This window comes from Lacerta agilis, chromosome 9 (assembly GCF_009819535.1).
Source record: "Lacerta agilis isolate rLacAgi1 chromosome 9, rLacAgi1.pri, whole genome shotgun sequence".
Classification (NCBI taxonomy): domain Eukaryota; kingdom Metazoa; phylum Chordata; class Lepidosauria; order Squamata; family Lacertidae; genus Lacerta; species Lacerta agilis.
The window spans coordinates 38,458,971-38,570,520 of record NC_046320.1 but is presented as its reverse complement, the minus strand read 5'-3'; the positions used below and the strand labels follow the sequence as shown (position 1 = coordinate 38,570,520).

The 111,550-nt window shown below is 42.3% G+C and overlaps 4 protein-coding genes across 5 annotated transcripts; 2 read left to right on the top strand and 2 right to left on the bottom strand.

Annotated features, from left to right (window-relative positions):
* Window positions 1-678: 678 nt before the first annotated feature.
* Window positions 679-29,050, bottom strand: ANAPC10 (anaphase promoting complex subunit 10). Its single transcript, XM_033161226.1, has 5 exons — window positions 28,995-29,050; window positions 24,258-24,378; window positions 23,635-23,725; window positions 21,625-21,745; window positions 679-1,254 (listed from the first exon to the last, which is right to left on the bottom strand). Exons 2-5 carry the CDS (start codon window positions 24,370-24,372, stop codon window positions 1,024-1,026), a joined length of 558 nt encoding a protein of 185 aa, XP_033017117.1. The 5' UTR covers window positions 24,373-24,378; window positions 28,995-29,050; the 3' UTR covers window positions 679-1,023.
* A 163-nt stretch (window positions 29,051-29,213) lies between these two features.
* Window positions 29,214-47,262, top strand: ABCE1 (ATP binding cassette subfamily E member 1). The gene is made up of 18 exons (XM_033161225.1): window positions 29,214-29,369; window positions 34,736-34,910; window positions 35,311-35,396; window positions 36,065-36,162; window positions 38,120-38,237; window positions 39,978-40,115; window positions 40,678-40,747; window positions 41,656-41,752; window positions 43,118-43,207; window positions 44,260-44,381; window positions 44,827-45,048; window positions 45,209-45,268; window positions 45,359-45,417; window positions 45,523-45,633; window positions 45,714-45,856; window positions 45,996-46,118; window positions 46,959-47,070; window positions 47,191-47,262. Exons 2-18 carry the CDS (start codon window positions 34,808-34,810, stop codon window positions 47,236-47,238), a joined length of 1,800 nt encoding a protein of 599 aa, XP_033017116.1. The 5' UTR covers window positions 29,214-29,369; window positions 34,736-34,807; the 3' UTR covers window positions 47,239-47,262.
* Window positions 31,577-32,161, top strand: LOC117053483 (cardiolipin synthase (CMP-forming)-like). Its single transcript, XM_033161227.1, is given in 3 exon segments — window positions 31,577-32,043; window positions 32,045-32,103; window positions 32,106-32,161. Coding segments are annotated over 3 exon segments (552 nt in total). The 5' UTR covers window positions 31,577-31,591; the 3' UTR covers window positions 32,147-32,161.
* A 1,381-nt stretch (window positions 47,263-48,643) lies between the features above and the next one.
* Window positions 48,644-78,357, bottom strand: OTUD4 (OTU deubiquitinase 4). 2 transcript variants are annotated; one of them, XM_033159739.1, is made up of 21 exons: window positions 77,705-78,348; window positions 74,694-74,777; window positions 71,254-71,304; window positions 70,195-70,241; window positions 69,890-69,962; window positions 68,396-68,477; window positions 67,437-67,575; window positions 66,684-66,741; window positions 65,036-65,153; window positions 64,863-64,927; window positions 63,128-63,228; window positions 61,343-61,467; window positions 61,075-61,246; window positions 60,333-60,498; window positions 57,976-58,129; window positions 57,612-57,667; window positions 57,433-57,504; window positions 55,964-56,105; window positions 54,569-54,838; window positions 52,912-52,952; window positions 48,644-51,097 (listed from the first exon to the last, which is right to left on the bottom strand). In XM_033159739.1, exons 1-21 carry the CDS (start codon window positions 77,888-77,890, stop codon window positions 49,937-49,939), a joined length of 3,363 nt encoding a protein of 1,120 aa, XP_033015630.1. In that variant the 5' UTR covers window positions 77,891-78,348; the 3' UTR covers window positions 48,644-49,936. The 2 variants fall into 2 exon arrangements, with proteins under 2 accessions (XP_033015630.1, XP_033015631.1); XM_033159740.1 differs by lacking the exons at window positions 48,644-51,097; window positions 52,912-52,952; window positions 54,569-54,838; ... (9 more) ...; window positions 65,036-65,153; window positions 66,684-66,741 and having other exon boundaries at window positions 67,433-67,575; window positions 77,705-78,357.
* Between the last annotated feature and the right edge of the window lie 33,193 nt (window positions 78,358-111,550).

Here is a 111,550-nt window from a genome sequence, read left to right as displayed (position 1 = left end):
AAGTGCTGGCTCCAGGATTTGGGGGCCCCTAACACAAGGCATTCTTAGTGAACCCTCAACCTGGAAACAACGTGAAACACTAGGCTGGGGAAGTAGTGCAGTTAGGTAATTTCAGACTCTGGTTGTACAGCACACACATAGGTAATGTGTATTAATTCAAAATGTGGTAAGTCTGTCCCAATTCCTTTGGAGGCTCTCATGCTGATTCTTCTGTGTGGGACTCTTGACTTCTACTACAAAGGCCTCCCTTGAGGGCACTACTGCAAATAAATGCTAAGGTGTAGTGATGGTCACTGATGTCTTAAAGTGGGATTAGACAAATTAAATAATTAGAATTTCTGGATGTGACAGATAAACAGAACCTTCAGATTAAAAGGCAGAATGCAACCAAATCTCAGTTACTGGAGAGGCAATTGTGTGGGAGGCCTAATGCCTTCATGCCTTGGTCATGGCTTCCTGAAAACATCTGGTTGTATCAGACAGACCTTTGGTCTAATCCAGCAAGGCTCTTATGTTTCAGAAGTAAGAATCTTATCCTTTACCTCTACAAAATCAAATAAAATCATATCCTCAGATTGCCTTCCTTCACATCTCTATACTGTAAAATATTCTTAGAAGTAGCTCTGTATATGCTATGGGTAACCAGCACTTAAGAAAGGCTGGTCCTACAGAAGGCAATAAGGCAAAGTTCATGAATTTATTCATCAGCTTCCCTGTACATTGAACAAAATTACATAATCACACTTTAAAGAGCCATTTACACACTCTTGGGGGAACCCAATGTAATAATGGAATTATACAATAAAATACACTAACAGATAATTATCAAATGAAGAAGCTTCTGAGGTTTCCCCCCTTCTGTTTCTAGAAAGGAAAAGCAATAAATAAAATAAACAATTGTGAAGTTACATCCATGAGGATGTCTGCAGTGCACCCACCCACACCCAGGAACTAGACAGTGCAAGAAGATTTTATGTCTTTATTTGAAAATTAAACAAAAATACAATGCAAAATTGAGTTTGTTTACCTGATTGAACGATACATCATGAAATCAATTGTTGTACACCTAGGAAATTTACCAATAGAACTTTCTTCCACTGGCGTATACACCTTGATTTGCCGCATATGAGTGTCTCTTCCATTTTGGTGATTGGCTAAAACAGCAATCTGAATCATAAAAGTGCGGATAGGTTTCTTATGAGTATCTGTTAAGGCTACGTGAATCCAACCACTTGGTTCCACTAATTCAAGTTGCTGGAGAAGAAAAGAAGAATAAAAAGGTAGAAATGGAATCAGATTAAATTATCACTTAGCATAGGCAATTAATTATTCAGTACAACAGGAAGTGGGCTGAAGTGGAAAATGAGAGTTGAGCATACATGATCCCACAGTTGTCTCACATTTGCTATATACACAGTCCAGCAAGGACCTTGAGAAGGAAAAGGAAGGGCTGCAATGCTTTCTTTAGGCATCTGAAAAATGCCACTTCTACACCTTAACAAGGAAGATACATACAGTGGAACCTTGGTTAACGTACCGTCCTCCTTACAAATGCTTCAGGTAACGAGCTCCGCTAACCCGGAAGTAGGTGCTCCTGGTAGCGAACTTTGCCCTGGGATGCGAGAGGAAGCCGCGCAGCAGCAACGGGAGGCCCCATTAGCAAAAGTGCATCTCAGGTTAAGAACAGTTTCAGGTTAAGAACAGACCTCCGGAACGAAGTAAGTTCGTAACCGGAGGTACCACTGTAGTTCTGCCAAAGGTAAAAGTGTTCATGGGGCAGGAGCTACCAACACTGCAAAGTTACTGCCATGTAAGGAAATATGTGTGCTAGACTTTTGTGAAGCATTTTTCTATCTTCTTAGCAAGACAGAAGCAAAGGTTGTCCCCTCCCACCCCCAATGCTGCACATCTTAAGTTTTTCTATTTTGACGGTTTGTGAAATTTCATGTCACTGGTGCAGTCAGCATATAAATCAGAATTTAGTGCTATGTGCACGAGCGGGAATGGACCTAAGCAAAGCCCTGAGCTTGTGTACTTGTACCTTCTCCCTCTCTCTCAGCCAGAAGGGCTTCTGCTGCATTTAGTTTCACTTTCCATGAACAAATTCTGGTCAGTTTCAAAATGAGCCAGCTTCAAACCAGGGGTTATTAAAACTGGCTTGTTTAACTAACCTGGGGTTATTTTAAACCACCATCTATGGTTCATACATAATGAGAAAGCAAGGATTCATAGAAAGTAGAACTAAACACTGCAGAACCCTTCTCCTGGCCATATGGGAGGAGGAGAGGAAGGAGTGCAAGAGCCAGAGCTTTTCTCAGACTCAGTCCAACTGATACACAGTGTTAAACCACGGTTTAGTTGTTATGTGCAGACAAGCTCACTGCCATGTACAAAACCATGAAGATTAATATCTCACAACAAGTTTAATTTCACGACCTGCAAAATTTAGACTCCTGTTATCTTATTCCAACCATCCATTTCTGACATGTTGCAACATGGATATGACAATGTACACAATTTAACTGTGTTAGAAGAGCACTGTCAGAATGTGGTGCGAAGAAAGGAACAAAGGACAGAATCAAAACTTAAGATTACTGGTTTCAGATATCGAAAAGCTATTCTTTTATTTTTGGATTTACAAATTGAGACCAGATATTTAATAAGCGTGGATAGAAATCAAAGATTTTCAAAAAGTAATTAGATTTTTAGCATTTAAATTGGATTTCTTTTTAAAAATCATATTAATTGCCCCTTTAAAATACAAATGTTACAGTATTATAATAACATTATTAGGTCAAACAAAATGTCAAAAAGTTGTGAGCAACATGGCTATTTATAATTTCTGTGTGCTTTTGTTTAAAATGAGAGCTGGGTTCAAATCCCTACTCAGCCACTGAGTGACTTTAGGCTATTCATCCCTCAGCCTACTACAACAAAGGGTTATTGTGAGGGGTTTTGTTAAAATTAGTAAGCAAGGGGGGACTATGTATTTGACTTTATGCTCATTGAAGGAAAGAACGGCTATAACCACAATAATAAAATAAAGTAAATATGCAACTAATCCATTTTTTAAAGTGTTTATCATGATGTGGTTTACCAAATGATATGAACAAAAAGTTCCCTGGGTGGTTCACAAATAAAACTTGCAAAAATAAATTCTTACCAGAATGAATACACACACCCACACACCAAGTATGTCACTTCTAAACGCTGGGCTGAAAAGCCCTCTCAGTAGGCAATGATTTCTAGTAATTTATTGATGCACCATATCTTGGCACTCAAACAAAAAATATACCCCCCGCCCCCCTGGTGAGTTTGCTGCACTTCCCTGAAGTGCACGTGCCTCCTCGTAATAGCTTTAAAGAAAGAATAACTTATCCTGAATTTTGCAATCTCTGCCCCATGGCTCCTATGTACCACAACATAACTACAAGGAATAGGTTTCAGCAGGCTGCTGTGCAATTCCAAAACTGGAACTGTCAACACATGAAGTAGCAGATTTTGAGCGCCTGCCATCTCTTCGCTTAAGACAGAAGGGAACAAGTTAATAGCAATGATGCACCAGTTCCAGCTAGAAAGTGAAGCGTATCCAAGAGAAACTTCAGAAATTCCAAGTGAGTCAAAAGGAGGGACACCACAAGAGAAGCTTTACAAGAAATGCAGAAGGAACTCCAGTCAAAGAGCTCACTGTGGAGAGGCCGACTCGCTTGCCCTCGTGAAGCAACGACCACCTAGGGAGGTGACGGTGTGGCCACCATCCGTTACCTCCTGTAAATGGTCAAGACGTGGCTTACTTCAGTCCATTAGGTCAGAAGAGCTTTCTATTCACTCAAGAAGCTAAAACAGACATTCCTGGAGAGTCTACAGGAAGACAGTCCGGTTCCAAATAAATGCCAAATATGGGGGGGGGGGGATTTCAACAACAATTTTTGTAGAAGGAAACATATAGAAAAGGAAAGACCATCAAGATGGTGGAAATGACAAAATGCCATGGCAGGGAATCCTTGAACACAGTCCAATGAATGCTCAGAGGAACAGTCTCTGCACCACACACAACCTCTTTCCTGCAGGATTAAACAAAATTGTGGACACCAACAGGTGTAGAAAAGATCACAATTTTGTATTTTCCCATGTGCTCACATAGTTGGAAGCAACTGTGCACTGTCCATTTAGCAAAAGTGACATGCGCGATATGGCCTTCAGAGACGTATTGAAGGAAACAATACCCCGTGTTTCTCCAAAAATAAGACACCGTCTTATATTTATTTTTCCTCAAAAACCCCCACTATGGCTTGTTTTCAGGGGATGTCTTATTTTTATTACCACAGATTTATAAACGGACCAAGTGAGAGCCATGAGAAGTACTAAATGTGGGTGCAGGCTGCCAAGACTGCACAGCTTACGTACCTTCTCTGCTAAACTTTTTTTTTCTTTAACACAAAGGAAATTCAAATACAATGGCAAGTATTTTTTGGGGGGGGGGGGGAGGCGGAGTAATTTAGTCCCAATCCCAATAGTTTAACCTACAAGGATAGGGTCCCCCTGGAGCCTGGTGAACAGCCTAGCAAGTCCCCTGTCCAAAGTGTGTCAAAGTGGTGAAAGAATATAAAATACAGAAATTAAAAACCGTTTAGCCATGGGAGGGGGGGAGGGGAGATACCCACTTCATTGGCTCGGGGCTCCGTGCAGCGCAGCGCTGCTGCTCCTGGGTTCTGCTGCTGGTTCCGCTGGCTTGGGGCTCCGCTCGGCACTGCAGCAGCAGCTGGTTCTGGGCACCGAGCCGGCAGGCCTCCTCGGCCGGGCCAGGCAGAGGCGAGGCTGCTGGCTCGGGGCGTTCCGCTCAATGCTGTAGCAGCAGCCAGTTCCGGGTGCCGAGCCGGCAGGCCTCCTTGGCCGGGCCAGGTGGAGGCGAGGCCACTGGCTTGGGGCATTCCACTCGGCGCTGCAGCAGCAGCTGGTTCCAGGCGCCGAGCCGGCAGGCCTCCTCCTCCTCCTGCCGCGGCTAGGCGCTCTCGCTCTGTGCAGTGCTGCAGTAAAGAATATGGGCAAGAGCTGGAGGGCGGCTCCTCCAGTGGGAAGGAAGCTCAGAGGTGCAGGCAGCCTTGCCTCTTCCTTGGCCCCCTCCAGAACTGCGCCCAGCACTACAGCTTATTTTGGGGGCATGTCTTACATTTCGTAAATGCTTGAAAATCCTGCCGTGGGTTATTTTATAGGTACGTCTTATTTTATGAGAAACACGGTAGGTGAATGTGTCTTTTTCTTTTTTTAAAAAATAAATAAATATTATTTGACAGTGATCAGTAAACACAACAAAACTACAACCCACCTAGCCACCCACAAACATAATATTTTATTTGTGTGTGTTTTAATACATGTAATAGGTAAGTTGATGTGAAGGTCCAACAAGCCATTAGTTGAAGGAGAGGCTTGTCTCTTCAGCAGTGGGAGCTGCTACACTGAACACAATAGAAACATGACCGAACAGTCATGTGGTACCTCTCCTTTCATCACACACATCTGAATTCTACTTAGAGTGTATTGTAAATTTATGCCAGGTCTACCACACTGTCAAATGCTCTGACAAATGCTACCCATTCCGTGTTTCTGTCTGCTTCGTTTATCCATTGTCGCTGACAGACTGGGGAAACATTTTACCTGTTTCCACTATCAAATCTTAATTCACTACTTGCATCACTTTGAAAATGGATCAATGGCATGGAACTGAAGCAGGGTAAGGAAATAATGGCACACAGCCATAGCAATCTCACTGAAACAGAGCTTGGGACTTTTGTTTAAAGGAAAGGTGGGATATAAATGTTTTAAATAAAAAGAAAGAGGACACTTCTTGCTAGAGCTTTGCATGCAGAAAAGTCAACTGGACTACTGAGAAACTGTGTGGGACACTATAAAAGTCTGGAATCTCCTACTGACTTGTCTTCTGTCATCAGTAACTTTTGTATGTGCAAAGGGAGAAATTTTAAAGGTCCTTGGGCCCTCTTAAAATTTTAGAGCCCTGAAGAGTTCTAACTGAAAGTTGACCTCATTAGATTTATAAGAGAGCAAAAAAGACGTCACTTGGAGGTTATCCACAGTAGGAAAAGAACTGCAAGTTTCAGACATTCATATATGGCCACAAATAAAAGAAAGTTCAATCAAATGCATCATGACTTGCATAACCCTTACTTTGGGTTTGTCATTTACTAGCACTGCAATAAACATTCCTTGACTATAGAAAAACAGCAACAGAGACCAATGCTAGCTAATTCATGACACACTTTGCACATATAACAGTAAAGATTTATCTGCTTGTAGAATATTCTTACAGATAATTGTCATGACAATATACAAGAAACAGAATTTGGACATCTACAGCATACCTGCTGTCTGTTTGTGGTACTTCAGATGTCTGGTAGACTTGCTCAGATGCACAGACTGAGCTATGTGACATTGGTAGTATAACTCAGAGCAAACTTAAACCAGCACCCAAGCCTAAAGTGAGGATTGCAGCTGAAAAACCTATTCCCTGTCTGCTCTGGTTTAAAAAGAACAATACACTTGCCTGAGTATAAATGGAGAAGGTGCTTTGCTAAGGTCCCCAGTCTCTGTGACATACATGAGGTAAAGGTAAAGGGACCCCTGACCATTAGGTCCAGTCGTATCTGACTCTGGGGTTGCGGCGCTCATCTCGCGTTACTGACTGAGGGAGCCGGCGTACAGCTTCCGGGTCATGTGGCCAGCATGACAAAGCCACTTCTGGCGAACCAGAGCAGCGCACGGAAATGCCGTTTACCTTCCCGCTGGAGCGGTACCTATTTATCTACTTGCACTTTGACGTGCTTTCAAACTGCTAGGTGGGCAGGTTTAACCCTGTCTGCTCTGGTTTAAAAAGAAAAATACATTTGCCTGAGTATAAATCGAGAAGGTGCCAGTCTCTGTGCAGCTTAAACTGAAGCTACTCATGCAGTATAATTCAACTGTAGGCTACAGTATTTGAAATAGTACATCTTGCAGGGCACACTTCAGGGACCTCACAAAGCAGTTAGGAAATAGTTTTCTTGAAATCTCAGCATCACGATCAGGCATCTCAATACAGATCTTCTTTGGAGTGTGAAAAATGACCACATAGTACTGAATGCACTGGCTTAGGATGGGATCAACATATGCCCAGGAGGTGAAAGCACAAAAAGGAATTGGCTAAACATTAGACAATACCTCATACAGTGACTTAACTTATTTACACTGCGGATGATACAACTCTGTACATGATTGCCACATTGGATTGGTTTAAGAATGACAACACGTCCAGTCTACTGGTTTTATGCTCTTTCGGCCAAGGTTTGCAGACAAGCTCTTTCCCTATGGACAAAAGAATTATCTAAACAAGCATTTTTGATAGCTTACAGATTTCCTAACCTAGTACATTAGGCTTCAGTTTATGGGTCTCACTCTTAACTAAAGTGGGTTGTTTCAGCAGTAGCATCATTCCTATTTTGACATAAAAGCATGGGGGGGGGCAGAAAGGCATAGACTTGATGCAAAGGGGCAGAGAACTCCTGATTAGGCAAAAGAGGGGAGTCTGGTAGGTGTGATATTTTGATCACAGGGCCCAAAATTTCCTCTTCTGCACTCAGCTCAAAAAATCGAAAGTGGTTCCCAGCATCGTGGGTTGAGGTTATAGGTAAATCCCAGAAGCATGCTCACAGTACGTATTGCTCATCTTCTCTTTACTACTTTTTGAAATTGACAAGTAGCAAACCAGGACAGTTTTTCTCTATTTGCTTTACACAGGTTACACATTAACAAACTGCAACTGATGTCACTGTGGTCACTTCAATGCAAGCCACTTGGCACACTAACACAGATGTGTCTATCTACAGAACTGGGATGCTTTTGTGATAACACTGCTTAGACTGCAAGTAGCTTCCACTTGGTACCCACCCCCATTCCCCCTCTCAGTGTGGCCCCCACCTCACATTCCAGGCCTTCCCCAAGCGTCTCCCAACCCTCAGGACAGGCTTTTTGTGGCATGCAAAAGGCTGCAATGAGAAGGAAGGAGCAGAGAAATGCCCTTGGGCAAGTGCTCTTCCCAAAAACGCTGCATTGGATACAATCCACGGTGTTTTGTTTTGCCATAGTAAAAATATGGGAAGGTAAAAAAAAAGTGCATGCCAAAATGTTGAGGAAAAAAATAATTAGTTATTTCCTAGCAGTGGTTTTGGGGTTTGTTTTGTTTTTTTGCACCATTTCCCCATACAGACACAAGACTGTTGGAAAATAATTTTGCTTCACTTCAACTCTCTGCTAATTCAATTTGTCCTGTTTTTATCATATATAATGGAAAGAGACTATGAACGTGCAAAAAGAAAGTTCATAATTTACTTTGAAAATTGTTTGTTATGTCTAGACAGATTTCCTGAGCATGAATAAAATGAGTAATCTATATTTTTTTAAAAAATAAACTAAGCAATGGAATTAAAGTAATTTTGCATCTGCACAACTGAACAGAAATATACTAAAGGCTATGGAATATAAGAAGACCAAGAATGCCACACTGGACCAGTATCTTACATCCTTTGTAGTGTTTGCATCATACAAGCTTCCAATTCAATGTTAATGTTAGTTAGAAGAACAACAGGATACACTACTGAGGTGCGCTGCTCACTCAGACATCTTTGGGATTCAAACGAAGGTAAAAAACATATCAAGCAAGAGGCATACTAAATGCTCAGCAGAGGTGCTGCCAGAATTTGACTTTCACTCAGTTCACTTGTATGCCTCAAGAGGAAATGTAATCAGACAAACCCTTGGGGGTGGTGGGTTATTCTCGCCTCCACATCAGATCCTGGACCACAGATTTTAGGGGTCGGGGTGGAGGCAGCAGGATGCTCCATTATAGTTTTTCCTATTCCAGATCTTTTCCCAGACAAGTGAACAGAGGAAAAAGTATTCAGCTTTACTAGTATAGAATGAGGAAGTGGACTGCAATAAAAAACCATGTGGCAAATTTGATGGTCAACTCTGCCAGTGGGGGGGTCACTTTTCAGGGAATAAAAAATACAGGTTTCAAGAGCTGATATCACTATTTGAGTAATGCTGTGATATATAAAGTTTTGTGGTACCAGTTGTGCTTGCAATCATTTGCGGGGGGTGGGGGTGGCTGCAGAGCTCTTATTGCAGCAATACATTCATATGAGTTGGTTTATTTCAACTGCATTTTAAAGATGGTGCAACAAGCATCATAACTATGTTACAGCTTCATGCAACAATCACCCTCACTGGTTCTAGCTGACTTGGAGGGTTGCATCATTTCAATAATGGCAGGTAAATGTTTCTGCAATGATGTACAACTGGCCACCACGTACGAACAAAGGCACACAAGCCATATTTCAAAAACTGAAAGTAGATTATATATTCCAAGCAGTACCCCCTCACTCAAAAAAACCTTTTCCAGGGCTTGCAGTTTTTGCATTTGTGACTATCTACATTCCCCCCCCCCTTTCATTAATGGTTTACCTGAGAGGTAAGTTAGAAACTGCCAATGCATCGCTTGAACTCTGCAAATCAGCTATCAAAATTATAATGAAGATGCTGAAAACTCTATGTTGGGGGTGGGAATTAATTAAAAAGCTAAGGGAAGCAAAACAGAAAAAGCAAGCATCAATGGGAGCTTTTTATCTTGGAAATGATGTGCACATTGCATCTGACCAAATATGGAATACAGCTGATCTAAACATTCTAACACTACAAGTATTTGCGCAATTATTTTGTTGTTAAGGTATCATCCAGCCAAGGTATACTTCATCTAAAATGAAATCCAAGTTTAAGATCTTCAATGGTTATATGTCAATATTTAAAGCTATCATTTCCCCTGCTACCACACACATATACATGCAAACACTCCTTCAATTTTTTTTCTTTCAAGGCAGAAAAAACAAATACAGGATAGAAGAGCATCTGGTGTTGTGTGTGTGTGTGTGTGTGTGTGTGTTTGACGCAACACTTATTTACTTTATCCAGCTCCCTCACCACCGTTGGTTTCTTTTCTTTTTTGATGTAGTAATGATCATCTGCGAAATACATCTAGTGAGCCTACCAAAGCAAACTGAACAATATTCGCTACAACCTTTAAAACACAAGGGCCAAAAAAAACCTCTCAGTACACTCTCCAATATTCCAAAGAGAACTTTGAAGGGGGGGATGTGTGTGAACAGCAGACATTGATGTTCACACAAGCACACTGCATACAACTCGGCAGGCGGTATTTCTGTTTTTATTGGATTAAGCCCTGGCACAATGGAGTTTCAATGCCATAACTGCTTATTTCACTGTGTGCCAGCCTTGAAAACAGGTAAAGAGAAAATAAAGCCAGGCACATAAAAGAGAGAAAGCTGCACCCCATCTATTTTTTTTAAGAGAGTGTCACAAAATAGAACTTTCTTAATTCTTCATTTCAAACTATATAATTTATAACCATGACACGAATAGGGAAGAAGCACAAAGGAGAAAATACAGAAACATAACTTTCCCAAGGTTCAGTTTGCAAGGACCTCACACAAAGTTTTTTTGTTGGTTTTCTTTTGCTTGCGACTCTTGCTAGAAACAGTATTATTTGCTAAAAATGCAAAAGCTGCCAAAAGCTATGGTCCATCTAAAGCAAACATGTTTAAGATGGAAACGGAGAGCCAACACTGAAGAAAGGCAGAACAGAGTATACAAAATTTCTGTTAGGTTGCAGATGAGGTTGTTCTGTGCTATTGCAAAGCTGAGCAAGTGTAACTGTAAACAGATTGTGTTCACAGATTGAGGATTTGAATTATATAAAATACATTAAGACAGTAAGAAAAGTAATCACATTTCAAGCTTTCTAATTAAACTACTTCCACCCCCCTTCCCCGTCAAGTTATTGGGAATTCAACGCTAGTCTTGGTTCACATGCTAGAACAATGGGAAAATTTTCCGAATGGTTGAACGCTAACCCTGACAAGTGTGGAGAGCCAACTACAATACATTATATGGTAGCATAACCTGCCACCCACGATGCTGAGAGAACAGCTTTCAAACACATGCACTGAGCTGTAAAACCACAAAATCCCTTATTACATATTGTCTCTCTTACTTTAGGTGAAACATACCATCATTTCCCCCTCATTACAAATCTAAGGGACTTTTTTTTTTAAGCCACCATCTGTAAGCTAGCTTTCCAGTCAACTAAACTATCATTTTAGATATCAGGTGCAATCTTGATCATTGCTTTTTAAAAGAAGACAATAATCTCCCTGTGGCTTATAATGAATCCAAGCATGTCATCTTTTGAGGTTCTCGGAACTTATTTTTACAGCTATATTTTATTTAAAAATAGTTGTCTCCTGCTGTTCTTTTCCAAACCAAAGCAGTTTCTTTCCATGTGACATTTCACATCATTTAAGCAGACAAAATTATGTACTGGAGACTGTATTTCTGAGTCCTTCTTTCTCAGAGGAAATAATGCATTATGCTTTTCCCCATCCCCCATTTTTTCATAGTTTAAATAAAATCTTCTCATTACTGCTGCAACAGATTTAAAAGATGGGCAGTCCATTTGCTGCAGTTGCTTTCTACCAGTACACAATGCTGATAGATTCACAGGAACATGCTCTTGAATATCCAGATGTACTGTTCTGTATATTGGCTCACTAATGCAAAAATCAGACATCACTACAGAATGACAAACATACTCCACCCTCATTACAACACAGTGTGGTTGCAAGCCAAACATTCTTGCCTTTTCATCAGAAAAATAGGAGTTTACAACAAAAGCAAGGAAAGAAGACAAATTGAGACATGGAGAAGTATGTATACTAGCTAACTTAACAACTGCTTGGAAATCCAGCTCTAAGTGAAAAAAAACAAGTTTTTAAGATTTTTTTTAACACACACATGCCTATCAAAACAGCAAAACTCATTGAAATATTTAGCATGCTCACATTCAGTACATGATTTTCCAACCCTCTCCAATGACTGAATCATAGCATTCCAAGGTTCTTAGAGGATACTCCAATTTCTTATGGAATTTCTTCACTTACAATTTTGTTGGCAGGGGAAATTTTGTTTGCAAGTGTTTCTATTATATAGTGACAGGGTCAGTTAGTCCAGCAACCTATTGACCATTCTGCCCAATAGCTTAGCGGATTGTTTGGTGGGCCACATCCAGAACCCACAACAAAATGCAGCCCCCTTTATAGATTGGAGACCACTGGCTGTCCAGAGATATTGCTAATAATTCTAACCACAAGAACTAGCAATGAGCTCGCATCACGCTGAACCTGGAAGTGACCCCAAAAGTCACAAAAGGGGATGGAACAAGGTGGGGCAGAACAAGGTGTTTGTAGGCTTTTCCAAAAGGGTGTTCCAATTATATGCGATTTAACGTAAGCATGTGGTGCCTCGGAACATAATCCCCATGTAAATGGAGAGATGCCTGTATTTCTTTTGCTCTGTAGACTATGAGCATGAACCATAAAGGACCTCTCGTGTACACCTAAAAAAGTCCAATCCATTATTAAGCTTGGAAATTTTACATTGTAAACCATCAGGATTGCAATGACGTGATTTGGGGATACATTGGCACAGAAACTGCTTTGGTTGCCCTGTATGATGACCTCTGTCGGGTGAGAGACAGAGGAACTGTGTTCCTGTTAATTCTTCTCAACCTCTCAGTGGCTATCAATAGCATTGCCCATGGCATCCTTCTGGAGCAGCTGTCCGAGTTAGTGGTGGGTGGCACAGCTTTACAGTGGTTCCAGTCCTGCTTGGATGGTCATTTCCAGAGGGTGTTGCTTGGGGAGTGCTCTTCGGCCCTGTGGAGCCTTCAATGTGGGGTTCCTCAGGGTTCCGTTTTATCCCCAATGCTGTTTAACATCAACTAAAACTGCTCAGTGGGGTTATCTGGAGCTTTGGAGTATGCTTTCAATAATGCTGATGACACACAGCTCTACTTCTCCTTTACATCTACAGGTGTGGTAGTGGATGTGCTGGACTGCTGTCTTGCCTCGGTAATGGACTGGATGAGAGCCAACAATCCAGAGAAGGCTGATTATTCATTATTATTATTTATTAAATTTGTATACTGCCCTTCATCCAAAGATCACAGGGCGGTTCACAACATAAAAATACAAAATGAGAACACAAAATACATAATAAAAAACAAACAAAACAATAACGCCCCTCCCACAAACACATTTCAATCAGCCAAAGGCCTGGTTATAGAGAAATGTTTTCTCCTGAAGCCTGAAGATATGTAGTGAAGGTGTCAAGTGAGGCTCTCTGGGGAGAGCATTATACAAACAGGGAGCCACTACAGAAAAGGCCAACTCTCATGTTGCCACCCTCCAGACTGCTCATGGAGGAGGCACATGAAGAAGAGCATCAGATAATGATCACAGGGTCTGGGTTGGTTCATATGGGGAGAGGCAAAGTGAGGCATGGTTAGTGGGAGGTTCCCTAGACAGGATGGATGGAAGGTTGCCTGCTCCTGATGGGGTCACACACACTCTGAAGGAGCAAGTACATAGCTTGGGTGCACTCCTGGATCCATTGCTGTCGCATCTAGACAGGGATAGCTTAACTTCTTTTGTCAATGCTCTGGTAACCTCTAGGTTAGATTACTGCAATAAGTTATACATGGGGCTGTGAAATGTTATTTGAGGTGCTGCCTCTGAAAACAATTTGGAAACTTCAGCTGGTGCAGAATTTGGCAGCCAGGTAGCTCACAGCAGCAAGACGGTTTGACCATTTAATAGCAGTCCTAGCCCAACTGCACTTGCTGTCAATTAATTTCTGGGCCCAATTCAAAATACTGGATTTGACCTATAAAGCTTAAATGGCTCAGGGCCACAATACCTTAAGGACTGCCTCTCCCCATATGAACTGACCTGGACCCTTTAAAATGTGTGTGTTGCAAGGAGAGGATTATTGGTTTTTGTTGTTGTTATGGTTATTGTTGTTGTCACTGCTGCTGCTGTTATGATAGACATTTTGTACTTTTATGCTGTAAACCACCCTGTGATCTTATAATAGTAACAACTTTCCAAAACAGCTTGTCATTTAACATGGAGAAGGGAGTAGCAATGTTGTTATTATAAAAGTAGATGTCAAAAGCCATCTGGGCACATTTAATTAGTTGCTGTTCTTTGGAATCATCCATATGCATCATATATGTACACTTTCATTTTTACAGGAATTATGTGTTCCACAGCGCTCCGCCCCGCCCCCCCCCCCGGGGGGGATGTAGCCATGATTGAGAGCAGCCTTCCCCAACCTGCTGCCCTGAATATATTATGGACTACAACCTCCATCATCCCTGACAACCGGCCATGCTGACTTGGGCTGCTGGCAGCAGAAGAATCAAGTGTTCAAATAGACACCTGTCACTCAACAAACAGGCAGCATTAAAATTATTCACAAATTCTAATGCAATAAAACAATAGTCTATACACATGGAAAAGTCCTCAGTGTGTGATCATTGACTAACAGCCGCCATCCAGTTTATAGAAGTTGCTTATCTGCTTATGAAGCAGCAAATATTCCAGGGTGATAAATAGGGTAGCAACATGTCCTTCTGGCTATCACATCTTCCAAGGCTGAGGAAAGCATACCATGGTGCTATTTCTATTTTTTGATGTTACTGATGGTCAACTGAGATCTGTTTTCTTAGCTTCAGTGATGTTTTATTGTGAGTCTATTGAATTATTGTAACCCGTCTAGATATCTTCAGATCAACAGAAGTATATAAATACCTCAAATAAATAAATAAATAAATATACAGCCAACTGCTTGTGCAATCAGGTCCTGCTTTTAGACTTCCCATGCTGATTGACCACTGTGAGAACAGTGGGGCTATGGCCTGCTCCAGCAAGCTCCTCTTAAGTTCTCCTTGTCCTTTAACACTACCATATACTAGCTGGTCCAGTTTTAAAGGCATAGCTTGGTTATTTGGAATAATGTACTGGGAGAAGGCAAGGGCCATGACTGAGTAGACCAGGGGATCAGAAGAAGAAAATGTGGAGTTGTCTCCCAGTCACTAATGAAACATCAGTACTTATCTAAGAAAATAGAAAGATGCAAAACGGTGCAAAATATGAGAAATATCTATGTGTTTTGGATCCTCTGATCTCACAAAAGAGCATATCACTCAGGAGGGGCAGAGTAACCCACCCCGCCCAATTAAATGATCAATTTGCTTTTGTGGGCTCTTTTAGGTATATGGCCTCATATATACACATATACAAACTACTAAACTAATGTTAGCTATGTGAGCCCTCAGTATGGTCTGGGCTATAAATCTATATAAATAAATAAAACTGGAAGAAGCCCCACTGAATCCCAACACTTCATGACTTTAAAATTAAATTGACATGCCTTATAAAGAATCCCAACTTCTATGCGCCAAGGATATGGTAAGAAGATATATGGAGACAGAGGCAGAATAAATGGGCTATAGTCCAGCCTACCGTATGGTTGTTTGCTTTAACTCAGTCCATTACAATGCATTTACGATAGGTCTTTCAGCCTGAACTGTTGGGTCTATCCACAGTTTACACACAGGCCCAGTTCACAGGCAACACCAAACTATGGTTTAGTGCTACTTAGGCAAGGCTTCCACAAACCTAAGTAAAGCACTGGGCTTATATGCTCCATCCTCCCCTCTTGCTATGTAGCAGGATGAGAACTTCAGCAGAGTTTAGTTTTGCTTTCAACAAATCTCAGATTAGTGTTACATATGAACCAAGGATCCTGGTTTAAAACAATGGTTAATTAAGCAACCAGCTTCATAACTGGTGGTTTGAAACTGACTTGTTTGAAAACTGACCACACTTTGCTTTAAACCTAGATTAAACCTAGACTTTTGTTTCCAACATAACACTATGCCAGGATTTCTTAATAATGTATGGCATGTTGTGGCACTGCTGCTCCCCTGACCTCTGCCTGGTTGCGCTGCTATTGCTTACTAGGAGGCAGAAGGGTGGCAAGGGGTAAACACAACAGCAGAGCTAATCCAGTTCTACTGCCAGTGTGTTTCCATTGTGCCAGTTTCTCTACCCACCCTTTACCTCCCTGTAACATGACCAACTGGAAACCAAGTGAGTGGCGCACTCCACCCCACTGCCCACTACTGCTTAAAAGTGAAAATGAAACTCGGCTCAAGTCCTCCTCCTGGCCATACAGGAAGAGCCCAAGGCTTTGCTCATGTTTGTGGAGGCTTGTCCAACTAGCGCTAAATCATGACTTCATGTTCACACATTAATGCTGCCACACTGTAGGTTATTTCCCTAGAAAGAGGGAGGGTAGAACATTTGGATGGGCTCAGAAAGCATCTCGTAGGTCATATATCATGGTGCAGTGTACAAAGACTATGCTGATAAGCCACTTGCCTTTACTGGATATATTTGTCGTGTTCAGAACCTTCTAAATGCCATTTGCCACAATGGTAAAATGTTTTGCTAATCTATATATATAAAATGCAAGTGTCTCTGCGTCCAGTCCGTGTGTCTCTGGGTTTGCGCAACTGAGCATGTGCCCCAGGGACACAGGGATTGGATGGAGAGAGATCGGGCCACGAGCAGCGTCAGCAGTTGAAGCGGGGCGGTTGAATTGGAATGTCGGTGCTCCAGAAGAGGGAACGGCGCCAGCCGGCTGCCACCGTCCTCAGCGGTGCCTCTGTAGCGCCAAGCCCACAGCAGCCGCCTCCGCAGGTCGCTCAGGAGAGGCGGCCAGCTTGAGGAGGCTGCGGGAGAAGCCGCCGACGCTGCTGCTGCCGCTGTTGCTCCCGCCGGCCCGGCCGCCCATCGGGGCGGCGAGACACTGCTGGGCAGGCCTCCTTGGCCCGACCGCCTTGCCGCCTCTCTCCTCCGCCCACACCCCTTCCCCTCAGGCAGGCACGGGCTGAGGGCGGGCTCGCAGACCCTGCTGCTGCTGCCTCCGACGCTGCTGCTGCTGCTGCTGCTGTTGCTCCCGCAGCGGGAATCTGAGGCAAAGCGGGCGCGGGCAGGGCGCGCGTCGGCAGACCCCCAAGCTGTGCCCCTGGGCCAGTGAGATTGGGGGGCGGGCGGGTTTGAGGCCTTCCACGGCATTCAAAGCGCAAATGGCACCGAAATGAGTCGCGGGGTGGCGGACAGAGCATAGCCGTAGGCAGTGGGACAAACGCAAGGAGATACCAGTGTGGAAAGAGCCCTGTGGGTGTGCCCGCCCGCGCCCCGGCGACCTGCACAGCCCGACCCTGCGCTGCCAATCCTGGAGGAGCTCAACTGCCCAAGAAGCGCACACGGGAGGATGGCAGCCTAAGGCTGAGCGGGATAGGGAGGCGCAGCAAGAGCATAGAAACAAACAAAACAATACACACATTTTGTGACAGGAAATAAAAAAAGAGCTCCCTAATGTGGGCTTTTGCATTTTTATTGGGGGTCCTAGCAACCTAAAAGGTAACTCTGCTTCAGGGGAGAAGGTACCATGCCTGTCTTTAAAAATAAAAATAAACAACAACTTTGCTGAAGCCCCCTCCACATATGTTCTAGCGCCCGTTATTTTAACGGGCTGAAACCACTAGTTATATATAATAGGAAGGATAAAAAGGTGTTTTTCTTCTTCTTCCTTATTTGTTTTAACCTTTTTTGGACCTAGCCTTGGCAATGTTTGTTTTTTGTTTGTTTGTTTGTACCAAATTGCATGGCCAAGATCCCATCAGTCAGATAACTACTTACTGTAGTTTCATATACTAATGAGGCTTTTTATTGGGTTTCTTGCAGCTTTCCCATACAACCCACTGTTTTTGAACCTCACGGGGAGTTTTAAAAAGCAGCTGGTGATATTGCATGGGGGATCTCTCTTATTTAGTTCCAGAACCCCAGCTAATACTATAGTCACTATTTCTTAGATTTTTACCTGCTCTTCACCACAAGGTCCCACTATGAACAGTTCTCATGCATTCATTTAGGTGCATTTTACAGATCACAATATTTTTACAGAGAAAAGCCTGACAAAAATAAACATGTTGCTAAACCCAGGATTAAAAAACCCTCTAAGCACACTGATAAAGGTCTCCAGTGCTAATGCTACCACAGAATGGCAGGTTGAAAAAATAATTTATAGTGAAGCTGGACAAATTACTGTTTCTTCCCAAATGCTGACGGATTCACAGGATACGATCTCAAAAAGTTGAAAAAATGTAGTTCAAATGCAGTTTCCAGAGACTGAAACTATTCAAAGCACAATAATATACATATTTTGGTTCCCAAGTTTAAATGTTTTTCAGATTAGAGTAGCTACTCCAGGAAAGGTAAACACACACTTCATATCAGGTACAAAATCTCAGCTAACACTAAGAAGGCATTGTTTTATAACAGTTGTAAACAGAGAGGAAATACGGGACAACATCATGGGATTTTCATTATACACTATGAGCTGGGCAAGCATCCATGGAAAAATATTAAAAATTATTTAGTTGGATTTTCCACCCAGTTAATCAGCCTCAAAACAAGAGAATAACTGTAGAAAGAACTAACGTTGCTCAAAATAACTTAAAATTACATTGGGTTGATTCAGGTTTTGCATACTGAGAACACGATGCAACAAGTCTTGGGCTCACAAACTATGCCACACACACACACCCCAAGCAGATGCAAGTTCAGAAACTTTAGCATCCTCTCATAGGTTGACCAGGGCTTGTTAAGTCATCTGAATTCAGAAAAATTGTGGTTAATTTTAACCATGGTTAGTTGAAACCAATTAACTTCAAGCCATAATTTATGAAGCTGTCTTGTTACAACTTAATTTTGTTCAGATCAACTAGCGTTTGCCTGTGTTCAGACAATACTAAACTTAAAGCCTCACCTCTCTTCATCATGGCTACACCAGATGAACAAATGAGAGAGAAGAGCATGTGAGCCAAAGGCCTGCTGACATTTGCTCATATAAATCATGGGGTAGTGTTATGTCCAAAAACACCGATAGCCTTCTTTAATTACCTGCCTTAGGATATAAAAATCAAAAAGATGTATTGGCATTTTAAACATGCCCACAGAGAACTAAAGTTCTCCTATGCACATTTATCTGAGAGAAAGCCAAATTGAACTTCTGAATAAATATGTACAGAATTGGGTTGTAGAATTTTAATGAATTCTTGCGATTTCTCCAAACTTTATATAAGCATGTAGAAACCAATACGTAGCAACATCACCCCAACATGTGGGAATCCCTTGCAGACAACAGCAGTGTCTGGACACAGTCAGGTTGTGCATCCACAGCCATGACCAGAGGTGGTATGACCGCTGGGAGGAGCACAGAGAGAAGAAACGCCACGGTGCATCTGCAGCAGCACAACCGGATGCTTTCATCTGCCCCAGCTGCAACGAAACATGTCTCTCCTGTATCATGCGTTGTAACTCTCCCAACAGATTGACTTCACCCCAAAGACTCACTCCTCCATTGTCTCCCACGACAAACAGATGTCAACAATAAACTTGGGAGCCACGCAACAAAGCACTGACAGTAACAATTTACAGAAGGATCAGGATTTCAGACGTGTTAGTGCTTAACAGACTAAAGACACATATTCTTATTAATTTATTGTTAAATCACAGGCTGTAAGGAGCAATAAGGAAAGCAATATGACTTGTGACATGTTTTCTGTTTGTGAGTACTGAATAATGTAATAAGACAAAACCACTTTGCGTATAGATCACTGTTGCTCCATGAATTAAAACAACAACAACTATCAAACTACAAAAAGGAAACAAACATTTGGAGGTTGGGGGGCAGGGGGGATGGTATTCCAGAATAGCTTGGCAACAGTTGAGAAAGGCATCCTGGTTTATAATCTGTGTCTATGAAAACCTAAAATTGTCCACTGAAGCATATTTTCAAAACTCTCTCGCACACACATCAAGGGTGGCCTGAAGAGCAGAAGTTTTCAAGTTTCTCCCTGGGCCCCTGCAAATTACCAAGGATGCACGTAGAACTACATATCATTATAGAAGTATAATTGTTTACTGCGAGTATAGAGAGTGGTGGAGCATGACTCCAATAGTTAGTATTTAAAGCCAACAATGACATCTAGTGGACACTACATGTAAAAAAGGAAGTACAGATAAGGAGGAGGATTTTTAATTTCATGTTGGAAGTAACGTTTTTGGATGTGGGACAGAAACCTTTGACTTCCTGGAGAAAGAAAACACCACAGTAATTGTGAGTGTTCTCTGCCCAATCCTGTTCTCTGCTATTTCCCTTATATGCTGCCCTTTCTGTATTACCCCACCCCCACGATTCCAATTACTATTTTTTTCTCCTTGTATTTGTAACAGGAGCTATCCTAGCCAATATGGGATCACACAGCGAACAGGATGACATCACAATCCCACATACCCCAACAGATTTCACTGTATCATTAAATGCAAGCAGAGCGATTCAGAGTGTGGGCAATTCTTTCTGGATCAGGCAAGTGGCTGCTCCCAGCCAACCAGGAATCACTTCTTAAAACAGGATGGCCTAACACTACAGAGCCAACCAGTGTCTTTGTTACTGAGGGCAAATACATTCAGAAGGATATAAACGCCTCCTGAATATGTAATATTTTTGCAGACAGCAGAAGCAATCACACACACACACATACACACATCACCAATGGGTGAACTTTCTGAATGTTCATTTAAAGCAGCAAGTTCTACTTTTTTTTAAAAAAAAATGAGGTTTTGTTTCCTTTCTTGACCCAGAGATTAAATTAAAACTCCCAGGATGCAACTGTGATGCTTCTTTAGATGAGACAATTGTAACCAACTCAGTGCAATTAGGAACTCAGTGCTTATGGAAGTGGGAAAGCTGACCTACCTAACATTATTCGTCTTTGGGGATAATTATACATAATGCTGTAATGCAGGTGGAGTGGGGGGATGAATTTGCGTAATATGGAAACGCAGGCACATTCGCACACATTTATGTGTCCTAAACCAAACTTGGTGAAGCTGGTACCATCGTTGCTGGCTAGGGCTGATGGGATTTGTAGTCCAAAACTGCTAGAAGGCACCAGGTTGGTGAAGCCTGCTCTAAACCCTAGTTCAGGCATAGGCAACCTTCGGCTCTCCAGATGTTTTGGCCTACAACTCCCATGATCCCTAGCTAACAGGACCAGTGGTCAGGGATGATGGGAATTGTAGTCCGAAACATCTGGAGAGCCGAAGGTTGCCTATGCCTGCCCTAGTTAATGCAATTTCTTTCTGCTCTGGCAATTTGTGTTAACTTTAAACTGAATACAAAATGAGAAGTTGCCCCACTGTCTCCTCAAGTGGGTCTTCTCAATGATAGAACCTCCCTCAGCTAATTCATGAGATGGAGATAGCAGTGGCTTTTAAATACCTCTAAATAATGTATGTTTCTTTGCTAGATTCTAATTCTTTAACTTTTTAACTCTGTTTTGTACACTGCTAAGTTTTATTTGCTATGTAGCCTTTTTACCTTGTTTCAACTTGTTTTACATTGTTTCTGGAAAGCTTTTACTTAATGTCACGTAAAAAAAAAATCAAGCATCATAGACAATGTATTCTCTGACTAAAAATAACTGGTCTGACAAAATGTTTTTAAGGAGTAAAGCACACCTACCCGGATTTCCTGTAGATTGTGGAAGTTGTTTCCTACCCTGACAGAGATCTTACTTGGAGTGTAGCTTTCATCTGATTTATAATCTGCATAAATACACAGCGTTTTCACTGTTGTTTTCCTCCTGTAAGTAAAAATAATAATTAAAAATGGCAAAACCGAAGCCCTGTTAAGAATTACCCAATACCGTGGTTTCCCGCTAGACGAAAATAATTCGTTCTACGAGTGTCTTCGCAGAGCGAATTTTTCGTCTAGCGAAGCGGCAATGGAGCGCGGAGGTTTTCGTGCAAAAAAAAAAATCCGTCTTGCGAGGCAGCCCCATTGACATTTTCGTCTTGCGGGGCAGCCTTCCGCTAGCGAATGCCTTTCGTCTAGCGAGTTTTTCGTCTAGCGAGGCATTCGTCTAGCGGGGCACCACTGTATATATGTATGTGCTATTTATTTATTTATAAACGTATTTCTATACTGCTATTTCATAAGCAATCAGGACAGTATTAAACAACAGCACATAAAACACTGTTAAAAATACAGATCACTGTTAGTGACTGGCTAATTAAACAACTGCAAAGGCTCACTGGCATAGAAAGGTCTTCAAGAGCTGCCTACCAAATCTCTGGTGGAAGGGTGTTCCATAGCATCAGTCTGGCAACACTAAAGTAGAGGCCATTTTGGCCTCTGCAAAAAGGGGAAAAACTAATAGCACTCCTTCAGAGGATCTCACTGATCAATGTGGGCTCAGACAGTCCTATACAGTATATATTTACTTAGTATGGAAAATTCAACACTTAACTTATCATTGTCTATCTTAATTATTTTATTCTGAAACATTACAAGCCACTTTGGGAACATGCTTGAATGGTGGGTGAAAATCCCTAACACAAAAGACAGCTGACAGAAATGAATTGTTTCATATCAAGAACAATGTCCATTATTTTATAATATACTTGTAAAGAGACTCGTTCAAAGGCCAGTTCTACTATGCCTTCAATATGGCTGTGCAGACAGGAGGAAGGCACCAAAAGGGTGTTCCTCACTGGAAGAAGTAAGCCCCACTAAATTTAAAAGGACATTCTTCTGTGTAGACACGGTCACAATTGCGCTGCAAGGTTATCAGCACCAGTGTATGGAATGGCATGTTTAGGCCAATGTGCTCCAAGACCTTCAAGTTCATTCAGAACACTTTGGGTTAGGCATACAGCAGACATGGAAGTATGCAGACAGCTCTGCAGTTAAGGGATCATTGGCTTCCTTTGTTATCCTGATGTTCAGCCCCTTAGAAAGCTTAACTCTCCTTGTATAATTTTTTATATTTATTTTTATTTAAACCCCGTGTTTTTCCCCCCGACAGGGACTCAAGTCAGCTTACAGATTAAAAAAAAAACACAGCTAAAAGCATAGAAAAAAATCATTTAAAAAACCAGTAAACATTGACAGAAATTTTAAAACCATACAAATAATTACAGTAAAAATAGCCAAATGCCTAATTATATGCATATAATCTAAGGATGGGGGAAGGGAAGGCCATTATGGGTAACTTGCACCTCTCAACTATTTTTCTTTCCAGGTAAGCATATGAACAATAAAGTGTGTCTTGTCTCAACACATGCAAAGGTGGATGGAGTTCAAAGTCAAGACAAACTTGCAGCAATATGAGAACAACTAAAGCTACTGAGAAAGGGAATCAATTGGATTCTGAGCTTATAGAAACTAATTCAGAACTATTAGCCCTGAAACAAGTTCCGATTTCCTCAATCATTATGTTTGACCTTTAGGCAGCAGTGGATTTAAACAAGCCAAATATCCACTAACTATAATATTATGAAGCCAAGCTACAGTAGACCTAGTTTCAAAAGTTATAACTTCTGACCATTTTACTACAAATCATGTTTGGGGATTAGCTATGATAAATAAAACAAAATAACACACTCGTCCTTCTGCAGCCTCTATCTTTTGCCTTCTTGCAATGAACGTAATAACGACTGCATAAAATCCAATATATATAATATTCATTACCTGAATTGGATGTTCACCAAATGAGGCTGTGATCCATCAGACTGCCAGTACGTTTCTAGATTATCATCTCGTAACTGATCCACACCAAATCCTAGTGTGAAAAAGTACATATGGATTTCACCACTGCACTCCCATGATGGAGGTGTCAAAAACATCATAGTACAGTGGAATTTCGGTTTTTTAACATAATCCGTTCCGGAAGACTGTTCGACTTCCGAAATGTTCAAAAACTGAAGCAGTTACTTCCAGGAGCATTTACTTACAGGAAAACTCAATACGGAAGCCACGTGGGACATTCGACTTCCGAGACTTTCGAAAACCGAGGTTCCACTGTAATATTAAATATCCTAGGATCTGGGAGGCCCTGTTATTGTTCTGAACATGGGAGCAAACTAATAATAGAGTACTGTCACCATAGTTATCTAGAAAACTCCACTAGCAATATTGGACAATTGGTACAGTTCCAAATTCCTCTATTTTTTCTTAGATCAAAAGGCCATATAACGTAGAAAGGCAGATACACATTAGATAATTTAAACTGACACAGAAAATCACTCTGTCTAAGTAGTATTTGAGAAATTCAGCAGATATGAATAGTTTGTATATGCACACTTTGCACTTACCTGGTTTACAAGAGGAAAGTGACCAAACAGCTTGTGATCCAATTTCTCGAACAGTTCCAGTCCTTTCCAGTTGCTTTGGATCTGCACCGGGTGGTGTCTTGTTAGCAGTGGTCATTTTTCACTAGGAAAAGGAGAAGTTACAAATGTGTTTAAAAAAATAATCCAGGTTCAAGACAAAGGAGACGGAAGAACAATATTTTGAGAGTCTGCCACAAACACAGCAACTTTTGGTGGCAATGTAGACAGCCTCTTTGGCACATGCAAATAGCATATATGTAGTCAACTAATTAAATATGCCTGCACTTGATGCTAGCACAACAGATGGAACCTCTTTACTTTACTTGGAGATATATATATATATCTTTTTATTTAATCACTCACCTGGTAGCCACAGGCAACAAGGAATTGCATACATGCTACTGAGTGGCTGCTGGAAGAGGAAAAGAGAAACCTAACATACTGAAGAAGGCGCTACAGCATTTAAGACCACAATCCTCACTTTTAAAATTTTGTATGGGAAAAGTCTACGAATAAGTTGCATTTTATGTTGCAAACTACCCTGTGGTCTCTTGATGAAGCAATAATGATGATAAACTCAATAATGATGATATATCAGATTAATAAGGATATATTTCAGACTATGCATGGTCTAGTTGAGGCTAACCTTTGGCCCTCCATATGTTGCTCCCATCACCCCTGACCACCAGTCACATTGGCTGGGACTGACAGCAGTTAACAGACCAGCAGCTCTGGAAGGCTCCAGGTTAGCCACTCTTGGTCCAGTTATACAGTAGGGCTGCAAACCTACATACACTTACAGAAGAGTACCGATAAGTTGAACTTAACTTCAGTAAAAACATGCAATGGGATGAGGCTACAAGAATATCTAGTCTGAACACTGTACAGAAAATGAAACAAGACATATTAAGCTATCTGGACTAGTGGGAACAAAATCTGTGCAAAATATATTCATTAAAGTTAAACCAACTTTGAAAGAATTGTATAATTGCATTTTTCCTTTTCAGAAGCCTATGCGGAATAGGGGACAGTTAGGACTTGGACCAGGGACAGCTAGGTTCAAATCCCCCCCCCCTCAGGATAAAACTCAGCTGTGTGAACTTGGGCCATGTGTATCTCTCCATCCCACAAGCTTGTGGGGATAAAGTGAGAAAGCATCATAGATGTCCTAATTCTGAACTCCTTGGAATACAAATCAAAATAATCAGCATTTTTTACTCTCCTTTTTATTTTTCCTTCCATTTATTTTGCATGAGTAATTAATCATCGATTTAGCTGAAATGTATCAAATTAATATAATAAAAATAATGCATATTTAAGCTGTAATTAAAAGAGAAATTCCCAGATCAGACGCCAGAAGGCAGTCTTTTCTGAACAAAATATCCACAAACTACTATCTTTTTTGTTGTTGTGGTCCATCATCTATTTAGCACAAGCAGTAAAAGAATTAAATTGTACTTTGCGGATCTAGTCACAATAGAAACAAGAGCCATTATCAGGAATGAATTCTAAAATAATTACACAATGGAAAAATTCAAAGAGACCTTTAAGTTGTATTAGTTACAACTACTGGAACAGTTTCAAATTTATTAATAGCAATAACTATTTCCAGTGTTTCAGATCTGGTTTCCAAGCAGTTTTCAAATTCTTCAAAATGTCAAGAATCTGTGGTTTGCAACCATGCACCAATTGCCTTTTAGGAAGCAATTTTCCATTGTAATAACATGCTGGCTTCATGGTTGGAAAGCAGAATCTTCATGCAACACAAATGAAGAATGTTTCCCTAGACACAAATACAGAGCAAATATTCGGGAAGTCAGACATCATGGCACACTTTTTTCTGCGAGACAAACAATATAGGACATGGTGGTTAAGACTGTTTTTGCAATTAATAAAAGACCAGTTTTTGCAATTTCTGATCTTTCCTCTAGATAATCAAACCCATTCTTGTAAACAAGCCCACCAACAGAGTACAGAAATTTCCATCCCTCCTGTAGCAACCCACTGCGTTTTTAAGCTGGGCCAGGAGGAAAGGGCATCCCTTCTCTGGCAGTCCACCTGGTTCTATGCTAGATGGGACAAGTCACTCCATCCCTCTACTGCCAGCCTTTTCATTTGCCTGAATGCAATGCCTTGCCGCCTATGTGCTTTGGAGAGAAGGGAAACATGGCCATTCCATCAGTTCTTGTGAGAGGCCAGCCACTTTCGGCCCTTCCTTAACTGTTGCCTAGGGATGCGGGTGGCGCTGTGGTCTAAACCATTGAGCCTAGGGCTTGACGATCAGAAGGTCGGTGGTTCGAATCCCCGCAACAGGGTGAGCTCCCGTTATTTGGTCCCAGCTCCTGCCTACCTAGCAGTTTGAAAGCACGTCAAAGTGCAAGTAGATAAATAGGTACCGCTCTGGCAGGAAGGTAAACGGCGTTTCCGTGCACTGCTCTGGTTCTCCAGAAGCGGCAAATTCATGCTGGCCACATAACCTGGAAGCTGTCTGTGGACAAATGCCGGCTACCTCGGCCTATAGAGCGAGATGAGTGCCACAACCCCAGAGTCATCCACGACTGGACCTAACAGTCAGGGGTATCTTTACCTTTTAAACTGTTGCCTGGCAGTATTTCATATTGTTAATTTGCTTGAAACTATTATAGTTACGTATACCAGAACCTATTTCAAATTTTGAGTGCAGATATGCTCCAAAGAAGCCAAAATGACACAGTAATCAGACATAATGGTCACTAAAATAAGTTGTCAAATGAGATGAATCCTAATGGACTATAAAATTTCTAACAGTATTGGCTAAAAAACCAAGCCTGGTCATTGACATTTGAATAGCTGAAGGCAAGAAGCAAGTGTTCTCCTCCCAGGTATGCTACTGTTGCAGGACCTGACTACTGCCTCCTTTACTCCCCCTGTCCCCAACAGTCTTCAGCTGAGGGAGATGAGTTGCCGCCAAGGCAAGTCCTAGGTGCTGCTGCCATCACTTCCTCCTCCTCTTCCTTTAGTTATTATTATCCTAGCTGGATCTCATTAACAGTGGCTGCTAGAGAAGGCTGAGTGGCCAGTTAGGCAATGAAGAAGTCTGCAGAACGACTGTATCAGATTCAACTCAGGCTGCCTGAGACTCCATCACAGTGGACAACTAGGTTGGGCATATTTTGATAGGATGTTATCTCACATCCCTCTCAGAGTACCAAGGAATATGTGCTAGGGTGCTGCAAAGCACAGCCTTCCATCTTCTTCTAAACAAGTAATGCTGCTACTTTAACAGACTTTTGCAGGCTTACCAAGCTGTTTTTGCTGTTCTCACAACATGAGCAGTCCTCATATGTGGTGGCGGCTGAATGCGTCATGTGTATGCATGTGCTATGAATGTGAAGTTCTGAAACATGACAGTCCAAATGGACATGAGTAAAGTGGACACATGTGCAAGTGTTACGCATGCAACCTGCAATTTTTAAATCCACCTAGCATCTGCGCTGGCTAGTTTCCTTAAAGCATTAGCGTGTCAGTGGCACCAATGGCCAATGAATTTAATTGTGACAGGGGTGCCTGTGGAATGCCTATATGAGCAAGTACTTTGCCCACAGCCCTGCTTCTCACCCATTCCAGCCCTAAATCAGGTGCTGCCACATAGAAAGCCATCCTTCTAACAAAAGACATAAGGAGATGCTGTGCCTTTTGCAGGGTGCATTGTTTTGAGCGCACACATGCACGGTAATAAACTTACCAGAAAAGTCAGATAACCCAGATCAGCACCTGTGCCTCACTAACCTGAGTCAAGTCTCTGCCTACCACCTTCCTTCAGTTCATTGAACCAACAGAGCAACATCAAGACTCGGGCTGAGGTAAAGGCACATGACATTAGCTTCTTGGGTACACCCACACAGGGAAGGGGTCATGAAGGAAAGGTTGTCTGCTCATGAGCAGGGACACTTTCTCCCTTGGTCAAATCCTTCTGTTTTGAGAAGGTACCTCTTCTCTTTCTACACCCTGACTCGAAGTGTTTCCCTACACCTGCAGATCGCAAGGTCAGCGGTTCGAATCCACACAATGGAATGAGCTCCCGTTGCTCTATCCCAGCTTCTGCCAACCTAGCAGTGTGAAAGGATACCAGCACAAGTAGATAAATAGGTACTGCTGTGGAGGGAAGGTAAATGGCATTTCCATGTGCTCTGGCTTCCATCACGGTGTCCCGCTGCGCTAGAAGCTGTTTAGTCATGCTTGCCACATGACCTGGAAAGCTGTCTGTGGACAAACGCCAGCTCCCTTGGTCTGAAAGCGAGATGAGCACCGCAACCCCATAGTCGCCTTTGACTGGACTTGACCGTCCAGGGATTCTTTACCTTCACCTTTACCTACACTTCCACTTCATCTCTGTATCCCATGTCCTTTCGTTCTCTTTTTCTCCACTCAGTCTTTTTTCTCCTTTCTTGTCTCCCATTACATCTGGCTGCTGGGTCTGTGTTTTTTGGGGGGGGGGGACCGTTTCCCTCCATTGGGGAAGGAAGAGCGGCAAGTGGGCAAGGACGGGCGTCTCCATTGCTACCTTACCTCTTCCTGAATTTTAACGGCGCGCGATAAATATCCTAACTGATAGCGTTAAGGGCCTAATCTCCTTCTCTTGTGGGGAAAAAGGGCACATATATTACAGGCGAAGGAGAGCGAGGATGTTGAGGGACGCAGCTTTCCCTCAACAGAACCGGCAACAGCAGCGCTACTTACGCTTCCCGCGTCCGGCGCCGACGCCAGCGGCTCCGTGGCCACGCCCCCTTCTCCGCCAATTCCCTCCCCTCCCGTCGGCTTCACAGACACCACGTCGCTAAGCGATGGCGTCAGCGCAGAGTGGCCGCCTCGCCCTGCGCTTCCGGCGCTCTGACCCTTGTCTACGGCGGCGGCGCGTAGCTCGCCAACAGGCCGCATCTCTATGGTGAGCGGCGCCAGCTCCTCCTTTTAGGGTGGCGGCCATTTTGGCCGGGTGGCAGCCGGAGCACGTTGTCTCCGAGTCCAGCTGCGAACCCCGGAGGGGGCCCTTCGCAGCTTCCCCGTTTCCCTCCGCGGACGGGAGGCCTCCCCTTCTACCCCCCCCTTCGCTTCTTGGTAAGTAAAAGCTGCTGAAGAGCGATAACTTGGAGGCCACCCGCTCCTCCTCTGGGCAGTTGGAGCCGCTTGAGCGGCTGGAGATAAGGCTGGCTGGGCCGCGCGGGTTCCTGGCCGGCTTCGACTGTATGAGGAACACGCGGGGCCCCGCCCGCCCTTCCAGCTGCCGAATAGGCAGGGCAGGCTCCAGCCTCTCGGGGTTCCTTCCTTCCTTCCCCTTTAGTTCTTCCCCATCTCCACGGGTTGTCGAACCCCTTCGTTGTTCCCGACCCTCCATAATGAATTCGGATCTTAATTTTTTCCCACGCAGAGGCCTTTGGGGGCTGGGTGGCTTCCACGCTTTGAAAAGGGAAATTTTTGGGTGGGTGGGTGGGTTGGCTCCAGCTAAACAGACCCTCCTGGTGAGAAAGGTTAAAACAGTGGTCGACTGTCAAAAGGTGTTAAAATTACTCTTTTTTCCCCTCTTGCATGAGCCGCTCAGGTAAGTGTCATAAGTCAAGACCCTCCCCCCCCCCCTGCATTGTTGGTTGTATCCTGCATCTCCTATTAAATTCAGTGTCGGTGGCTCTCCATACGTGTACAGTATATGTAAAGAGAGAAGGAGAGTTCCAATCCCTTGGTTTTTAATCTTCCGAGATGTAAGGCCACGTCTGTGTCATGCATTTAAAGCACTGCTGTGGCATTTTAGCAGCCATGGCTCCCCACAAATAATCTTGGGAGCTGTAGTTTTTTTCAGGGTGCAAAGAGTCCTTAGGAAACCCTATATTCCCCTGACAGAGCTCCTAGGAAAGAGGAGTTGCTTGTTAAACTACTCACTCTGAAAAGTGTAGCTCTATGAGGCAACAGGCATTTTGTAACAACTCTCAGTAACCATAGCAAACTACAGTTCCCATGATTCTTTAAGGGAAGCCATGACTGCTGAACTTTTATACAGTAGTGCTTTAAATGTATGGTGCAGCAGTAGTATTGACATGAGTAGACTAGTGTCTCTTCTAAACACAATAAGTTGAGATGGATAAATTGGTCTTCTACTGGTAAATTTGACATGTTGGGGTTTTACTGCTGTCTAAAATTGCTAGAGGCTATTTATTACATAGAATCATAACAATTGTAGGGTTGGAAGGTACCATAAAAATGTGCACTTTCTTTATCCCCCCTGCATTAAGTAATGGCTTAGTTAAGGATGATCCCTTTATGGTTTTCCATTGTGGATTTTAGGATGGTTAGTTGATCTGTGTACATATAGGGATGTAGGAGTTGCCTTTTTAAAGTTAAAATAGGTGTGTTTGTCTGTTGGAGCCAAAGCGAGAGAGCTAAGGTACCTTAAAGGTAACCATTTTTATTGCTAACAGCTGCTTAAAAAATATTCTCACTCATAACTTTGTTCAGCCACATCAGGCAGTTCTGAAGGACCTAGAAATCAGAAAGCATTGATAATTATATCATTTCTTATGACAACTATGGGAAAGTGGTCTCCTACAAAAATGCTGTGCAGAAATAGAAATCCCAACTGAGGTACTAAAACAGGATCTCTGCACTGGGGAGAACTTGGCTTATAGCTGGAGCTTTGCTTCCTTTTCCTGTGTCAGCAGTTCTCTTTGCCAGAAAGACCAGCTTCTTAAATAGCTTATTATTATTGCTATAGCAAAGCTCTCACAGCATATTTCACTCTCTCGCAGCATATGCTAGTCGCTTCTCTCTTTCCTGGCCCTCATGAGGAAAAACTGATATCTTTAAATGAAAAGAGGGGGTGGACTCTAGGAGATTACAGAGGCAGAAAGTGGCCTTTCTTTGCATTCCTACAGGGTGGGGCTTTTTGCTCTAACTACTGGCCAAGTATAACATCAAGTAGAATATCAGCAAACATGACCCCTGCTCAGAATTAACATAATTTGATGCCTGCAGCTGGGGGCTTCTGAGGGGTGCGGGCCCCAGTGAAGCTTCCAGCACCAGATTCCTCTCCCTGGTGCCACTTGTGGCTGCCGTCTGCCCATGCCTGCTGCTGCACCTGCTGGGCTCCTGGCAGCTGCTCACCTCGGCCTGGCCCAGGTGTTCCACCCGAGGGCCCAGGCAGCCATGGTGTAAGCGGTCCAGCTACAGGGTTGGAGGTTGCCCCATGGGTGGCCCACAGAAAACTTGAGCACGGTGCCAGGAAAGCGAGGCCTTCCCACGGATACGCCGAACTGTATTAAAACTCTTAGACAATTCCTAATTTTCTCTCAATGACAAGGATTGTTCTGGCACCAGTTTTGGGCTACTTGATTGTTAAAGAAAATTTCAGTATTGCATTGGGTGTATTTACTCTGGCTGGAATAACAAATTTGTTGGATGGCTTTATTGCATGAAACTGGGCCAACCAAAAATCTTTAGGAAGTGCCCTAGACCCTCTGGCTGATAAAGTTGTTATCAGCGTCCCGTACATTAGTCTGACTTGTGCAAATCTTATTCCAGTTCCTCTTAAATCTATGATCATTTTTAGGGACATTGCATTAATTGCTGCTGTTTTTTATGTGCTATACAGAACTGTTCCTCCACTAAGAACACTTAGATATTTTAATCCATGTTATGCCACTGCTCAGTTAAAGCCAACATTTATCAGCAAGATGAACACAGTAGTACAGCTCATCTTAGTGGCAGCTTCTTTAGCAGCTCCTGTTTTCAATTATGTGGACAGTGTATCTTCAGGCCTTATGGTGCATCACAGCTTTTACAGTGACAGCATCTGCTTACAGTTACTAAGTAGCCGAAAAACAGTTCAGGTGCTAAACAGCAACTGAAGGATTTCACAAGTGAGTTGCTGACTTCCTATTTGGTTTGGCTTGTGTTGGGATGGCATTGCCTGCATAATATTTGGACTATGGATAAAGAACACTTTGGACAATGGATTCAAACTACAAGAAAGAAGATTCCACCTAAACATTAGGAAGAACTTCCTGACAGTAAGAGCTGTTCCACAGTGGAATTTGCTGCCAAGGAGTGTGGTGGAGTCTCCTTCTTTGGAGGTCTTTAAGCGGAGGCTTGACAGCCATCTGTCAGGAATGCTTTGATGGTGTTTCCTGCTTGGCAGGGGGTTGGACTGGATGGCCCTTGTGGTCTCTTCCAACTCTGATTCTATGATAGCTTTGTCTCAGTGGAAAACATGACTTCACATTGAAGCTAATCAGAAGCTAAAACGAAGTTTTGATCATGTAAATATGCATAATTTTAATGCACTTTTTCAATTTGTTGCAAATAAAATATGTTTTACCTTAATGCAATTTTTTAAAAAAAAAAAAGAATTAACATAAATGAAGTAATAGTGTTTTTCTGCCACACTGAGGCATTTGCTGTGTAGGTAGAAGGTTGGGTTGTCTGTTTTAAAGGCAAGTCTGTTATGTATGTAATATGATGAGGATGGCCAACTTTGTTTTTACAGTGACCATTCTGTTTTCCAGAGTGTGGTCCAAGGTATTCTGCTGTGCAAACAGCTTTATTATAGAGCCTGCCTAGCAATAAGAATTTTCCAGTAATAGAGAACATGCACTAGAGTGTAGCATTCTGTACGAAGAACACTTTAATGTAGTTACATGAAGGATGTGAGAGAAGGAGAATAAGATAGAATATCCTTGTTTATCTGAAAACCTCTAAAACTCCTTGTTCCTCTCTGGCTCAGAAGTGGTATTTCTTATTTTTTCATGAAATAGTCATTGTCCCATTGGGATTCTATTCCTTAATTTCCTTTCTCTCTGTCTTTCTAATCTTCCATCCTATTTCATTGTTGTATTACTTAGCCATGTGTTATATTCGTGGTATGTCCTGTTGTCATGTCTGGTCTGTTATATTTTTGATTATGTAACTACTTCAGTAAAGAGCTTACTCAAAAAGATCTTTATAAGTACTCATATTGTATTGTTATGCTGAACATACTTAAAGACGTATCCCCTTATCTGGACAGTACTGTTCTGCACAGTGTACTTCCATGGTATTACCATGTCAATCTCTGGTTGGGCCCAAATTCTGAAGCATTTTTTAAATAAAAGATTTCACTAGAAAATTGTCGATTCTGCTCACCTAGTTATTGTAATACCTGATTTTCAGGACAGTACACTTGCAGCTAAAGATCACGGCACTAGAAGCGTGCTGGTATTTGATTTACCTTATAATTTTGTAGCGTCCAACTCAGAGGTAGGAAGCATAGTTGTCAGAGATAATGAGGCAGTTTTGCAGGAGGCAAAAGCATGATGTTCTTGAAGGCAGCATATTCCCAGTCATCTTGCTGTTAAGTCCTTACCGGTTCAAGTGTTAATGTAAATTTGGTTATACATGAAACTGAATTTATCAATCCATGATAGTAAAGAAGCTTGTAATATTGATGGGTGGAGCCAGATACTTGCTTCCATTGCTAGGAGATAATGCCTTTGTCATTCAGTATGTACCACTAGTCTTTCACAGCTTCAAAATGACCCACAAATTACCACAATGAATTTTTAAAATGGAGAATAAAATTACTGTGGTGTATATAAGCATGCATGAATAAAAAAAACACATAAGAGACCTCTTTGTGTTTCCTTGGATAAAAATACTTTCCAGAAATAATTTGTCGCTTTGCATGAAGAAGTAATTAGAAGTATGTGTATATGTATATTTTAATTGCTTTGAGGGGGGGTTTACAGTCAAGTGGTATGTACATTTTATTGTGTGTATATACGCACATATTTCATCAGCTCTGCTTGACACTTTGTTGAATATAAGTTGAAGTATTAAAACAGGCATCCCCAAACTTGGCCCTCCAGATGTTTTGGGACTACAACTCCCATCATTCTTAGCTAACAGGACCAGTGGTCAGGGATGCCTGTATTAAAATATGGCAGCATAGGTCATATCTTTGAAATATGCATAAGGAAGGTAACCAGATTTTTCTCTTTCATTGCATTTCTCAGTCTCTGTGGTTTTCCATATAAAAACTGGTACTTCTGTCAACGTTTTATTTTGGACCAGTGTGTGACTTTATTTATTTACAGAAATGTCCCTATTGTGGCATCTCTTCAAGTATCTTAGTGAAATATCTTCCTTGTCTGTCACAACCAGCTGAATAAATATTGGGAACTTGAGCAGGATGGGAATCCGTGCCCCTCCAAATCTTGTTGGGAGTCTTAACTTCCATCATCGCTGACTATTGCTCATGCTGACTGGGGCAGGTGTGAGTTGGAGGGCAACACATTCCCAGTTTCTAGACTTTGCCCACAATGATTGCTTGTCAAAATGAGAACCCTTGCCTGAGTTTAATGAACATCCTTGACCTTGGACTGCACTTCCCATATCATTATATAGACTCCAATCCTGTGCTTTCTCACTTTTTATTAATCATTCTGTTTGTTTCCACTTAGAACTTGAATTATCCAATTCCATTGTTTTGGAATCTCTAGGCTGTGTATCTACGTAATTCTAAGTTCATCACAATGGCTGATAAGCTAACAAGAATTGCTATTGTGAGCCATGACAAGTGTAAGCCAAAGAAATGCCGCCAAGAGTGCAAAAAGAGCTGTCCTGTGGTTCGAATGGGTAAGGAACTCAAAACACTTAATACAAAACTCTTAAAATTAAAACAGGCTGAATGTTTCACTTACTGGTTTGTAGACTACAGAGTCAGATTTTTAAGTATCCAGCGTATCTGCCATCTTCAGTAGTTTTTTTAAAATGTGTATGAAAGTACAGTATCATAATAAGAATATGGAGAATTTGGGGCAATTAAAACCATGAAAACTGCATCACGTGGAATTCAAATTCATGACTAAAAAGGTAAAGTTAAAGGGACCCCTGACCATCAGGTCCAGTCGTGTGCGACTCTGGGGTTGGTCTAAGTCACAAATTGATGCTACTGCATGGTTTCTAGATCACATTCCATACTAATGCTTTCAATAAGACCTGTGTGTCTAATCTTTTTAATATTCCTTTTCACCAGGGAAGCTGTGCATAGAAGTGACATCACAGTGCAAAATAGCATGGATTTCTGAAACATTGTGCATTGGTTGTGGTATTTGCATAAAGGTAAAGATTATGTCTAGTAATAATAATTGAAAGCTGTTTAAAGCATATGTCACATTAGAGCTGTTTGGACATGGGTGATCTCATCTTCTCCCGATCCCACCTCCATACATTGCGAATTTTGGGCTTGTGTGCTTTGTCATCGCACGTCCCCACCTCCCAGACATTCAAATAAACATGGCCAGTGACATGTTCATGGCCTACCTTGCATGTACCGTTGTAAACTCTGAAAACCCCACTGTGGCCTGGTTCACTGAGTACATTAAACCATAGTTTAAAATAAACTGGTTTAATGAGAAAAAGCGATGTGCTGGTAAACGTTGCTGAAATAACATGCTTTGCTGCTCTCACCCACCTACTGTGCTGTTGGAAAATACATTGTGGTCTTGCTTGTCTTTTTTCCCCCTCTTCTTTTTCTTTCTTTTTTCTTTTTCTTTTTTTGGTCTCCTGACAAAGTTCAAGAGGGAAACCAAGGTTTGTTCTTGGTTTGCTTCTCATGGTTTGTATGTAAGTCTAGGTTCAGATGGCAAATCGGACCATGGCTTGTTTCCTGACAACACTGTAGGATAGGGGCAGCAAATACAAGTAAAAACAGTCTTATTCCAATAGTATACTTGGCTTTTGTTTTGTTTATTTGTTGTAATGTTAAACATATTTTATTTGTGTTACAGAAATGTCCTTTTGGAGCCTTGTCCATTGTTAACTTGCCTAGCAACCTGGAGAAAGAAACAACACACAGATACTGTGCCAATGCCTTCAAACTTCACAGGTATCACTCTGCTACAACCCCTGAAAAGTTGTTAATATAAATTATTATTATTTGTTAATCACCTTCCACTTTCCTTCAAGGCAGTGTACAAAATAAAATAATAACTGCTGTTAAAAAGTTAACGGGGGGCACAAGGATTTGAATTTTAAACAATACAGAATGGAAACCCGTGGCAGAGATTTATTCATCCAGCTGGTAACGCTTGTCACACACACATACACACACACACACACAAAATGTATTCAGTTGTTTCCAGAAAGTGCAGATAGTGGGTGCCTATCATTCCACAGAATGGGGCAGTCACACTGACAGCTGTAGTCAAAATCACTGGTGAGTGGGCTTCTGATATTTGGGGACTTTGAGGAGAAACTCTTCTACAAAATGCAGTGACCTGGGAATATAAGGTAGTTTCTCAAGTGATATGGTCCTGAGCTGCACAGGGCCTTACATGTTAATACCAAAACCTTGAAGTTGGCTCAGTTGCAGATTGGAAGCCAGTGCTAGCAAGTTGCTATATGCTAGCAGCCATTTACCCCCACAAACAACCTAGGAATCTGAATGTGGGGGTGAAGGTGTTTACTTCATTGTCATTCTCCGTGTTGTGAGCTAAACATATTTGGCTTCATTGCTTACCTGGTACAGAACTTTTTTTAAAAGGGTCTGTTTTCATTGATAAATGTAAAGGGAGCTTTGTAATTGAAGCTAAACTTGACATTTGTTCACAGCTACCTTCATGGAGTGAAGGAGAATTTTCCTTGAGCTAAATTACTGTACCAAGGGGTACAGAATTCATGTAGGATTGCCACAGTCTTCTGCACTTGCTTTTTACACAGTGCTAACTCTGTGTGAGTCTTCAGAAAACAATACAAAGAATAACTTGGTGCAGCCATATACGAACCAGTCCTTGAGTTACTGGTTTTTTAAATGGGTCAACAGTATTACATTGCTCCACTGGAAGCTTTGTGCTAGGCCACTGCAAGCAAACAGTGGGAGCCAGTGTGGTGTAGTGGTTAAGAGCGGTAGACTCGTAATCTGGTGAACCAGGTTTGTGTCTCTGCTCCTTCACATGCAGCTGCTGGGGGACCTTGGGCTAGTCACACTTCTTTGAAGTCTCTCAGCCTCACTCACCTCACAGAGTATTTGTTGTGGGGGAGGAAGGGAAAGGAGAATGTTAGCCGCTTTGAGACTCCTTAGGGTAGTGATAAAGCGGGATATCAAATCCAAACTCTTCTTCCTCTTCAAACAGTTCAACCACCTTTTGATGGACAGGAAGCTGCTTTCTTCTTGTAGGATGTATCCAATAGCACAGGCTGCATTTAGATCTCTGCTTTATTAATAGTGTTTTTAAGGACACCTTTCTTCACAGCAGTATAATATTTGATAGATGACCCATAGGTTTAGAACAGAGTTTTCCAAACTTTTCATGTTGGTGACACACTTTTTAGACATGTATCATTTTGTGACACAGTAATTCAGTTTTACTAGCAAACCGGGGGTTAAACTAACCCCTTATAAGTGTGTTTGCACGACACACCTACACATGGTAGCTGACACACTAACATGTTGTGACACACAGTTTGGAAAGCTCTGGTTTAGAAGAAAGAAGCCATTCCTTCCAAGATAGGAGTATGAGTGAGTGTGATGTGTGTGTGCGTGCGTGTACCCGCACATATGACTTATGGCGAAAAGTCTTTCCTTCTGAATTACTCTCCTTGGTAAATGTGTCTTGTTTGCCTTTGTAAAGCAATTAAAGGATAGTGTATATAATTTTAAATTCCAGAGCAAATAGAGATCACTTTAGATATCATTAATTATATTTCCTTATTTCTGATTAAAATGATGCACATAATGGGGTTGAGAGAGGAAAGCATATTGAATTAACACCTAAGTTTTGTCTTGCTTTAGTTAAGGCTGTGTCCGTTTATTGTTGTGTAAAATGTTGGATTACTTTATGAAGGTTGCCTATTCCACGTCCAGGAGAGGTGCTGGGGTTGGTTGGAACCAATGGTATTGGAAAGTCAACTGCCTTGAAAATCTTAGCAGGAAAACAGAAGCCAAACCTTGGAAAATACGATGTATGTATTTTAAATATATGCCAAATGTGATTTCCTAATATCCTTTGAAACTGCATTTTGCAGTTATTGTGAAAATGAAAACGAGTAGTGCTTGCTAGACTGGCAGCATTACTTTGCCCCAATAAGTAAAATCTATATGGCCATTTAACCATTAGGAAGTTCACAAATATGTATGCTAAGAGATATACAAACGTCTTTCATGTGAGGATGTTAACCATCATTTTCCTGTTAATGGGTGCGAAAAGGAGGCTGTTGAAAGAACAAGCATTGTAAAGCAGCAGTGATGACAGGTTTTGCCATAAGCATCTTTCCACTCTATTGCTATTGGTCTTTTTTATTTTATGCATTATTACACCATTCTGTGTTATGAACACAGAAACATAGGGTGCTGCTTTATACCAAGTCAGACCATCTAACTCAATATTGTTTACACTAACTGGCAACAGCAGTCAAGGGTTTCAGGCAGAAGTCTTTTCCCAGCCCTAGCTGGAGGTGCAGTGGGTTGACCTTGGGACCTTTTGCATGCAATGTATGTGCTCTACTACCAAAATACAGTTCTTATTCCATTCCCCCTTTCCAGCTGTGAATTCACTTGCATTCACATCCCACTTAAACACTTGGTGGTTTTTGCCTTGTGTAGTAGTATTTTGTGTAAACTTTAAACCCCAAAGCTTGAATTGATACACCATACTTTTTGGGGGGGGGAATCCTTGCGTAATTGGGAATATCATTTTTATACCTCCATTAAAAGTTTTAAATCCTAGATTTCTGTGACAATGCATAAGTAAGCAGTAGGTTCAGACATCTCGGTTTTGACTACTTGACCTAATTGATGTTAAAGTTAAGTTTTTGTACAAATAATTGGTTGCCCACAAGTAGATGTCATGACTTGCTAGCTGTATTCTGTGCAAGTTGGATGGGTTAAATTTAGTCCTGCGTGATTTGCTTCAAACTAGCTTCTCAGAAATACCACCTGACAATTTCTCCGATGTAAAAAAGAACAGAGCTGTAAGCTGCTGCTGCTGCTGCTGCTGCTGCTGCTGCTGCTGCTGCTGCTGCTGCTACTGTTTTATGAAACATGATAGACACATTTGTGAGTCACATTACACCATAGCTAATAGTTTACCATGAATGTGAAGATTACACCTGCTTTTCTTCTCCTAGCATGAGTGGGAGTGAAAACCATAATCCCACGCTTCCAGTTACAACTGAACGGGAATTGTGATTTCTTTAGTGCTAAACAACCCATGTTCAAGAATAAATCTTTGCATCGCATCATGGCTTGTTTGGAGTGCAATAAACCATGATCTCTGGTTCGGACCTAACACTTAGGTCACATATTTTGCTTTATTCCTTACATTAGAGGAGTTGAAACAAAAAATTTAATTCCTTCCAGTAGCACCTTAGAGACCAACTAAGTTTGTTCTTGGTATGAGCTTTTGTGTGCATGCACACTTCTTCAGATACAAAGACCAATACGGCTACCTACCTGTATCTAGAATTAGAGGAGTTGTGCTTTGTTCCTTATGCTAGGGTACTAGAAAACAGAGCCACTTTTACATTCAATGTAAAGTGTTTACTACGGACTACTGGGGTGTGATCACAGCTAGTGTTGCTCTAGGAGGCCACTGCTCCTTCATGAGCACTTGAAACATTTTCTCAAAATGCCATTCAAAGTATTCTTGTCCTTAGATGTGTTTCCATACCTCTCAAGTGTTTATTTGAAATGCTTTTGTATAGGATCCTCCTGATTGGCAAGAAATCCTGACTTACTTTCGAGGATCTGAGTTGCAGAACTATTTCACCAAGATCTTGGAAGATGACCTCAAGGCCATCATTAAGCCCCAGTATGTGGACCAGATCCCTAAAGCTGCTAAGGTGAGTAAGCTTGTTAGCTAAGGCTGCAGTCCTAAGTTCCCTTATCTTGGAGTAAACATCATTGAATTCAGTAGGACTTGGTTCTGAGTAGACATGGCTAGGATTGTGCTGTAAGGTGGGATGAGGGGGAAGAAACAGGCAGGTTTTCTGTATGGGGTAAAGGTAAAGGACCCCAGGATGGTTAAGTCCAGTCAAAGGCAACTATGGGGTGCGGTCCTCATCTTGCTTCAGACCGAGGGAGCTGGTGTTTCTCCACAGACAGCTTTCCAGATCATGTGGCCAACATGACTAAATGCTTTTGGCACACACAGGACCGTGATGAGTGCCAGAGCACACGGAAACACCATTTACCTTCCTGCCATGGTGATACCTATTTATCTACTTGCACTGGTGTGCTGTCAAGCTGCTAGGTTGGCAGAAGCTGCGACAGAGCAATGGGAGCTCACCCCGTTGTGTATGAAAGATATAAGGCAGAGTTTTAGTCAAGAGCAGATTACAATTTTAGTACAGTATCTCATATCATGGCTTAAGTAAAGTCCTGATTGTCATCTTATCGTGACAGGGAACAGTGGGCACTATATTGGACAGGAAAGATGAAACTGGCACACAGACTATTGTATGTCAGCAGCTTGGTAAGTGATGTTTTTATACAAAGTTTTAAAATAATCTGCGTAATTAGTCCTAAAAGCTTTCTGTTTTGTTTTTAAAATTGAAACGTCTTTCATAAACCTTAAACTTTTAAATTCATATTCAGCATTGCATTTTTTAACATTTAAGAATGTTTATAGACTGCTTAGTGCAGAATGGTGATTAATATTAGTTACTTATGAGATATTTTAGGCTTTCTTTGTAAAAGTATAATCATGTGTATATTGCCATTCTGACCCAGTAATAGGACTTAAGCTTAAAAATTGATTGGATCCAGACTAAGTTAGTCATGCTGTAGACCCATTGAAATCAGTTGGACTTAGTCGTGAACAGTTCACTTTTTCCACTGGTATTGATAGTCTGGATCCATCTCAGTCACAATAAAACAAATTAATAATACAGTAACCATAAAATAAATGCCACAGAATTACCAAATGGAGGCCCAAATTAAAAACGCCAACACAAGAGGTCATTGAAAAAGGCACATTTTTACCTTTTTATGAACAATATGGGAATATGATGGAACCCTATGGGCTAAAGGCCACAGGGAAGAGCAGTAGTCCCTCACCACTGCCTTTCCAGAGCCTACTTTCTAGGAATGAACAAAAACATTTATAAAAAAAATTATGTCTCAAGGTTCATTCCAAAAAGGTCATCCAGAAGGATGCTATAGCTGAAGCCATTGTTTGCAGAGGGCATCAGTTCATTTTGGGACTTATACATGTTGTGCAGTGGACACTGTTGATGCAACCCAGGTTAATGTGTGGAGTTACTTATTGAGATGAATGGTGAAGTTCTTGTGTAGAAACGAATACCGGTATATTTAAGTGTAGCCAGTTGACATGTTAGCATATTTTGTATGTACTTGGTTGTAAGAAAAATATATTTGCAGATTTATCTCATCTGAGGGAAAGAAACGTTGAAGATCTATCTGGAGGAGAACTTCAGAGATTTGCCTGTGCTGTGGTTTGCATTCAAAAAGCTGACATGTATGTAGCAATTTGGCTTTTAATAGTGACTTCAGTAACTTTGCTAATTTTAGAATATTGTTTGTGACTTGAGTTGTATGCATAATTTTCACTCACTTTGTCATGCGGGCCAGGCATTTCGAAAGTTCAAAATTAGACCTTAGTTTTTCCACTTATCTAATTAACTTCACGTCTTTTCCTGACTAGGGTTTATAAACTGTGTGAAATCTAGTGTTGTGCAAGTGGAGCTGTCTTTCCTCCCTGCAGCCCATCACAACCACCAAACTTGCCCTGGAGAATCACTTGACCCGCCAGAGCAGATCTTGAGAGTTTACAGAAGAGGAGAGAAGTCCTGTTGTATAACAATATCATCATCATCATCATCATTTATTTATATGCCACCCATCTGGCTGGGTTACCTCAGCCTCTCCGGGCAGCTTCCAACAAATGAAAACACAATTGAGACATTGAATATTAAAAACTTCCCTATACAGGGTTGCCTTCAGATATATGAGTAGAAGTCTGTTCCCCTTATGTCCACACCATTGGATAGAAGCTTGTGGTGTTAAGACTGAATACTTTCTAAGTTGGCAGGAGTCCATAATAGTCACATGACCATTTCTATTACAAATTATTTTATGCAGCGTTTTGACAAGAGAGTATTCAAATTTTAGCATTCAGCATGCTTTAAACTTGTATTTATAACCAGGGATGCTGTGTTCATGGGGACTAATCTATTCTACAGACAATGTAGGGACTGAAATACTTGTGACTTAACACGAGTGTTCACTTTCTAGCAAGGAAGCTCATGTGCAGTTGTCCATGTGTAACATTGAAAAGACATTTTTCACAACTTGCTGGGAGAATTCTTTGAGTGAAACCAGACAGATAACTGGGTCCGACCTCTGTGCTCGCCCAGTGAGTTATCACTGCTTTGTGTGATACTGTGGCAGAACAACAAGGCACCAAATGCCAGAGCATGGAGCCTTTGAGAAATGGGACACGGCAACAGAATACTGTATCCTCACCCCTTAACAGGAGTACTAGTATTCAGGATTCCAGCCTGCCATACCCCGAAGCTGTGTAAAGGGTTCAAATGGGCCAATTCATTCCTCTTTACTAACATGGCATTTCATCCCTCAAGGCCCATTTCCCATTCACTTTTTTGAGATTTTCTGTATTTCTGCATACCTTTAGGTGCACCTGATGGTGCTGGCATATCCCTCTTGTTTCTTAACAATCCCTTTTTTGGCTCCATTCTTATTGGTTCTCAGTTCATTATTAGAGAGAAATGGAATTTAGGGAAGGATGGGTGGTGTGTTAAATTTGATGAACATAAAACCTTCCCCCCCCCCCATCCTTTTTTTTTCTTTCTCCTTGGGATAGCTTCATGTTTGATGAGCCCTCCAGCTACCTGGATGTTAAGCAGCGTCTGAAGGCTGCCATTACTATTCGATCTCTAATAAATCCTGACCGGTAAGTAATGTAATTATAAATGGAGGTACTATTACTCAAGCCTCATAATGCTGATTAACATGTGATAATTTTCTTATGAGAGGTATGTACTTGGAGGCGGGATGTTTAGTATCCCTACTTATACAGTGGTACCTCAGGTTACAGACGCTTCAGGTTACAGACTCCGCAAACCCAGAAATAACGCTTCAGGTTAAGAACTTTGCTTCAGGATAAGAACAGAAATCGTGCTCTGGTGGCGCAGCAGCAGCGGGAGGCCCCATTAGCTGAAGTGGTCTTCAGGTTAAGAACAGTTTCAGGTTAAGAACGGACCTCCAGAACAAATTAAGTTCTTAACCCGAGGTACCACTGTAGTTCTTATTGCATGTGTTTAATATTGGTTTACTACGTAAGTTTCCTTCAGATCTGCAGTTAGAAGGTGATGCATAATTAAATTAGTAATAATCATAGCTGTCAACCTTCCCTTTTTTTGTGGGAAATTCCCCTATCAGTACTATACTATAGACCATAGTACTGATAGGGGAATTTCCTGCAAAAAAGGGAAGATTCACAGCTATGGTAATAATACTAATTGTTCATAGTATTATCCTGCCCACTAGCGCCTGAATTCATATCAGATTTTGTGATTTCAACCAAAACCAATGTCAGTATGCCTTATCTTAAGCACTTAGAGATGCAGAGTCTGGGGATGCTACTGTTTTGTTTCTAGTTTTAATGTAGAAACAGTAGGGATTGGCATTGCTTGCTCCTGGAGAACATCCCACTTATATCTATTATTTTTTGTTTTTAATGTCTCTTACTGTATCTGCTTTTGTAATTTATTGGGTAAAGTGGAGAATAAACTGAAACTGACATTTTTTGACTTTCATATCTTAGTAAAATAACGGCAACCAGATTTTCAATATTTACAATTTTGCTTAAAATGCAGTATGAAATGGTACCATGTACGTATGATACCATGCACTATCAGAAAAAATTCATGCTGTCATATTTTTGCTTGAATCTAAAAACAGAAGAAAACTAATTCAACTATCTTTTTGTTTTTGTTTTTTTAGGTATATTATTGTTGTGGAACATGACCTGAGTGTGCTCGATTATTTGTCTGACTTCATCTGCTGCTTATATGGTGTGCCAAGTGCTTATGGTGTTGTCACTATGCCTTTTAGTGTAAGAGAAGGTAATTATATTTTAAATCACCTTTCTCTTCTTCCTCAATTATGTGTTCTTCCTACAAAATAGTTATGTGTGATGTAAACAATTTGACATCTTTAGTGTGTGGGTTTTTTTTACAAATACTTCCTAAATGCTCTCAGGATTCTCATACTTAAAAAGTAGGTCACATTAGACAAATTACTCAGCTGGGTTAGCTCTTGCCCTTACCAATATATAGTTATTTCCATCTATATAGTTCTATTCACGTCATTCCTTGTCTGTTTTATCTCAGTACCATGAAAGTAATATAACATGAATTTCCAAGTGAAGAGCAGACCCTGAGTACCCCTAAAAAGAGCTGAGTCCTATTTTTGGGTTGTCTGTTGTTCTGTCATGTTGGTGATTTATCTTTTGATAATCCTATGCCTGGTTTAGGTGCTCTTTACTAATGATGATTTATCTTCTTACAGGGATAAACATTTTCTTGGATGGCTATGTTCCAACAGAAAACCTACGGTTCCGAGATGCATCTCTTGTTTTTAAGGTAGCAGAGACAGCTAATGAAGAAGAGGTCAAGAAGATGTGTATGTATAAATATCCTGGAATGAGAAAAAAGATGGGGGAATTTGAGCTGTCAATCGTTGCTGGAGAATTCACTGACTCTGAAATAATGGTGATGCTGGGAGAAAATGGTGAGTGTATTTCAACTGGACCTATATAGTGCCTTTAGATCTCTATAAAAAGTGCTGTTCCCCAAAGCTTTGCCAATTTTATTATATGCAGATTTATGTTTTAAAGACTAGCCATAAACTATGCTTTGCTAATTTTAATTATATATATATTAACTTACAGGAACTGGAAAAACGACATTCATTCGCATGCTTGCTGGGAGACTGACACCTGATGATAAAAGTAATGTTTTGTCTATTTATTTAACATATAATTTAAAACTGTTAATTTTGTTTTTAATTACTGTGACTACATATAATGTCTCTCTTACAGGTGAAGTACCAGTTTTAAATGTTAGTTATAAGCCGCAGAAGATTAGTCCTAAGTCTACTGTAAGTGTTTGTTTCACGTTTTCACTTTCTAAGCAATAGTAATGGGAATGACAGAGTAAGAATGAGGGGAACTGGACTAAGCAAAGTGTGAATTTATTTTGATAGGGAAGTGTACGTCAGCTACTTCATGAAAAGATTCGAGATGCCTATACACACCCCCAGTTTGTGACTGATGTAATGAAACCTCTACAGATTGAAAATATCATTGATCAAGAGGTATTTATCACCCATGTTTTGTAGTTAATGGGTCCCTTCCCTCTTACACCAAGTGAATTTTTTAATATTGCTTCAACCAGGTGCAAACATTGTCTGGTGGTGAGTTGCAGCGGGTTGCTCTTGCCCTCTGTCTTGGCAAGCCAGCTGATGTCTACTTGATTGATGAACCTTCTGCATACCTAGACTCAGAACAACGTCTGATGGCAGCTAGAGTTGTCAAACGGTAACCTGGGTAGTGGATAGGGAAAGAGGGGTGCATGTCTGCAAAGGTTTCATTTGATACTTGAAGGTAGTTTAACTTTAAAAAAAAAACATTTTAAAAATTGCAAAAACCCTCATTGATTTCTCCCCTTTGATTTCAGTTTCATTCTCCATGCTAAAAAAACTGCCTTTGTGGTAGAGCACGACTTCATCATGGCTACCTACCTTGCAGATCGTGTCATTGTCTTTGATGGCATTCCATCCAGGTGCACAGTGGCAAACAGGTAAATGTACAGCAGGGGGGGGAAATATTGTAGTGCAGTTTTTATGCTTATGTTCCTATGGCGACAGGATCCGCTTCTGCATTTGGATCCTTCTACCCTGGGAAGGAGCCACACTATTTGCTCAATCCCTGTGGTATTCTTGTTAGCTTAGTGTTGATGTCATATTACTGCATGGAATAGTTGTGAAGCAATCAGAGTAAGGGCAGTACTTCCTGGCACTAGAGTCTTGCAGGTTTTTAAAAAAATTGGTAACTCCCAGCAGCAGGAAGCACAATCAACACCCATGGTAAGGTCTCCACATACTTCACCTCATTCATACCTCTCCCATCTTCACAACCTGTGAATAGTATAGCAAAATGGGTGGCATTTTAGCCTGATACTAGGGCAAATACAGAACTTAGATTAGAAATGTTGTGTTTACTGGGTGAACGAGCATATCAGTTTATGCCATTTATCCCAAAGTTAATCATAAAATTGTATGGTTGGAAGGAACGTACAAGTCATCTAGTCCAGCCCCCTGCAATTCAAGAATCTCAACACACAGTCCCCCATCCAATTTGAAACTATAATGAACCCTTGTTAGCTTTGCAAATGTACTAGCAGTTTTATTGCTGCACCACTAGGGAACCAATATTGCAAAGGTGGAAAGGCAATAATGCTAATAAGGGATGTGATTTAAGAGGCCAGTATGATTTCCTAGTGCATTGTGTTCCTAGCAAAAGAAAATAAACAGAAGTCCAGGAAAAAGAGGTTGCACTCTTGCCTTTCCAGATTATGCAGGTTTACAAAACCATTAAAATCACCTTTGAGAAAAGTAATATACACCTGCTTTCTTCACAGTCCTCAAACTCTTTTGGCTGGCATGAATAAGTTCTTGTCTCAGCTTGAGATTACTTTCAGAAGAGATCCAAACAATTACAGACCAAGAATAAACAAACTCAATTCAATCAAGGTAAGAATTCTAAGCTTTATTCAAATCTGTCATACAAGAAAAAAAATGTATCTGGAATGCTGTATGACCAAGCAGGGGTAAGGTTTCTAATGGGGTTTTCTCTTCTTCTTCTTCTAACAGGATGTGGAACAGAAGAAAAGTGGAAACTACTTCTTCTTGGATGATTAAATGAAAAGTTGATCATCAGTTTATGAAAACTTTATATGAAATGCAATCAGGTTTTAAAATATTTCTCATTCCAGAGGTTAAAATAGAATGTTACTGTCATGTAACATCAACTGCCCAGTAGCAGTGTCAGAGCACCACTTTTTGTGCTTGCCAATGCCATCTTTTGATGTAATATTTCAAAGCAGTGACAGCTGAAGTGACCATACCAAGATTCTATGTACTTTTTCCACAATGGGGATATTTTGGTTCAAACCTAACTTATTAATGTACCAAATGCTGACATGTTTCCAATTTTAAGTCTTTGAGCTGTTTTCTTTACAAAAAGTCAAGATATAGAAATTGCTTATTTTAAAAGATTAACTCTCTGTAAATGAGGGTTTCATAAATAAATGTCATCTAAATCTACAATTGTTTGAATGTCAGTGATCAGATTTTAAAGTCCTAAACATGCATAGTCCTTGACAAGGAAGATCACTCATGAGTTGTTAGTCTAGTTTCTCCCTTGAGGTTCTGTGACTAATGCATTAAATGAATTCCGGTATATATGTCATTGTAATGAGAAAAGACCATCCTGAACATTAGTTTGCCTAGTCCCATTTGATCCCTCTACCTTTGGATTACGGAGCTGGTGCACATGTACTTGCTTTCATGTTTAAAAGTTCTTTGCATTTTCTCCTTTCATAGGGTCTATGTATTAAATCTGGAAAAGTTCACAGCAGAGAGCCCTATAGGGTTCTGCAAGGCCCCTGTAATTGTGTCTTAACGCATGTTGTATTAACACAGCTAGTGCACCAATAGGGGTGAAGTCAAACTATTGGAGTGTTACAGCAGTTGCTGTGGCTAGAGACCAATACAGGAGAGAAATGTTTTATTGAAGCTGGGGGCAGTTGAAGGCATCCATTTTCACTGTTACATGTGCACCATTACGTTTTTTCTCTCCGTGCTCCTCCCAGCAGTCATGTCTCCAACACTGAGGTTATCTGCAAGGGATTCCCACATAGCAGGGTTAATGTTGTCAGCCTTCATGTCACATTTGCAGGTTATAATAGTTTGTCTGGCAACAGGCCTGCTGCCAGCTACCCAAAGAGCATATCCTTGGGAATCCTGCCATCTTCCATTCTCTGCCCATGACCAAGCCAATGTAAACATCACTGAGACAGAAGCGCAAACATGTTGGGAATATGGGCTTGGCAGAGTACATCTTTGTTTGGGGGGAGGGTGGGAGAAAATATGCTCTGCCAAGCCCAACTATTCCTGGGTGTTTTTTTTAAAACTAGATATTAAGCTTTAGTTGCAAAGTTGTTGTAAGCTAAACTTTACCCAGCTTCCTAGTCTACACTTGAGTTTCAGTTACATCTAGTTATCAAGTAGATTTTTTAAAAACCACTCACACCATTTAAAAAAATTCAGAAAAAACAAAACTTTTTTAATTATAGCATGCATCAGAAGGGTGTTCACAAACAGTATCATTCAAGTCTCCTGATGGAAGTTATACAATCTCTTGGACACAAAATAGTAGTAGCCATCACCTTCTCCACTGATATACACACACAAATATACACAGTTCAACTTTACAGAGAGAAAAAAAATGGAGCACATATTTCAGTGCTTTGTAAGGCAAAAGAAAGCAACCAGATTGATAGTGTAATGTAAATTAGAAATCTCCCACTCAAAGATGGGAAACCAGGCTTTATATATATTTATATATATAGGCAGGAAGGAGGCTTTAAAAAAAGGCAAGAACAAACAATACAAACATTTCCACAGTGTAATGGGGCAGAGGAGGCTTAACAGCAACTCACTGCCTAAGCCTTGCTTAAACAGAAAAGGGAAGCTTACATCTAGCCCATGCATTTCTCACATAGCAAGTGTTTTAAGGATTTGTCAGTGCAAAAGTATCTTAAAAGTTCTGTTGTAACAGTTGCAAAACTATTTTGGAAATGCACAGCATCTACTTTTGTTGAGGGTACATAGTTGGCATAGGCACCATTACAATCATACCAGTGTTAAGACTGCCTGGAAGAATTCACCAAAACTTCCTACCAGTTTATACACGAGTATTCTCGATTGCTTTTTACAAGTTCAAGAAATGCTTTATAAAATTAAAAAAATATATACCCCTATGAGTCAGACACTATCAACCACCTAGGACACACGAGGATAGTCGACTACCATATGTGGCATCTTAATTGAAGCAAAATGCAACCTCACATGTTCAAGTTTCACAGATTTTTGAGATGAAAGGCCTTTGGATTGGAAGCACATCAAAGTCAACTGTCCAGAAAGCTACAAGTGTTAAGACCCAAGATGCAGTATGCGAGGACATACATTCTATTTGGTTCAACATTCTTCACTGTCATCTGTCAAAATACTCAACTGCAGTAGGTTTCCATTGTAGCCACTTTTTTCTATTATAAATTCCAAAGAAAAGGTCCAAACACCAAACCTACCTTTCAATATTTTAAACACAATAGTTTATATAGTTTTTGGAATTTAAATAAACCAACTAGCATTTATTTATTTATATTTTTAATTTCCAAAAGTTATTTAACGCTCATGAGGTTATTCCCCTTGGGCCTCACGTCACTCTTCAAAAATACAAAAGGGAATTCCTCTCTTTAAAGAAAACAAAAAGGGGAAACCTTGGGGCACATTCCAATATGCATGTGCATGTTGAAACCTTCCAGAAGAAGTACTCTTAAGGCAGCTGCTGCCCACGATAACAATCTCCCATGTTTGCTCTTCTTCTGTCATTCCGATATGGCCTTCCTCTATAATTGCGGTGATACTGAAAGCCATCATCTCTGCTTCTGCTGTGTGGTCCCCTCCAGGTTTCTTCATTTCTCGAGTAATGGTATCCTCCCCGTCCAGGAGGGTAGCCCCATTCACCTCTAGGCCTTCTGCCACCTCCATAAGTTTGGTTATAAAACTGTTTTGACCGGCCACTCCTCAGCATATCACACACTTCATGCTCATCTTCAGAACTCTCTTCCCTTGGCCTTTGTACCCGACAATCCTCCAGGCCTGCACTGGCTTGGTCATTCTTCTCTTTATGGCTAAAAGCAGTGTTTTTCAATTCTCTTTTTGGCGTTGACACCACTTGTCTTCTGCTGTCCTGCATCTCTGTGGATGGGTTTTGGAGTAGAGGCTCTGCTTGTGTAGCAGATGGTGCAGCAGGACAAGCCTGCTTCTCCCTAGGCACTCTGGTTGAGGTTTTATTTAGAACGTTACAGTCACTCTTTGCAGTGGCTGCAGAGAGAGGTAAGCCTTGGGTGCTGTTTTCACTCCTTGCCTTCTGAAACGACTCCGCATATCCCGTCACTGCAGCAAGGCCCTCATCAGCTCTCTTGTCCACAGGGGGCACAACCACTTGTCTCACCCCAGAATTGTCAACATAGCCCTGAACAGGATACCCATACCAAAGTTGAGAGTACAGTGGTGCAACAGGAACAGGTCCTAGAAATTGATTCTGCCCAAACTGAGGTTGTGGGAACATGCTTTGGCCCCCGAAGGACTCCTCGTATTCAGCAGGAAGGCCTTGCCCTAGATTCTCAGACTCTACACAGACAAGTCCTTGGCTTTCAGGCACTTGAGCAGCAGGTATGAAGAGGGGCACAGATGGAGGCCGGGTGTCAGTCTGCGGACTTTGGCCATTCATTCCAACTTCATTCTGTCCAGGCAAGTGTCCGTCTATTCGGGCGGCTTCATTTCCATTCTGAGATAAAGAAACCTCTTGTATCCAAGGGTTGTGGGAATACACTGCCAGGGACACCTTCGGGTACATTCGGCAGGCTGTTAGGCAAGCCTGATGAAGAGGGTACAGATACGAGTGAGGGGCCCACATGGGGCAACTGTACGCCTGCAGAAACGCAAACAAGGGAAACTTGGATGAACCTTCATCACACGAAAAATCCTCGATCTAGTTTTTCAAGTTCTTGCCTAATGCAGTATGTTGGTTAACACCATCCAGTTACAGTTATAATGTGAATAGGTTATTTTCCCTAATGCATGACACCTCAATAGGATATCATTACATTAACTCACATTACTAAGTTAAAGGTGTCCCCTTATAAAGCAGCCCCCAAATATTGGCAAACCTTCCTAAACGGGGTTAAAGTTTTTCTTCTGGGTCTCCTAGAAGCACTCTTAATAGAACAGCAATAATTTTAACTACAGTGGTACCTCTGGTTAAGAACTTAATTTGTTCCGGAGGTCTGTTCTTAACCTGAAACTGTTCTTAACCTGAGGTACCACTTTAGCTAATGGGGCCTCGCACTGCCGCCACGCAATTTCTGTTCTCATCCTGAGTTCTTAACCTGAGGTACTACTTCCAGGTTAGCGAAGTCTGTAACCTGAAGCGTTTGTAACCCGAGGTACCACTGTATTTGATAAGGTGATAAGGGGTATTACAATCACCCCTCATACAGGGAGATTGTGGTGGCAAAGCTGAGCGGAATAATACTTGCTTCTTGGGACTACTTTACTATTTGCAACCAGCAGGTGGTGCAACAAGGTGCATTTGGATTTTATCCTATCTGGAGACACATTTTATGCAGCACATCTGTCCTGAAAGACTGCAGGTTGGTGAGATGTTAAAGCCTCTCTTTGCAAAAGTAGGAAGTTTTCCATCAACACAAGTTTTCATTTTCATCTGGACCAAGAAACTGTGGCCAGCTACTAGGAGAAGCTAGGATGAAAGCCAACTTCAAATTATGGCTTTCATCTCCTGCCTTGCTCCCAAGCTGTTAACCATAGTTCTCTAGGTTCGGACAATACAAAAAGTTCGAGTTGTTAAAAGCAAATTGTCATTTGTTTTGTTGCACTATGAAGAGAGGATTGATGATTCAAGGGGCTGGGATGCATGTACAGCCAAATGGTGTGTTCATATCTTGATTTATTAAGCTGAGATGTGATCGGCTCAAATAAGACCACACTCTCAACACAGGCATAACCTGCCCCTAACAGTAGGCATGCTAGATGCATTCAGGCACAGGCAAAGTCGGCCCTCTAGGTGTTTTGGGACTACAACTCCCATCATCCCTAGCTAACAGAACCAGTGGTCAGGGATGATGGGAATTGGTAGTCTCAAAACATCTGGAGGGCAGAGTTTGCCTATGCCTGCGTTAGTTCTAAACAGATAGTCTTTCCATTGTATTACATTTCAATGAGACTTTTCCATGTTAATATAAGCTTAACATGTCCAAATGCATTTGAGCATAGGCCAAATATAGTGAGCTATTCACCTTACTCCACTATCTGCTCCATGAGCAGGTGGAGGAACCACAAGGAAGCCAAGCCCCCAGTGCAGATGGGCTGTATGTGTAACCTGACACCTTCCGTAAGTGTATGTGGTTACAACCCTCTTGTCACCAACCTACTTTTGACTCGTTTTAACAGTAAAGCACTTAACATTTTTACTGTGAACTGCCTTGGGAGTCATTATGGCCAAAAGGCAGGCAATAAAGAAAGTAAAATACCCTTCAGAAAGATAATAGATGTAAGGACTGTTCTTGATGGTTTTTAGTTGTTTGGGAGGTGAGCTGTTCCAACTTCAAAACAACCAGAATTCTGAGGCATTCAATTTCTCTAAAACTGCTACTTCTTTTAAAAAAAATCTGGGTTCATGCATATTTTGGTTCTGCAATACTGAAGTGGAAAATATTGGTAACTTACCTTTACACCAAGGTTGAAGAAAAATCGGAGGATATTTTTATCTGAGAAAAGGAGAAAGCAAAATGAATTCAAAGGGTTCCCCCCCCCCAATTCCTGTGTGTGTGTATCACAGATATATCACTATTAGAACTGTGTCACCTCATCTAAAGCTTTTAATTTCTACTGATTCATAGCACAAACAACTAGGTTCTGAGAGAGAAGATAGCGACCACTTTGTTCCTCCTCTGCTCATGCTGCCGCTGCTGCTAACTCGTGGTTTCGCTTAGTATTGCATCTGAAACTGGTCTTAAGGTTTTTTTCAATTTCAGGTGTACCACCACCTGTAGCCAAGGTATGTTCTACAGCATTCCACCTGTTTGTCTATGGGAGATAAACTATGAACCAGACACTGGCTTAGTATCACATGCAAAAGAGATTACTGTCTTGTAATATGGCCTGGGAATCAACTCAAGGTTTAATGCCACACTTAAATAAAGGACCTGAATCTATGGCATACAGAAGACTTGCAGTACTGACTAGGTAGGATTACAAAACGGCGTTTCCGTACGCTGCTCTGGTTCGACAGAAGCGGTTTAGTCATGCAAGGCACATGACCCGGAAGCTGTACGCCGGCTCCCTTGGTCAATAAAGCAAGATGAGCGCCGCAACCCCTGAGTCCATGACTGGACCTAATGTTCAGGGGTCCCTTTACCTTTTACAAAACCTGACCAAATTAGGCAATGAGATGGAAGACAAGAAAGAAAACTGTTCCAGAGAGCAGTAACCTCTATGAGCTATTGACACATTTTTCATTCCGTTGATACTCTAGTGTACACCTATCCTTGCTAAGCAATATGGTGTTAAAACAACTACAGATTCCCCATAGACCTTTCAATCCTCATTGTTGCTTTGCTCCCACGCACAATTTCCTACAAGCCCGTTTGTTTCTAAAATGGCAAGCTTATCAACAGACCAGTCAAATTCCAATCCCAAGCACATTCAATTGGGAGTAAGCCTTGTTGGATACAGTGGGAGTAAACACAGCTAGAAAAAAGGAATGCATGTTATCTCTGTTAGCCAAACTCTTGAGAAGATCCACTGGGGGGGGGGTCTTCAACTATTGTTTACTCAGAGTAGACCTACTGAAATTAATGGCTGTGGTCTTTAATGGGTCTAATTGAGCAAAAACTCAGGTGAATACCACCCACTTAAATTTATGGCATGACTAACTTTGGTCCATTAATTTCAATGGTTTACTCCAGGGCTGGCCCATACATGAGGCAGGGTGAAGCAGCCGCCTCATGCAGCAGAAGCCTCTGGTGGCGCCCCCTTGAGCACACCACAAACCACAGCACCTCTGCCACTGGTGGAGAAGTGAGATTACGAGATTTTGCTGGAAATCAGCACTGCTTCCCTGGCGGCTGCAGTGCAGCAGCGGCAGGTGACACAGCACTTGCTTGATTCACCTCAAGTGGCAAAATGGGGCATGCTGCCCCTGACCTACTCTCAGTGGAACTTAATTGATGCAAGGCTAGAAAGTTTCCTATATAATTCTATTTATGGCTGCTTTAAAACAGCCGATGCTTGCTCCCCACATTTTTTATAAAGTTACACACACACACCCCTAACCTAGATTTAGCTACCCTTGAGCTATGGTGAGAAAGTTCCTTCCCCTTACCATTGGGAAGATCCTCCCCTGTGCTGCACAAGGAGTAAGGTGGTGTACCGACTCGCTCCCCCTTTTCGTTTAGAGGGAATCCAGGGTAAAGTGGGTCCTGGTAAAGGTTCATGGTTTGAGGCACAGGCATTAGAGGCTGGTTCACTGTTTGGAGCGATACTGGAATGCCAGTAACTGGACTGGAGGTCACATGGACTGGGGACAGAGCGGGATCTAGCCCAGTCACCGGCGTCGGCATCACTGAGGACACAGGTATTTGAGGTGGAAGACCTAAGACACAAAGGGTGGAAAAACAAAAAAAAGAACACAGAAAATTGTCTAGATCTAGGTAAGAGTAGCACCAAGAACAAATTAAAGAATCAATTTGTGGAGCGAGGTGTGGATTAATCAAGTGTAAAATACAGTAATTGTGGGATTACTGTAACCACCATACACCCCGAGATCCGATAGGCGAAGTATTTAATGCCGATAATAAATAAAAAAAATTCCTTCCAGTAGCACCTTAGAGACCAACCAAGTTTGTTCTTGGTATGAGCTTTCATGTGCATGCACACTTCTTCAGATACGAAAGCTCATACCAAGAACAAACTTACTGTATTTTTTGCTCCATAAGACGCACTTTTTTCCTCCTAAAAAGTAAGGGGAAATATCAGTGCGTCTTATGGAGCGAATGGTGGTCCCTGGAGCTGAATTGCCCAGGGGCCAAAAGAGGATCATGCTTTTTATTTTACAAAGAGAAAAGGGAGTGTTGAAAGGACCCCGCTCAGCAGCTGATCAGCAAGAGATCGGGAGAGATATAAGAGTTTCAGCCCCGCCCTCCATTGTTGAATGTGCTGCAGAGGGAGGTTGTTTGTTTCCCCAGCTACATGTGACTGGCTGATTAGATTATCTGTCTGGAAACTGTAGAAAAGGCTCCCTTTCCTTTAGCAGCTGCAGAAATGTGAGTTAAACCCCATAAAAATGGGGCTTTTCCTCTTTGCTTTTCCCCCTTTGCAAAAGGAGCTTTGCTTTTCCCCCTTTGCAAAAAAAAAAAAGCTGCAAAACTTTTAGCTGATCTTGAAGAAACCAGGGCTTTTCCCTTTGCCAAAAAAGCTGCAAAACCTTTAGCTGATCCTCAAAAAAAACCAGGGCTTTTTTTCTTGTTTCCTCCTCTAAAAATGAGGTGCGCCCTATGGTCTCTAAGGTGCTACGGAAAGGACTTTATTTATTATTTTGTTTTGACTATGGCAGACCTACACGGCTACCTACCTGTAATATTGATAATGTCTCTTAAAAAAAATATCTAGTCTGTATTAGCAGTTTCCATGACAGATTTTAAAGAACCATTTTATAGCAAGGTATGACATTAGAGGACCTTGTTCTTTTTGGATGAGCAAGCTATTTATTTCTCCGAACCTGTTGGTCCATAGGTTGTTGGCTCATTTGGCCAAGCTGGCACAACGGCTGGCACAGAAGGCACTGGAGGAGGCAAATGCATCTCGTGAAAGGCCAAAGATGGAGGAGGAGGAGTCACGCCTGGTATGTGTTCCTGGAAGCTCTGCAATGCAAAAGATGCCACACAGAAAACTTTGGTAATGTTTCCAAATCAAATGCTCAACCAAGAGAAAAAAATTAACTCAAGTGGCAAAACTCAACATACCCTCCTTCCCAGGAATGAGAAGGCATTATAATAACTTCAAAGTAAACTCCAAGGACATTTATTCAGAAGTCTCACCAAGTTAAACCAGTCTTACTCATAGCTGTCAACCTTTCCCTTTTTTGCAGGAAATTCCCTTATTAGAGCAGTGGGGAACAGCAGGGGGGGTCGACAGCTATGCTTACCTCCCTGCTAAGCGAGCACTCCCAAAGTACAAACTCATGCTGCCCATCTGACTGGGCTGCCCCAGCCACTCTGGGGGACTCCCAACAAAAAATAGTAAAAACACAACACAACATCACACCACACACTAAAAACTTCCCTGAACAGCTTTCTATGACAGCTTTCTTACACAACCAGTTGTGCATGAGGACTGAACCCTCTTCACCAAAGGCTGGAAAGATAGAACTAAGGCAAACAGGCAATAGAAGACCCTACCAAACCCTACCCAGATGCTTTCAAGAACAGGCACTACTAGGGCATGAAAGTCACTATCTTTCCCTGTTCATTCCTAGTACCGTGTTTCTCCTAAAATAAGACACCGTCTTATATTTTTTTCCCCCTCAACAAAAGACAGTATGGCTTATTTTCAGGGGATGTCTTATTTTAACCGTACGCTGCGTAGCCACGCCTCTCCAGGCTGTTTTAATGGGAGGTGCCGCGTCAATATGGCTTATTTTCGGAGAACGGCTTATATTTCGCAAATGCATAGAAATCCTGCTATGGCTTATTTTATGGCTATGTCTTATTTTAGGAGAAACACGGTATCTGGTGTTCAGAGGTATACTGCTTTTGGACCCAGAGGTTCCAATTAGCCACCATAGCACTCTGAGCTGACCAGGTCAGCTACACAGCATATGCAACTTCAGGTGGATTCAGTGAGCCGGTGAGCAGTTTTACTCACCGACAGGAATCAAGGGGCACTAGATGCAGTCTAAGATATCTATTATGTGGAGGGGCTTGGCATCCATTAATAAACCAGATCAGTGTCTGCTTTAATTAAGGCATTCCTCTCTGATTAATAGTGTGCACCCCAAACAAATCCTCATCCTGTTAAATCAGCTCTTCCCAGATGCTGTTTCTGGCGATTGTGCCCAAAGTTCCAACCAACCAGCATCCGGGAATACGAGGCATTCCGCTGTAATCTGAACCCGCAACAGGAAGGAAAGAGGAAACTCTAAGTTTGCCACCAAAAAGAGTGGTAGAATTTAAGCACAAAATCTCTTACTTGTTCCAAAAATGGGGATTGTGAATCCCCATGACCTGAGGGAGGCGATATTCGTGAAGCTTCTCCATGGTTCTGAAAGTCAAAATGGACATATCACAGTTGCTTTATTAGTTTTGGTTTTGTGAAAGGCTATGGTGTTTGGAGTACACGTCACAGCTCATCAAATTTTGAGTTATTACCTCAGATATTTTTGGCTCAAAATTCTGATCTATGAGGATCTGCCCAGGGTTAGATTCTGCAATGGGAAAATAAAAAGTACCGTTAACGAAGTCAAGATATTATGACGCAGACTAGGTTCCCCAGATGTTATTGGAGTACAACTCCTGACCAGTGGTCAAGCTAGCTGTGGATGATGGATACAGAAGGTTGCTACACTGTATTGTCATTTAAAAAACCTTTTCTCAAAACTCGGCAAGTGTTTAAAATAATCCCCACCCTGCCCCAAATGCCCTCATATTGCGTATCTTCCTTACTTCACAAAAGCTACAGAAGAGCATCGACTAAGGATGTGTCAGTTTTAAACCGATTTCCCATTTTTTATACCTTTTTCCTCTTTTGCTTCCGCATTTTTGCTTTTCCCCTTCTCTTCTTTCAAACTACTTCTTCTTCTTCCTCCTCCTCCACCATTAGATGCTCGGTGTTTTCTCCATCCAGTGTTATCAGTAGTTTGAGTAGCTACCTGAGACACTGATGGGTTCTGAAAGAATTGAGTTAAAAAACAAACAAACTAAGAACTAATGTGTACCACATTTTTTATCAACAGGGCCTGGTCATAACAGTCATAGCAGAGTCCTACCACCTGAAAAAGACCTTGATCACTGCTCTTCTACTAGTATAAGCTCTGTTTACTGAGTTCCTCATTGGTTTAAGTTGAGAATGCCCATTGTCCTAGCCCCAATACATTATTTGTGTGAAGCCTCAATACATTCAAAGGGGAGGGGGAGGCAAGTTCCTACAAAACAACAATGCCTAATCTGTGACCCTCCCAAAGTTGATGGACTTCGACTCCCAACCACCAGTCCCAAACAGCACGGCCAATGATCAGGGATGACAGCAGCTGTAGTTCCAACAACATATGGAAAGCCACGGAATGAAAACTAACTGTGCTGAGGACTACAGCCTTAAAATTAAAAATCTGATGCTTTAAAATGTAGGTTAAATTCCATTAAGAATGGGGTGGGAGGGAAGAGTAACAGTCTCAAAAGAGGGAAAGCCCCTTCGGTCACAGTTGCCTTTCTATCACCAGAAAATTCCAAAAACCACCACATCCTGGTCTTGTAAGCCAACTAAGTAATTTATACCATTATGAATGTATAACAGGTTCTCGGTAGCTGCACAACTAAGAGACAAATCAGAGAGGCCAAGATTCAAAAAGCCATTTTAGGTGCAGCCAGTGGAGTTGCTGGGTTTTTTTTTAAATAAATAAACAACAACAATACAGTGGTGCCCCGCTAGACAAAAATAATTCGTTCTGCAAAAATTTTCATCTAGCGGGTTTTTTCGTCTTGCGGAACGGCAATGACAGCCGCGCTCCGCAAAACGAAAAGAAAAAAAAAGACGAAAATTTTTCGTCTTGCGAGGCAGCCCCATAGACTTTTTCGTCTAGCGGGGCAGCCTTCCGCTAGACGAATGCGTTCGTCTAGCGAGTTTTTCGTCTAGCGAGGCATTCGTCTAGCGGGGCACCACTGTAAAACCTTCCCCCACCATTGTAGAGTAGTTGCTCTCATTGCATCACAAATGGCTTTTGACTGCCCCCAGCCTCAATTCTAAAAGTGGCACCGTGGGAGCACCATGTAAGAAATGGAAGTGTTTAAAATATACGTTCCACAATTTATTGGATTCTGTCCAGTATGAGGACAATATCTGGTAGCTTCCACAGAATACAAAGACAGTCCTGCTTTTCAGTTATATTTTCTTATATGGCACTCTTCTGTCCTTCTCAATTTGGGGGGGGGGGGGGATGAGGGAGAAGGAGAACAGTTTTGGCAGAATGGAATGCTAGCGAATATCTTGCTGGCTTATGATAATTACAAGGCCAAATACTGTCCTTAACTTTCAGTACTACTTATTACCCCACACTATTCCATGAATCAACCCCCAATCCTTGGCTAAACTCCTTAATTAAAGAAAGAAACATAAGCAGACAGGCCCCGTTCCAGATTTCCTAAGCAAACTGCCCTTGGTGATATGGTCTAGTGATATTATGAGCACCCACCAGTAGTTGACGGGCAGGTTACTACCGTGAGCGTCCAGCCAAAGTGGTGTGCATATACTCACCAGTGTGCGAGTGCAGCAGCTACAGTGTCAGGAGACCCAGGTTCCATCCCCCACTTGGCCATGAAGCTCACTGGGTGAGCTCAGTCCTGCCTCTCAGCCCACGCTACCTCACAGAGTTGTTGTGGAAATTACGTGAGGAGGGAGGGGCATGTTTTATCATGTTTTATGACTTGTGTGTGTCCAGTTTTGTAGCAGAAAAATTATATAGAATACAAATAAATCCATCCATGTTAAATGATGCTTCCTCGCCTCTGATATGTTTGTCTTGGGGGTGGCATCTTTAATACTTGGGCTCTAGTCCACCCATGTGTGCTAGGCAGGACCATAAATCTACTTGGCACCACTGTTGCCCAGAACCTCCCTTATTCTAGAAGCAAGACTTTCCACAGTGTTGGTTCTTGTGGTTGGATATTGGGGGGGGGGGTGGAATTATTGCACCATGTCTCTTCTGTTATGATACCACTGTATTTACACCATACTTAAAAACTGTCATAAAAAGATATACCAGGTTAACGCTGCAGCGGTGAGAAGATAAGCAGCATTGATTTTGCAACTCATTTTCATCATTCACTGAGCAAGAAAACAGTGCGCTCCAAGAAGCATTCTGTGTCCTGTAAACGTACCGAAAGCGCAGGAAAGGCTACTTCATCCCAGAACTGAATTTCATAAAGTGAATGTGTTTCCTCTATGGCCTCCCTCTCCCGGCGCTCCTCTGGAGAAAGGCCAAAGTAGTTACAATCTCTGCTGTTCGTATACTCCAAGTCTTCTGCTCTCTCACGACCTGCCCTTCTGAAGAGGGGAAGAAATGGTTTTCAGCCACTTAAACGGTTTAAATAGCTCCTTTTCCAAAAGGACATAAGGTATGATACCCGCTCCCATAATAATTCAAATGCTAAGTTGAGTTCGATTTAGAAAATACAGTTAAGGTACTGTACACCTCATGAGACGCAATGGCTAAATGGCTTTTTTTTTAAAGAGGGAGAGAAGCGACTGCCAGGTTATGGGTTCATCCACACTAAACTTTCCACAAGCCTCACCCCAGTGGAACAAACTCAGCCATATTCAAAGATTGACAGACTGTTAACTGCCTCAGGACCAATGTTCACACCTCTGCTAGAACTGAGGAGCACATCTATCTCTTGGGGGGGGGGGAACTCACAGGTCATCATGACAGTTATTGCTATAAAGGCACTCCTCTCAAGATCAGAAATCTGACAAAGAGAGGAAGCTTCTGAGCAGGAAGCAGCCCTATATTGGAATATTCATGAACATTCGGGAGTTGTGATCCCTAAATTATTAAAAGCACCAAGAATAAAATACCAAGCCCCCCAAATTAAGAAGTTTTAGTTGACAGGCTGAATTCACCTTAATGCCTGCGAGGGATTTCTGCCTGGAGTGCTGTGTTCAGGAGAAGTTTGCTGGAAATAAATCCCAGGGCAGGACATGTGATGCTGCTTCGTGCCATGCAGTCGAGGAGGCAGCCCTGATGGGTTTTTCATTGGCTTGTTTGGATTCTTTGACCCTCTGAAGTCTCCATCTGAAACAACAAGAGTTTGCCGGATTTATCACTGGCAGACCGCTTGGCAAAAAAAAAAAGTCCATACAATATGCAAAGCAGAAGGAAACCGGTTACCAAAATGACTAAACTGTCCATGTGGTGAAATTGGCTTTTTTATCTTCTTCCCTGGCACAGTGTTCCAGCTTTCCAGAGGAGCTGCTTGTGGGATTGGCTTAAGGTTCTTCAGGAGTACGGAATGCCTGCAGGGGAGAAGATAAGGCAATCACCAACGCTATGGCACTGTGCTGTAACTAAAAAAAAAACCCAACAGCATTATTTTGCCAAGAGCTCCTGCCCCAACATGTTGCTTACCAACCCCAACTACCACCTCCCTTTACACCTCACTCCAACTCCCCATTCCCTCATCGCTCCCGTGTTCCTCCATTCCTGCTTAATTCAAACCTTCGCTGTTGTTTAAAACTGACATTTTAAAAACTGCTTTCACTTTTGATTCCCCCCTCCCACGCCCTGACTTCACACAAATCCTCCAATGGGGGCTTGTGTGTTGACAACCCTTACGTTTGTTTATTTACACAGGAAGAAACACTGAAGAACAAGACATACAATAAAATACGAACAAGGCAAGATTTAAAGGCAATCGTTTTCCAGCATTAAACTTCTAAAGCCGCTATCAGCTCATTCCAGCCAGGCGCTGGAAAGCCTAGTGTATGGCCAATGGTCTACTAGCTCCTTATAAAACTAAGAGATTTTCTTTTCAAACAGGGGAAGGGAGAACCTGTGGCGTATGTTGCTGGACTACAACTCCCTACCATCTGTGGCCACTGGCCATGTTGGCTGATGGGAGTTGGGAGTCCAGAAACATCTTGAGGCTCACGGGTTCCCCACCCCTGCCTTTAAACCATGTAGAAGCTGAAGATTGTGTTCAATACCAGTTATTTAGGTCGGCCTCCAACAGGAGCCCGTCATCCCAGCATCAGTAAGTGGCTCCGGCCAAGCTCTGAAGCATTTTGAGCAATCATGTTTCTTTGAAGCAAGCAAGGAACCGTCTATGTAACTAATCCCACTCCCTCCTTCCAAGACCATATTTCACTTCCCTAAGAAGTTACCCAAACAGAAAATGTTTTCCCAAAAAAACACCATCGCCTATTTCTATCACTTTCTGTACGGAACAAACATAGTCGTGCATCCAATGATGCATTTGCCTTAGATGAAAGCACTTCGTCTCCCATGACGTGGGCCGCTCAATTTTCACCAATTCCCCCTTAGCCATTTATGCCTTACAGCCCTGGGTTGGAGGAGCTTTTGGAAGAGAACAGGATGTGGCATGGAGGTCTGCAGTAGTGGGTGGGGGACGGATGAAAATCAGTTCCACAACGCAATTATGAGAATTTCCCAGAAAATGCTGGCATGCATTATAAAATGGAACTAAAACAGCATATTTCTCCAAACATTGTAACTGCCATTGCTAATGTTACCACCTTATGCAGTTGTATTTACAGACACCGTTGCTATAGTGCTTGGGCTCACTTCCAAAAGCATCTTAGGACAAGGATGGGGAACCAATTGTGCCTGGATCACAACTCCCATTATCCCCATCTACTGGCCATGCTGGCTGGGAATGATGGGAGCTGGAGTCCAGCACCGTCTGGAGGGCCACAGCTTCTCCACCCCCTCAGAGGAAATGAAATAGAAACACAGTTTGGAGCTAGTTTGCAGTATTGCCTTTGCTCCTTTTGATGGAAGTCAGGCAGACACAAAGCATGCAAAAATATCTGCAGATTTTGGAGACTGATTCAAAAGAATCTAGTATTGACTAGTGCACCTACTGTCATTTTTTGCCCCTATGTCACCAGTCACCAAGACGTGTGACTAGGCAGAAAATGACAGTGTTTCACTTACTTGGCACCAAGCTCTTCCACAAAAACAACAACTGGCCCGTTTGGAGACTGTACTTCTTGGATGTGAGCATTATAGAATCTTCCACTTTGGTCTAAACGTACCTATGGAGTAACGAAGAGGAAAGGAAATGTTTCTGTAAAATAATGTCTCTCCTCCTGAACCACTTTGCCAGTATCAAGCAGAAGCAGTACTGATAGATGCCAAGAAGAGAGAAGTAACCTAATACAGTTTGAGAGATCCTGGAACCTTTCACAAAGCATATCCATAGATCTCCCCTTAGGACCACATAAGGAATAACACTGCTTTCCCTTGTGTTAAGTCACATCAGCAGCCCCACACAAATTCCTGCCATCAACTCACCTATCTGCATCCCTCACAATGCAATCCTACTACAGCAAGGGGCAAAGACTTAACTGTCCTGGAAGCAAAACTCACAGATGAGCCATAATCCCCACCTGGACTATACATTTAGAGCAGCATCATACCACATTAAACAGTAATGGCTTCCCCCAAAGAATCCTGGGAAGTAAAGGTTGTTATGGGTCCCGAGAGTCATTAAGAGACTACTATCCTCCTCACAAAAATACAGTGTGGTTTAGCAGATAATCCCTCCACCCAGGGAACTCTGGAAATTGTAGCTCTGCGAAGGGAATAGGGATCTCCTAACAACTCTCGGGACCCTTAAACTACACTTCCCATGATTTTATTTTTGGGAACCCATGACTGTTTAAAGTGGCATGATAATTTTTAAAATATTTATAGTGCAGATGGGACCACAACCAGCACAGGTACTACACATTCTCCACCTTATGGACTTCTTTGCCTGGCATTTTAATATTCCAAACCACATCCAAGACAAAACACTGTTTCCTACTGATACTTGGAAGTTCTGTGAGATGCAAAAAGCAGAATTATGGAGGTAGTAAATCTATTTAGGAGAACAGAACCCTTGTTACCATAATCCCAGGAGTGGGTAACTGGATCTGGCAGGATGGATTCTTATCTCGCATCAACCCGTGAAGACTAACTTTGACTTGGGGGGGGAGGGGGGAGGGGGGAGGGTTGCTTACTTGGCATCAAAATGACATCAGGTGACCCAATTTCCTTTGCCTGCAGCAGACAAAAGCACCGTGCCGATTGTCATCAATTGCAACGCTTGGTGCTGTAATCGCTGGCACTTTCAGAAAGGACCAGCATTTAGAAGCAGAGAGGGAAGAGAAGGATGAGGATAACTATAAGAAGGATTGCGACCTTTTTGTTCCAGAGAGGTTCTGAGACTTTCATTTCAACAGCTTCCCTCAGTACTGAATCTTCATGCCAGGGGAAAGAAGAAGAAAAAACAAGCCCAGTTTGATTTCAGCCTTGCATTTCTGCTTTTAAAGGCACAAAACTTATTGGGAGCCAGTGTGGTGTAGTGGTTAAGAGCGGTAGACTAGTAATCTGGTGAACCGGGTTCGCTTCCCCGCTCCTCCACATGCAGCTGCTGGGTGACCTTGGGCTAGTCACACTTCTTTGAAGTCTCTCAGCCCCACTCACCTCACAGAGTGTTTGTTGTGGGGGAGGAAGGGAAAGGAGATTGTTAGCCACTTTGAGACTCCTTAGGGTAGTGATAAAGCGGGATATCAAATCCAAACTCCTCCTATCAAGAAAAGAAGTGGCAACCCCGTAGCGGCACACAAGACTGAGGAAAGAAATGGTAGTTAGGCAGAATTGGCTCGTATTCAACGTCACCTACTTTGCATTTATCACCAACTGAATACTGCATGCCAGCAGCAATAGAGAAATCTTGCTTTTGCTGATCTGCAAGCACAAAAAGAAAACACGTCATTATACACCAGCAGGTGAGCACAGAATAACGCTTGACGCTCTTCTTGCACCAAGAAACTGATTTCAAACTACGGCGCTCACCTCGTTTTGACTGCTGCCAGGCTTCATATTCAATATTTTGGTAGACTGACGGATTCAGTGACCTAAGAACTCCTCTAGGTAAGGTAAGGGAGTTGGATCTTCCACGTTTGTGAAGCTGCTGTGTAATATAAATAAGGAAGAAAAGAATACCCATTGCAACAACGGAATATTTGTCTTTACGTATTTCTTTATATAAAAGCATTCATACCACTTAATATTTCAAAAATCTCTCTTTTTTTGCAGAGATATGGAGAAGCTTGGGCACAAATGCCAGTATTGTTTGCAACACAGTAAGACCACAACTTAGGTTCTGGAGTCACTAAAGCCAAAATCATATATAGCCAAAACACACTGGGTGCAATGGCTAGTAGGATTTCTAAAGCTTCCCCCCTCCTGGACAGTCACCCCCTTTCTGCTCCTCATTCATTCATTTAGCCAAGTGTGTAAAGCAGAATGTGCACAAGTTAAATAAATATAGGTTACAGGCTTAATGTTTATCGATTTTTAGATTCTTACATCATATATACAAAAGAAAAGGGAATCTCCAACTATAGCTTTATAAAAATTCCTAGACAGCAGAAAATCCATTTTAATTAGTCAAAGTAGCCTGATATGATATCTCTGATTCGCAGAGCATAGAGAGCAAAGCTTACCAATGCCTTAATACATAAAACACTATTTAGCAACCAGAATACATTTCCCCCACTTTTTTTTCTGACCAAATGTTTAAGAGTCAGACTAAAGAAGACTTTAAAAGAGAATGGGAACCATTTACAACATATATGAAGAGGCAACATTAAGTATTGGACTCACTGGCTGGGTTTGAATAAACAAACACAACTGTATACTGTAGAACAAAAAGCAAGACTATACGTATTGGGAAAATTTTGGGAAATAACACACAGGGTGAGTACTATGGAAATAAAACAAAATGGGAGTATGAGTGAAGTCCAGGGGAGGAGGGGTGAAAATATGGAAAACTGTTAGAGAAATATTGTTAGAGAATGTATACATGGAAAAACCAATATGCGTCAGACTAAAGGAGCGACCTATTTTTTTCCTCAAAGGCAAACAAACGGTACTATCAGAGAACTTGCATTTCACCAAAAATAAATGCAGTTTGCAGCACAAGCCTGTGTTTACTCAGACGCAAGTAGCGAGGTGTTCAGTGAGGCTTGCTTCCTAATGCAGAGCTCACTCACCTTTTTTGGGGGGGGGAGGAGTCTGAGGACACATTTGCAAACCAGAACAAACTGTTGTGGTCACAACTCATGCAATGAAACCTATTCTACCGGCTGCAGGAAAGAAATGCTTCTTTCAAGCCTACTTTCATGGGGAAGGAAAACTACATGGCACCATGAAAGACCTCTGTGGGCACATGTGCGCCCACGATAATTGTGCTGGCAACCCCTACACTAAATAGTTAAGTTCATGTAGGACTACAGCCTTAGCAACGTGAACTATGGTGTTGCACTCATTAGCTTCAGTGCACTGAAATTTCTCTGGCTTACACCTTATGCCAGCTAGCATTCCCTGGATGAAATTAAGTCAAGCTCCTTAACACCAATGGTAATATCCTCAGCTACACAGACACAGAACTTTATAGGTAACTGAAAGAAATTAAAGAACAAAAATCAAAGCAATATACCTGTTTGCCTTCAGGTGGCTTCAATCCATTGGTATTATTTGTTGCAGCCATTTCACTTCTGTGACGAGCAAAGGTATAGAGAAGCTTTTTTTGCAACAACAACAACAAACTCCGAATTTTTGTTTTGACACTATCACCCAGCTTTGTAAATAAGTTCACAAACATTACTAATGTATAGATTTTTTTGCTAGCCTGCTAAGAGGCTAAAACCATGGGAACAGAGGCTACTAAATAAATCTGCCTTCTATCAAGTGCACTGGGGACAAAGGAAGCCCACCTCATGTCCCAGTCAAGCATAGAGAAAGCCAACCCACTTACTTTCTGGGATGGAACTCCTGGCCATCTATGGGTGCCAGGTAAGGTGTCAAATATTTTGCCCTTATGAAAGCAGCAAACATCAATTGAATATGGCAAGACAATCCGTTCCAGACTCGCTGGCATTAGTAGGATTAATTTATTTTAAATTTAGGTATTCTGGTTTGACCAGGCTGCTGAAATCAGACTTGCAAGAAACCATTCAGCAAGCATCCAGTTGTAATTTTTAAAGGAATACAAATTCTGTAAAAGTTTGAAATTTTTATGCCTTGTGAGTGGACATAGTGGAAGAACCAGGTGTTGCTACTAATTTTTTGCTTTGTTTTTTAGAAACACCCTATTTAAAAAATAAATAAATAAAATCCCCATATCAGGCATCAAACATCTCAGGCCACATGATCCTCCCTGTGCTTTTTAACACTGAATTTGTAAACTTACTCCATGTCTCCATCCTCTGAATCAGACGCTTCACTGTTTCCGTCGGCATCCTTAGTCACTTCAGGAGGGCTGAGTTCTTTTAAGATTTTACTCACATCGAGACCAAACACCTTCTCATACAGCATTTCATACAGAATAGCTAATCAGGGCAACCAAACAGCATTTGTCAGGGTTAAGCAATCATACTTTAAACAGTTCTACATGTGACATCATTGTACATTGTTTTAATTACATTTTGAAATTAGACACCAAGGATACTATTTGAGAGGTATTGATGCTGCCAATGTGTCCTGCAGATTTCTCCAAGGGAGTTAAGCAATCTGGGAAAGTAGCCAAAACTCAGCTGATTAATGAGTTAAGGGCTGCATTTGGATAACCACATTTGGCATGAGCAGGCAACAATTATTCTTCGGTTTGTGTGTACTTTTGGAGAAATACGACAATTCACTTTCTGGGTAAAACTTCAACATATCTATACAGCTTCCAGTTCCTAGGCAGGAAAAGGTCATTCTTGGTTTCAACAGAAAGATTCATAACGAAAATGCCAGATTGTATTCCAGATGCAAGAATAACTGCTCTGATCTGGAGCGTCCCTCCCGTTGGCAGAAAACACTTGTTTTTCATCAAATGTTCAAAACTCCTCTCAGTTTAAGAGACAGTCCATTCCACTGCCTCTTATTTATTATATTTATATTCCTCCTTGCTTCCAACATGGAACTCAAGGTGACATACATGGATTCCCATGTGGTCTCCCATCCAGACACTGTCCAGACCCAAGCTTACTTACTTTCCACAAGGGGGCCACCTTCAAACCAAACAAGACACAGAAAGTTGTGCCTTCAAACCATGCTGCAGTTTGAAGGCAAGTAAGCAATGGAAATGGTTGCCTCCAAGAAACATGGGAACGTGAAGCTTCAGCTGAGTCTGCCAAGGTTCACCATCAAAATATCAGTACTTACACTGGCAAAGAGCAGCATTGACCGTGTATTCTACTGGATAGACAATATCGTAGTGGCTTCCACTGGTGAAACACAGCAATACCTAAGAGGAAGCAGAAGAATAATATTGAAACAGTATGATCAGAAACCAACACACTGACCAAAAAAACCAAATCAACAAATATCTCCACAAAGCAATTTGAAAGAAACATTTAGCAAGTAGAACTGTTTCAAGACTCTATACTTGAATACTGTCTATGTTTCCTGGATATACTCAAGCAGTAGAAGAAACCCAACAGAAGTGTGTTGACTTGAATTTTATTAGGATCAGATATGTAGACAATCCAGGGACACGGGTGGCACTGTGGGTTAAACCACAGAGCCTAGGGCTTGCCGATCAAAAGGTTGGTGGTTCGAATCCCCTTGACCGGGGTGAGCTCCCGTTGCTCGGCCCCTGCTCCTGCCAACCTAGCAGTTCGAAAGCATGTCAAAGAGCAAGTAGATAAATAGATACCACTCCAGAGGGAAGGTAAACAGCATTTCCGTGCACTGCTCTGGTTCACCAGAAGCGGCTTAGTCATGCTGGCCACATGACCCGGAAGCTGTACGCCAGCTCCCTCGGCCAATAAAGCGAGATGAGCGACACAACCCCAGAGTCGTCCGTGACTGGACCTAACGGTCAGGGGCCCCTTTACCATTGTAGACAATCCAGGATAAGAAATTTTAGAATATTGATAGCAAGTTTGTTGGGTGGGGCAGAGAATTCAGATTGGGACTCTGATATCAGGGGAGGAGGATTAACGCTCCTCCCCTGACTCGAACATGACAACCCCAAGCCAAGATTTCAGTCATAGGCACAGGGCTGCTTTTTTAAAGAATGCAATTGTTATTAAGTTTTAGAACAAGCAAACAAAATAAACAGAAGGGGGGGAAATGCTCACTGCTACTGCACAATACTTGTAAGATGCCTCCCCAGTATGGGAAACAGCATTAAGACTAGGAAAAGTAACAGATGGGAGGAGTTTCCCATCCAGCCCCGATTCAAATATGACATAGAAGCTGTCAATATTTATTTTCAAGATGCAGGAGAAACTAACAACACAACTCTCATGTTTTAGTCTGGCTTCAAGACCCTAAGCTAAGCAAGCTTAACCCAAGCCAAGGATGTACAGTGGTACCTCATGTTACAAACACCTTGGGTTACAAACACTTCGGGTTACAAACTCTGCTAAACCAGAAGTAGTACCTCGGGTTACAAACTTTGCCCCAGGATGAGAACAGAAATCGTGAGGCGGCAGCAGAAGGCCCCATGAGTGAAAGCGCGCCTCAGGTTAAGAACGGACCTCCGGAATGAATTAAGTTTGTAACCCGAGATGCCACTGTATTGTTATAATGCTGTGCTCTTGCTTTGGGCTCAGAGGTAGCATGCCATTCTTCCCACATGGCAAAACATGCCACACCAACTCTGCCCTAACTATTCCGCTGCAAGTTTGCCAATATTAGCACTTCTCTTACCTTGTCAGGAAAGCCATTTTCAGTTACACGTGAAGGAGCAGAATTTGGTTCCTGATATATTATGAAGTCTTTTCTAAAAGAATATGCAAGGGGGGGAATAAATTAAAAACAGACTTTAAAATGAAATTAACAGTACAATGTCATTAACAGTACAATCATCTACATCCAAACAGTCCCAGAACCATATATATCCACTAAGAAAATGGCAACTTCAATTGTTGCTAAATTCTTGAACAATAATTCTTCACAGTAGCCAAATGTTTGCTTTAATTCATATTGAAGGAAAACGTAGAAGTATTTCTTACCTGTACATAAGAGAAAGGGCACTTATTTCCACTTGTCCAACCCATTCCTGTATCAAAGGAGGATGGGGAATATTGCAATGAAAAACGACCACTGAGGAAGAATACTTTTTACATCAAGTTAGAACACAGCCCACCAAGAGCTTCTCCTCCACAAGCTCAGTGGAAAGTCACCAAGTTGCTCAAGAACACACATCAAGTTACTAGCAACAAACATTTTCAATGTTTCATCGTAGCTCGGCTAATGTGCATTTGCTGTAGCTCATCAGAATTACATTTAGGGGTATTAAATTAAAATTTAAAAGTCATTTCAATCCATTGGAAGGAATATTCCCAGCTTCCACATAACCTCATTCTTCATGAAATATATTGTGCAAAATACTGGGGGTGGATTAGCCCCCAATACCAATGCTTGCACCCCTCTTCCCCAAACTGTTATCCATGTGTCCAACAGTGCACACAGGACACTGACTTAAGCAACTAGCCTATTTGATTAGGCAGTCCATAGGACTCAGACAGAGTTGGCAACTCAGACCCACCAAAGCTACATATCTGGCAAGTGGCACACCTCTGTTATCTTTTTACTGCCTATTGAAGGCCTGGTCTGTTTCTTGTTGTTTGTTAACTGTTGATGCTTTCATTGTTTACCCAAATGCATATAGCACTCTCAACAGTAAATGCCTACATTTAGATACTATTAGAGGCTTTCCTCGCCTTTAAATCTTTGGCAGCTTACTAAAGCCAGCTAAGGACAGGGCAAAACGGTTTCTGAATTCCTACTTGCAGGGACCAGCAAAGTCTGTGCGATTCAAAACGTGTGTTCCTCCACCATCAATATGGGGTAATGGGTAATGTTATTATCCCTTTTGCAAATTCCACAAACACCCATGCGGACTCATTTTTTTAGCAGGGCTTGTGAAGAGTACATCACATGTAATACCAAGACACAAGAAAAACTTGTGCACACTTCAGGATTAATATTTAGGGGAAACAGATGAGCCAGTTGCAGTCAAGTAGTGTGCTTTACATCTCACACTGCATACTTAATCCAACAACACATACCTGAGGATTTTCAAGACTCTTCAGGTATTCTTCAAATGGTCCCTCTATAAACTATGAAATATTAACGATGAAAAGAATTTGTTAGCAGCATTGTGGTGAAACAGCTTCGACAGAATTCCAGAAAAAGTTCAGCTCTGTCTGGAAACCCACTGTGTGATCTGAAAGCCCTTCCAGAACCGGGGACCCTCAGAGGCCCAGGGACTCTTAATCTCAGGGTCAGGGGTTCGAGCCTCACATTGGTACTGCAGGGGTTTGGACTAGATGACCCTTTGGTCCCTTCCAATTATATGATTCTATGACTAAATGCAACCCTCAAGGTTTGCTGATTCAGCCTTCATGATTCCCTGGTCTGTAACATCCTTGGGTGCTTTTATCTAGCTGAAAAGTGTCCTTTAACTGTGATGATGCCTCTTGCTGCCCTAGACAGGTGTGTTCACATGCCCTATGCGTATAGAAAATTCTGCCTTCTGCATGGCTAGAATGTAGCCTGCCATACAGAACTAAAGGTCACAGTCATTGTTCCACACACTTTCTGCCAACCATTGGCACGCAGCTGCTAAAAAGTTAAGGCCTTCAAGTTAAAAATAGGTTCCCCACCTGCTGCTGTAGCCTCAGATTTAAGGGGGAAGGAAAATGCACTCTGCACTTACTCAGAGGAACTTCATATGTTCCAGGGTTAAATGCTGGGATTAAAAACAGAGCTGAGCCCTGGTAAAAATTCAACGCTACATATCAAAACAAAGCCTTCAATAACTTTTTCACTGTTTTTATTTATTATTTACTGCATTTCTTTCCCACCTTTCCTCCCAGGAGCTCAAGGTGGCATACATAGTTATCCTTCTCCCTATTTCAGGCATATCCAAAGTCTGCTTCGGGGGCCTAATCTAATCCGGCCCGCCGGTCGGTTTATTCCGGCCCCTGTGGCAGTTTATTTCCTGGGGTAAAATCCCCCAAAAAGCTCAACAACTTCAATCCTAAAAAAAATGTCAACAACTTTGGTTGGCCCCTTTGGTTGGCCCTCACGGCCCCTCACTTCATCAATTCTGGCCCTCTCTGCAAAAAGTTTGGACACCACTGCCCTATTTTATCCTCACAACCACCCTGCGAGGTAGTTAGGCTGAGAGCGAGTGACTGGTCCAAGATTACCCAGTGAGTTTCATGGCTGAGTGAGTATTTGAACTCTGGTCTCCCAGGCCCTAGTCCAACAACACTCTAATCACTGTTGCTATTCCTACTGTAATGCAGTCCTGCCTAGCAAATAGCCTACCCTCAGCAAATTACTCATAAAGGCTGCAACAATCGCAATTTTGTATAAAAAGTGATGTCGATTCTTCTTCTCCAACATCATCTTAGACATAACACTTAATCAGCCACAGACGAAAACAGTCTACTATTCAATTCAAAATGTAAAAAAAATTCTGGAACAGTTCACATAGGCAAAACACACAATCTACATGGAAGACACAACAGATGTTAAAAGTGATCTGACGCATCCCAGAGTGGCCATCTCCACTATCAAAGTAGCTTCAGGAAGTATTGCCAGGGCCATGGGAATCACAGCAAACTCTTCCTGGCAGCATCTGAGGATACACCAGGCCACACATTGCCTCCTCCTCCACAGGAATACAGATGTGAAAAGCCCCAAGACAACTCAGGCCACACTGCATGCAGGAACCATCGGCCCTCTTTGAGGAAGCTCCCAAGCTTTGAGCTTGGGACTGATGAGTATCTAAGAGATGCATCCAGAAGACAAGCTTCTGGCAGGTGTGCCAAAGTAAGCAGGTTCACGATACGAATCTGACTCTTGCCACATTAGGAAGATATACATCATACAGCTACAATATGTATGTGTGTACATACATGTGTATTGCCTTTGTTCATAACAACAAATTAATCGACAATAACTGGAGAAAATGCAGCTACACCGTTAAGAATGCATGCAAGCAATCTAATGCAAGCAGCAGCTGTACAGACAGGAATGCTGGTTTCATGGTATTTGGACACCCCTCAGAACAAGTTCCAGTGCCCTGGGAAAAAAGCTGACTCAGATTATCTACAAAAAGCCACACCTATACAGTGGTACCTCGGTTTACGAACAGCCCTGTTTACGAACGATTCGGTTTATGAACTCCGCAAAACCGGAAGTAGTGTCCCGGTTTGCAAACTTTACCTCGGTTTAAGAACAGTATCCGAATGGTTAGAAGGGCACCGGCGGCGGGAGGCCTCATTGGGGAAAGCATCCCTCGGTTAAAACGGTTTTGGTTTAAGAACGGATTTCTGGAACGGATTAAGTTCATAAACCGAGGTACCACTGTACTACAAAGAAAACTGTGGGATAGTCACCCTGAGGCCACTGGAGCAGCTCTCTCGGGGGGGGGGGGGAGTGGCAGTAAGAATCCCCTGGAAGGTATGGCACTGCCACTTACCGTAAGGGGAAAATTGGTGGCGAAGTCACTAGCACACTGACATGGGTTCCAGAAGTGCATTTACACAGCCCCAACCTCACCAGCACCCCTTCTCAGTAAGCGGCAGAGACTTCGCTGCCAGGAGGCTATTGCTGTGTCCCTGCCAGGTGAGCCACTCCTACATGGCCATCAGAGAAAGATGGCCAGAAAGGAAGAGAGGGAAAACTGGGTTGTGTGTGTGGACAGTAGCTACTAACTCTTCCATGGATATTAGCAGGACCCTGTAAGCTGGGGACTATTTTCTTCTTCCGTGAGAGAAAGTGAAGCTTCCACAAATGTCATTTGTCACAAATGTGTGTTTTTTTCCATTACTTTTTTTTACTTATTGCATTTGTATCCCACTTTTCCCTCCAAGGAGCTCAAGGTACTATGCATGGCTCTCCCCCTCCTCATTTAATCCCAACAGCCCTGTGAGGTAAATTAGGCTGAGAAGCAGTGACTGGCCCAAAAATCACCTGGTGAGCTTCATGACTGAGCAATGATTTGAACCCTGATCTCCAAGGTCCTAGTCTAATACTCTGACCACTACACCACACTGCATTTATTTAGAGCACTTTTTAATTTACTATGTTCATTTATCTCTTCCCATTGTGGAACTCAAGGCAAAGTACAAGGGGGTTTCCCTGGCTGCGTCCCCTCCAGGCACTGACCATATTCAGACCTGCTTAGCTTGCATTAAGAGATGACTGCATCATTTGTCTTCAGCCCACGTCCTGCAACCATAAACCATCTGATCAAAGCAAAACAAAGTTGCCCTTAGCCAGAGTGTGTTGGAAGGAGCGTAGACCCAGGGAGAGTGGGAAAGGAAACGGTTGTTTACACCAACCTCCATTTTGGACTACAACCCTCATCAGCCCAAGCCAGCATTTTATTTAATTTTTTGCCAACCTGGCGTAACACCCACAAAGCAGAGACATGAGAAACAGCATTGCCCCTGATAAAACCCCCTGCACAATGAAAACATTGCTTGCTTACCGCTTCAAAATGCTCTCTGTTGTTCCGCAGGAAGTGTATACAGGCCATCCTAATGTCCAGATGTTGAGCCTGGGAATGGAAAACCTAGAGGAGTCAGATAAAAAAAACAAGGTGTTTGATCAACTGGTACCAATGAACAGACACATTACTGAGTTTCAAACTTGCATGTGCTCATGCACTCAGATGTAAGGAGTCAGAAAGCTGCTGCGTTAGTAGTAAAGGCAAAATAAAGACAAATATACAGCAAAAACTATGGCCTGATCTGCACATGTGGAGTCTGAAGTGGAAGAGTAGACCACCCAAATTTAAATGGGGCGGGGGGTAAGGCACTCTGTGAAAGTGTGCCCATGCTTTTGCTTAGTTATGTGGGTTTTATTTCTCAAGTTTAGGGAGAGACTGAAAATGTTATTTCCCACATGAACACACCCCTGCAGTCTGAACGACTTAAGAGATGTAGCTATAATACCTTGCTGCTCCATCTCACTTTGACAGCTATGACTGCCTCAGTGTCCTACCAGTTACCTCAGTTGGAACGGGTAAAGAAGGACACAAAAAGAGAGCCTCACCACCCTCAGTCAAGTCTAGCTCAGTCAAGTCCAGCTGAGCAATAGCTTCTCCCAGATCACAGCTTTAAGAGTGGGGAGAAGAGTTCTGGAAAAAAAAATCTTTTAAGAATGCTATGTTACATCAAAATAAAAAATAAAAAATTCCTTCCAGTAGCACCTTAGAGACCAACTAAGTTTGTTCTTGGTATGAGCTTTCGTGTGCATGAAAGCTCATACCAAGAACAAACTTAGTTGGTCTCTAAGGTGCTACTGGAAGGAATTTTTTATTTTATTTTGACTATGGCAGACCAACACGGCTACCTGCCTGTAACTGGAGCTATGTTACATGACGTTGTTGCTCAATTCAATCTTTTTACATGGTTTTGTATTGTGGTATATAGCTGACACCCCCCCCCCATCCTCAAAAAACATTGAAAAGCATTAGTAAAGGTAAAGGACCCCTGACAGTTAAGTCCAGTCACAAACGACTCTGGGGTTGTGGTGCTCATCTCGCTTTACTGGCTGAGGGAGCCGACGTTTGTCTGCAGGGTCATGTGGCAAAACCAGAACAGTGCATGGAAACGCCGTTTACCTTCCCGCCGGAGCGGTACCTATTTATCAACTTGCACTTTGACGTGCTTTTGAGCTGGGACCGAACAACGGGAGCTCACCTGATTTGAACTGCCAATCTTGCAACCGGCAAGCCCAAGGCTCAGTGGTTTACACCACAGCGCCACCCACGTCCAGTGAAAAGCATTAAAAATGCTCAATTAACTGAGGTTCTGCTTCCCCCAGCAGAAGCCTGCCTCCCCCACCTATAATGTTCCCTTTTTGAGGGGGGGGGTTTACCCACGATCTCCCCAAAGAACCTCAGTAACTTTTTGGTCCCCCAAAAAAGTGAGTCATTAGGCAGGAGGGATGGTCCAGCACAGAAACAAAGCAGCCTGATAGAGGAGGAAAAAGAACCCTCCTTGGTGCCCAATACGGAAATAAAACTCCCTTCCCTCTGCCAGCCTTCTTTGTGGGCTTATTTTACAAGGCTATCTAGTGCTTCAGAGGCTTCAAATCACTGCACACATATTATGCTGTCCTTACAACAATCCTGCGAAGTGGATGAGTTCTGTCCTTCTTCCCATACTGGGGAGGGGAAGAAAAAGACAGAGAGAGACTCACCTGACTCCTAATGAATTCAAAACCACCAGGAGTTCCTAATTCATACTCAGCTGCTCCCTGACAACCCTGATAAGCCAACCCAGAAGGCTTGCGGCACCTTAAAAGGACTAATGAAATTGTTACGGCATAAAACATCTGCTGAAATGGACTTCACAAAAGCTTAGGCTATAAATTACATTGCCAGCCTTTTCAAGGTACCACAAGACTTTTTGTTGCAACAATCTAACTCGTAAATAAGGGTTTGTTTGTTTGATTGTTAAAAAAAAAAAATCCTGTTCTCAGAAGTGATTCATTTATAAGCATCAGAAATCAATCTGACAATACAGCCCAACCCTGCACCCCCCCACCCCCATCCCGCCCCACCTGCCCCTAGAAGTGGAAGTATTACTAAGAACAAGCTAAGTCCCCTACATTCAGCTTTGGGAAGGTGCAGAGTCATTAGAGCGACAGGAAGCTGACCTAATTTCAAAGCAGCCCTGGGGGTGCTTTGGACTCTGTAAGCTAGACAGCGTTGCACCCATTTCCCCCTGGCCAAATGCCATATTCCAGTCTGGATATAAATGGTCCACGAGTCGGCTGAGCCACAACAGAAATAAAGCAGACCAGAGGCAAGGCGTTTTGCATTTTCATTTTCACGCTACGCACTTAAGGAGGCCGAAGTTGAATTCTCCCCCCCCCTTTTCCACTATCGTATATAAATAATATACAAGCATCCCATCAAATATATACAAAAGGAAGGATAAATATCGTGTCTCCTTTCGTTTACCGGCAAATTTCAATAGCAGTCTACAAAACTGGAATGTAATAAACATGGGAGGTGCAACCGAAACAACTTGTCGGAAGGTGACCAAAGAGCTGGGGAGGAAAGTGAATCGTTTCCCTCGAAACTAGAAAAAGGCAACTAGCAAATCTCTCTCTCAACGGTGCAACAAGTTCGCGGAGGGCGCTCAACTCCGCTTTCCACGCATAGATTCTTTTTCCTGGACCGGTTTCTTTCCTTGGGCGGCTGCGCCCCTAACCGCTCGCGTTTGGCCCTGGAGACCGCGCAGCCCAGATCCGCAAAAAAACTTCCACCAACTCGTTCCCCCCGGCTTTCTCCGCCGCCTGAAGCCAGAGACAGCCGACGCGCGCAGGCAGGTCAAAGTCCTCCTTCCCAGGGGATTCTAGCTGCACCTCGGGGAAGAGGGAGAGAGATCCTCTCCCCAAACAAAGCCGCCTCTCACGACCCTCGCGCCCTCCGCTTGCCCACCCCGGCCATGTAGCCGCTTGCAATGGGAGACCTTGCGCGCTCACCTGCTCCGCCACGGCTCGGAAGAGACATGACCCGTCCTTCGCCACTCGCTTGCGGTGCAACCCCTGAGATCGCAGGCAGGCGTCCATGGAGGAATCTGCCGGGGCCTCCGCGCCGGAGCCCGGGGGGTTCTGCTCCTCGCCACCTGGCTTCTCTTCTGCAGCAGCAGCAGCAGCCGTCGCCTCCATGTTTATTTATTGCTCCGGGGGTTGCAGAGAAATCGCTGCTTCCCCCCCTTCAGCCCCACATGCTTCAGGAGAAAGCGGGAGAGATGCACCCAAAGCCCCTCGCTCCAAGGGCGGCTGGCGGCGCAGCGGGAACCGGACTCCCGTTCGCAGGTCGCCCGCGCGGCTCCTTCGAGGCGTACTGCATGCACCGGGCGGCAGCAGCGGCTGCCGCTTCTTGCCCGGCCTTCCAGCCGGAGTTTCCTTGGCTTCAAGCCCGGCGCGGAGAACTTGCGCGCTCCTCCTGCTGCCCCGCTTGGGAAGGCGGTTCTCGCCCGCTCCCTTTACGCATCACTAGGCTCCCGGAGCGGAAACAAAAGAGAAACGAAACATGTGGCGCTTTCCCTCCCTGAAACGGGCAGCCCTGAAGTTTGTTTTCACTTTCAGAGCCAGACCGACACCCAAAGGGCTTCTGGGAGTTGTGGTTCGGCCGCTGCAGGAAGCGGCGGGGAGGGAGGGAGCCCGGAGGCAAAGGGGCTCGGAGGGAAGTGCGGACTCCTCTTATAGGAGGGCGGAGGAGCAAAGCAGCCCGCTCTTTCCCGCGGAGGAATCCTTGGCCACAGCGCGATAGCCGTGTGATCTTGATGGCCAAGCCTTAGTGGTTCTTTGGTTCCGGCTTAGGGGGCGACGCGGGTTCTGGAAACTTCAGAATTCACAGCTGGGCAGCACCACTTTCATTAAGACCAAACAAAACACCGTAAAGAATAAAGCAAGATTTCAAGCTCTCCAGAAGTCTCCCTGAAGCTAAATGTTACAAAGTACCCTCCCCCCTAAAAGTTAGGCTGGGTGTTTAAGCCACGAGACCTGCATTTTAAACCCAGTTCGAGGGTGGAGATTGCAAACTGATTCAATGGGCTGTGCACACACACCATACCATAAAAGTTCCAGTTACAGGTGGGTAGCCATACCATAAAAGCACATTCATTCCCTCAGATAACTGGGCACTGTAGTTAACAGTTGCTGGGAGTTGTAAACATCCTTTTCTGCAAATGAGCTTTGGATGTGAAGTGACAGAGAAGAGGGAGCTTAAGCATGTGCAGAGTGTCTTTCCTTCTCTAATCGGTGACTGAAGAGTAACATTTGTTCATACAATGACTGCATTTTTCTTTACTTCTCTGCCTCACAAGCAAGCCAGTATGCTCCAATAAGCTGGGTCTTAAAATGGCACTCCCCACACCAGTTATCTGTGTGGAATGTTTGCTGAGTTGCAAGTGACACCCCTCCCATAGCACCAAGCGCACTGGGTGATCTTAGGCCAAGTACAGTAGCTCTCAGCCTCAATTCCCTCTCAGGAGTTGTTGTGACGATAAAATGGGTGTATCCTGCCCAGGTGGTGTAGACAGAATGCAGTGGGATGTACACAGGAAAAGTACAACACTCAACAGTGTGGAAAGTCAATATGCAATTCTGCTTGTCACTTGCAATGGACAGGGCCATCTTAAGCATATCTGGCAGAACGATGATTGGGTAGCACTAGAAGCTACCTTGTCCAGAAGCAGCTAGGCTTAATATGCTCCTTTTTCAGCCACCGACACAAAAGCAATGTCCATTCAATTAAAATCCAAATGCAATAACAACCACAACCAACATAAAACTCAAAAATCCACAATATGCTTTCAATTTACATATCACAAGGATACAATATTTAAGGAGAATATTGTTCTCTTTTCAAAAGTGAACACACATTTGCTTGTTTGACCCATATTGGTTATTTGGAACAACCTGAACTTCTGGTGGCACTTTAGAGTCCCTAATTTTGTAGGTCAGAGCTTGTGAGATCTTACCAGCCGGTAGCAAAAACAACACAGACTTTTGCGGCTCCTTTAAAAGTTAACAAATTATTGTTTTTATCATGAATAATAATTTATTATCATTCATGGATTATGGTCCACTTAATCAATGCGGCTAAACGGAAGCTGCTGAACCATTAGACTTGGACTGGAGATTGGGAACAGTTCTGCCTGACTGCAGAAAGTAATTAGGTGTGCATAAACACTATTCATCTTATTTTGCCCATTCATTCATTACATGGCTGGCAGTAGATCACACCCACACTTGATTGTATATTTTGCTCCCTTCTGTAGACCTTGTTTGCATTAAATTTTGCATAGTGATGGATTTTGCATCGATGTGTCTTCTGCCCTCACTTAGTAACAGTTAATACTCACGATTATTCTTTCTGTTGTGTGTGTGTTTGTAATTTGCCAAGTTACAGTACTTTGTGTATCTAAACAGGTTTTGATCCACAGAAGCTTATAGCACAATAAGTTTGTATGCTTTCCAAGGTGGTGTTGTTTTTCTTCCACATGCTGGCTGAGGGCTGATGGGAATTGTAGTCCAAAAGCAACCAGAAGGCACCAGGAACTCAGCAATACAGCTGCAAATAAAATGTCTTAAGTAAAGTGCATTATAAAAATGTGATACTAGATAGCGATGGCGAGCCATGGCAAATTCAATATATTTTTCAAAACATTTTTTTAAAGCATTTTCACAACTTTTTTATGTGTCTAGATTCCACCTACCGGTAGGTTAGCAAAGGCTGAGCTAGATAATAATGTGCTGTCTTTGAGTGTGATGAAACCTTTTACTGAGACCAAAAACTCTTCCAATATACTGAAAACAGGATACAGTACTGAACTATGGGGAGGGGGGGAATCATGTTACACACCCAAACTGTTGCTTTATCTGATGAAAACTGCTGTCAAAGGACAATATGTAACAGTACAGGCTATTTTAATTTGATAGGGAGCAGCTAGGCCTTGCCCAGTGTTCTTGGATTCTTAGCCTTTTCAGTGAATAATGAAAAATCTGCAGCGAACAGAAAAAAATATAATATTCACAATACTTGCATTGCAATTAAGCAAAATGCTTTTTAAACAAATCTTGTCTGAGGATGTTCTCTTTCCTTTTTACTGTCTGGTCTCCAGTCAGGGGGAGCTGCAGCCATTCTTCCTGAGGTATCTGGCTCAAGGAGATACCAGTACGTTCCCTACTAGGCAACTAGGAAGAGAAGATTAAGGTTCCTTTTGTTCCCCTTCAGCAGTTGAAGAACACATGACTAAGACTTGATGAACAGAAGGTGTGTTATGTTTGTTTGCCTAGTATAGGACCAGGATAAGGGGAAGGTCCATAGGCTCACAGGTAGAGCACCTGCTTTGAAAGCAGTAAGCCCAAGGTCAATACTCAGCATTGCCAGGTAAGAATGGGAGAGACACAGGGAGCTGGCTTATATCGAGTGAATCCAACGCCCCATCTAGCTCAGTATTGTCTACATTGAATGGCAGTAGCTTCAGGGTTTCAGACGAAGGTTCTCTCTCAGACCTACCCAAAGGTTGTTGTTGTTCAGTTGTTCAGTCGTGTACGACTCTTCGTGACCCCATGGACCAGAGCACGCCAGGCACCCCTATCCTCCACTGCCTCACCCAGAGGTGCCAGGGATTAAACCTGAGATTTTCCGCATGCAAAGCAGATACTCTACTAAACTGAAACCCTGGAGGGCCCTTGACAGTCACTGGAGAAAATACTCTGTTAGATGGATCAATAGTCTGACACAGTATCCAGCAGTGTTAGGATGGTCAGCATCACAACATTCAGGCAGCCCACTGTATACAATCCACGCCTCCTAGCAACCAGGTAACAACACTTTATTCACCTGATGGAGTGGACTGTACTCCATGAGAGCTTGGACTCTGTTGCTATCGCTGCAAGAAGCTTACCGGTAAATAGCCACCTCTCTGGAAATAGTTTCTATAGCATGTGATAGCCTCCAGATGGCACTAAATCCTTAGACATGTTAGCAAAACATCCAGGGCTGAAATGCTGTAGGCATCCTACACAAGACAACAGCCCCAAAATATTACAATTTAGACTGTAGGTTCCTCAAGACAGAATAAGAGAATCTTAGAGTTGGAAGGGACCGTGAGAGTCATCTAGTCCAACCTCCTGCAATGCAAGGATATTTTTTTGCCCGTGATTTCGAACCCATTGCCCTAAGATAAAGAAACTCATGCTCTAGAGTTCTCTGTGTTTTGTTTATATTATTCTGTAAAACACCAGGTACACTGATATGACTTGTGTAAATACGCAACAACAATTATGTTCTGATGAGAGTGTGCTTTCCATTTCCCCCGTTTATTCGTAAATAATTTTAAACATTTTTTCACAAAGATCTTTTTTAAAAGATGGGCCCATTGCTTGTCCTAGGAGTATTGAAATTACGTAATGGACGTGGCTAACTTAGCTCCATTAATTTCAAGGGGTCTACTCCGAGTATGGTTTAGATGGATACAACACACAATTTATTACACGGGCAGTAACAAAATTTAAACAATTAGAGCCCATACATAAAATCCTTTGGAAACCAAATTGCACAACACAGACAATAGGATCAGTTTCATAGGTGAGGCTCATCATCTATTAGCAGCATGAGGGTGGGGACAGAAGGTAAAGTTGAATTTTTCTAATTTAGTGAGATCTGGGGTGCCTAGATTTAACTTTACTTTCTCAGTCGTGGAAAGTATGTTAATTAGAAACTAGAGCACTCAAAAAGGGCTTAAGCACCTTATTCTCTCCTCCACCAGATCAGCTTGGGGGTTAAAGGAAGTGGCTGACTCAGCTGTACAGCGCCCCTTTCATTATGGCAGGAAAGGGGACTGCAGCACATTAGCCCAGCTGAATCAAATGGCTTTGATAACCAACGAGATTTTATATTGCAACTGAACCTTACTCTGGGCAGATTGTTGCTGGGAGCAGTAGTACAACTTTGACTCTTGGAAGTTCACTGCCTTCCTCTGATGTTTGTCTACCCATTCCAAAATCTACTTGCCTGCCTTTGCCCACATCTCTTTGGGCCCCTTGGACCCATAGTTATCCCCATGGACTTGACCCAAACTTAGCTAAGCTGTTTGGCTTCTATCATACTGGGACCTGGCAGGTTTGAGCAGCAGGCACGGGGGGGGGGGGAGTTGGGGTAATGTATATAGCTTGCAGGATGGTGTCTGAGAAGCAAATGAGTTGTACAGTTAAATAGGCATTAGATGGCAGGCAGCATGCTAAGTATCATGAGAATGAACAGGTTAATTGCTAATCTCATGGCTCATTCTTGTTTTATCAGTAGCTCAATGTAATCACCAGCTTCTTCCTTGGCTAAGACCTTGGTAAGGTTTGTTTGTGATTGTTTCAAGACTGTACAGATTACAAGGCTTCCCTTCAACCTCACAAAATATTTCTTCAGAAGGTCCATGAGATTCCAGGAATAGGGCCCTATGAAAAAGTATGTCAAAAATTCTAATGATCAAATTGCAAGGTTTTGGAACAATGTGAAATGTTGACAGTGCTAGTTTATTTGAACCTAAAAACTACCGTATATACTCTTATTATTTACGAAGCAATCAATTTGACCACCTAGGCAGGTGCTGATCTCTTAACCAAAAAAATAATGTTAGGCTTTTATTTTGGCAGTCAAATCTAAACTTAGTAAGAAGGCATAAGTTTGGCATTTGCTTATTTGTATGGCATTTTGCTCCAATCCCCCAAATGGGACATGATAGCTATTCTGCTTTTTCTACATAAGACAAGTTTTTAGAGACTTGCCATTTTAAAACAACTATTTTGACATTTGTTCCATTCATTCAACTCTGCTTCTTTCTAAGGATATTTTGTAAGCAAATAGAGATGATTCAGCTGGCAATGACTCTTGCAAATGGTCTGTTTTAGGAACCACTGCTCTAAACCATTGTAGAAGTCCATTGCCTCCTAGTTCCTAATGCCAGTTTACAAACTGGAGAACAGAATGGTGTCTGAAAGAGGTGGTCAGTGTATTCCTGCTCTTAACAGACAAGCCTGTGTATGTTTTCCCAGAGGTAAACCCAACTGAGTTTAGTGGGGCTTTCTTCCAGATAAGTGTGTATAGCGCGAATACTCCCCACGCTCCTCCCAGAGCTGGAAAGGGGTTAGTTTAACCTCTGATTTGCTAGTAAAGCTGAATTACTGTGTCACGAAATGATGCATGTCTAAAAAGTGTGTCACCAACATGAAAAGTTTGGAAAGCTCTGCCAAATAAATTACCAAATAAATAGAATGGTTTCTGTATTGGTACTATTAGACAATGAATTATTTGAAGATTATTATTTGGAGGGGATGAGTAGTTAAGGACACTGAGTTTTAAAGACTTTGAATGTTTAATAACAACAAAAAGTCCATCTTATTACAGCATAAGTTTTTGTGGACTTAAGTGCACAATGCAATATTTCTACTAGAAACAAAATTATTTCCCACGTCCAGGGTAGGTTTCACAGGACTTTATTGAAGAAAGAAAGTCATGTCATCAATAAATGTTTGCTTCATTACTTATTTTTTATTGAACAGCCAGGGAGATCTGCATAGTGATGTTAATTTAGGCACCACTAAACTAGATGGAGGTTTTTACCCCTTTATTTTTTAATGCAGATTACAAGATAATTCCGTTGAGGGAAGGGACACTAGTTTGATATAGTGACTAATAGTGAACAGTTCCAGCCGCATCAGATCACTTGTGGCCTAGTGGCAACAACATTGTCCTCATCTTGAACATAGCAGATAAATGGTTCAAATCTTCCAAAAGCCATCAAAGAGGATAGCTTTCAGCAACCTACTATCTTCATAGTTCAGCATCTTCCACCTATAAAAAAGAATAGTTATGTCACAAAGTGTTTTACCTAGCAAAATGTCTGGAAACTAAGATTAATTACAGTTTTCATTAAGGAATATTAACAGTTGCTAAATGCAGCCTAGAGCATGCAAGCAAACTGCAGAAAAAGGAGAGAAATTAAGCAGAGAGAAAGAAAAGAAAAGCAGGATAGTTACTACCTTCTTTCCTCTTTCATCCATGTAGGTTTGTAGTCATACTTACAACCAAGAAAAGATAATTTTATGCTAGTACCAAAAATTGTGGGAGTCAGACTGGCTTTTTAAAAACAAGGATTTGGGATGTTTTCTCCCCTGAGTTTAAACTGTTTGTGGAAAATACAGTGGTACCTCAGGTTAAGAACTTAATTTGTTCTGGATGTCCATTCTTAACCTGAAGCTGCTCTTAACTTGAGGTACCACTTTAGCTAATGGGGCCTCCTGCTGCCGCCGCCGCCACACAATTTCTGTTCTCATCCTGAAGCGAAGTTATTAACCCGAGGTACTATTTCTGGGTTAGCGGAGTCTGTAACCTGAAGCGTCTGTAACCTGAAGCGTCTGTAACCCGAGGTACCACTGTACAATGCAGTTGCAGGTGGCTAATTACTGTTAATCAGGTGAAAGAGTGGAAGAAGCCAGCAGCATCAGCCTCAACAGAGATCATCGGTGTGTGCATCTTCAGAAGGGAAAAGGGAAGTGTGACGTTCTAATCCAAACAGCTCTCTAATTGGAATCAGGGGCTCATAGATACCAAAGGGATCTGAAGTTTATCTCTGCTACAGATGTAGGATCCATCCACAATGCAACATTGTATCAGGCCATATCGTCCAGATTATAGTGTAGTATAATGTCTTAAAACTTACTTTTACAGGGCAAGACATCCAGGTTGCATATGCAAGGGAAACCTGTCTGCGTTCTACAGGGAAATACAGGAACAAAGGGGGAACAAAGCAGCCTGCTGCTGCTGCCATCCAGGTATTTATTTATTACGTTTGCAGACCAACTCTCTTCCAAAGAGCTCAAAGTGGGATACATGGCACTTCCCCTCTCCCCATTTTATCCTCACAACAACCCTGTGAGGTAGGTTATGATGAGATACAGTGACTGGCCCAAGATCACCCAGTGAGGGTTTGAACTCTAGTCTCCCAAGTCCTAGTCCAATATTCCAGCCACTGTCCCACATATAATAACTTAATGACCAGAAACTTAGAGTGGTCTTCAACTAAGCCCTACTCAAAGAGTCATTGGAATTAGTCGTGTTCCTTAACATTAATGGGTCTACTCTGTGTAGGACTAGTACTGAACCCCTCCCATGGCAGTTTAAGGGGAGGATCATAACTCAGAGGTAGAACACATGCTTTCCTTGCAAAAGGTCCCAGGTCCAATCCCCAATATCTCTTCAGAAGGATTGGGAAAGATCCTTGCCTAAAAGAGCCACTGCTTGCCAACATAGACAGCCTCAGGATTGCCTGAGGATGAGGAACTGCAAAGCAGGTTGCCCAGGAGAACAAGTTGCTTTAGGATGTGTGAGCTTTTGTGATACACCTGTCTCCACTATTTTTTGACTTAGGTACTGCACTGCATGGAGGGAATTAAACAAGTCAACCTGCTAAATTAGCTTCTGAAATAGTTAAAGTTAGGGGTGAGTTGTAACATCAGAAGGAGGTATGCTTATCTTGCACAAATAATGTGTGACTACAGACTACTACATGAAGAAGGCCCACTACTTAGTAAATATCCCTAGTTTCACAACTCATAGGAGGCAGAAGATGTGTTAATGTTGTGTAGTGTAGTGTAGTGTAGTGTAGTGTAGTGTAGTAATACAAACAACCAAGTAACCTCACGGTGGAAGAACCTACACATGGTAAGCTGATCTTCTATATGAGCTCTTTGTTACGACCAGTCTGTGTGTTGAATAAAATGGTCAAGCATTTCAGGGCAGTTGGTAGATGCATTTCTCTAATTTGACGCTCTCAAGGCCCTAGCAAAAAGTTGCAGAGGAACTTGTGGCCCTGCAGATGTTGTTGGCTTCCAACTCCCATTGGTTTCAGTCAGTTTGGCTAATGGTCAGAGATGAGGAGTGTTGGGCCACAGGTACCCCATCCCTGTTATAGAGGTTGCCATAGGGCCAAGGGGAGAACTCTTTTCAAGATGCTACTGAATGTTAATATTGAAAATGGCAGAAAGAATAACAAAGTTGCCGCAGTTCCAGGGACAGCTCTATGAGGTTTAGGCTACAAACACTTTTACCTGTGAGTAATTCTTCTTGAACTCAATGGGGATTGCTTCTGAATCAACATATATATAATTGTACTGTTGCCTTTTGAAGGAGAAATTATTGGGGGATATTATAGTTCTTTTTGTAATGGCTGAGCCTGTAGGCAGCCAGTTTAAGAAGATTTATTGGCCTCCATGCAACATGAGACCAACACCTCAAGATTCTGTCTAATTCCATATCTTCTTCCAGTTAGGGAGTTGCCCTTCCTTCTATCTGCTCAAGAGCTGACAAACTAGTTTGAGCTGCTTCCATTTCCAGGAAAGACCTTTTGTAAGATTGATGGGCCTTGATTGCCCATTCAAGACCAAGTCACACCCAAGCTTCAGGATACTTTGCATTACAGCAGACAGAGCTCAGGCAATATCAATAGTTACCGGTAACTGTAGGATAAATAGCCTAATTTGTTTTAAGTGTTGTAGCATTTGATTTGGTAAAAAATAAATAAATGGATATACCGTCCACAACCTTTTATCATCCAACTACTATCTTAGTGACTTTTTACAGGTAGGTAGCTGTGTTGGTCTGCCGTAGTCGAAACAAAAATAAATAAATAAAATAAAAATCCTTCCAGTAGCACCTTAAAGACCAACTAAGTTTGTTCTTGGTATGAGCTTTCGTGTGCATGCACACTTTGGTATCTGAAGCAGTGTGCATGCACACGAAAGCTCATACCAAGAACAAACTTAGTTGGTCTCTAAGGTGCTACTGGAAGGATTTTTTTTATTAGTGTCTTTTATCAGCAGAGGGGAAGGGTCACAGCTCAGTGGCAGAGCATCCACTTTCCATGGTTCAATCCCTGGCATCTCCAGTAGGGCTGTGGGAGGCCCCTGTCGGAATCCCTGGAGAGCTGCTGCCAGTCAAAGTAAGCAATACTATAGAGACCAATGGCCTGACTCAGCCCATTGATAAAGCAGCTTCCTATGCCCATACATAGTGTAATGTCATATTTTCCCCATTCACACCAGGGGTGGCACTGTAAAAGGGCCAGGAAGTAGCTTTCTATCAATTCCTTTTCAGGACAAAGCCTTTATAGCTAAACTTCCTCTCAATCTCTATTTCTGTTCTAACACAAATACTTTAGCTTATGATGCCAGCTCACATTTATAGACTGGACTCTGTGACTTCATAGACCATAATAACAGCCTTTGTAAATGAGTGTCTTAAAACCATTTCGTACAGAAGCTTAAGAGAGGCAACTGACAGGCCACAGTCACCCGCTGGTGGCCTATTCAAGAGGAAGAACCATGTTGGCATCCAAATGTTTCATGTTTCATAGGTTGACACATTTCTGACTTTTGCATAAAAGCTGGCTTTGCATCAGACTCCTGAATTATTCTTTGTTCCTTTTTGATCCCAATAGGTTATTCAGACTCTTTGGATGTAGTGCCATGATATAAAGCTGTAGAGATTCACATATTAGGACTATAGGAGCTGGTAAGGAAAATCCAACCAGAATTGGACATGCAAATATCTCTCTTGTTGCCTCTTACTTCATTCCTCCCCCCCCCCTATGATGGAATTCATAAACACAAGGACAGGAATGTGTTAACAACTTTAGAAAGGAGCCTACAAAAATTTACTGGTTCTCCAGAAATCATACCCAAAGTCCTTTCAAGATCGTATATGCTAAGGGTATTGCGAACTCAATAAAGATGTTAATTCTCCTTGCAGATACTAGCAAACAGGATGTTAGGATACACAAAAGTGGGAAAAAATGGGAAATGCTTTATTGCAGTGTTTGCTTGCATTTGTAATTTGTGGTCAACGCCCAGCCAGTTTATGTAGAAAAGGAAACTGTAAAATTGAAAGGAAATTAGAGACAGTTCCATGGCAGACTCTTAAGAGACTTTTTTTTAAAAGAAAGAAAGAACCTGGGGTATGTGTGAAATGAATAGCAAGGGATCTAAATTCCAACGTTAATTTGTTGCAGGAAAAGAGTTCTGTGGCATATTAAAGACAAACATGATTATTGCTGGATAAGCTTTCATGGGCAGAGTGCTCTTCATCACATCAGCTTAATGCATCCTCAGCTGAAACAGGCAGCAGTATGGGGGATGATGTTATTGCAAAGCCAAGCCAAAAGGCCCAACAGATGCAAGAGCTATCACCCTGTAGAGCCTATGTAAAGCAAAACAAGTCTGTTGAAAGGGTGAAAAGATCCAATCAGAGTTGGTATGACCCACTCCCACTGGTAACGAAATTGGCAAAGCAAGATGGAACAGTGTGCATGAATGAGCCTAATGAGAGACAATGACTTTTTTGTAGTTATCTAGCCACTCTATTCAGGCCTGTCTGATGTGTGTTGCCTGTGGTTGGTGTGAGCACGCATAAGAGAGCACAAGGCCCTTCTATGGAGGGGTTGGGTTTCTTGGGGGAATTTGGCTCAGAGGGTACTTTCTCCAGGAGACCTGGCTTGAGGGGGGCAGCGTGTTCCTGGCTATTTGACTCAGTGTCATCATCAGGGTCCAGGTTTGACACTTCTGCAGCTTACGCCACTGATCACAACACTAATCACAAATTGGCTGGCCTCGTCCTCTTCTGAGTTGGAGTCCAAGCTGCTGCCTAAGGTCAGTAGCACTTCAAGATGCACAAAGGAAAAAAAAGTCAAACAAACCTCCAGAAACATGAACAGCAAACATTTCTACAAGAGATGTCTTTATGTTTTGGTGCATTTGTCATGGATATTAGACTGTGCACATGACATGCACATGATGAGTAAACATGCTCTGCAATGCCCAGAGGTGTTTTTTTTTTTTAAAGGTACTTTTAATATGTATAAAGATGAGCTGTGAATAGTGTTCTTGTAGTCCTTGAAATAAAAGAAAAGGCACAAGTCAACTTTAACCAACTATTTCAGAACATTCTTGTTTTGTTTTAGAAGTGAAATTAGCGAGAGCAAAAGATGCTTGCAATCTGATATGGCTGATTTCATCATTCCCTTGACTGGGTTGTATATGCTGAAAGATTTCCAGAAACTTAAATCTCTTTGTTCAAATAGGCTTCAGTAAACGATTTTTGGTTATGGGATTACAGTATACTGGTTTGCAAGAGTGTTTCCAGTCTTGGTAACGTGATTGGATCACAAGAGTATTTCAATGGCTGAAAATCATTACTAAGTAGTTGCTGACAAACATACCGTAAACCAGGCTTCCCCAAACTAAGGCCCGCGGGCTGGATACGGCCCGAGGGACTCAGTTTTCCGGCCCCCGGCAACCCCTGCCGCCCCGCCGCCGCCCGCTGCCGCCGCCTGCTCTTACCGGTCAGCGGAGCACCAGAAATAGCTTGTGCGCATGTGCAAGCGTCATTTCTGGTGCACTTCCGGGTCACAGAGCGCCGGAAATAGTTTGTGTGTGTGCGGGCAGCCTCTGCAGACCCGAAAGTGCGCCAGAATTGACGCGTGTGTCCCTGGTTCGTTCCCGGGTTTCAGCACAAAAAAAAAAAAGAATTGACGCGTGTGTGCACACAAGCTATTTCCAGCGCTCCACGACCCGAAAGTGCGCCGGAACTAGCACACGGGCTCCCTCGCCCTCTGGCCCGCCACACAATTGGTGTTGGAGGAACCGGCCCAAGGCCGGGTAAGTTTGGCGACCCCTGCCGTAAACTATGTTTAAGGAGGAAAGGGGACACAAGCAAGGCATTTCCAGTGTGTTGCATGTGTTTTTCTCACTGATGATCAGTTCTGAGGTTTAATGGAGGAAGAACGTCCTTTCAAACCATATTTTGTTTAGCATATTCTGCAAAAGCAGAAAAAGACATAACTTAGGACTGAGGTGTGCTTTCCCTATCAGCTGCAGTGAGAATAAGGCACAGGAAAAGGTGATGTAATGATGATATCAGTTACACCATTCTCTCCCTAATGAATAATCTTCTACACCAAGGATGAGCTCACTTACTATTATTGGAATCACATCTGTATGCCACAGGACACTGCTGAACATTTGAAGGATTTAATGGGGTGTGATCAGCCTGAAGCTAACAACTGCTTTTATAATGGCCAAATTATTGCATGTATACCCAAGGTAACAAGACATATATTTCTTGATACAGAGACCAGAGGGATCACAGCTTTTTGTCTGTCTGTTTCCCTGTAAGAACGCCACACTTTTTAGGCACAACAGATTCTTTCCCCGGAACTCAGCCTTGGAACTATTATTAGTTTGAATATCTAAAATGCGATGAATGCCTTTGCCCCCACTTCAGCTGGAGCTCACATGACAGGCACAAGAGGCTGCGTTTCAATTTCAGACTCGGGACAGAGAGAAATTTATATATATATATATATATTCCCTGCTCAGCTTCCAGATGGACACTCCATAAAAAAACAGCAGAGCATTTACCTCATATATGTTCTGGAAATGCCTAGTGCACAATCACACCTTCTTTAAAGCTAACCATGAATAAACCGGATTTTATATATGAGTGATGCAGTAACATTTCCAAATTCATTGGCTAAACATGTCAATGCGCTCTTATGGAATGGCTCCAAGACTGAAGCTTGCATTAAAGTAAAAGATGTAATATTATTATATATGTAATTTTTAAAAGCTTGCCTGGGAATAGGAGCACCATCTTGTTGATGACGCTAAAACATGAGCTTCCAGCACCCTTATGCATCATAAATTACTGGCCTGTTCCAGGTGCTGCAGACTTCTGTGCATTTATAAAAGGGTCAGAGGTTCAACGTGCGTGTGTGCATGCATTGTAGTTGTGGAGTGAGGCCAGTTGGCTCCGATGATCAAAACTCTGAGAGATGCCATGCTCCAATCTGCTCAGAATGCTGTACAATACCAATGTATTGGATATTTTGAAACGCAAGTTATTTATTATAAAGCTAAGGTGATATGTGTGATTCTATAATTGGGGTGGGGGCCCTGTGGCCCTCCATAAGATGGTCTACAATGCCATAGCTGCCCACCTCTGCTTTATGCTGGCAAAAGTATTCAGTAAGCCCATGCCACAGGACAACTAAATCACTCCCTGCTTTGGACCCTGGCCAGTGCCGGATTTACATATAAGCTAAATAAGCTATAACTTAGGGCCCCACTCTCTTGGGACCCCCCCAAAAAAAAACTTAAGGGGGGGAAAAACTGGATGTACGTTTCCAAAACATAAGATAAAAAACAAATAAAATAAAACCTACAGCTTAATAATTATTTCACTATTAATATACTTCTTAATTGTATTTCAGTTCAACAATTTTACTTTGATAAAGTACAGATTTTGTTATGTGCAAACGGCTTTAGATACCTATTAGGTCCATAAATTACCATGTAGCATATATTCAACACAAAAAACAGCGACAATTTGTTGTTGACAAAGGACAGCTGGGCATATAAAGGGCCCCATTACCTTCAGTAGCTTAGGAGGGCCTCATCAAACCTAAATCCAGCCCTGACCTTGGCGCACGGTTTGGTTGTATTTTCACCGTACACCCTTTTCTAATACTTTTGCTCCCGACTTCCCCCTTGTCATCTAAACTTGTTTTTTCTCATCTTGCGTGCCCCTTCTGCCCCTCTCACCCACTTTTTTGAGAAGCTCCCAGCTCCCTTCCAGCTTTAGTTGCTAAGCTACAAAGCTGGCTTCCAACTGCTGAGCTCCTTGCATGGCATCCGTCCTTGCTTCTTGCTTCTAGTATCCAGCTCCCAGTGTTCAGGATGGTTTCAGGGACAAGATTTTGGCAAAACTGCTTTTACAGATACAGCCCAGAAGCCTTCCTGTGCACTACATAATCACAGGACTGTCCCATAATGCATAGGTTCATCATTAACACAGCATTGTTGCTAACATAGACCTTCCCTGCCCCCTTCAACTCTTTTTCTAATGATGCCACTCTTCAAAGTTTAATTGACCCGTTCTCATTAAATGCACTGAAACATTCTTCTTCCTGCTTCACCTTAAGCGAGTAATGTCTTCCACTTTGTCACCTGAATACAATTTAATCAAGTAATTGCTGGGACCTACAAATTAGGAGACATTCTTGCTAGTTGCTAAAGGAGGCATTTGAGCACTTGTCTCAACACGTTGAATGGGCTTTTCTTGTTTTATTTTTTCTTCTTCTTTTCAGCTGACTGCTTTTCTTCAAGCCCTGCCTGGCACCTCTTCCTTTGAGAGCTGCCAAAATTGTTTCTCTTCCCTGTTTTGTGTGCTGATTAATTCTCTGCACATTCCAGGAACATAACCCACAATGATGAATTCAGCCTACTGATGTGATTCTTGTGTGGGAACAAGCCATTTTGTCTCTCATCACCGTTATTCACTGAATTGCCCAGTTTACTATTTAGCTTCCTTAAAGATGTATCACATCTTACTATATTGACATCATTTGGGTTTTTTGATGTAAGAAAAGGAAGATCAATGTTCTTGCACATATACTGAGATAATGGAGAACTTTTGTTAATGCATTGACTTTTTCAACGTACATTGTGCAAGTGCATTTTCATACTGTTTCTAGTTTTGCATAGATATCATAGCTTAACACAGTTAATTTGCCTCTTGAATATCAGTGAGCCCAAGTCAGACCACATGAATATTAAGATCAGAAATATTGTTGCTTTCCCTGGTTTCTTTCAGTTAGCCTGTATAAAAGTCTCTATTTTGTAAAGAGCTTTTTTCAGATCATCAAAGGCTTCTTTTTCAGATATAAGCCTCCATCTTATGCCCTGAGGTATGTTTATTCCTTGTCTGAGAAATATTTTTGAACTACACCTGCCCTCTGATCCTGCTAAAGATGTGAAGGTCTGAAAATAAATATGTTTTCTGCTGTACCAGAATTGAAAACTTTAGTAAGACTGTACATATAGTAAATCACACTCGTGTATAGTGTCAGTTCAGACAGATTAAGGTGGAATAGGTTTGATCCAGTAGTTGCACACAGGTATGATTGAGAATCCTCCTAACAGATGAACATGGCCTGCAGGATCTGTCCTGCAGCCTGCTGCCCTGATCCCAGGTGTCCATCCCCCACTGACATCAACATCAGGGATGGGGAACCTGTGGCGTTCCGTGTTTTTGGGCTCTCATCAACCCCAGCAGGCATGGCCAAAAGAGTTCCCTGTGAAGAGAGATTGACTGTTGAACCCCTCTGAGAACTGTAATTCTTCGAGTTGATTTGACTATGAGGACCCTTAACAAACTACAGCTCCCAGAATTTTTTTTTGGGGGGGGGGAAGAAGCCATGACTGTTTAAAGTGGCATCCGTGTTTTAAAGTGGTACTACAGTGCTTTAAATGTATGGTGGAAATGTGGCCTTAGTTGGTGCTGCCTGTTAATGGGCCCGGCTCTACCCACTGTTGGTATCTCTGCTTTCTACCTGATCCTACCAAGCCCAATGGTCAGCAGGCAACACAGGTAGCAATGGTGAGGAAGAGAAGCAGCAGCTGTTGTTTATGGCAGTGATAAGTAAGACTTACTGAAGAAAAGGGGGCATGCAGGGTCCTTTCCCAAGAGCTCCTCAAAATCTGGAGCATACACAGAGGAAGGGAAGAAAGGAAATGCTAAATGATGCATTACTGTTCACCTTGTGGCAGTGACGTGTTGAGCTCCTCTTCACTGATGCTGCAGAGCAAGAAGTCTGAGCGTCATCAGCCGAACTCTACATGGGATGAGCTTGCCAAAAGTCCAGGGAATGTAGTGTTCTCTTCTGGTTCAGTAAAATAGGCCTGCACCTGTCTGATTTTCATAGCAATACAAGTAGAAATTCCCTTCCTGCCTCATGGAGTATAAAAAGAGCAACAAATATAGAAACAGACCTCTCAGTGGGAAACATTGGTTATATGCCAAAATGTATCCACTTTTGAAGTGCAATGTCAAAGTAATAATAAACGCTTTCCTATTAATTTTTCAGTTTTGTTAAAATGAACAATAAATATTTATTTGGCTTAGTCATAATATTCCAGGTGATTAAATCCAAAATATAAATAGTAAAGAAGTCTAGTTGCTGTTTCATATGGAAGTCTAATCATATCTCCCTTTGGCTGTGTTTTCTGTTTGGGGCATCCGTAAAATTTGTGCAAATACTTCCTTCACCTCTGTTTTATCTTCTGGTAACTATCTGAGGGCAGAGTAGAAAATCTTAACCTTCTGGGTGAAACTTGTAGGAGTCATAAGGCTAGTAAAAACATCCTTCTGTCTCAGAACAACCTTCCTTCCTATTCCCAGGGCATGATTTGATAATGCAATTTGCATCATTAGGAAGCTACCAGTAAATGCTAAAAATGCCAGTCGCTTTCCCATTTCCCTGTGTCATCTATTGATTTTCCCCCTCCCCCAATTTTCTGTGACATTATTCTTGCCAGATGTGACCAGCTAAATTTTATATCCCATTAGGAGACGGCATATAGAATCCATTGATGCATACATTTCTGCTGCAAAAATCTTTTAGCATTTCTTTAAAATTTCCATCTGGAAGTCCTCAAAGGATAGATAGAGCCTCATGAAAATATTTTAGATCAGGGATGGTTATCCCTGACAACTGGCCATGCTGGTTAGGGCAGACGGGGGTTGAAGTCCAGCAATAATATATGGAGGGCCACAGGTTCCCCATCTCTGACTTCAAATAGTTGAGTTCACATATTCCAGCTACCTGTTGGACTAGGTTGGCCAATGCCCAAAAAGAGAACGTGCACCACAAAAAAATGGACATCAATATTTTGTGTGTGTGTGTAAATTTCAAAATTGTCAGAATTTAAATAGCCAATGTACATTGGACTGATAAGCCATGACTGATATTAGGAGTATTTTCACAAGCAAAGATATACCGGTAGATAATCTGAATTAGGAATGTACCATTTGTGAATTCAATAATCCATCACATATGAACCTTCTTTAATAAGCCTCCTCTACTGATGTTTAGCATGCAGAGTTGCCAATGCAATTTTCATATAATCCCTTACCAAACTGATATATGTGGCTCTAAAACAAAGAAGAAGGATAGTGACTATGGGAACAAAGGTAGTGAGTACTTATGAGATCCACCAAGTGTCCTATTGTCTGTTTCAGAGGTGTTGGAAAGGCCTTGTTAGGTATGTGGATGGCCTCACCCAATATTTTGATATGTAGTAAACAGAAGCTGGATCTGAGCCACAGCAGGATGCATACAGGACCAAACCTGAAACAGAAGGAACTAGGTAAAAAAAAAATATTGAGGAAGGAAAAATATAAAAGAAAAAGCCTTCTCCACTTTAGAGCCTCTGGACCAGCAAATTCTTCCTCCGGAAGAAATGCCTTTACTTAACATGGGGAAAATGTTGTGGCCAAGAATTTAGCAATTTCCAAACATGGATTAAATATCAGTCAGTAATAGCAAGCTGATTATACCAAACTCTGCCTTCATCTGCCACCATTGTGTTAATGGCTCAGCCCCTGAAACACCATTTGGAATATTATATTACTTCTCCATCTAAAAATGTAACCAACAATTTTGATCTTTAACAAAATAAGGGGAATAATTAATTTGCAAAGCAAATGGTTTTCCATTGTGTTTAAAGGAAAAAAACTGGAAGTTACCATTTTCCTGCAGTGGTGGTCGCTTAAAAGACAGGAGTGTAGTAAACCTGTCAAGCAAGGGTATCGAATACTAATTCAGGATTTAGTTGCTGTGAGTCCCCTATTCAACATTGCTAAGAATTTGGAAGGAGCTGATTTCTCAGAATTAGGGGAAAGAGAGCAATCAACATGACTTTGATCTCAGACAATGGTCTGAAATCACAGGAGGAGTAAGTCGCCTCCTAGTATTAATACTAAATCTGGTAATTACAAAGGCTTCATATTGCCTGCTAAGCATGAGGACTGAGGTTCCAGACCCCTATTATTGTGTGTGTGTGTGTGTGTGTGTGTTTTAAGGATAGCAAGAGTCTTGAGAGCTTAGTCATAGCCTCAGATTCAGAGGTGTGTGGTCCAGACCTTGGACTCTCTGAAACCTCCATAGCAGCTTGGAAATCCCAGCAATGTGGTAAAGTTATAGTAACCCCATGTTAAGAGGTCCACCTCTGTATCCAGTTGGGAATTGCTGCTTTAATTGGGACAATACATGCATGGTCATATATGTTCCATTAGTATTTCCTAAACAAACATAGGAAGTACCCGCCAAATCAGACCAGTGGTCCATCTAGTTCAGTATCAGCTACACCAAGAATAGCTGTGCTGCCGTCCAGATGTCATTGGACTACAACTCAGTCCCAGCCAGCATGGCCAGTTGTCAAGGATGATGTAAGCAGTAGTCCAGCAACATCTGCAGGGCACCATGTTGTCTACCCCTGGTCTACACTTATGGGCACAGCTCTCCACAGTTTCAGACAGGAGTCTCTCCCAGCCCTTCATGGAGAAACGGGGGAATTGAACCTTGGACCTTATGCATGTAAAGCAGATGTTCTACCACGGAGCTACAGCCCTTCCCTTTGTAATTCTATATTTAACAATGCTCACTGAAAAACACTTTTTTAAAAAAAGGCATTAACCCTAACATTTTTGTGCTGTTGACAGCACAGCCACCATTTTGCACTCCATTTATGAGAAACATCTTGCTGTTCAAGCAGATGCCACATCTGCAGCCCTGGTGTTTACTTCTGTTAATTTGAATGGCTGTGTTAGCTTTTCAGACACATGGCTCAGTGTCTCCACTCTTCAGTTTGTTTTGCTTTTGAGGCAGATGTTGCAAATTAGCAGCAGCAATCTTGAAGATGAGCAGAAACATATTTTCTGGTTTTGATGTGGAGTCAGTCACACAGGCGTTGAAACTAATCAGATTCAGCAAAGGATTCTGAAGCGACTTGAAATGCTTCTCTGAAGCCATTTGCCTCCTCCTTGGCAAGGCCCATTGCCACACTTCTTACTAGCTTCCCAGAAATCTGTGAAACGTTGAGCTCAGATGGTTTCTCTCAGCCACAGAAAGGGCTATAAAAGTAAACTCTTGCACAAGCCAGCGTGTACCCCATGATGACATTTTCTGATGGATCCTGTCCACCCCGAATGTAGCTGAAAAACAAGGATGGTTTTTGGGAGTGAGAAGTTTGGGATCTCTTCCTTTGTTTTCTTTCTCTTAGTCCATGCTTGTCCCTCTTTACTTGAACAATTCTTTCATTAAGGTGTCATTTTGGGCATAGAGTTGACAAGTCACATTCAATTTTGGGGTCAATTCTCAGCACAGCTAGTTTAAATCTTGAGGCCAGCTATCTCATGTCTTCATCTCATGTCTTCATCTCATGTCTTCATCTGCATCATACATTTAAAGCACCTTTGAAGTGGATTGCTTCCCCTAAGAATCTTGGGGACTGTAGGTTGTTAAGAGTGCTGGGAAGCGCAGCTCTGTGAAGGGAAAATTATGTCTCCCAGGCTTTTCGGGCGGAAATCATGTGCTTTAAATCTATGGTGTGGATGAAGACTTGGGATTTGGAAGTAGGGTTTCTGAGATTGGTTCAGATGTGAGTGTTGCAGTTGTGTGGCTGGCATATAACCATAAAGAGGCGCTCAATTATAAAGGAATAGTTCAGTGGCAGGGCAGTCGCGTTGCATGCAGAAGGTCTCAGATTCAATTCCTGTCACTCCCTCAGGTAGGCCTGGGAAAGACCCCTTTCTGAAAGCCTGGAAAGCCACTTCCAGTCAATGTAAAGCAAGGGTTTTCTCATGGGTGACTTCTGAGTGACATATGCCAGGGATGGGCAGAGCCAGAGGGAGAGTGGACAGGGCAAGTCATGGAATTGTTACCTTTCTACATACAGTGGGTGGCACTGTGGTCTAAACCACTGACCCTCTTGGGCTTGCCAATCAGAAGGTCAGCGGTTCGAATCCCCGCAGCAGGGTGAGCTCCCGTTGCTCTGTTCCAGCTCCTGCCAACCTAGCAGTTCGAAAGCACACCAGTGCAAGTAGATAAATAGGTATCACTGTGGTGGGAAGGTAAATGGCATTTCTGTGCACTCTAGTTTCCATCATGGTGTTCCATTGCGCCGGAAGCAGTTTAGTCATGCTGGCCACGATCCGGAAAGCTGTCTGTGGACAAATGCCACAGCGAGTGCTGAAAGCGAGGTGAGTGCTGCAATCCCATAGTTGCCTTTGACTGGACTTAACCATCCAGGGGTCCTTTACCCATTTTTTGTTGTTGTTGTTTTTACAGTAGACTACATTCCAGCCACCCCAAAGTCAGAGGTTTCTGTGCACAGATCTTTCCATTCACTATCCAGGCAACCAGGAGATATTATCACAGCTCAAAGACACATTCCAACCAAACAAAAACATTCGAGCTCCGGATTGAACCTACAGCCTTCTGTGTGCAAATTTAATGCTAGGCCAGTGAACTATAACCCTTCTATCGTGAACATATAAAAACAGAATGAAAAACATATGAAAAAATATTGCATTTTCTTGTAACATAGCCCCCTTTCTCCGCCACATTTAATCTCTATTATATAATAGAGGGAATATAGAGTCTGGAAAGGGTAAGATACAGGGTAAGATTACAAAGTAATCCTTGATTATGGCCTATAAGTATCTTCACTTGGAAGTCAGTTTCAGATAAGTAGCCATGTTCAAAAGACTAACACATTTATTATGGTGTAAAGGTTTTATGAAGGACTGCCCACTTCTTCCCAGGCATGAAGTATAATCCTAAACTAGCAGATATATATAAGCATGGCAGAAGGAGGAATAGAATGGAGAAGACCAAGGTCAAAGGGAAATGTAGTGATTAAAGAACACAGAGACAACTACATCAAAACAGAATAAGTGGCCATGAACAAGGCACTTTCTTGATAAGACAAACATCTTGATACCAGTAAACCGATTAGTGCATGTAAAGGTATAAAAACTGCAATCTTAATTCAAGACACAGGTGACAGATTGAATTTCCTGAAATATTGTAATGCAGAGGTTTCATGCTGGAGTTTCCCTTTGAAATGCCTCCCCCCCCAAAAAAAAATTAGAGACCAGCAGCAGTTAGAGTGTCCTATGAGGTTGAAATGTCCCCCCTGCTGACACAAGTTGGCTAGAGCAGTCCTGCTGTAGTTCACAATAATGCACAGTGTCTGTACATTTTGATACCATTGAAAAAATTAAAAAACCCAAGCAGATTTAGTAGCAGAATCATACTACAACCATTTTACATGGTTCTGCTTGTTACGGAAATATTTCCATAACATGCTCACCACAGCTTGTCAGTATGTGGTTGGCTGAAACATGTTCCTTATATATGCGTCGAATGAGGGATGAAATTCTAATGGAAGAAGAAGGTAGGCCTCCCACAGATGATATGAGGATCCTAACACATTGCATCAGAGTGTGATTCATTGTAGGCCATCATTTAACCTTGAACACCCAGGCCTAAAGGTAAGCCAAACTAAGGGCTCACCCACATTTCTGTTTGTTCTGTGATTTCTAGTCTCGGGTCCAATATGTTTTTCTTCTGACCCATCGCTTCCCTGGGAAAACCTGATGTTTACTGCGGAATTGGAACAAATGTAAATCAGTGTTTGTTTGTTTGTTTGTTTTGCAAATTGACATTTGTTCCAATTCAGCAGTAAACAGCGGTGAGCTCAAATATGCAATAAAAAATATCCAGCCATTCTGGAGTCCAGATCCTCCAAGGACTCAGCTATTCAGCTGCAAATAAAATGTTTTAAGTGTGTCTTAAGTGTAATATGTGACACTAGATCGCGATAGTGAGCCTTATGTAAAATTCAATTTTTAAAATGCTTTTTTAAAAAAAGCATTTTCAGAATGCTTTTTATATGTGTGTAGATTCCACCCAAGTGTCTCTATTTTCCAGGGACATCCCTGATTTAGAGAACCAGTCGTAGTTTCTGATTTGATCCAGAAATGTCCCGCTTTTCCTTAAGACGTCCCTATTTTTACTGGAGAAATGTTGGAGGGTATGGAGTCATTTGACTCCTGTCTGAAGGCAATTCTGTATAGGGCAGTTTTTTTTTTTTAAAAAAAAAAAGTTTAATGTTTTATTATGTTTTTTATATGTTGAAAGCTGCCCAGAGTGGTTGGGGCAACCCAGTAAAAGGTGTGGGGTATAAATAGTAAAATTATCGTTATGGAATGGGATGTCCCTATTTTCACTGGAGAAATGTTGGATGGTATGGGAGTCTGCTATAATCTATTTAATGGGTGAGGGGTGAGTGAGTGATATCGACTTTGTTTATGTATGAAATTTTTACTTTAATGAAAATAAACCTAACAGCAGGTTTTGTATAAGCCTATGCAATGCTTTTTTCTTTAAAAAAAAAAGTTTAGGGGTACTCTCATTTTCCTACTCATATTGAAATACTGCCCCTCAATGAGGCCAAACTTTGATTCACAATATGTTTAGGGGTATGCATCCCCCCAGAAAAAAGCACTGGGCATATGAATTATGAATTTATGCCTTCTTGCAACTTCATAGCCTTCTGCTGTTGGGTATGAAACAGGTTTCTTTGTTGCAGGTAAGCCTTGTTCTTTCTTCAAGAAACTCAATTTCTTTTTCTGTACTTCCCAAGCGTTTCCCAATCATGACGGTTTACAAAAAGAGACCGACTGAGCTTCTGTGGTAGAACTATTCATCTTGTGGCCATTCTCTTGGCCAAAGCCTACACTTTTGTAAGCCACTCAGAGATTCTCTTATAATCAAGCGGTACATACATTTTGTTAAGTAAATAGGTGTAATCAGCTCTCTGTTTCATCTGTCCTTACCATCTTTAACAACATATCAATCATTAACATATACTGTCCCCATTCTCTAGATTTGTAAATAATTTGCACAAGACAGCTGGCTGATCAGGTTAGTTGGTCTTCCCTACTTTAGGCAATCCCCTTCAGAAACCCAACTGACACTTCGCTAGGCCACACAAATAGAACTTGAAACTGATTCCACCTGTTTGTTGTTTGCCTCTTGAGTTCAGTTCTGCTTCTCTCTACAGAATCACTGTGATTGTCTTTCTTTAGAATCTGTAACCTTTGAACCAGCTGCTTTTTTTCCAACTAGTGTTTGGTTCTATAAGGAAAAGAGCTTGATTTGTGCTTAAGCATTTAACCAAACAGTAGTTCAAAGTTAAAATGATGCCATTAGCTTGAACGGGGTTTTTTTGGTAAAAGAAGAAAGGGGACTTAGTTTCACAAAGGAGGAGAGTACCCATCCCAAAAAACATAATGATAGTGAATAGGATAGGATTGCCGTGCCCATCTTAGAACAGTGAAGCATGAAATTTTGCTAAATATTGAAGGCATTTTTGTATTGTATTTCTAATTATGTTTATTCCTTTTTTTGTTGAGATGTGTGAATTGCTTAGAGATTTCTGCTGGAATATGAAGTGGCACATAAATAAAATTAAGATCCCATTTGTTGTTTGCTTATTTAAGGCCCCACAGGGATGCAGACACTGAACTCATGTATCTAAAGTTGTATTTTATGTTCAGAGCCGTCTCATCCATTGGGGCTGGTGGCGCGGCGCGCCAGGGCGCAATGGCCTGGAGGGCGCCTCCGTCCTCCAGCCCCGCTGGCAGCGCCTGCCGGCAGCGCCCTCTGACTCCCAGCAAGGGAGCTGGCCGGCCACGCCACGCCCTCTGGCTGCCCAGCAGAGCACAGGAGCACAGCTCTGTGCGCCCTTCCAGCGCTTCCGGGACGGGAGGCGAGGGCGGCCGGCTCGCGCTCCCGCGCACAGCCGGTCAGCTCGCGCTTCGCGCGCAGCCGGCCGCCCACCCGATGGAGCATAAGCTGCCCAACCGCGCCGCCTGGCTGCGCCGCGCCATCCGGATGCGCGCGGGAGCGCGAGCCGGCCGCCCTCGCCTCCCGTCCCGGAAGCGCTGGAAGGGCGCGCAGAGCCCCGCGCCGCTCCAGCGCCACGCCCCTCATCCCCCCTCCCAAGGGGCGGCAAGCGCGGGAGGGAGGCGGCGGAGAGGCGGCATGGCGGGGGCGCCGGAGGGATAGCCGCGCCAGGGCGGCAGATCCCCTTAAGACGGCTCTGTTTATGTTTATCTAAATACATAATTCCACAAGGAATTAGCATAAATGCACCTTACTTAAGAAGCTTTTGGAAGACATCAGTCAAGATGGATTGAATAATGTGACCATTATCTATATAGCAGACTTTACCTGATGCTGTATATAGTCTTATATCTGAATGTGCCTGATTGAGACAAGGAGCTCCTTCTACAAACTTGAGACAGGATACTATTTAAACAAAAACTCCTGAGAGCAAGCTGTATGGATTTCTTTCTGCTTTATTTCCAAGCTTGACACATTTTCATATTTGGTGATCCTCAGCATATAAAGCATGCATTTTATGTCATAATGAGAGGTACTTATGCAAGCTATCCAGACAGGGGAAAAAGAGAAAAAAATTCCAGAGGAAGTGATAGATTCAGCATGCAGTACAAATTTGTGATGACACTACTAAAATTACAGCTGATGGAAGGCCTACAAGTAAACACTGGCCCCCAAATGCTTTGTGATGAAATGCAAAACAGTCTGGAACCTCAAGTGACCTTGCCTCCACAATCCACTGTTGCAGAGTTCCAGATATCCCAGCTGGGTTGCCACTCTCGTCATTCAGCATCAGAGGTGCCAGGACAAACAGAATAATCACATATTGATCTTGGAAATTCTGCGTAGGAAACTGATTTGCCAGGGCAGAGGTGAATACAGTGAGATAAACTGCACCATTGAACGCGAGAAGTCGGAGAGGGAATTACTCGGCTTCTCAGGCCAAATTCTGAAGTGTAATATGCCAATGGAAAGAGGGAACATTATAATGTCAGCCAAGGCAGAAGCAGCCTGTAAACTGTAACTCTTGTCCATTATGAATGGACACAGAGAGGAGGACAAGTTAGGAATAGCTTCACTCTAATACCTGTTTAGTTTCTGAACCAAAAGCAGACTTGCCATATGCCTTCAACAGTCATATCTGCCAAGTCTGGCTACTTGGTGACTTGAAGTCCTCTGTTGTGTAACCTTGCAGCATACTCTGTTCTTTGCTTCCCCACTTTCTGTGTCCTTCCGATATGCCTTTCCCTCAGTCAGCCCCTTCCTGGTTTCAAGGCCAGCCTTCGCTTGAAGCTTCTCTGCAATTTACCCAAAGGCTGCAAGCAAAATAGGAAGCTGACTCTACCCATTATATACATTTATTTAGCTCGTGCAAAGAGAGAACTAATGGGACGGGGAAATGAGGCCTAAGAGGGCTCATGATGAGGAGGTAAAATCTACCTGCAGGTAGACACACAATTTCCCCCCTCTATATTGAACCCAGAAGCATGTGCAGAGAATGTGCCAGTTGCTCATACATATTCTGTGTGTACTTCTAGGTAATATGCAAAGCTAGCCCAGGAGATGTCATGTTGTGGCTGTTTCTGTCAACAATGGCCAGGTTCAGACAGAACAAGGGCACCAGGCTGACAAGACTGTTCTATGGTATGGCAGTAGGGGGGAAATGTGATCATAAGTGGTGGCGTAACAAAAACCATAAATAAAAGCTGCCCATTCCACCTGGGAACAAGCAGACATACACAGATGTGTGCTGTAAGCTATTTAGGAAGCCAAGCGACTTAATCTCATCAGTTCAAATGTTAAGCTGAATATGTGGAAAGCTTTGCTTCTGTACACTCTGCAATTTAGATATCCTTTTCAGCATGCAAAAAAGTGTGGTGTAGTGGTTAGAGTGTTCAACTAGGGCCTAGGAGACTAATTCCTGCTCAACCATGAAGTTCCCTGGCTGACCTTGGGTCAAGTCACTATGCGTGGTAATCAATTTACTCAGAACAGACCTAATGAAATGAATGGAACGAACATCATCATTTTCATCAATTTCAGTGGATCTACTCTGAGGAAAATGTGAATAGCAGCCCATCTCTAAGACTAACCTACTCCAGAGGATTGTTTTGAGACTGAAATAGAAAAGGGGAGAACCATATACGCCTTGAGGAAAAGTGAGATATAAATGTAATATGAACAAATAAAATGATTTTGCTTTTTACACAGAGCTAGAAAATGCTTTCTACTGTAATAGCTTATCTTCATGGCAGCTTAGTAAATTACAGTTTAGGGCCTCAGCTTATGAGGCGTCTCTAAATAGGAAAAGGAAGGGGGGGAACACTGAGAAACAAATGTTCAAGTTTTACATAATCACCTGATACACATTTGGGGAGGAATGCCATGGGGCCTCTTAAACTTGACATAATTTAGGACCTCTTCACATCTGAATGTGGTCCTGTTTCACAGCCCGGCCAGCACTATTTTACAGAACACTTGAATAAATGTTCTCTGATGCTGTGCACCCTAACCCCACAGATGTGAGCCTAAAATAAATGCCACCTTACGGTTTTTGTCTCTCAGTAACCCTTTGGCATTTTTCTATCCCATGTTAAAAATGTCAGAAAGCAGCACATAACTCTCAGCAGGTTTCACTATTTCTGCTGGGACTCAGAGCCCTTTTTCTTCACACAGATGTCTGTCCACAAGAACTCTACAGTTGCTGCCTGCCTGCCAGGCATGTCTCTCTGATAATTCCCTGTTGGCTGATAGAGCAATCCTCAGCTGGGAGCAGCTGAGATACAGCTGCAGCTGCTAAATGCTTGTTGGCTGTCTGTCTGGACCTTTGGTCCTCTTGAGTCCACCTGATTCCCAATTGCTGCCTCCATATCTTTGCCTTCTTGGCTGCTTGCCTACCCCTGGTGTTCCAGTAACTGTTGTGAAACCATAGATAAGGAATATTCAGACAGTATTTAGGCTGAGGCAATGGCTGATAACTGATTATTTATTTCCACTCACAGAAGACATAATACTGCCAGACCGCAGAGGAGAATGTTGTGTTCTAAGGGGCCATAATGGAAGTTCCTGGCATACACAAACACACACCGGCCCCAATTTACATGTTAAGTATTTAATTACCACACCTGCATGCTATTTATTTATTCAACACATTTTAATTCTGCCTTTCCTCTCATAGGCAGTTCCCCTCTAACATCAATTTTCTTTTGGGGTTGTTTTTTTTTAACGCTATCATCTCATGAGTCGTAAAATGAGAAAATTAAAGAATTAAAAATGAATGAATATAATTAAAACAAAAAGCAGAGAAATAACATAAAATGGTGAATTGCAGAAACCAAACTAAATATGCAAGAGAAGCAACAGTCTCATATTTCCAAGTACCCACCAAAATAAGAAGGTTTCTTAGGAGGTGGGGAATGTACAGCTCTCCAGATGTTGCTATTACTCCTATCATCCTTTGCCATTGATCATGCTAGCTGAGGCTGATGGGAGCTGGAGTCCAACAACATTTCAAAGGCCACATATTCCCTGTGTTAGAGGACCAAAACAGAGAAAGGAAAGTATGACTCCTGGGGAAAGGAATTTTGAGAGATGGCACTCTCAAAAACCAATCAATACAAATGCTCAGGTTGGCTCTTATTGAAAGAAGTAATCCTTCAAATGGCTTGGGCCATTCAGCATTTTAAAGGCCATCTCTAGAACTTCATTTAAATAGGTCCTGGAGGCAAATTGTGACCCTCACTGCTTCATTTCAGACCAGTAGAAGTTTCTGAATACTCTTCAAATATAGCCCTATGTAGATTACGTTTACAGTTGTCTAATCTGGACATTACCAAGGCATGTTTGATTAGACATCTCCAAGAGCAGGTGCAGCTGGCAGAGTAACTAACCTGGAAAAGGAAACTGGTCAGTGTCACCGCCAGAAAAAATCATCCAGAAAATCTATGGGCACCCCCAAACTGTGACTCTAATTCTTTATGGGGAGTACAGCCTCATCCGAACCAAATTAAACAACTAAATCTAAAACAACTCTTCTGCCAGCCACCAGCAATTCCATCTTGTCTGGATTAAGCTTAACTGTGTCCACCCACATTTCGCTCTTTACTGATCTCAGATACTGATTTGGTACCATTGCCTCCGTGGGATGTCAAAAGGAGAGTTGGGTATTCACATATTGATGACACCTAAATGTTGGGTTCACCTCACCTATTGATTTCATGTGGAAGAACAGGGTAAATAATATTCTGCCCTTTCTCCAAGAGCCTTTAGTCAATAGTTGAACACGTGCTTTGCTTGCAAAAGTTCACAGGTTCAATCCCTGGCATCTTGAGGAAGGGCTACAGAAGACTCCTGTCTGAAACCTTGGAGAGCTGCTATCAGCCAGTGCAGGCAGTACTAAGCTAGAAGGACCAATGTCTGACATGATATTGGAGCTGCCTATATCAAAGCATTTGAGATGGCATGGTCCTTACTTTAGAGAAGAAAGTCCTTCATTTGAAGGCGCAAGTGAACTACCTTTCAGAGAGTACATGGGGTTCTTAATGTTTTCCCTAACAACAACCCTAGTTCAGACTGGCAGAGCATGAATTTAAGGCCAGTTCCATGAGCCTTTCCAGTTAATATAGACTGGAATAATACATTGTGCCTTGTTTTGAGATGAGCTGGGGGAAAAGAGAGAAGATGCATGGAAAATGCCTGAGCTATTTAAAGAAATATGGGAAATTAATGTTCTATCTGGGTCATTCCAGAGTGTGATGGAAACAAGGAAATGGCAAATAAATATGTGTTCTAGAATATCATTGAGGCGTTTCCAGAAAATTATTCTAAAACTCTATACAGAACAACCACTACCAATTCACAATATACCTTATTTTTAACTTGTGCTGTGAGGTTTGAGCTGCAAAGTATCTATGGCATGCAAAACTACTTTGCACCTGTTCAAATATTTGTTTTGTTCCATTGATTCCTTTTGAATGGCTCAGCCATGCCTGAGGATCCAATTCCACAGTGAACTGGTAAGTGTTGGTGTAGTGCTGGTCTTCCAAATTTTGAGGTACAATGCTATTTACTTTGTGGTTTTGGCCTAGGTCAGGGCCCCCCAACTTTTATTGAAGAGAAGAGAGTGAAGAGTTTTGGATTTGATATCCTGCTTTATCACTATCGTAAGAAGTCTCAAAGCAGCTAACAATCTCCTTTCCCTTCCTCCCCCACAACAAACACTCAGTGAGGTGAGTGAGGCTGAGAGACTTCAAAGAAGTCTCTCAGACTAGCCCAAGGTCACCCAGCAGCTGCATGTGGAGGAGCAGGAACGCGAACCCGGTTCACCAGATTACGAGTCCACCACTCTTAACCACTACACCACACAGGGACACGTTTTAAAATCTAAAAAAAATGTTGTGGGAACCACAAAATACCCATTTCACAGAATAAAAAATGGCAATGCTCAACCCCCAGTTAAAGAGCAGCCAAAATACCTGTACCTCAAAAAACAAGTAAACAAATAAAATACAGGGGGGAAGCGTGCAGCTCTCCCAAACCTTCAAATTCAATAAAATTGGGAGGAACAGGAGGCTTTGGGTGACCCCAAAGGGGAATGTCTGCGAGTATAGTTCAGAGGCAGATTTAGGACAGTCTGACCAGTTTCACTACACTGGGCGCTGAGCCTAGGGAGTGCTGCAGGGCATCACAACTATGACATAGTGAATTAAGCAGAATGGAAGGAAGGGGTTATCAAACTTTGGCCTCACACATGGCAACACTGAAATCTGAATAACTAAAGTCCGTTCCTGGTGCAGTTGTTGTTCACAGGCACCACACTAAGGACCCAAGTCTAGGATTAACCAGTAATAGAACAGCAGCAGTTAGTACCATCACTTTGTGCAGTGGTGAGCAAGGAGGTAATGTCAACATACAGAAAGATAATTTCAGGCATCCCTGCCTAAGACAAAATCGCTCTTGAGAAGGAGAGTTATTTCACATGGCATACAAAAGTTAGGGGCTATGAGTTGCTACTGGAGATGAAGGAAATAGCTCACAGCAGATAGTGTGCCCCAGTGCACAACTCTGATTCTTTGGACCAGTGAAGTGTAGGCGGCTTCCCACGAAGCAAGACACAGTGATAACAGCAAGAACTTTCACTGAACTAACAGAACTGGACAACAGGGGCAAAGCAACTGCTTATATACATTTCTGAAGGCCTAGGCCACTCCCACTGTCAATAAATGCATTCATCCCATATCAGTATGGAACCAAACAGCCTGATCTTACACTCGTTTACTGAAAAGCAAGTTTCACTTATGGGAAACTAGTGTTGGGACTAACATATGTGAATGCAACTGCACACAGCTATGGACAACCAAACTTTACAAGTCAGTATTGGCATATACTAAGGACAGCTCTAGCAAGGTTGTTTATAGATGATGCAGAACGCTGGTGCAAATGTCCCATATGACCCCTGGATTATCTCCTACATGTTGGAGAGGGTGTGATCATAAGGGAAGGCACTACCAAATGTGTTGGGCCTGCCCAGTGGTGCAGACCTCTCAGGGGGTAGCACATGTGGAGATCTCAAAGACAGTCTGGGAACAAATTGATTTCACCCCTCAGTTGCCCGTTTTTTCTAAGAAACAAACACAAGTGAAGACTGGGTTTTTTTTTAATATTGTGATTTCATGACGTCAACTACCCTGAGATCTATGAGTATAGGGCAACTTACAAATTTAATACATAAAGAAATGATAAATCATAAATAGAATATGAATTATAATACCAGCCGTCTGGTGGAAGGGGACGACGACATTTAGATTGTATGGATGTTATTGTCTTCAGTTAATGCATATTATTGCAAAATCAATAAAACTATTTGGGTGGAAGGGAAGAAGTAAGGTCCACTGAGTTCAATAGGACTAAACTCTCAGTTTATGTGATTTGTTGTTACTAGGAAGTTGCATGGTTAAAGATTATTTGTTGCTGAAATTACTTAGGAGGAAATAGTGAAGGCAGTCTCAAACCATGAGTTTGAGGAACATCTGCGAAAATGTCCTGCCTATCTACTCTAACCTCAGTTTCCATTCCACTAGGGCTTTGCTTGAACATGGTACTGTAATGCAATTAAAAACAAGCATTTACTCAGTTTTGCTTATCCCTGGTGTATAATGTTTCAAAACCATATGCCAAATGTATTGTCTCATATGCTGTAGCTTTGGATACAATATTGTATTGTTTTCCACCCTACATGCTAATAGGCAAAAACTTTTCTTCTTCTTCTTCTTCTTCTTCTTCTTCTTCTTCTTCTTCTTCTTCTTCTTCTTCTTCTTCTTCTTCTTCTTCTTCCAAACCAAGCCCAAACAATTTTATAACTGTCAAAGATGAGGCTATGCTAATTGTGTTCTTTTGCATCTGTTTGGTCCAATGTTTCAGGGAGTGTCTCAGATCCATGAAATGCCTCAAGGTACTCCATTTTTATCACTTGTATCTCTGATTTGGCAGACAGATGTGGGAAAAACACATGGCGGAGAATTCCCTGGTAACTGCACAGCTGCAGATACTGAAATTAAATGGCTGCAATCAGCATAAACATAATGTTCAGATGCTTCCTTCCTTGTCTAAAATAAATGACACAGTTCAACAGCAAGTGCCATTAAAATGATTGCATGGTAGTGCTCTTACTCAACTTCCATTAATTTCAATGTGGCGCACGCAGGAAAACTTAATAGTAATAATGTCTTAATATTAATGTTGTCATCCACTACTGCTACTACTAACTAACAGAACAATCTGAACTATAAGAAGCCAGCGTAACTTAGGTTGGCATCATTTGCCTATTCTGAATTCTGTTCAGAAGCCTATAGGAAGAGCAGTTGCCAGCTGAACCGGCAGGTGTGTGTGGGCCCTTGTCCTGAGCACTGGGCCCTACATCACAGGACCGAGCTGAGCAGGTTTTGGAATACGTATGAGTCTCTTCTTGGCCCATCATGCCCCAGGAACACCATTTGGGTGAGGGGTGGGACTCAGAGCAGTATACCGGTAAGTTCCATTGGCTTGAGTTCCACTAGCTGCACCCGACCCAGGCCAGGGTGAGGGATGTAAGCTGTCGCAGGCCTAGCTGAGAAAGCCCATATCTAAACTCTCTCACCCTGATGGATCTTGGGTTTGAATTGCACTGTGAGATTTATTTGCATGAGATGCTACTGATTTTTGTGAGAAGTGAGGGTGGAGGAACTATACCAGTGCTGGAAGCAACCAACTTCATTGAAGCCACTATTTTGATTTCCTACATTGCCCTTCCCCCATGCACAATCACCTTGGGGCATTATGGGAAACAAGTATGGTGGCTCCAAGCCATGCAGCACAGAGGGTCCAGAATCTCCAAGTTAAAGAGGGCATGCATCAGGGTAGCTGTAGCCTCTAGTGAGGCTCTGGGGGCCCAGGAGGCACCCAAGATTGCCACAAACTAGTGCAAGTCCTGTTAGTCCTGTTTAGGAGGCAAATACATTTTTTAAAAATCCCAACAATAATTCAAATTATCAATTAAAAAAAATACTAAAAGCCACCTGTAATATATCTGTAGTAAAATATCATATCTAAAAAATGCTCCTAGAAAATATACCATAGCTGTTTGCCAAAAGGCGAGCAGTGATAGAGACTGAATAACTAACTTCCACTGTGTTGGTGCTCCCACAGAAAAGGCCCTGTTCTTTGTGTTTTTACTTATGATGCACACATTTCCACCATGAGCCACTTGCAATTTTTTGGTAACATTTGAAGAGCATTTTGGAGTCTGAAAATACATCATAAATATGGCTGAAAGAGGCACATAGCCTATTATGTTTGCTGCATTTTTGAGATGCATGAATACTGTTCAGCCATTACAGAAAATATGCAGTTGATCCACAGCAAGTTTGCAGAAAAGTGGTAGCCTTTGGAGCATCCCTCAGAATCTGCCCAAGATATT

Coding starts and splice junctions, on each gene's coding strand:
- ANAPC10 (XM_033161226.1), bottom strand. CDS start 24,372: ATGACCACTGCTAACAAGACACCACCCGGTGCAGATCCAAAGCAACTG. Junction 21,746..23,634: donor TTGGTGAACATCCAATTCAG/GTAATGAATATT, acceptor TTTTACTTACAG/GAGGAAAACAACAGTGAAAA. Junction 1,255..21,624: donor ACAATCTACAGGAAATCCGG/GTAGGTGTGCTT, acceptor TTTCTTCTCCAG/CAACTTGAATTAGTGGAACC.
- ABCE1 (XM_033161225.1), top strand. CDS start 34,808: ATGGCTGATAAGCTAACAAGAATTGCTATTGTGAGCCATGACAAGTGT. Junction 40,748..41,655: donor TATTGTATGTCAGCAGCTTG/GTAAGTGATGTT, acceptor ATATATTTGCAG/ATTTATCTCATCTGAGGGAA. Junction 43,208..44,259: donor TCTCTAATAAATCCTGACCG/GTAAGTAATGTA, acceptor TTGTTTTTTTAG/GTATATTATTGTTGTGGAAC.
- OTUD4 (XM_033159739.1), bottom strand. CDS start 77,890: ATGGAGGCGACGGCTGCTGCTGCTGCTGCAGAAGAGAAGCCAGGTGGC. Junction 66,742..67,436: donor TCAGAGGATGGAGACATGGA/GTAAGTTTACAA, acceptor TGCTCGTCACAG/AAGTGAAATGGCTGCAACAA. Junction 56,106..57,432: donor AATCCCCATTTTTGGAACAA/GTAAGAGATTTT, acceptor TTTGCATTGCAG/AGCTTCCAGGAACACATACC.